The sequence below is a fragment of the Haliotis asinina genome, chromosome 9, assembly GCF_037392515.1.
Source record: "Haliotis asinina isolate JCU_RB_2024 chromosome 9, JCU_Hal_asi_v2, whole genome shotgun sequence".
Classification (NCBI taxonomy): domain Eukaryota; kingdom Metazoa; phylum Mollusca; class Gastropoda; order Lepetellida; family Haliotidae; genus Haliotis; species Haliotis asinina.
Window position 1 is genome coordinate 43,950,978 of NC_090288.1, and position 144,179 is coordinate 44,095,156.

At 40.2% G+C, this 144,179-nt stretch overlaps 4 protein-coding genes and 2 pseudogenes across 4 annotated transcripts; 4 read left to right on the top strand and 2 right to left on the bottom strand.

Moving 5' to 3' along the window:
* Window positions 1–22,268: 22,268 nt before the first annotated feature.
* LOC137297262 (uncharacterized) lies at window positions 22,269–30,873 on the top strand. The gene is made up of 11 exons (XM_067829276.1): window positions 22,269–22,274; window positions 24,276–24,421; window positions 24,878–25,013; window positions 25,440–25,591; window positions 26,000–26,133; window positions 26,551–26,679; window positions 27,107–27,364; window positions 28,093–28,240; window positions 28,364–28,526; window positions 28,858–28,982; window positions 30,030–30,873. The coding sequence occupies exons 1-11, from the start codon at window positions 22,269–22,271 to the stop codon at window positions 30,871–30,873; spliced, it is 2,241 nt and encodes a 746-aa protein (XP_067685377.1).
* A 10,981-nt stretch (window positions 30,874–41,854) lies between these two features.
* On the top strand, window positions 41,855–49,287 carry LOC137296444 (uncharacterized; annotated as a pseudogene).
* A 2,136-nt stretch (window positions 49,288–51,423) lies between these two features.
* LOC137296445 (beta-hexosaminidase-like) lies at window positions 51,424–59,531 on the bottom strand (annotated as a pseudogene).
* Window positions 59,532–61,201: 1,670 nt separating this feature from the next.
* Window positions 61,202–68,629, top strand: LOC137296446 (uncharacterized). Its single transcript, XM_067828236.1, has 11 exons — window positions 61,202–61,276; window positions 61,885–62,030; window positions 62,487–62,622; window positions 62,966–63,117; window positions 63,675–63,808; window positions 64,290–64,418; window positions 64,891–65,148; window positions 65,683–65,830; window positions 65,979–66,141; window positions 66,495–66,610; window positions 67,795–68,629. The coding sequence occupies exons 1-11, from the start codon at window positions 61,202–61,204 to the stop codon at window positions 68,627–68,629; spliced, it is 2,292 nt and encodes a 763-aa protein (XP_067684337.1).
* A 4,236-nt stretch (window positions 68,630–72,865) lies between these two features.
* Window positions 72,866–87,093, top strand: LOC137297263 (uncharacterized). The gene is made up of 12 exons (XM_067829278.1): window positions 72,866–72,919; window positions 78,342–78,487; window positions 78,949–79,084; window positions 79,510–79,662; window positions 79,987–80,137; window positions 80,697–80,825; window positions 81,288–81,545; window positions 82,129–82,276; window positions 82,408–82,573; window positions 83,030–83,145; window positions 84,428–85,139; window positions 87,025–87,093. Exons 1-12 carry the CDS (start codon window positions 72,866–72,868, stop codon window positions 87,091–87,093), a joined length of 2,238 nt encoding a protein of 745 aa, XP_067685379.1.
* Window positions 87,094–87,347: 254 nt separating this feature from the next.
* LOC137296327 (beta-hexosaminidase-like) lies at window positions 87,348–105,410 on the bottom strand. Its single transcript, XM_067828100.1, has 8 exons — window positions 105,344–105,410; window positions 99,132–99,839; window positions 96,363–96,793; window positions 95,325–96,059; window positions 93,259–93,499; window positions 92,237–92,489; window positions 89,705–89,851; window positions 87,348–87,613 (listed from the first exon to the last, which is right to left on the bottom strand). The coding sequence occupies exons 1-8, from the start codon at window positions 105,408–105,410 to the stop codon at window positions 87,484–87,486; spliced, it is 2,712 nt and encodes a 903-aa protein (XP_067684201.1). The 3' UTR covers window positions 87,348–87,483.
* Window positions 105,411–144,179: the final 38,769 nt, after the last annotated feature.

Below are 144,179 nucleotides of genomic sequence, written 5' to 3' on the forward strand. Positions count from 1 at the left end.
AGCCAGCCTCAATGGCCTCTCAAGAGTACGTAAAGGGTTTTTTGTGTTCCCTAACACAATCTGAGTACAAATCCCCAAAGCATTGAATTCACAACATAAATACTGGGAGACAATGGCTTGCTGACACTGAAATGATTTAGCTGAAAATGTTCATAATTGGGGTCTTCCCTGCTTGTGAGTGGTGACATATCAAGCAAAATGTTGTACTGAGAGACATGCGCTGATGTAGTTAATACTTGCGTCATAGAGGCATGGAAGACAGTGATCTGAGCATATTGAGATAGGAGAGTGAGAAGTACAGGCCGTGTTTACCCTGTATTGGCAAGTAAACTGTAGTGCAATATATTGCGATTCTTGTAGCCGTATTGCGATATATTGGGAACTTAAGTGTTTGACAGTAAGTGACACTAATTGTGCATGTTAATCATGATCGCTGTTGTTTTGAACCCCTCAAACATACAGACCCGTGAAGGTCCGGGGTTGAATAGGCCTTCACCAGCCTAGGCTTGCCATCAAAGGCGACTATGCATGTCGTAAGAGGCGACCACCGGGATCGGGTGGTCAGGCTCGCAGACTTGGTTGACACATGTCATCGGTTCCCAATTGCGCAGACTGATGTTCATGTTGCTGATCACCGGATTGTCTGGTCCAGACTCGATTATTTACAGACCGTCACCATATAGTTGGAATGTTGCAGAGTGTGGCATAAAACTAAACTCACTCACTCAAACATATATGTTATGGTTCTGATAACAGCCATCACAAAATTAGGTTGCATAATTAGGGATTTTGTTTTTTCGTATATACAGCTTACAAAATTGCAGTATTATGTTTCGTCATTGAAAAACGAAGGAAAACATTTATTGTGAATGAAAGCCTGTACTAATTTTTATTTAAACTATAAATACATTCACAAAAACCTCATACACACTCAATATACAGGTTTTCAGAACAAATATTACAATACGTATCGTTTGAAAAGCATACCACGACACACCGGTATAACGGTACACATACCGTGCAGCCCTAGAACTTGACCCAGACGTGAACTCTAGCAGTAAACTTTCTACAGCTTATGATGGGGAAGAATGCGGCACAATTCGTTGTGAAGAGTTATGTCCCCTGGACACTATGCCGTTTGTAATCGTATCAAGCGGGGACACCAGCGATAGACCCCAAGACAGAAACATATACAGCTACACTTGGGAATGCACTTCCTCAGGTTTGTACTTAATCTTTGCATCAAGCTGCGAGTGTGGTTTGGTTTCAAGTCCTGGATGAGATTCAGGCCAGAATGAGGAAGTGTGTGTTAATGAATGTGCTTTAACACGGAATTTATTCATCTCAAACAAATTTTATTAACAGATATTTCTTCCGTACTGTATTCACACATTCGCACACGGAATGTATTCGTTTCGCACGACTTAAATTAACCGTTATAATGTCAATATTTTACTCGCACAATCTGTCGTGTTTTGAGGGATATCAGTAGGATGAAATTATTATTCATTTGTGGTTCTGTTTACTTGAGTCTACAAGATGGCGTTAAAGTCAGTACTTTGTATCACCATTACCAGTAATTACTGATCGGTACTGACTGAATAAATCGAAGAAGTCGCTCTTCCCCACTCTTACTGAAATGCGATTGCCAGATGTGAGGCGTGTTTTTACGTTGAAGCCAAGATCCGGGAGACCCGTGAATGTCCGGGTTAGAATATTGGTCTTCAGTAATCCAAACCTGTCGTAAGAGGCGATTAACGTGTTCTATCGGGTTTAGATCTGGTGATCAGAAAGACTTCGTTTGTGTACCGATTTGATATCAAATTCCCCTGAATCACCACTAACTCAGATCTTTGTGTGCTGGATATCTTACCCCACACTATGCCTGCACCGAATCCGTCGACCTGTCGAATTCAATTGGGGTCAAAATATTCATTTATTCGACAGTAAATACGCCGTATTGTCCCCGATGAAGAAGAAATCGTGATGTATCACTGAACCAGACTCTCCTTCAGTTTCTAAGGGGCAGTTCCTGACTCTAAACAGGGGCGACAAGTGGCCGTCTTCGTCGATTCCCTACTGCACACAAACAAATCTTGATAGCATGGCCGAAAATTATTCTGAGACTAGGGATACGTTGTGCAGTCTCCATGGCTATAGCAAGACGATGGCGTAGCTCAACGATCCCTTCGTGAAACGGTGCCCACGCCGGGGTGGTAACTACTGGACGGGGCTTCTAGGGTGATCTTGGGCGGGAGTTGACTCCAGGAAATAACATATTTTATTGCTGTTGCCGCAGCTACATCAGTCCAATATTCTCAACATCACCTATGCGTTTCTTTTTTTTTTTTTGAAGAGTATAATCGACACCTCGGAACACGTAACAAAACACTTACCATATGTATTTTCACATATAAAATATACTTAGAGAAACAAATATGGGAACACACTGTGGGTGATACTATGGAAATAAATAGAAGAACACTGCAATGATGTAGTGTTCCCTTATTTGTTTCCCTCAATATATATTTGCCACATCTGACCTCTCCCCAAAATACACTCAAGCTTGGGATACATTTCAAAACAGACGGGCCTAGTATGATGATGATGCACTGATGCACCTGTGATTGTTGGATGTCACTGTTGTCGACCAGGCTCGCCTCAACCATTTAAGATCAAAGTAAAATTGCTTCATTGGACGAGGAGCATATGTGACTATTGGTGACGTTGCCTTTGCTTACAATCATGGCATTAATGTCTTTTCTTGTAACGATGATTTTGTAATTGGGAATTTCCTTATACTAAAGTTCCAATGCACAAACTGACAAATAACGAAATAATGAAGTTGTTAACCGCAAAGTTTTCTATATTGCTATATTGTACTTCCCAGTTGAGGTGCACACTAGTGAAAAAGGGGGGAGGGGCGGTGTGTGTGTGTGTGTGTGTGTGTGTGTGTGTGTGTGTGTGTGTGTTTAACAAATTTAACAAAATTCCAAGACAAAAGTAGTGTCTCGCACCCTTGCACCCCCGTCCTGGATCCACCTATGAGATCGTATACTTACGTCATTCAAACGATTCGGACCTTGCATCCTGCTCGTTTTCCCGAAGATATTGCCATAGTAAAGTCGCCGGTGTCTTTCCCCTTCTTAATATTCACAGGGACTGCATTTGAACGTTTTGTCAAAATGTATTTATAAAAATGCGAGTCAAATATTTACGTAACCATTGCTAAATACTGCAAACAACTCAAGAAAAACAGATTTATTTCCCATCCATCGATTTGCATTCGCAAAACATCGGTAATTTCCGTGCATCATGCGTGATCGAGATAAAGAAGTGCTACCTGGAAGTAGAGAATGAGCTGGCAATTAGCAGCGGGGTACATTGAAATATACCTCGCTTGTAAGCAGGGTACATTGAAAGAGCACTCAGCCGATCAGAAAACGACATTTATGTATGAGGTAAGATAATATCACATGCGCCAACGAACAAAGGTTCCTCGAGGTTTGTGATTCCAAAATTTATCTTTAAATGTCAAATGCAGCCTTATTCTCACGTATGTATGGTAAAACATTCTTTGAAAAGATGAATTCAGATCAGTGTAGGTCAATGTGGATATGTTTCAGAGTCCACATGACAGCTGGGACACAAACCAATATGTGTCGTCCATTCTACCTCCTGTAGGACTAGTCTTGATGACGGCAATGCTACTAATGGCTTCTGCCTCCGGAGAAGGTGACCGTATGTTGTACATACTACCTTGTATTAGGAGAGGATTCAAAGACGACAGTCACTTTGAAGAACGTTCATATATTCTGCCAGTCGAACTAAATACTTTCCCTCATGCATATGATATAACTCGAATACTTGACGTGGAATCTGAGTGATGATTAGAAAAATATACTGCAACATCATGTTTTTGCATCCAAATCTGGACATGCTGTATTTTCTGTATCCACTTGTACATTGTTCACTTCCTTTCACACGCATAATGGTAATGCTTCAAAGTATCAACGAAAAAATAGAATGAATCTAGCTACGTCAATGATTATTTAGATACATTTAACGCCAAACAGTTTAAACTCGAAACAGACCCGTGAAGGTCATTTTTAGAATATTGAACTTCAGTAGTCCATGCTTGTCGTGAGAGGTGACTAACTGGATCGGGTGGTCGTTGACTTGGTTGACACATGTCATCGGTTCCAAATTGCGCAGATCGATACCCATGCTGTTGATCACTGGATTGTCTGGTCCAAACTCAATTGTTGACATATCACCGCTGATAATGCAGAGTGCGGGGTAAAACTTAACTCACGCACTCACTAAACTCGAAACAGTAAGCTGCGAAATCCCACTGAAGGATCTAAATGATCAGTTACAATATATAACGTTGGGGTGTGTTTGGATGTTTAGCATTAACGTCAACAACTTATATTTTCTATTTCCAGGAATAAAACGGAATAATGTAGACACGATAACAGAAACCTCCAACCACCAAGTGCAATGACAGAAAATCTCCATGAGGCAAGCATATCTCCACATGGTTACAGGTCTTCACTTCGTTAGGGTAGATGAAGGATCACTCCACTTTCACAGTGAGAACACAATGGACATCCACCTGCCAACAGAAGATAGGACCCTTGACCCAGATGGTCAACAAGGTTTTGGCTTTTATCCTGATGACAAGCCACGTCTTGGAAAAGCCACACTCTGATGACACATTTAACATTCACATAGCAACTTGATAATGTGATTACACATTGTTTCCGAATTTCTCCAAATGGCAACGTGCGTCTTTGGGATGCAGCAAACACTTGGCCCAAACTGTGACGACACATGAAAGCGCCACCTGTCAGCTGAAGATATGGCCCATGACCTGTCCATGAATGATGTCCCCAACCGTAATATTGATGGAAGAGGGTTGAAACCATCCCTACTTACACAGACATCAATGTCAATTTTTTCTTGTATTAACTCATACAGATGTACATCACTAAGGTACACATATATAACTGCATTGTGTACATATTGAATGTACTCGTGTAGATTTGGTTTTGACATTGCATACTGGTGTCAACTTTTCAAATAAAATTATCTTTAAGCTTTGTTTATTCACTGCCATTGTTTCATTCCACTTGTAACCTGTTCCAAAAAGAAATATCGTATGTGTTGCGAACATTTCTACTGGGGTCTAACACGTGCAAATAACCACATGATGGCGCATTATATCTTGTAAAGGGCGAACGTCATCTGCAAATTTGCATTTTGCCCCCAACGTGTTAGAAAGCAGTCATTCTTCAAAGAAATCTTCCAAAAAGTTAACCAGTGTCTGTTCCAAGTAACAATGAAAGCAGGGCCAAGTTAACTGAGAGTGATGCGTGGAGGCCGGATGCGTATCATCTTGGAGGATACAAACATTGCCCATCACATTGTGAAAGTTACCATGGGTGGTGCAATGATGTTGCCCCGATAGCATTTACCTGTGACTCAGTCAGGGACTATGTATTGCAGTTAGCCCAGTCAGTGTGATACCAACCCATACCATTTTATACCCATACCATTTTATACCCATACCATTATATACCCACCCACAATCGAGGAAAGGCAAAAACGTCCATTTCATTCGGCCATGAAATTCGAGAGTGAATTTCGATTCACCAGAAAACAGATTATCAATTATTGCAGTACTGAGATTCTTTACACCACTGACACTTCCAGACTTGATTCAAATGACATTCAGTAAGTTATGGTATGACACGTGGTCATCGTGCAGGCTAATGCCAACTGTCCATAGGGATTTGCACATCCATGTATCTAACAGTTGCGTTTGCAACCGCTTCTCTTAGTCCATCATTATGGCTAAATACTGGCCTGACCCTGTTACCCTTGCGTGTCCAGAGCAGAGCCAATGATCGATATCATGTGCTTGTAGTGTCATCTGCTGATGGCAAACTGAAAAACTTGCACAACAGACTGAGAAACACAGTTCTGGCATGGAGGTAGACGTCCAATATGTAACAAACATCGCTTGATGAAAACGTGCACAAATGCATATAAGAAAGTGTCGATTTGCCACAGATTAGTGGGAAACATTTCCATGATCCCATATTGAATAGTTTACATTACAGCCTTGTCGCTTTAGAAATTATATATTAACTCATTAGAACAACCCAGAAACAAAAAGAAAAACGAAACGTGAAACTGGTTGTGCACAACTTGAGTTGAGGAGGACAGTTGTGTTGTGACCAGACGATAAGCTAGTCGACTGTGTGGCGTTTGCCACCATATGTGCATCGGTCACCCTTGACACAGGTGTAAGCGATACCAATATGAAGATGAAGACACGAAAAAGACTTTTGTGTGTGACCGTACTGATTTGGCTGTTGACAATCAAGGTAAACATGTAATACATTTCCAAAAAAGGTCCAAAGACCAACTAAATCCACGGACTTGTCAGAGGACCCAAAATCAGACATTATTGTTTATCATGCAGTGAATATGTTCTTCTTTTGGCGCATTTACTGATATTCTAAGGCTTTACGATAATCTGTTTTGCTTACTTTTTGCTCGTAAAATACTTTCAAGATCTTTCTTTAAATGATTTAATTCTTTAACAATGCAACAATGCCAGTTTGTTTAGATATAAATGAAGCATATACAATATTCATATGTGGAGCTCCCTTCATTACAATATAAACAAGAGAGTCTTCAAATATACGCAAGTACGTTTATTATATCAACCTCAGACAGTTATGTTCCAAAGCTTGGCGCGAACTGATAGTCACACTGGTATTAAGCCGTGAAGCCCGGGGTTAGTTTTCGTCTTCAGTAACCATCCTTGTCGTAAGAGACGACTAAAGAGATCAGGCGGTCAGGCTTGGTTGACACGTATCATTCGTTCCCAGTTGTGTGGATGAATGCTCATGCTGTTGATCACTGGCTTGCCTGGTCGAAATTCTAATATTTACAAGCCGTAAGAATTTTGTCGAGTGTGGCGTTAAAGAATCATCTACATTGTTATAACCACATTTCAAAAGTGCCAGTTTCCGTTTTCATGAACGATGACTCAAAGTGTCATCAGATATTGCTATACATCACGTCTAGATACGCATGTTGGAAAGTATGAAGAGTCATTATCAATCTCCTCGGTTATATCACAATCTCAGTTGGCAACACGTGCGGAAATATTGTTACATTCAATCCCGCTTCGGGTATTCTTTTATGAAACCTCATTTAGGAAATTAATGTGTGACATAAGGCGACAGAAATCTTTCCACTACCGTAAGAAATGTCTGATTAAAGGCAGAGTCGATTGTACAATTATGTCAACAACATTAGTAAGTGTTTGTTTAACACCACATTCAGCAGTGTTACAGCTGTACGACGCGGTTTGCAAACGAGTATGGACCAGAAAATCGAGTGATTGACATTTTGAGATATGATGACTAAGCATGTGCTTAGGAATCTGATAGCGATGACACCAGGTGTTCGCAAGGAATGCCTGAAGTGATGCATATCGTCTATCTTATCTTCATCTGTCTATAATAGGCAATGACGGGGTCCTTCAACAAATTAGATTACCTAGTACACCTTCCACAAATGTTTTAAAAACGGAATACTCTTGAAACTGTATTGGTCCGAGACCACTAAATTGCGCCACGGACAAGTAGTGGATGTATTCCTGAATTGCTTGTTAATCTTTAGGACTATAAATGTGAAACAGTGTTTGTCATCAACCGGGAAATGATTAAAACCGACAGGAAGTGAATGGACACCTGGAAAGCTTGCTGTGATGTTAGCATGTGTTCAAATACAAAAAGGCACTTCCTTCACACATCTGTGAGCATACCTTTGTATCAGTCACAGCTTTCTTCAACACGGCTACCAAATACATTTTCTACAAATGTACTATGCGCAGACGGCCTGTGAAATTTACAATTGTCTACTGGCCCAAGATCACTAACCTGTCACCCACGTTCCGCATAATTACCGCTCCATTAAAATAACATTGAAATAAGATTTCTTCTAGTCTTTTGAACTAGTTGTGAACAGTCTGAATTTCTGATGGCATGGGATGAAAGGGACTAGATGATTAGACAAAGGTAAACCTGATTATTAGTGTGTGATCACATCTGTCATGTTTATCGCTCGTGTCTATCACAGGTATCTGTGGCCCGGACTCAATTATTCACAGAGTGGAGCGTGAAACTGCTCTCAATTACTGTTTGTCCGAGTCTCTCTTCATCATTTACAGCGTGTGAAGACTGACGGTAAACTGGACATTCGATTCATCAGTTATTTGTCAGATGGCATGGAAAGCAGTGGACGTTGCTGTGACAGTAATCTTCGATGGGAGTGCTTTAATAAGTGTGATCCAGTGTTTTACCTGTAGGGAGGTTGACGAGTGGAGCAATCGGCTTGGAACATGGAGATGAACAAGGCTTTTGAGATATTGAGAAACCTTGTTTTCATAGATGTGTGCACAAAGAAAAACTTTGTAGTGAATTCTGCTTAATTCAGGAAGCTAGTGAAGAATTTCTAGAATAGGTGTCACATGTTTATAGCATGGTGTACAGGCAACAATGCAGGCAGCTGATCTCGGAATCCGTTGAGAAAAGAGATGTTGAGGAATGTTAAATAGAGAGAGTTGCAGTAATCACGTTTAGAGATAACGAGGCTGGTCATTAGAGGTTGGTTGGTGTTGAGGTGTAATAGGTTTTGGACCTTGCTGATACTGGAGATGTGGTAGAAGCATCCTTTTCAGAGTGATTCGATTTGATTTTCTAATTACATTGTTGATTGAAAGTTTTCTTGTAGAGTCAGACTGTGTGATAAGATCTTCCTCATTTTCAAGAGACAAATTGTCATGCACTTTGGAGAGTTGAGGCCTGGATGCAATGGTCCAGAACTCAGTCTTGGTGTTATTCAGTTTCAGAAAGTTCAAGATCATCCAGTCTCTATTTCAGCAACACATTGGTATATCCTCAGTGTACAATCTTCAGCAAGGGTAGGCTGGGCTGACAGATATAACTCATTGTCATCAGCTTAGACATAAAATTTCAGTGAGTGCTTTCAAGACATCATAGAACAATTTTGAAATGGAGTCAGAGAGTGAATCAACGTGGATATTGAAATATTTACGCCCAGTATTACAAGCTCTATTAATCCGCTCTAGTAAATCTGAGAATTCAGCCTGAAAGTCCTTGATTGTTTGCTTGCTCTTTCGTTTGATGTTGGGGGTCTTTTGTTACGGTTAATAATTTACCGTGACAAACTATTTAACAAATCCCCTTGTAAACCAGCAAACAGAACAAAGACAAGTTGTTTACGTTCAAATAATATATTGTTAAACCACGAGAGCGAGATATACAGAGTCACAAGTCAATATAGTAATGCTGATTACAAATACATTTCAAGAGAGACAAAATCTAAGTCAGTGGGTCACAAAAATACAATATATCAAACTCACCGAAGTCTTGATGTGAGAGGGAACAGCTATGGCAAAATGTAAACAAAGCGATAGGTGCGACAGCAGATAATGTAGATTGAGGATTTCAAGCGTTGGCAGTATATCCAAGCGTGGCAGAGTAGTAAATCCAGCAGATAGGTATGAATATCAGTGAGAGTGTCCCCCCTCCACAGGGCAACCAGCCTATTCATACATAAACTAAGCCACTTCCCGAAAGTTCGGGCACAAACTAACATCGTCAACACTGTAGAATGGTCTCGAAGCAGTATTCCGGAAGTGAAACACTGAAAACTAGGAGCAGGTAAATTCCGGAATGCCAGAATGCTAAAGTGTTGACCAGATATTAAAACGAAATGTGACCCATAATATTTACTATGCAAAACACAAAACATTGTGACCCAATAATAATTAATACGGAATTAATAACAAAATATACAGGAAATACACACTCGTAACACTCTCCCCCTTGAGGAAAAGAAAGTTTCGCATAACCTTTCTGTTACAATCATAGCAATAATAACATAATAACATGACATGTAATAATATGAGTAATATGCAAACTTCTTGCAAAATTACAATGACAAATTGCAGATACATACATATAGCATCATCAGGTCATCAAACATTTATACCCTGGAAAGTGCATCAGCACAAACATTGTCTTTGCCTTTAATGTGTTTGATCACAAGATTGAACCCTTGCAAGGTCAAACTCCACCTCATAAGTCTCTGATTTTTGTTCTTCATTTTGTGAAGAAAAGTCAAGGGATTGTGATCAGTAAAAACTTCAATTGGCAAAGTGGTGGTACCAAGGTACACTTCAAAATGCTGTAAAGCTAACAAAAGACCTAATGTCTCTTTCTCAATGGTAGAATAATTTCTTTGGTGCTTGTCAAATTTCTTTGAAAAATAACAAACTGGATGTTCAATCCCTGAATCATCCTCTTGAATCAGGACAGCACCTGCACCAACATCACTTGCATCAATTTGCAACTTGAATGCTTTCTCAAAATTTGGTGCCTGCAATACTGGAGAATTCATGAGTATGGCTCTGACTTTTTCAAATGCAGTCTGACAACTGCTATCCCACTGAAATTTTACCTTTTTACCCAAAAGGTTAGTAAGTGGAAATACAACATCTGAGAAGTTTTGACAAAACTTTCTGTAATAGCCAGTCATACCCAAGAATCTCATGAGTTCTCTCTTAGATTGAGGTACAGGAAAATGTACAATTGCCTCAACTTTAGCATGAACTGGTTGTACCTGGCCGTGCCTTACAACATGCCCTAAAAATTCAACTTGTGCCTTTCCGAATTCACACTTGGCATGATTCACAGTTAACTTCGCCTACGACAGTCTTTCGAAGAAAGCACGAGTCCTTTTCAGATGGTTATCCCACTCCATGTCGTAATCAATGACATCATCCATGTAAGCCTCGACACGATCAAGGCCTGATGTGACATTGTTGACGAGTCTCTGGAACGTTGCTGGAGCGTTCTTCAGACCAGACGGCATCACTTTGTACTGATACAGTCCATCTGGTGTAGTGAATGCCGATATTTTCTTTGCACGGTCTCTGAGTGGAATCTGCCAGAAGCCCTTCAGTAAATCGAACTTACTTATATACTTGGATTGACCAATGCGATCAATGCAATCGTCCACTCTCGGAATAGGATACGAGTCTGTTCGTGAGAGTGCATTGACAGCTTTCATGTCAGCACAGCAGCGCCAACCACCTCCACTCTTCGGCACAAGAACACATGGTGAACTCCACGGACTGTCACTGGGTTCAATAATGTCATTGTCCAGCATGTATTTCACCTCCTTCCGTAGAATTTCACGCTTCACTGGATTCATCCGAAAAGGGTGTTGTTTTACAGGCACAGCATCACCTACATCTATATCATGGCTAACAACATCAGTTCGACCAGGCACATCAGGGAATAAGTGAGAGAACTCATAAATCAAATCTGACATCTGAACTTTCTGTTCAGGGGACAAATGTGATAGTTTCTCATCAAGGTGAGCTAACACATCAGAATTTCTCAACTTTGGTGAAACATTATCACTAAGATCATCAAACTTCACATTGCTAACACAATCATCAATGTTGTCGACATTTTCACAATTGTCTTTAGTACAATCAGAAACTGGGGAGAGTGTGGCAATACAATTAACATGTTTGGTTTCTAACCTGTCATGATATTTCTTTATCATGTTGACATGACACAATCTCTTTTGTTTACGACGACCAGGTGTCAAGACGACATAGTCTGTGTCGCTAACCTTTTTGTCAACAACATATGGACCTTGATATCTTGCTCTCAGTGGTTGACCAGATATGGGAAGCAAAACTAACACTTTCTCACCACAAGTGAAATTTCTCTCTTTTGACTTTTTGTCATAGTTTAGCTTCATTTTTTCTTGAGAAACTTTCAAGTTTCTTCTGGCCAACTCACTTGCTTTTAATAGTCTGTCCCTAAATGTACACACATAGTCTAAGAGACTGATCTCGGATCTGTCATTGAGCCATTGTTCTTAGTGGCCCACGCACAGTGTGACCAAACACAAGCTCAAAGGGGCTAAACCCTAAACTTTCCTGAACTGACTCTCTGACAGCAAACAACAACAAATGCACACCCTCATCCCAATCTTTCTCTGTCTCAAAACAGTAAGTCTTGATCATATTCTTCAAAGTTTGATGAAATCTCTCTAAAGCTCCCTGTGACTCTGGATGCTAAGCACTAGACTTACTTGCTTAATACCTAACTGGTACATAGCTTGTTGAAACACCTTAGACATAAAGTTTGAGCCCTGATCAGACTGAACAACATCTGGCAAACCAACAAAAGTGAAAAACTTGATCAAAGCTTTGACAATTACAGGAGCAACAATCCTACGAAGCGGAATTGCTTCAGGAAATCTGGTAGAAGCACACATGATTGTGAGTAAATACTGATTACCAGACTTAGTCTTAGGTAGTGGACCAACACAATCAACAATAACTCTACTGAAAGGTTCCTCAAAAGCCGGTATAGGTTTCAAGGGAGCGGTAGGAATTTTCTGATTTGGTTTCCCAACAATTTGGCATGCATGACAGGTCATACAAAATTCAGTCACATCATGTCTCAAACTGGGCCAAAAGAAATGTGCCAAAATTTTCTCACAAGTTTTGTTTACACCCAAATGACCTGCCATGGGACTTTCATGTGCCAATGAAAGTACATGTTTTCGAAATACTTTCGGTACCACAATTTGATGGTACAATTTCCATTCATCCTCTGCAGGAACATCCGGCGACCTATATTTCCTCATCAAAACACCATCCTTGTAGTAATAACAAACTGGAACCTTGCTAACCTCCACAAAAGAAACAGCCTTACTAGCTAACTTCTGCACTTCAACATCCTCACCCTGTGCACTAATAAGCTGCTCTCTGGAAAGAACATGTTCACCACCTGACAAACTATCTGACTTATCAAGAAGTCCTGAAGAGCTACTACTCTCTGAAGATAAGTCCTCTGTCTCCACCTCACACAAAGAATGATCCATAAAAGTACCTGACAAATCATAAATGGTATCATTCTGCAATGAAGTCTTGGAAGAAATGCCTTTCGACATTGAACGAATCACTGCACAAGAAGGAAAAATACCCGGAAATTCATCCTCCAACATTTCAGTACTAACTGAACTCCCCGGCGAAACAGTGACAATAGGATCAGTGCCATCTTTAGCCCCCATAAGATCATTATCGATAAAAAAATCGACACCCGGAACTGGGAGAGAGTCAAGATGTATGTATCTGACTTATCAAGAAGTCCTGAAGAGCTACTACTCTCTGAAGATAAGTCCTCTGTCTCCACCTCACACAAAGAATGATCCATAAAAGTACCTGACAAATCATAAATGGTATCATTCTGCAATGAAGTCTTGGAAGAAATGCCTTTCGACATTGAACGAATCACTGCACAAGAAGGAAAAATACCCGGAAATTCATCCTCCAACATTTCAGTACTAACTGAACTCCCCGGCGAAACAGTGACAATAGGATCAGTGCCATCTTTAGCCCCCATAAGATCATTATCGATAAAAAAATCGACACCCGGAACTGGGAGAGAGTCAAGATGTATGTATCTGACTTATCAAGAAGTCCTGAAGAGCTACTACTCTCTGAAGATAAGTCCTCTGTCTCCACCTCACACAAAGAATGATCCATAAAAGTACCTGACAAATCATAAATGGTATCATTCTGCAATGAAGTCTTGGAAGAAATGCCTTTCGACATTGAACGAATCACTGCACAAGAAGGAAAAATACCCGGAAATTCATCCTCCAACATTTCAGTACTAACTGAACTCTCCGGCGAAACAGTGACAATAGGATCAGCACCAACTTTAGCCCCCATAAGATCATTACCGATCAACAAATCGACACCCGGAACTGGGAGAGAGTCAAGAACACCAACTTTCACCTCACCTGAAATCAGATCTGAGGTCAAATTGACAAAATGGAGAGGAACAGAAGAATTGCCACCTATACCCTGAAGCAAAACATCTGAGTTAGCTGAAGACTCATCACAAAAAGGCAAAATATCCTTCAAAATCAGAGATTGAAGAGCTCCAGTATCCCTCAAGATAATAACGGGCCGTGGGGTAGAATTATCTCCCATAAGTGACACAGAACCCTTATACACAAAGGGCAAAAACTCCTTCCGAACTACAGAATCTGGAGATTTACTCTCACAGACAAAACTCTCCTCAGAACCACCTGGAAAGAAAGGCTTAGGTGCATGGACACAAAAGCATTTCGGGAACCTGTAGACTGATATTTAAAATGGAGTTTGTAACATGCAGACACCAAATGACCTGGCTTCTTGCAATATGCACAAACAGGATCAGAACCACTGGTAGTCTTAGGCTTAGACTGAAAAGTATGTCACTGCTTGCCACTAGAATTTGAACCTGTTCTAACACCACTGTAACCTGCATGTCCTGAAGTCTTAACCGGGAAAAAGCCCTTTTGGCCAGAAAACTTTGTATTACCCGGAGACTTAAAAGAACTCTTGTGAGTCAAACAATAATCATCTGCCAACATTGCTGCCTTATGTAAGTCATCAACCTGCTTGGAAATCTTCCATCAACACTCTGCTTGAAATCTTCCATCAACACTAACTGTCTCAAACCATCAAAATCTGTGACTTCCTTAGACCCACACCACCTATCAAATAATGTTTCCTTTTCTCTAGCAAACTCTACAAAAGTCTCATTGTCCCTTTTGTGAGCATTTCTGAATTTCTGATGATAAGCCTCAGGTAACTCATAAGCTTTCAAAATTGTTCTTGTCAAGATCATAATCTGAGCTTTGTGGTACTGACAAAGCTGAATAAGCATCCTGAGCTTTACCCTTCAAAACAGTTTGCAACAGCATAGTCCATGACTCCCTAGGCCACTTAAGATTTTCAGCAACTTTCTCAAAATGTAGAAAATATTTGTCTACTTCCTTCTCATTAAAAGGAGGTACAAGCCTAGCATGCCTTGCAATGTCAAAAGTGGAAGAATCTAAGGACTGAGAAGGGTTTTCCAGCTTTTTCAAAGCAATTTCCTTGTCAACTTGCAATTTCTTCAATTCTAATTCCTTTCTATTTCTGTCTCTTTCTATTTCCTTCTCCATCTCAAACTTTTTCATTTCTTTTTCCATTTCCATCCTTTTGAGTTCTTCCTGTTTTCTATCTTCTTCCTTTTGAATTTGTAATTGAATCTCAAGTTTCTTTATTTCTAATTGATCTGAACCTTCCTCTGGCACCATTTCCAAAACATCATCTTAAAAAATTCCTTCATCAACATAGTGGTTCAAAACAATTTTCAAAATCTGAAATTTCCTCATAGCAGGTTTGGCTTCAAGTTTGAGATGTGAAGAAATTTGCAGTAACTGACTAATTGTCTCAGAGTCAGGGGACAATACAAACTTCTCAAGTTCAAACACCATTTTGCTGGTTCAACAATTAACTTGAGCAAAATTGCAGAAATTTCGAATATATTTCACAAATGGTCTCAAATGTCAAATGAATTCTATCCCGGACGAGCCCCCAATTTTGTTACGGTTAATAATTTACCGTGACAAAACTATTTAACAAATCCCCTTGTAAACCAGCAAAACAGAACAAAGACAAGTTGTTTACGTTCAAATAATATATTGTTAAACCACGAGAGCGAGATATACAGAGTCCCAAGTCAATATAGCAATGCTGATTACAAATACATTTCAAGAGAGACAAAATCTAAGTCAGTGGGTCACAAAAATACAATATATCAAATTCACCGAAGTCTTGATGTGAGAGGGAACAGCTATGGCAAAATGTAAACAAAGCGATAGGTGCGACAGCAGATAATGTAGATTGAGGATTTCAAGCGTTGGCAGTATATCCAAGCGTGGCAGAGTAGTAAATCCAGCAGATAGGTATGAATATCAGTGAGAGTGTCCCCCCTCCACAGGGCAACCAGCCTATTCATACATAAACTAAGCCACTTCCCGAAAGTTCGGGCACAAACTAACATCGTCAACACTGTAGAATGGTCTCGAAGCAGTATTCCGGAAGTGAAACATTGAAAACTAGGAGCAGGTAAATTCCGGAATGCCAGAATGCTAAAGTGTTGACCAGATATTAAAACGAAATGTGACCCATAATATTTACTATGCAAAACACTAAACATTGTGACCCAATAATAATTAATACGGAATTAATAACAAAATATACAGGAAATACACACACGTAACACTATACACAACCAAAATCTGATTTTCCGACTCCTTATCTCACAAGATGCACAGGAGTGTTCAAAAGATTTCAATCATGCCACAATCATGGCCATGTTCTTAGTTTGAAGAGAAAACATTTTTGTCAAAGCGCTGCTTGTCAAAGTCCTACAATGTGGAGGGTGGTTTGATCAATCAGCGTTACACCAACCCATACCATTACCCCAACACGATGATACTGTACAGCGTTGACGTCCCGAGTACGTTCAGAAAGACGTAAATGGCCTCGATTCATTCGGTCAAAGAAATCGAGAGTAAACCTGGATTTTTTTAGAAGAATCATTGATCGGTCTTTGACAGTAGTGAGTTTTTGCCCACGGACGTCCACAGCGTACTTGATCTTCAGCGTTATGTGTTTGAGGTATCAGGTGAACACTCTGCTGATGACAGATTGAGACATTCGCAGGATTTGGGCAGCAATATTCTGAAGTTGGTCCACCTACAACATGCCAGGGTCATGCCATTTAACACGTTCATCACGTTGCAAACGTCCATTGATCAACACTGTTACCTCCTCAGTATTCACATGTGTGCAATAGAATGCCCTTGAACACATGGCTCCAAGAAAATGACATGCCCACAACCCGATCTGGCAGAAAACCATTGCTTTCTGCGGTAACAAGCTTTGTGAATGTATCAATGTTGTGCTCTGATATTCGTGTACTGGGAAATGGACTTCCCTGAAAAATCTCTTACTTCAATTGCACCCTTTGCAGGTGTTGTCCGACGTCTCGTGAAGTGTTATTGACAGAATCGTGTTTACAGAGCTTCATTTGTTTGAAAAAGTTCTTGCCCCATGTATTTTCTTTGGACACATTGGTGTAGTTTCACATCAAAACAAACATACATTTTCGTGGAGCACTTTATTAAGACAATACTTTAACGCTCTTTTCCTGTACCCCTATCGGGCGGTGGAGTAGCCTAGTGGTTAAAGTGTTCGCTTCCCTAAATGGACATCCCATGTGGAGCTCATTTCTGGTGTCTCCCATACTGATATTACTGGGATATTTTCTAAATGCGGCATAACACTACACTCATTCACTCACTGCACCCCTGTCCTTTAGATGAGGGGGGAACATTACCAGTATTCCGTATTCAATAGTTTGCATAACATTTATTAATGTTAAACAACTTTGTTAAACTTCACCAACTGCTGTTCTGGAATTACAAAGACACACGTTAATATCTTCCGTATTCATGACCCAACAGTATTCATGACCCATCATTCAGTGACGTTAAAACTACATAAACGAAGCTGATTATTCACAAAATGACACGCGATTTCATTTTATTTCCGCAGCACTGAAATTAGGAACGAAAAACGAAACTGTTCTATCGCTTTGTGCCTCTGGAGTTAATAGGACGGTTACCACCACTGGATGATTATAAACCAGTCAGTTAAACAAAGCATTTGCATTGCCATCTGATGTGCATCAGCCAGTTTGGCCACAAGTGTAGGCGATACCAACTAGAAGATGAAAACAAGGGAAAGACGTTTGTGTGTGACCACACTTCTCTGGCTGTTGACAATCAAGGTAGGCATGTAATATATCTCCGAAAATGTCTCAGTGACTAGATACCTCCATGGACTAGTTGGATGACCCAAATCAGATATGTTCAGATGTATCGTGTTGTGATAACGTGCTTTTAGAAGTGATTAAACCAAGCGAATCTAAACTAATGCTCTTTTTACTGGCATTAAACTATTCATATACGATTGTTTCCCACAAATATGGAGGGCAGCAAATATAGTGCCTTTGCACATGAAAAAGGGGGATGGGGGACACCTTTACTCAGATTACTCGGGAGCATATATACCTGTGTTTTAAATTGGGAATGTTATGTAACTCAAACTGGTTTTCGGAAGAGTTATTCAATTGTTGACCATATATTAACACTGTATACTTTTATCCCAAAAAAAATCTACGTAGAAGATTTGGCAGGGCTGTATGTTGAGTCCAGTGTTATTCTCATTGTTCATAAATACACTGTCAGTAGAGCCACAAATTGTGATAAACATAGAGTGCAATTGTTTCCAGATGTTCTTGAAATTGTAATGTTGTTATTTGCCGATGATGTAATTCTTATGTCAGATACTATTGGTGGTCTTCGGTGCCAGCTGGAGTCGTTTCAGATAAGTGGAGATTTAGATAAATATATAGTTTTTTATTCAAGGAGAGGTGGGAAATTAGCGGTTAGGAAAAAAGGGGCTTTTCAATGGGAGAAACATTGAAACGGTAAACAACTACAAACATCTAGGTGTTTGTGTTCACGTGTAATTGTAGTCTTAGACACGCGGTCTCAGATCTTACAGCTCGTAGTAAGAAGACTTTATTTATAACTATTAATTTTTTACAGATTAGAATGAAAATGCAGCAGAGAGGGTTCGGGTGATCCTGGCACAGTCAGGCTGGTCAAGCTCATCATCAGCTCACGCAGCCCAGACAGCGAATGGGACTTCTCCCAGGAAACACTGCCTAGTCGAACCCTCCAAGAACTTTCCGGAGAATATGGAGGCTCCCCAACACTGCAGCCTTCTGCATTACCCAGATTGTCAGAAGGGCTGTGCTCCCGGTGGAGAACCCGGGCACTCTCCTCATCTGCGTCAAGAGATCAGGAGGTACCAAACCAAGGGCACCGAGAACAATGGGGAGCCTGACGACAGTGTACTTGGGATGCAAGCAAGACATTTCAAAGGCGAGGTCCGCATATTTATCATGCTTTTCCTGAATCTTGCCAATCACATTGCTGTCAAAAGGGACAGAAAATTCAATGATATAAATAATTTCATTGGCTTTATCAAAAAGGACAAGATCAGGTTTGTTGGCTGGAATTCGTCTCAGGCTGTATATTGGCCTATTCCAGAGAAGTTTAAAAGCATCATTTTCCAGGACGCCCTGGACATGTTCAGGGTCATACCATGGATGGACCTCGGAGTCAAAGCCACAGGCATGGCGGAGACGATAATAAAAGCAGCGAGCCATGCCATCATGTCTTTTGAGATATGCAGTTTGTGCCAAGGAAGGGCATCCACTGACAAGGTGTTGGACAGTCTCTGTAAATTCATTGCAAAGACGACATTTCATATTGATATTTTCTTTAAGAATAACATTCTGGCGATTGCGAGTGGGAAGTGACTGGTCCTGAGCAGCAAAAAGGAAGCCCTCAGTTTCACATTTGAGACCAGCCGACTTCATCCAGGCGAAGGAGTCGGTTGGATTGCTGTTCTGTTCTACACACTGCATGTAAACACGATGCAATGGCTTCTCCGAAAGCTTCTCCACAAAGGACTGACTCTGGGCAGACTTGGTGAAAGACTTCACCTGGTTTACTCCCATCACTGTACCGTCCAGCAGGACATTGCCATCAACAAAATCAACTTCAAATTTCAAATTGTGTCCAACAACCTTGGCACGCTTAAAGTAGCTGTGGAATTCCTTGCTTTCATCATGAATCTTGACGTGCATCACCAGAGGATCATCTGACAAATAAATATGTGCAAAAGTACACAATAAAATTCTGTCATGAAGAGCTTCCACATTAATCAAACCCCGTCCTCCTGAATTGATTGGCATATATAAACGATTAAGAGAGGAACGAGGGTGGTGTGCTCTGTTATCTGACATGATCCTTCTGGTCAGGCGGTCAAGACTCTGGATGTCTTGTTTTGTCCAATCAACTACTCCAAAGGAATAGGAGAGGACTGGCACAGCAAAAGATTTGGTGGCTTTGACTTTGTTTCGAGCATTTAGCTCTGAACTCCAGATTTTCTTTAAACGAGATTTATACTCGGCCCGAAGTTTATCTTGAATCAGGGCATTCTGGAGCTTGTCTCGAACTTGCATTCCAAGACAGGTGTAGGCCTGATCTTCCACAAGATGCTCAATAACTCCTCCCCCTTGTAACTTGACCGATCCATCATTAGTTACCTTGCCACGTTTCAAATGAAGAGTATTACATTTGTCGAGTCCAAACGTCATGTCTATATCTTTAGAGACGGACTCGACAAGGAGAACCTGTTCTTTCAAATTGGTCTCTCCCTTGGCAAGGAGCTCGATGTCATCCATGTAAATCAGATGAGTAGGAGGTGTTGGGGATCTGTGCTGAGGAGGTCCGGGATGATAGCCCTCCTCCCTATTGAGCAGAAAACTCAAAGGATTCAGAGACAGACAAAAAAGCAAAGGACTAAAGGAGTCCCCCTGGAAAATTCCCCTTCTAATTGGAATAGATTCCGAAGTCTGCACCTGCCCTTGTGAGTACATCTCAAGTTGAGTCGACCAGCAACTCATTAAAGACTTGAGTAAATCAAGTAATCGCTCAGGGAGGTCAATACACTGAAGAGACTTCAGAATCCATTCGTGAGGGACAGAGTCGTATGCCTTTTTGTAGTCTATCCAGCACATGGAGAGGTTGCGGTGATAGGTTTTAGTCTCTTCCAAAATCATTTTCTGTACAAGAAGTTGATCCTTGCACCCCCAACATCCCTTTCTCGCCCCCTTCTGCTCCCTGTAAATTATCTCATTGGAAGAGCAGTAACATAACACGAGGTTTGTCAAACACCCTGTGAATAATTTATATTGAGTATTTAGACATGTGATAGGGCGGAAGTTTTTGGGATCAGTCAAGTCTCCTTTTTTGGGAAGGAGTATTGTGCGACCTTTGCAGAACCATGGAGGAACATCACCTCTATCCACAAGAGAATTGAAACAGTGAAGGAGTGGTGCTTGGACACAGGGAAACAGTTTCCAGTACCGGTTTCGAATGCCATCAGGCCCTGGAGCTGTATTAGATTTGGACTTTTTAATGACACTTTTAAGGCAATCTGGTGAGATGTAACACACAAACGACCTAGTTACTTTCTCATGCATTGCATGGTCATAATCACTGACCCATGGTGCCTCCAGGTTACAGTTGCCGGGTACAGACCACAACTGTTTCCAGAACCTTTCACTGGCAGCCATGGGAGGCCGTTTATCATGCTCACCATCACCACTTGTTTTAAGTTGCCTATAGAATTGCTTTTCATTATTTTTGAAAAGTTTATTTTGTTTGATAAATTTGTTTCTCTTTTCCCATTTTTTCTTTCTTTCAGTCCAAACTTTTATTTTTGCCTTAAGGGAATCGACAATTTGGAGAAGTACATTTTCTTTTGTTGTTTTGTACTGTAATTTTAATTTTCTCCAGATTGCCTTTTGTCGTTTAGACATGGGATTCCCTGATGATCTTAATTTCAGGCACAGTTCTATCCAGGAAATATATTTTCTAGTTTCTGTTAATTTTACTTGAAACCGGTTTTTTCTTGGTTTATTTCTAGTAGTATTAGAAGACTTTTCTTTGGAAACTGTGTGAAGTTCCTCCAAGGTTCGAGCGGCAGCATAGACACAACAATTTACTTCATGTAATGAACAGTCCGCAGGAAGTTTTAAAGAGATAATTTCATTAAGTAAATCAATTTCATTTTTGGGAAAAGACATGTTTAGTTGTTTAATTGGCCTCCGTTTCTCTAAAGGTAAATCACAAATTTCCTCATAAATAGAAGTAAACAAAATATAAACAGGGTTTTCGGTAAGGTCTGCAACTGAAGAAGAGGAAGATTGAGGGTCCAAAATTTCGGGGCCAGTTGGCTCTTTCTCGGAAGAGTTTCCACAAGGAAGAGGAAAGAGGTTGACGCGGACGTCCATAAGAAGTTTTGGGTCTGCTGCCACTTGAGTATTTTGCTCTTGCAAAGGTTCCTGACGGGCACCAGTTGTGGGTTGAACTGGCTCACTACCGGAGGAAGGCTGACTGGGCTGCGGAGTTGTAAGATGTTTTTCTCCTTGTTTGTCTGTAACCCAGTAAAAACCAGCTTCGGGGGGTCAGCCCTAACTGGGTGATGTACGTTCAGTTCAGGGAATAAAATCCCCCTATCTAGGCCCACCACGGAGAGGCGTACATCATCAGGCCCCTATTAATTAACTATTAACTTAAGGAAATTAGGACCAATACTTATGGAAGTATGTTTTACGATATTCGACAGCCAAATGCAGCCATTCTATTTGTACTGGTCAGAAAGTTAGGGGTTAAAAGATAACATTGAATAAATTCAGTTATAAACATGTAAAACCTTTTTCAAATGTCGGTCCACAGACACCAATGCGGTATAATGTAGACAGCATGGACAGTTTCCAGTTTATAGTCATTCTTTCGTTCGAAGCATGAAATACTGGCTTAAGTTAACGACAGTGCATAAAGGACGATTTAATAAAATGCCATATAATATATTATACTGCTTGGTACAACACATAGGAGTCTGAGATCCGTCATATACTTTGCTTGCACTGTTTGGGATTTCTATGGTTTTCACAAGCTGTCGGTTGTCCTTGCACTTTTATTCACATTCTTAAAGAACGTTTGATCAATTTGTTTTACCAAAATTAGACACTGCGCACATTATCATTTATATATATATAATATAACAGCCCTCTTGAGTGTTTCTCGAGTGAGAGGGGTATCTGTCTTCAAATTTGGAATATAAATTCCGTAAAGTACTGGTCAAATTCAGATCTGGTGTTTTACGTTGAAAGAATAACGTAGGAAGGTGGCAAATATCGATGTATCTCAAAGAGTGAGTGAGTGAGTGATTTTAGTGTTACGCCGGCGGCGGCGATCTGTAAGTAATCGAGTCTGGACCATACAATCCAGTTATCAACAGCATGAGGATCGATCTGTGCCACTGGGAACAAATGACATTTGTCAGCAACGTCATCGAGCTTGAACACCCGACCCCGTTAGTCGCCTTTTATGGGAAGCATGGGTTGCTGAAGGCAAGCATTCTACCCCGGACCTTCACGGGTTGTATCTCAAAGGCATTGTCCTGTATGTAAAGTAGATTTAGAAGAAATGTCCTTTTATGTTGAAATGTCTTATAAAGAACTTCGGGGTAGGTTTTTGCCTAAGAATTTGCAAGTTCATATGGTATCGTTTAGGAATATCCTTAAAAAAACCCAACAAAATTGAAGACATAAAGAATCTACATACAAAATAAAAGAAAGGTTAGAAAAACAAAAACAGGCATTATTCTTAACAAAATCCAGTACAGCTATACATACATGTATATACGTTACTGATATTTTTCACTGGGAGTGCAAGATAAACTAAATTACACCGGTAGACAAGCAAATTCCAAAATTTTCAAGAAACTGCTCCATCGTTTAGTTCACTAGTTCATGCCTGTTTATAATATGTATATTAACATGTATATAGGCCTGTGGCCTTCACACGTAATAAAGATTTTGATGATGGTGACATGAGCATGAATGTCTGAAGGGATGCAGATCATCTATGTTAACTTCTTTATCCATCTCAAAACCGCAGTCACGGGTTTCTTCAACAAGGCTACCAAACATGCTTTCCACAAATGCATCAAAAGCAGAAGACGTGAAATGTACGCCAGTCTACCGGCCCGAGACCGCTTCAGGAGAAGTAGTAGTCCTTAATGCACTATAATAGTTAAACAGTGTTTGTCATCAACTGGAAAATGGTTAAAACTGTCAGGAAGTAGAAACCAGGATTGTTATGTTATCATTAAGAAGTGAAACGCTCTCTAAAGTGTTCCTTTATAGAGGAAAACGTTTCCTTCTCATATCTGAGAGCATATCTTTGTAACAAAAGGCATAGGATATATTTGCGGCTTTTAAATGTCCGCCTATGCTGCACACGATTACCGCTTTATTAAAATTTTAGTAAACTAAGGCTTCAACTATTAATTAGAACTAGTTGTAAACAAACTGAATTTCTGATGACATGAAATGATGGGGACAAGGTGATTATCAAAAGTAATCTTGATTATTAGTGTGTGATTATATATGTCATGTTTATCGCTATGTTTGTCTCTGGTATGTGTGGCCCACACTCAATTATTCACAGGCTAATGCTATATGGCCGGACCATTGCTGAGCATAGAGTGAAATGCCTCTCAACTACTATTTGTCTGAGTCTATCTTCATGATTTACAGCAGGTGAAGACTAGCGGTAAAGTGGACATTCGATTCATCACTTACTGGTCAGATGGCAAGGAAAGCAGCGGAGGTTGCTGTGACAGTAATCTTCGATGGGAGTGGCTTGATAAGTGTGATCCAATGTTTTACCTGTGCATTGCTGAGTAGGTATTATTAAAACAAGATAACACGCGAAGCAAATATGTTCATTTCCCGACGTTTTGTATTTGTAGGCTGTGGTATCTCGTTCAAACAGAGGACTTACGCCCCTGTTGGGTAATAATAAATAAAGGTTAATTTAATGTTGTCCTCTCAATCCTTCTGTGGAAATGATTTATGATTTGTAGTACAACCTCGTATTAGCAATATAGATATGTCAAAGTTATTGATGACTTATAGTCGCCTTCATTGTGCTTGGCACGTGTCTTCGGAACCTGCAGTGTACCATTTGGTGTGCACATTTGAAGCTATTTATCAAATGAATGAATTCAGGCCTTCAAAACCCTCATTGTTGTTTACGTCATTTTGGCAATATATGCATGGGGACATTGCGTTTTTCGCGTGTCACTTTGTTACGTGTAGATTTGATGTTGTAATATTATAAGCCAATGTTATTCCAGCCCTGACAGAAAACAGCCGTGTTCCGTTTACACGATGGCCACAAACTACATAGACAACCATAACACAGTCCACTTTGGAGGCAGCATTCAAGGAACACCGAATCCTTTCATCATACCAGTGGACATTGCACTACCGGTAGAACTGTTATCTCAATCTTTAATTCAAACAGAAGGGTACATGTCAGATACCGTCATACGTCACCAATACCTAAACCGTCCTGATAGTGTTGATCAGGAAACTAGTGATGTCGGATCGCTCAGCTAAGGGTCCAGTTGCATGACCAGTTGCACGCTGATGGCAACTCAGGGCATCGACGTCTGGCTCGTGTGGTCCAGGTTTTGATTATTCACAAGCACTAACTTCAATGATGTCTGTTAGCGGCATTTAGAACTTGTTGTAGATGACCAAGATATTTTATGGATAAAGCATTATACTTGTCAATAACTTCGATGGTTGACAACATTCCAATAGAAAATGTATCTAAATGTGTACAATTTTATTGATTCAGCTACACTTAACTAACGTAAACTAAACAGATGGTATGTATTTTATTTTATTCAGTCCTCGATAGAAATAACGGTGCACGTGTATGACCATGATGACACCTCCAGTGATGACTACATGGACACACTGTCTAGGCTGATCAACATCCAGGCCGCTGCTAAAGAACAGACAGCTGTCTACACCCCATACACTTTGTGGGGAAGGACGAAGTGAGTCAGACTCAAATAGATCTGGATTTTACAACACGAACGTTAAAACTGTAATTTGTTGTGAATGATAATCAGTCCCGCATCAACATAATGCCAGTTTGACTGCTGCACGTAAACATAACAACCAGCATTCAAGGTTTACATGTACTACTTGCTTGATAAAGGTGCACAAAGTGCAAAATGTTTGTTTGTTGTTTGTTTGTTGTGTAACGCCGCAGCCAGCAATATTTCAGCCTTGAGGCGTCGGTCTGGAAACGTTCGAGGTAATCTAGTGATGAACAGCTTGAGCATCGATCTATTCTACGCAATTGTGATACGATGTCTTTTGTCAACGACGTCAGCAAGTCTAACTACCCGATCCGGTTTGTCTCATCTTAAGTGAAATATGTAGAGTGACTTATTTTCCAGGTTAGACATTGCTGTCCGTGCCTACTGTGACCGGGACTGGTATGGGTCAGCGTGTGAGAGACACTGCGAGGCCACGCCTGACCACAGTCACTACACGTGTCACCCGCACACAGGAGCTAAAATGTGCTTTGAAGGTTTGCTCAGAAAGCTGTTGTGAGCGTTGATGTGAACTGTTATTTAGATCTTTCAGACGTTTGGAGAAAGACCAAATGAAACGATAGTTTCAGTTGTTAGAAATTGGACAGAAATGCAAGTGCCCTGAAATACAATTTTACAGTGCAATACCAAATGTCTTGTGTTTCTTGTATCATTCCCCTTTAAAGTGTTGGCAAAGAACATAGACTCGGGTTGTCCAAACGTAACTATTTAATACGTTAAAGTTGTTATTGAATCACTTTTAAGAATGATACCCATTTTCATATGTAGACATTCATCTGACAGTGAACATCTAACGGGATATCGGAACTATCGGTCTGGAATGACAAGATTTCAGTTAAACATTTTGCTGTTTACTGCGTCAATTTCAATTAATTTCAATAATACGATTGCAGGTTGGAAGGGAGACAACTGCAATCAGGACATCGATGAATGCACAGAAAGTGACCACATTTGTCGACATGGAGGTACTTGTACAAATACACACGGAAGTTTCGAGTGCATTTGTGTGGCGGGGATCAACGGTAAGTTGGCTGTTTGTCGTCATTGTACTGACGCTTCACTAAAAAGATAAGGCCACATGGAATACATTTCGCACTTGCTAGTATGGTTAGCAATAAATCATCCACGTCCCTTGTATGGCAGAGAATACATATTATGACACTGTAAGTTCTGCCACAAGTAAAGCATGATTAGCCTCATACGCACAAACTGTATCCGTTTAATTCATGTATATATTCAAATATTTTAAGCGCATCCACAGTTTGTGGAAATATATGTACCAACATGCCTGCACTCAAATGCACTTTATGAACCGAATCATATTGTGGTTCTGCTTGAAACATCGGTTGTAACTCCACCTCGGTAGAAGGGTTAAAAGTTTTAATTTCTGTAAACACATCTGTTCATTGATACTTTTTATTTGCTTCTTAATACCTAAAATTTGTAAAGGAAAACTATGTGAAAACATCACCAACCAATGTGCACTGGGGCCATGTTTGAACGGAGGGACATGTGACGGAAACGAATCGGACTTCAAGTGCTCATGCCCAGTTGAGTGGACTGGAGAGACATGCGCAGATAAGGTCAACTTTTGTGACAGTTCCCCTTGTAACATGGGCCAATGTACACCGGATCTCTTGACGGCAGCTCGGTTCAAGTGTGACTGTGATTTTGCATGGGTAGGAGATAGATGCAGCCAAAGTGTTGGTAAGTGAAACAGTGTCTTCTCTAGAATCAAATAATTGTATTGAACGGCATACAATGACGTTTAAGTTAACACAATGCAGAGCAATTAGTGAATACCTGGTAACAACACTTTGAATATATGATATCATTATTAAGATGTGTCAGCAATCACAGATGTCAAACTTGATCATCTGAACTGAGAGGTTACAACATCCAAGGGAGGTTACTGCCTGTCGATCTCACGAGACATCCCGATATTATACGAGAGGCACAATGACTTTGCCACAGTCAGGGCACTACGTACTGGTCAGTCTTTTGTTTGAGTGAGTGAGTTTAGTTTTACGCAGCACTCAGCAATATTGCAGCTATATGGCGACGGTCTTTAAATAATCGAGTCTGGACCAGACAATCCAGTGATGAACAACATGAGCATCGATCTGCGCAATTGGGAACCGATGATATGTGTCAACCAAGTCAGGGGACCTGAGCACCCGATCCCGTTAGTCGTTTCTTACGACAAGCATAGTTGCCTTTTATGGCAAGCACGGGTTGCTGAAGGCGTATTCTACCCCGGGACCTTCACGGGAGTCTCTTGTTTGACAGTGATATGTTTGATATGTTGAACTTGAACACATCTTTTCATTTGACAAACTGACCTGTAAATACATTGTGAAGTTTCATTTCATCCGTGTCAAAGTGTGATTTGTTATAAATGTATTCTAAGAAATCTTCATGTTGTTTGTACTCAGATGTTGTCAACATCACACTTCTGGGTGAGATTGATCATACAAATATAGAAAACCTGACTGATGGCTTGAACAGACTCATCACCGAACTCGGGGAAATTCCAGGAAGGGTGGATGTCAGGTTTACAACAACTCCAAAGAGAGAAAGCAAGTAAGTCACAAGGGGAATGATGATGATGATGATGATGATGATGATGACGACTTCATTGTTTGAGTAACCCGACTTCATTGTTTGATGTCAGAAACTAGGTGTTTTGTTGAATATATATTTCAGCTACACAACAACGTACGTACTACTCTACACTGCTGTGGAGAACGACTCCTTTCTACAGAGTTTTTTAGTGAATTGGATCTTCAAATCCAACCCTGACGAAGTCATCAATGGATACCTGCCTCTTCCGTTGTACCCTCCTCGAGAAGAGAAGGCAGGGACGAAGGTGAAGCCCAAGATACCAAAAGATGTGCTTACTGATCAAGCAATTGTCTTATCAATTATTATGTGTGGGCGTGTACCACAGTTAGCTCAGGTAGCTGTTAAGTAATAAATCCTTATGGTAGTTGACTTATGACCGCGGTTTGTCAATGCAGTATTGAATCACGTTTCCCACAAGAGGGAACTATTTCATCACTCGGAATCGTAACAAATGTATACAAGAACACAAACTGGGTAAATACTGGTTACGGTATCTTTTGGAATTACAATGAAATCTTCTTTTTGCGTATATGTAGTAGGAGGTTCTTTGACATGATCATTTCGGATTACTACAGGTCAATATGGGTCCACATGACAGCTGGGACACAAACCAATACATCTCGGCGATTCTACCTCCTGTAGGACTTGCCCTGATGACTGTACTGCTTCTGGTGGCTTTCTGTATCTGGAGAAGAAGATCGTAAGTGGTATATGGCACATCCATTGAATAACATACGGTCTTCTATCAGGGGAGGGCGACAGCCACTCTGACGAAACTAGCTTTCTAATCAGACATACACTGAACAACAAAAGAAGCGCAATTTTGAAAAAAATGAAATCTCATAAGTGTAAGAGTTCATGCATATATCTTCCATATTTTAGGAAAATATGACCCATAGCAGAGTCGTGTTTTTTTCGCTGTACCGTACATATTCCAGCAATCAGAGTTAATACTTTCCCTCAAGCAATACGTTCTGACCTGGCTATTGTAAATATGGATGGACAACTTTTGTTTTTTGCTATCAGGGCGACGTTTCGATGTAGGTTCTAACGCCGTCATCAAGCAAGTGATGGACAGTATGAGGAAAGAAAGCATACATACAAGTTACTGACTGTTGACGTGTGTTGTTGAAGTTCTGTATGAAGACTTGTTCCAACACCTAAAACAAGTCCTACGTAGGAAAAACATAAAACCCTAAAAACCCGAATCAAAGAACACCAGACCTCAGTATCTAAACTTGACTCAAAATCAACCCTATCAGATCACATCAAAGACTGTCCCGACCATTGTATCCAGTGGGACAAAACTCAAACCCTATCAACCCTATCAAAGAGTTTAAGATCAGGAAACTCCAAGAAGCCATCCACATCAAAAGACTCCATCCATCAATCAACCGTGAGCAAGGTTAAAAAATACCTCCTGCGTACTATCAACTCATTAAAGACCCCCATTATTGACAGTCCTCCGCTTACAGACATATCCTCTAACGTCGCTCTCATAGCAATAAAGAAGTTGCTCATCCATATATTCTCACCCTTTCTTATCTGACATTGTACTTGAATATACAGGAAGCGAAGAGTCGGGTTATGAAAATGGCTGCATAAAGTCATTATGTAGATACATGTTACCTTGAACTGTTCAGATGAGAACCCCAACCTATGATATCCAAATGATCACTCACAAAATACTTGGCATTTGTTAGACTTATTAGTATTTAGCAACAATCTTTATATTGCATATTTTAAGCGACAAGACGGAACAACATAGAGACCACAGTCAGCACAGTTCATTTGTCATGGACGTGAGTTGCACTAGGAACCTCCATCGAACAGGTGCAATAACAGGAAAACCTCAGGAGGCAGGCATATCTCCAGATGGTTACACAAGTCTTCGTTTCTTTGAGGAAGATGAAGAATCACGGGACACACAATGGAATGAGTTTTCAAACGTCCACCAACCACGTGAAACTATGAGCCTTGACACAGACCGTCAACCGAGTTTCAGCGTTTATCTAGATAACAACGGAAGTCATGGTGACGAAGAAACAGTTGACACAAACTCTTATGACATATCATGCATCCACCTAGTAACTGAAGATATGACCCTTGATGAAGTGATTGGACATTGTTTCGGTGTTTCTCCACATGACAACGCGGGTCACTGTGACGAAGCAACGCTCCATGACGTGAATGTCGAAACACTCGACACACGTTCTGATGGGACATCAAACGCCCTGTCAACAACTGAAGATGGGTCCCTTGACTCGGTGAGACCAAGCGGATATCCAGATGGCCACGCACGTCTTGGTAACGTCGGAACACTCGATACACGTCGCTGTGTTACGTCATGCATCCACCCAGCCCCTGGAAGCTTGATCCTTGATCGGGGAAGTGAGGTTGAGGTTGAGGGTGAGGGTGAGGGTGAGGGTGAGGGTGAGGGTGACGGTTGGGGTGAGTGTGGGGGTGAGGATGCTGAGTACACAGCCATCGATGAAATCGATATGGAACGCATCTTGCAGGAAGACCCTTATGAAACGATAGAGTCTGTTGTTGACAAAGATGATAGAACATCTCACAGAGAAAAACCATGAAAAGATAAATGTGTAGTTGCCTTGGACGATGTATTAGTCAACCAATAAGAAGGATGAATGGAAACTGTCAGTATTATTTGTGATAGATAATTCAAGAAGTTAATAGATATTTGCTAAAAGGGCCGATTTGGGACCGGTGCACCAACGGTAAACTATTTTTGCCGCCATCAAGGTCATAGCTTAATGATTAAAGTTCTGCATGGCGAATGGGTTCAAATCGTAAAATGAATTCCATTTGTGTGTACATCATATATAAGATCTTGTACATGTGATCGTATGGTGGTGGAACACGAGGCAGTAATTTCCAGGATCATATGTTTGGTAACTTGAAGGATTTTGATAGCTTGTGGTGAATATTTGTTCAGTATGTGAATCCCATGCATGATATAAATGGGCTAGTATTAAGAATATCACTTAATATCACAGATATGAATATCACACTATTTCTTGTATTTGCGAATATAGATGGACATGAATTCCAGTTTGTAAATATATACATGAATGCATTGTGTATAATAGCGTATGTAGGTTTGACATTGTAGATCAGCAGACATTTCAGCTTTGCAAATAAAATAATCTTGGAGCTTTATATATTCACTTCCACTCACGAGAATTGTTCCATTCCACCCACCAACTGCTCTGGAGGGGTGTGTGGTTGACACATGGATGTGACACTAACATATCTGTTTGGGAGAAGACGATCACGCCCTGTGTGTTTGCTGTGATGGGATGGTGGCGTGTGAGGTCCTTTAAGAGGTGGGGTCCAATTCGAAATTTTCATTTTGCAGCAAATGTCACTAATACCACCCCTGTTAGCAAGAAATGCAGGAGCGCTTCGATGCATGCTACCTACCAATCAGTCGACTGGTGCTTGTACCAACAAGCGATGAGAGCAGTGCTGAATTTACTGAGAGTGATGGAACTGTTTTTGATTTCATTGACACGTCTGCTAATGACATCAGGACTGAGTGCTTGTCATGGCATGAGTGAGTGAGTTACGCATCCATGTATTAGTATTAAGTAACTATGAGTGATGGAGTATGGTTTTACGCAGCTTTTAGCAATATTCCACCAATTTTTCGGCGTTGGAAACCAGAAATTGGCCAAACCATCGTCAAAGCACACCACTTGAGCGTACTAGAACGACAGGAAACCCACGTACCAATGGTAAATTGCTGAAGCTGCCTTGGGGCAATGCAAATACCCGTGTATATTGACCTGACCCTGTTAGTCATTTCAACCCACAACTGGTGCGCGTCAGGAACGTTTGCAGGATGCTTAAGTGGCAGCTGATCCCCAACTTCTTATGGATTTCTGCATCAGCCTCTTCCTTCTTCCTGATGGAAACTCGTACCTTCGAGGAACTTCACATAATTTTCAAAGACAAAACATCTTACGATACTAACAAAAGAAAAAAACCGGTTCCTCGTAAAACTTTCTGAAACAAGAAGAAATATTTCCTTGATTTAGACGTGGCTTAAATTTGGATAGTCTCGGAATCAGATGTCCGAAAGACAAGGGCAATTTGTAGAAAGTAAAGTTGTAATACAAAACAACAAATGAAAAGGTACTTTACCAAATTGTCTATAGACCGATCCAGCCCGGGCCAGTACGCCTCGGCCATTTCGCTTTTGACGTTAGGGGGGACAACCTCTGACTAATAACAATGGCGTCACCGCCGACGAAACGTACGTGATTGAGAACGTTATTGATGAATTCTGCTTATAGTACTTTGGGATCCGTCGTTTGTGAATGGCATGCAAAGGGGATAGTCATACGTATTTTATTTTTGATCAGTCTAAGTAAACTCAGTCTCAGTAGTGGAAAGTAACGAAAAGTACTGAGGATAAGTTTACTTAGACTGATTTTTGAGTTGACAGACTGTAATTAGCGAGTAAAATGCTGATGGAAAATCGTCTCGGCCAGTGGCTGCGTGGAGGAAGCGTATTTTCTTTCGAAATGATTAATCGAAATGATAAATTCACGTCCGTCTAAGATACGAGCAGAAATTGGTGAAACTGGAGTATGTTGTTTGGGTCTTTTTCCTCAAAATTCCTATCGTAATTTAATGATAACCATGAACACAGCCACATGTTCAAGTTACACATCGTTTCGGTATCTATAAATAGATTGTCAACTCTGCGCGAGGAGCCATCAGTTCGATCTTTTAGCCGATGTTCAAATTTAGTTCAGTCATTTATGTGATCATGGGTTTATACCTTTGATTACAATGCAGGAAAATATTTCCATACTCGTAGATGTATCTGGACATACCCTGAAGCAAATATTCAGCAGCTAATCTTAGCAAATCTCAGTAAATATTCCCTCTTCAAATTACTACACCATGTCACTTAATGTATGGAAATATATTTTTAAATCATCCCCTTTAATTTATTTTTCTGTGTGTACTTTGTTGTAGGATCCTAATTTTCAAACTGCCAGCGTTTATGTTCAGGTATATAACACCACCATAACACAAAGAAGATCCAGGATACACTCTGCACCTATACACTGACCCATCTTCCAGAAACAGTAAAATCTTTGAACAGAGGATCCACAGTTGCCAAAACAATTAACTAGGTTTCTTCAGAGATAATTCCTAATGGACATAAGGTACAAAGAATATCTAGAAAATTACAAATGGACATCGTTGCTTCTTAAAAAAATGATACTAGTAATCTTTGTTTTATTATATCTGAGACCATATCCCTAGGGGACATAGCATGAAATCTGATCTATTTCCTTTCCTGGAATACTTTGTAATGTCAGCAAAAACATATTAAAGTTGTTTCAAAATGTGGAAAAAGTCATAACAAAACTTTAGGAAAATGTCTTAAAGCATTCGCACACTGCAAACCAGTGTGCAATTTAATATGAAGATGATTTTTCAAATAACCACGTATCAACAAACCTTGAACAATTTGTCCATCTTAACAAACAACACTTTGGCTCAGTCATGAAACCTTGGCAACCTCAAAAGCTGGTGATTTCTGAGAAGCATTATATCAAATATGGCTTAAATGTATGTTTCAATATTAATTCCAGTTACATGAATAGTCAACTGAAATTTCGAAAGTTGTTCTGTTCAAAGACTGAATAATGTCTGACCAGGGTGTGGCCAAAACGTAGAATTTGCTGTTGTCTTTTTTCAAACTCTCTGGATGTTGAAATAACCTTTATATGAGTTACGATACGAGTAATTACTTTCAGACTAATCTTATTACTGAATATATTACTTTTTTTTCAAAACATCTTAAATCAGGAGCCATGGAACCAAGTTAGTGTCAAGTTATTGCTCTGCCATGAGATGTCTGAAGTGTTGTCTAAGTATGCCTGGTTCTGCTTTCAAACAACATGAATCTGATATGTCAGTCAGTTAGGTATAATTATTTATAATTGATTATATTATTATTAATCCTATTACCTTTCTACGTTTACTAAAGGATGCAGAATTCTTAAAGATACCTTGCTATCAATTTTAATGACTAATATTCCTAAAGTATACCAATGTACCTCTCCTGCATGAACAAATTTATGTTCTACCAAAAATTTAAAACAAATAATATTCTCTTAGTTAAGAAATACAATTTTATTTAATTTCCTCCAATATTCCAGAAAGTCACTATTCTTCTCGCATGGTTTTTGTATCGATCCACATCTCTTTATGGAAGTTCTGAAATATTTAAGGCATGGTTTTATAGACACTCAATGCTTTTCATATTTTGGATAATACGTGATAGGCATCTGCTTACACTGTCCCTTTCAATAAAAAAGTATCACTCGTAAAATATTTTGAGCTATTAACAGATAGTGTACTACAGTGTAGCCCTTCAGATTGTGCTTTTGAAACTTAACAACGTCATAAAATGTGTGACAAATTTAAGAATATGTAAGATCGAAGGCAACCATATCCATCACATTGTTCTTTAATGTAACACGTTTTGCTATGTTGGTCGTCCCTAACAGAAATCACATCGATGTCAGATTTGTTTACATTGTGTCACGGCCTTCTCTCCTGTCTCGTTTCAGCTTTGTGATCTACAGAATCAATGCCCAGTATTGACTAAAACGTTAAGGAAAAACAATTTTGTATTTACAAAAATTATCCTTGTTTATAACACTTGCAAAGCCTTAAAATTCTAGTTGTTGTCATCTAATTGGTAATGGTTTTGCACATGTGCGAAAGTGTGGAAATTCATGCATATTCTCAACTTCGACCAGGCGTAGGTTTCGAAGACGATGGTGCTGATGGACTGATCGTGAGGCCTATCGCATTCCTTGATCCATTCTTTTTTGTCTTTACCAAAATGGTTTTGTTGAAGGTACTCATCAAATCGCAGCAATGCATAACAGATATTGCGAGTGTGAACGGCGTAATTCGAAGCACATCGCTTCTGAGGCTTCGTTTGACCCCGGAAATAAGTCCGACATATCCACAATGCGCGCCCGGCCTGCTGGATTGGCCGAAATTGACGCATGCGCCAGCTTTGATTGACAGACTGGATCGGTCTATTCCCTAAAGGCAAACGTAAAAGTCTGGACCAAAAGAAAAAAAATTACAAACGGAAAAACAAATTCATGAAACCAAAGGAACTTTTTAGAAATAATGAAAAGCAGTTGTATCGGCAATTTAAGACAAGTGGTGATGTTGAGCATGACAAACGGCCTCCTATGGATGCCAGTGAAAGGTTATGGAAACAGTTGTGGTCTGTACAGGGCCACTGTAACCTGGAAGCACCATGTGACCGTGATTATGATCATGTAATGCATGACAAAGTAACTAGATCGTTTGTCTGTTACATCTCACCAGATTGGTTGAAGAATGTAATCAAAAAGTCCAAATCTTATACAGCTCCAGGGACAGATGGCATTGGAAACTTTTCCCTCCTTTCCAAACACCGTTACTTCACTATTTTAATTCTCTTGTGCATACAGGTGATGTTCATCCATGGCTCTGCAAAGGCCGCACAATCTTCCTTCCCCATAAAGGAGACTTGATTGATCCCCCAAACTCACGCCTATCACAATACTCAATACAATGTATTCACAGGGTGTTTTACAAACCTCGTGCCTCATGAACAGAACAACAATCCAACCGACTCCTTCGCCTGGATGAAGTCAGTTGGTCTTCCTTTTTGCTGCTCAGGAGCAGTCACTTCCCACTCGCAATTGCCAGTATGTAATTCTTAAAGTACGCTGTCGTTGGGCTCCTTATTGTTCTCGGTGCCCTCGGTTTGGTACCTCCTGAAATCTTGGTACAGCTCAGGAGAGTGCACTGGCTCTCCACCAGCTGCACAGTTCTTCTGACAATCTGGGTAATGCAGAAGGCTGCAGTGTTGAGGAGCCTTCAAATCTTCCGGAAAGTTCTTGGTGGGTTCGACTAAGCAGCATTTCTTAGAAGAAGGCCATTTGTTGTCTGGGCTGACTGTGCCAGGATCACCCGAATCCTGTCTGCTGCATTTTCATCTTTAATCTGTAAAACATAGATAATAATAATTGATTCATAGAGTACCTATTTCCAAATGGTATTGCTCAATTGTGCTCAAAAGAGAAAAGATTGTAGACAATGTGTATGGAAAGGAGAGTTTGCCAAAAATGAGTTCTCAGGGCAGTTCTTAAAGCTTCAGCAGATTCTATAATTTCTTTTTGCGGGAATGGTTACATGTTCCAGAGATGAGGGGCTGCATCTGAGAGTATTCTTGATCCCATGACTGTTTGGACGTGAAGCTGTGTAAGCGTGTAGGGAGGTTGACATGTGGAGCAATCGGATTGGAACATGGAGATAAACAAGGCTTTGGAGATATTGAGAAAACTTGTTTTCATAGATGCAGCTGTGTGTAAGAAGAAAACGTTTGTAGTGAATTCTGCTTGAATCAGGAAGCCAGTAAAGAATTTGGAAAATATACGTTACAGTTTGATAGCATGGTCCACAGGCAACAATGCGGGCAGCAGATCTCTGAATCCGTTGTGAAAAGAGATGTTGAGTTGCAGTAATCACATTTAGAGATAACAAGGCTGGTCATTAGAAGCTGGGTGGTGGTGAGGTGTCATAGGTTTGGAACCTTGTTAATACTGAAGATGTGGTAGAAGCATCCTTTTCTCAGTGATTTGATTTCATTCCCTAATGACATTGTTGATTGAAAGATGACACCAAGGTTTCTTGCAGAGTCAGACTGTGTGATAAGATCTTCCCCAATCTCAAGAGAGAAATTTTCACGGACTTTGGAGAGTTGATGCCTGGATCCAATGTCCAGAACTCGGTCTTGGTGTCATTCAGTTTCAGAAAGTTCGAGATCATCCAGTCTCTCTTTCAGCAACAAATTGGTATATCCTCAGTGTACAATCTTTAGCGAGGGTAGGCTGGGCTGACAGATATAACTCATTGCTATCAGCCTAGAGATCAAATTTCAGTGAGTGCTTTCAAGACATCATAGAACAATTTTGAAATGGAGTCAGAGAGTGAATCAAGGTGGATATTGAAATATCTACGCCCAGTGTTGCAAGCTTTTGATAATCCGCTCTAGTAAATCTGAGAATTCAGCCTGAAAGTCCTTGATTGTTTGCTTGCTTTTTAGTTGATGTTATGGGTCTATACACAACCAAGATCTGATTTTCCGACTCCTTATCTCACAAGGTACATACGTGTGTTCAAAAGATTTCAATCATTTGGATCTCAGATTTCTGATGTTTCAGATTGCTTAAACAATAGTGCGACGACTCCGCCTCCTCAGCAGGTCCTGTTCAGATTGACAAAATCAAAAGTTGTGGGGACTGATTCGGCAATGACTTAGGCATCATTATCAGTTAGCTATGCTTGAATGAGATCAACCAAGTCAGGGTTGTTTTTCAACTTCAAGACAGTTAAGCAAAAATAGAAAAATGTCACAAAAACCAGTTTGGTGGTCAGACAGTTTCATGAATTCGTCAGTGTTTTTCTTTCCTGCTTTTCTTTCCTGCTTTACAACCTCTTTTAGTTTTCCTTTTTCTGTAATATTAATGTGGGTTCAATAGTTGGTAGATTCAAGTGAAGTTTGCAGACTGTTATCGACTGACAAAAGTCTCTGCTGTACACAATAGGCGCCCATAATGTAGCGTTCAAACCCGGATTTTCGGCATGAAGAGCGAACACCTTAACCATAAGGTTATGCCACCACCCCAATGCTATGAAATAGATGCTTTCCTTTTGGACGATTATGCCACAATCATGGCCATGTTCTTAGTTTGAAGAGAAAACATTTTTGTCAAAATGTTGCTTGTCAAAGTCTTGCAATGTGGAGGATGGTTTGATCAGTCGACGTTACTCCAACCCATACCATTACCCCAACACGATGATACTGTATGGCGTTGACTTCCAGATTACGTTCAGAAAGACGTAATTGGCCTCGATTCATTCGGTCAAGGAAATCGAGAGAAAACCTGGAGTTTTGAGAAGAATCATTGATCAGTCTTTGACAGTAGTGACATTTACCATGCCATCGATGTCTCTGATTCCAATGACACGATATGAGTTGTGGTAAGACACCGAGCATATTGATGGAATCTTAGCAGTTTAGTTTGCAGTGATGTACTCCAGCAACTGTTGTCGCTTGTGAGTGGTGAGGAACATTTTGTAACGATTCTCTCCAGCCATCTTTCAGACTAATTCGTGTGGATCGAGAGTTTTTGCCCTCCCACGTCCAGAGCGTACTTGACCTTCAGCGTTATGTGTTTGCGGTATCAGGTGAACACTCTGCTGATGACAGATTGAGACATTCGCAGGATTTGGGCAGCAATATTCTAACGTTGGCACACCTACAACATGCCAGGGGCATGCCATTTAACGTTCATCACGTTGCAAACGTCGATTGATCAACACTGTTACCTCCTCAGTATTGACATGTGTGCAATAGAATGCCCTTGAACACATGGCTCCAAGAAAATGACATGTCCACAACGCATTCGATTTGGCAGAAAACCTCATGGCTTTCTGCGGTAACATGCTTTGTGATTGTATCAATGTTGTGCTCTGATGTTCGTGTACTGGGAAATGGACTTCCCTGAAAAATCTCTTACTTTAATTGTATGGTGAATATCATTTTGGGTTTTTCGCATAGTATGTCTGAGTCATGAGGGCATGCATTAACATATTCTACTTCTAATGGTAAATGTGACAGCATCCTTTGCAGGTGTTGTCCGACGTCTCACGATGTGTTATTGACAGTATCGTGTTTCCAAAGCTTCATTTGTTTGGAAAAGTTCTTGCCTCATATATTTTCTTTGGACCCATTGGTGTAGTTTCACATCAAAACAAACATACATTTTCGTGGAAAACTTTATTAAGACAATACTTTAACGCTCTTTTCCTAAACACCTATCGGGCGGTGGGGTAGCCTAGTGGTTAAAGTGTTCGCTTCCCTAAATGGACATCCCATGTGGAGCTCATTTCTGGTGTCTCCCACACTGATATTACTTGGATATTTTCTAAATGCGGCATAACACCAAACTCATTCACTCACTGCACCCATGTCCTTTAGATGCGGGGGGAACATTACCAGTATTCAGTATTCAACAGTTTCCATAACATTTATTAATGTTAAACAACTTTGTTAAACTTCACCAACTGCTGTTCTGCAATTACAAAGACACACGTTAATATCTTCCGTATTCATGACCCAAAAGTATTCATGACCCATCATTCAATGACGTTAAAACTACATAAACGAAGCTGATGATTCACAAAATGACACGCAATTTCCTTTTATTTCCGCAGCACTGAAATTAGAAACGAAAAACGAAACTGTTCTATCGCTTTGTGCCTCTGGAGTTACTAGGACGGTTACGACCACTGGATAAACCAGTCAGTTAAACAAAGCATTTGTATTGATGACCACCTGATGTGCATCAGCCAGTTTGGACACAAGTGTAGGCGATATCAAATATAAGATGAAAACAAGGGAACGACGTTTGTGTGTGACCATACTTTTCTGGCTGCTTGCAATCAAGGTAAGCATGTAATACATCTCCAAAAATGGCCCAGTGACTAGATACCTCCATGGACTAGTTGGATGACCCAAATCAGATGTGTTCAGATATATCATGTTGTGATAACATGCTGTTAGAAGTGATTAAACCAAACGAATCTAAACTAATGCTCTTTTTACTGGCATTAAAATATCCATATACGTTTGTTTCCCACAAATATGGAGTACAACAATTATAGTGCCTTTGCACATAAAAGGGGGAGGGGGGGAGAGATTGGGGGGGGGGGGGGAATCTACGTAGAAGATTTGGCAGGGTTGTATGTTGAGTCCAGTGTTATTCTCATTGTTTATAAATGCACTGTCAGAAGAAACCACAAATTGTGATAAACATGGAGTGCAATTGTTTCCAGAGATCCTTGAAATTGTAGTGTTGTTATTTGCTGATGATGTAATTCTTATGCCACATACTATTGGTGGTCTTCAGTGCCAGCTGGAATCGTGTGCAGATAAATGGAGATTTATATAAATATATAGTTTTTTATTTAAGGAGAGGTGGGAAATTAGCGTTTAGGAAAAAGGGAGGCTTTACAATGGGAGAAACATTGAAACGGTAAACAACTACAAACATCTAGGTGTTTGTGTTCATGTGTAATTGTAGTCTTAGACAAGCGGTCTCAGAACATATAGCTCGAAGTAAGAATGCTTTAATTATAATGGAATTAACTATCAACTTAAGGAAATTAGGACCAATACTTATGGAAGTATGTTTTAAGATATTCAACAACCAAATTCAGCCATTCTATTTGCACTGGTTAGAAAGTTAGGGGTTAAAAGATAACATTGAATACATTCACTTACAAACATTTTGAACCTTTTTAAATGTCAGTCCACAGACACCAATGCAGTATAATATGGACAGCATGGACGGTTTCTAGTTTCTAGTCATGCCTACGTTCGAACGATGAAATACTGGCTTAAGTTAACGACAGTGCATAATGGACGATTTGATAAAATGCCATATAATATATGATACTGCTTGGTACAACACATAGGAGTCTGAGATCCGTCATGTACTTTGCTTGCACGGTTTGGGATTTCTACAGTTTTCACAAGCTGTCGGTTGTCCTTGCACTTTTATTCACATTCTTAAAGAACGTTTGATCAATCTGTTTTACCAAACTTAGACATCTCCTCTGGAAAACAGCTGACATTATAATTTATATATAAAATATAACAGCCTTCTCGAGTGTTTCTCGAGTGAGAGGGGTATCTGTCTTCAAATTTGGAATATAAATTCCGTAAAGTACTGGTCCAATTCAGATCTGGTGTTTTACGTTTAAAGAATAACGTAGGAAGGTGACAAATATCGAGTGAGTGAGTGAGTGATTTGAGTTTTACGCCGGCGGTGGCTGTCTGTAAATAATCGAGTCTGGACCAGGCAATCCATTTGGCTAATCACATTTGTCAACAATGTCATCGAGCTTGACCACCCGACCCCGTTAGTTGCCTCTTACGACAAGCATAGTCGCCTTTTATGGCAAGCATGGGTTGCGAAGGCCTATACTAACCCTGACCTTCACGGGTTGTATCTCAAAGGCATTGTCCTGTATGTAAGGTAGATTTAGAAGAAGAATGTCCTTTTATGTTGAAATGTCCAGCTTATAAGAACTTCGGGGTAGATTTGTGCCTAAGAATTTGCAAGTTCATATGGTATCGTTTAGGAATATCCTTAACAAACAAACACAAGTGAAGACATAAACAATCTAGATCATGTTATCCATTATGCATACAAAATAAAAGAAAGGTAGCTATGCAAACATATATATTACTGACATTTTTCACTGGGAGTGTAATATAAACTAATTTACACCGTTAGACAGGCAAATTCCAAAATTTTCAAGAAATTGCTCCCTCGTTAAGTTCACTAGTTCATACCTGTTTAGAATATGTATACTAACATGTACACGGGCCCGTGGTCTTCACACGTAATAAAGATTTTAATGATGTTGACATGAGCATGAATGTCTGAAGCGATGCAGATCATCTATCTGAACTTCTTTATCTATCTGAACTCGACAGTCACGGGTTTCCTCAACAAGGTTACCAAACATGCTTTCCACAAATGTATTAATGACAGAAGACATGTGAAATTTAGGCTGGTCTACTGGTCCGAGATCGCGTCAAGGAAAAATAGTCCCCAATGCACTATAATTGTTAACCAGTGTTTGCCATGAAGTGGAAAATAGTTAAAGAGTCAGGAAGTGGGAACCAGGACTGTCATGTTACCATGATAACGTAAAACGCTCTCCTTTAAAATGTTCGTTTATAGAAGAAACATTTCCTTCTCACAACTGCCAGCATATCTTTGTAACAAAAGTCATGGAATATACTTGCGGCTTTTGTCTGTCCGCCCATGTCTCACATGATCACCGTTTTATTAAAATTTAAAAAAACTAAGGCTTCAAATAATCATTTGAACTAGTCATTAGAACTAAACTGAATTTCTGATGGCATGAATTGATGGGGACTAGGCGATTATCAAAAGCAAGTTTGATTATTAGTGTGTGATTATATCTGTCATGTTTATCGCTTATGTCTGTCTCTGGTATCTGTGGTCCACACTCAATTCTTCAAAGCCTAATGCTATATGGCCGGACCATTGCTGAGTGTAGAGTGAAACGGCTCTCAACTACTGCTTGCTTGAATCTGTCTTCATGATTTATAGCAGGTGAAGACCAGCGGTAAGCTGGACATTCGATTCATCAGTTACCAGTCGGATGGCAAGGAAAGCATTGGATACTGTTGTGACGGTTCATCCAAGAAAGTTTGCCTTAATAAGTGCGATCCAATGTTTACCTTGTGCATTGATGGGTAGGTACAATAAAAACATTTATTGAGAAAATACATGAGCTAAATATGTTCAATTCCTGACAGTTTTGTATTTGTAGACTTCTGTATCTCTTTTAAATGAATGACATGTGCCCTTGTTTGGTAACACTAAATAAAGGTTAATTTAATGTTGTCTTCTCAATTCTTTTGTAAAATGATTTATAATTTGTAGTATATCCTTGTATTAGAAATACAGATATGCCAAAGGTATTCATGACTTATTAAGTCGGTTTCATTGTGTTTGACACGTACTTCTGTCTTTGGAACCTTTAGTGTGGCATTTGGTGTGCCCATTTGAAGCTATTTATCAAAAGAATGAATTCAGGCCTTCAACACCTCACTGCTTTTTTACGTCATCCTGGCAACAAATGCATGGGGACATTGCATTTTCAGTGTGTCCCTTTGTTATCTGTAGATTTAATGTTATAATATTAAAAGCCGATGTTATTCCAGCCCTGACAGAAAGAAGACGTGTTCGGTTTACATGATGACCACAAACTATATAGACAACCATAACACAGTCCAATTTGGAGGTCGCATTCAAGGAACACCGAATCCTTTCATCATACCAGTGGACAATGCACTACCGGTAAGGCTGTTATCTGAATCTTTATTTCAAACAGAAGGGCATTTGTCAGATACCGTCATAAGTCGCCAAAGCCTAAACTGCCCTGATAGTTTTGATCGGGAAACTGGCCAATACATCTCTCTTGATGTGGGATCACTCAGCTAAGGATCTACATGATAACGGACCAGTTGCACCCTGATGGCAACTCAGGACATCAACGTCTGGCTGATGTGGTCCAGGTTTTGATTATTTACAAGCACTAACGTCCATGATGTCTGTTAGCGGCATTTAGAAGTTGTTGTAGATGACCAAGATCTTTTATGGATAAAGCTTCTTTATTCTTTCCACGCAGCATTTCGGGAGCAGTATATTTGTTAAAAACGTCGATGTTGACAACATTCAAATAGAAAATATATCTAAATGTGTACAATTTTATTGATTCAGCTACACTTAACTAACGTAAACTAAACAGATGGTATGCATTTTCTTTTATTCAGTCCTCGATAGACATAACGGTGCACGTGTATGACCATGATGACTACTCCAGTGATGACCACATGGACACACTCTCTAAGATGATCAACATCCAGGCCGCTTCTACTGAACAAACAGCTGTGTACACCCAATGCACTGTGTGGGGAAGGACGAAGTGAGTCAGACTCAGATAGATCTGGATTTTGCAACACGAACGTTAAAACTTTCATTTGTTGTGAATGATAATCAGTCTCGAACCAACATAATGCCATTTTCACTGATGCACGTAAACATAACAACCAGCATTCAAGGTTTACATGTACTACTTGCTTGATAAAGGTACACAGTGTGCAAAATGTTTTCATTTGGTTTGTTTGTTGTGTAACGCCGCACCCAGCAATATTTCAGCCATGAAGTTACGATACGATACGATGACACTTGTCAACGAGGTCAGCAAGTCTGACTACCCGATCCCTTTAGTCTTAAGTGAAATATGTAGAGTGACTTATTTTCCAGATTAGACATTGCTGTCCGTGCCTACTGTGACCGGGAGTGGTATGGGTCAGCGTGTGAGAGATACTGCAATTCCACGCCTGACCACAGTCACTACACGTGTCACCCACGCACAGGAGCTAAAATGTGCTTTGAAGGTTTGCTCAGAAAGCTGGTGTGAGCGTTGATGTGAACTGTTATTTAGATCTTTCAGACGTTTGGAGAAAGACCAAATGGAAAGATATTTTTAATTTACCAGCGTGTGAGTTGTTAGTAATTGGACAGACATACATGTGCCCTGAAACAGACCAAAATGTTTCTTGTATCATTCCCCTTTAAAGTGTTGGCAAAGAACATAGAATCGGCTTGTCCAAACGTAACTATTTCATACGTTAAAGTTGTTACTGAATCACTTTTAAGAATGATACCCAGTTTCATATGTAGACATTGATCTGGCAGTGACCATCCAACGGGATGTCGGAACTATCGGTCAGGAATGACAAGATTTCACTGAAACATTTTTCTGTTTACTGCATTAATTTCAATTAATTTCAATAATACAATTGCAGGTTGGAAGGGAGACAACTGCAATCAGGACATCGATGAATGCACAGACGATTACCACATTTGTCAACATGGAGGTACTTGTATAAATACACAAGGAAGTTTCGAGTGCACTTGTGAGGCGGGGATCAAGGGTAAGTGGACTGTGTCTGTTGTCATTGCACTGACGATTCATTAGAAAGACAAGGCCACATGGAATACATTTCGCACTTGCTAGTATGGCTATTAATAAATCACCCACATCCCTTGTATGGCAGAGAATACATATTATGACATTGTAAGCAAGTGTTGCCACAAGTATCATTTGTCTCATGCGTACAAACTGTATTCGCCGAATTATTTATGTACATTTTCAAATATTTTAAGCGCAAATATATTTCCAACATGCCTGCACACAGATGCACTTTATGAACCCATAAAAGCGTGTACCAATGATATTGTGGTTCTGCTTAAAAACATCGGTTGCAACTCCACCTCGGTACAAGGGTTGTAACCGTTAAAGGCAAGAGGTCTGTAAGTTTTAAGTTGTGTAAAGACATCTGTCCATTGATACTTGTTTATTTGCATCTTAATATCTAAAGTTTGTAAAGGAAAACTATGTGAAAACATCACCAACCAATGTGCACTGGGGCCATGTTTGAACGGAGGGTCATGTGACGGAAACGAATCGGACTTCAAGTGCTCATGTCCAGTTGAGTGGACTGGAGAGACATGCGCAGATAAGGTTAACTTTTGTGACAGTTCCGCTTGTAACATGGGCCAATGTACACCGGATTTCTTGACGGCAGCTCGGTTCAAGTGTGACTGTGATTTTGCATGGGTAGGAGATAGATGCAACCAAAGTGTTGGTAAGTGAAATAGTTTCTTCTATACAACCAAGTAATTGTACTGAACGACATAGAATGACGTTTACGTTAATACAATGCAGAGCAATTAGTGAAACATACCTGGTAACAACACATTGAATATATGATACCATTATTAAGATGTGTCAGCAATCACGGATATCCAGTGTTTTTGTCAAACTTAATCATCTGAATTGAGAGGTTACAACCTCCAAGGGAGGTTACTGTCTGTAGATGTCAAGAGCAAACCGATATTATACGAGAGCCTCAATCACTTTGTCACTAACTGTCACCAGACGTGAGGCTGCACTATCCAATAAATGAACTTCTGATGACCTCACATGGCAACACGAAGGTGACCTGTGTTTGGTTTTCGTTGTGGAGAAAACAGATGGGCCGTGGTGTCCTGTTAGGGCACTTAGTTCTAGTTAGTATGCTTTTTGTTTGACAGTGATATGTTTGATATGTTGAACTCGAACACATCTCATTTGACAAACTGATCTGTACATACATTGTGAAGTTTCATTTCATCCGTGTCAACGCGTTATCTGTTATATGTGTATTCTAAGAAATCTTCATGTTGTTTGTACTCAGATGTTGTCAATATCACACTCCTGGGTGAGATCGATGATACAAATAGAGATGACCTGGCTGATGGCTTGAACAGACTCATCACCGAACTCGGGAAAATTCCAAGAAGGGTGGATGTCAAGTTAACAACAAACATACAGGGAGAAAGCAAGTAAGTCACAGGTAGAATGATGTTGAAGAGTACACGGAAAGATAGGCTTACAATGATATTGATATTTAAGTGTTCTGTCCTGAAGTTGAGGTCAAAATCATCACTAACTTTGTGTATTATGTGCCTTTCAGTTACACTACAACGTTTGTAAAACTATACACTGCTACGGAAAACGGGTGATTTCTGGAGAATTCTTCGTTAGCTAGAATCTTCGAATCCAACCCTGATGAAATTATCAACGAATATCTGCCTCTTCCGTTGTACCCTCCCAGAAAAGAAGAGGAGTTGAAAGTGAAGGTGACGCCCATAGTGATTGTTACCAATAGCATGTTACTGTTTATGTGACAACGTATGCCATTGTTTGCTTCCGTAGCTGATGTGAAAAAATGGGAATGTTACATATTTGTGTTCACTGAGCACTATTCCAAGTAAATGACGCCGGTCTGCAGATCACGAGTCTAGATCCGACATTCCACTGATTTTAGTAAATGTTCCATTGAACTATTTCTTTTCCGGGATCATCACGTAACTGTGCTAATGTCGCATTTGGAACTGTCATGACGTATGTGTGGTAAACAGGATCAGTTTAGATTGGTACAGGTCAATATGGTTATGATGAACGTTGTCCCGGAGCTAATTCTTGTCAAATTAACCATTAAAGGCGCCAGCAATCTTACTCTCACGTATGTATGTTAAAACATTCTTTGACCAGATGAACTGAGATCAGAGTAGGTCAATGTGGCTATGTTTCAGAGTACACATGACAGGTGGGACACAAACCAATACGTCTCGGTCATACTACCTGCTGCAGGACTAGTCCTGATGAGTGTACTGCTTCTGGTGGCTTTCTGTGTCCGGAGAAGAAGATCGTAAGCATTATTTGAAATAACCATAAACTAACATGCTTCATAGTATGAAGTCAGGTGTCATTGACAACAGGAAGCCTGAAAAACAAGGCTTTCTGATCAGTCTTAGAAACCGTTGTCAGAATTTATATTGTCCATCAACACATATTTATGACCCGACCATTTGAACTGGGTCTGTTTTAGCTAAAGGTGTGTAGATTGTAATAACTATCAATAAAGATAGACACATTAATATGAACAAATGTAACCTGTGAAAGCTATGCAAAATTTCATAACCTTGATAACATTCATCTTTTGCTTATACATATGAAAACATGCAAGGCGCCATTATAAACTGACGGGCAAAAAAAACTTTCTGTGTGTTGCTTATGCCTCCACCTCCTGTATGCAACATCGAGCTGTATGTTCACCCCTCCTTCTGTACACTCTCACTCTTCCATCGCCCCTTGACAAACAGAATCTGCTTTCGTTGGAAAACAATACCCTCCGCCAGTCACGTAACTGCCAGCGTCGAACTTGATTGGCCCAAGGTAGTAGCAACTGGCGATGTCTAGCCGTCAGCAGTGTTCCCCTGTATGGTCGATAGGCCCTGATACCACTGCCACGTAGTCGTTGCCTCAGGGGTGACCTAATGCCGTTGCCGCTGTTGACGTCACCGGCAGGAAGCGATTTCGCACGTGCAAACATCTCAGGTGCCGGCCTTCCTGCGCCGTTGTTACCCGTGGTCTTCCTGACCGGAGCCTGTCTGACGTCTGACTAGTCTGCTGATACCGCTGGCGGAGGTTCCCGACTGTGACTACATAGCGGCCAAACGTTCGTACTACCTGGCCTGTTGTGGCTCCCATCTGCAGCATACCCATAGCTCTCTGGCGTTGTGCTGGTGATAACCGCGGCATGTCTTTTGTGTTTTTCTGTTGCGTCGTATGTCCTTCCGTCGTCTGCCACCGTATTTATACCCATTTTGCACGTGAGCTTTGATGAACCCGCAATGCACGCGATTTTCAAATTTCTTACTCAAACCTTAACCAGAGTGCGTTGTGAACAGTCGTCTGCCAGGAACACACTGCCTGGTGTTCCACCATCATTTCCACTATATACGTTTAAAAACGTTCAGAGATTATTTCAGAGTGCATTTTTTTAAAGGGAAGTTTCTTTTGCCCGTCAGTATAGGTGAAGGTTCAGTATAGCCATGTTATGGAGACCAATAACCATGAACAATTTAGAAGCTGACAAGTAAGATACTAGAATTGTGCACCCATGTGAACAACTGATATACTTTTGTATTTCAAGAGGCACGAGGGAAAGTCGACTCAGGACTGTTGTCACGGCTGTGTCATGCAAGAAGAACCCAAACAGACCCCTTACAAACACAGGGAATCTCCATCATGCAAGTGTATCTGCAGACAGCAGCACTTGTCTCCCCATCCATGACGTAGAGGAAGGATCAGTCGACTCAAACAGTGATCAAACGTCACATATCCAAGTTGATACTGGAGTTGTGGTAGTCCAGCAAGTGCGTCGTCATGGTGACGAGGCACCACCTGACACAAGATGTGACGACGTGTCACACGTCCATGTCGGTACTGGAACTATGACACACCAACCAGCGCGTCGTCAGGGTGGCACCGTGTCCCAGGATGACAGCGCACGTCATGGTGACGAGTCACCATCTAAAACACACTATGGTGACACACTAGGCATCAACGAATCATCTGGAGATGTGACCCTTGACAGTGGAAGACTCCAGGGTGCCAACAAGGCCCTGGATGACAGCGCACGTCAATGGGACTTTGAAGCTCGCCGTAATGTCACGTCACATACCGATACGCCCCTTGACCTGCTCCCACGCGTCTCTGTATATGCCTTGACTCAAACAAGCAACTATGAACAGTTCGATCGTTGTGAGGAAGAGAACACAGAGGGCACTGTCGCTGATGACAATAACGTTGAGGAAATCGCAGAGGAAAAACCTTATGTTCATCTTGTAGTTGTGAACAAGACGGTAGAGTTTTAGGTGCCCTGGACAATGAGCTGGTCCACGAACTACGAAATGAAATTGATGTGTGGAGACCTCGTCATTTTGAGTAATACACTCCTACAAATTTCACTGCAACAAGGGGTGTTCAAAGTATTTCAATGTAATACCAAGTTGCTGAAAAATGTGTGCGCTTATGTTTTCAATATAACCTCCATCTGTCTCAATACACTTGTAAGCTTTTAATACCCCTCTTATAGAAATTCGCGGATTGGCCCTGTAGCCATGCCATTGTGGCAGCCATTGTCCTTGTCATCGCATTTCCTAGAACAGGAAATAGTCACTGGGTGCCAAATCTTGGCTGTAGGGTGGGTGATTTAACTGTTCGCATCCATGTTCAAGCACTGCGGCCTGGGCAGTTCTCAACTTGTGAACCCGAAAGTCGTCATGCAAATGTTGAACACCACTTGTTAACATCCCATGGCGTTTCTGGATTTTTGCAAATTGTTCTTTAATTTGCATAACAATGGTCAGTGGTTGTAGGTTTGGTGATACATAACCTATCAGTTATGTTTCTCTTGCATCCCAGAATATGGTGGTCATTACATTTGCCGGCCGATGGTTGGGTGCGAAACTTATTTCTGAGGCGGAGAAAAGGGGTGCTTCCATTGTATGGATTCCAATTTAGCTTCTAGGTCCCACTGGTGAATCCGTGTATCATCATCTGTCACTAGACGAGAAGGAAATCCGGCTTCATCACCAGTATTGAGATCAATGAGCCCTCGACAACATTCATTTCTCTGATGGCGATCTCGACCTCTGAAGTTTCTAGGTACCCATCTTGCAGATACCTTGGACATATTAAGATGTCCATTAATAATGGATTTAACAATTGCAACTGATATTTGGAATTACTTTGAGAATTCGGATACTCTGATACGTCAGCCAGGCGTGCGTGCGTGTGTGCGTGCGTGCGTGTGTGATCGAGTTCGAAACAATACGGTTACCTTGACCGGCTGGATCCTATTTTGAAACATCAGCTCGTCGCGCCATGTTTCTGTGTTAAATTTAACACATGGATGCAATAGGAGGAGATATAAGTATCTCCAACCCCTTCGTGCTAAAGATGACGAGATAACCCTCGCTTCGACCTTACCCTGATAAGTTCAGATTGACTGTTTCCTTTTATTTGCTTATTAATATGGATGTCAAGTATAGTGATGTGCATATCATATCAGCTATATGCAACGTGACTGTAACGTTGTACTGTTCCAGTCAGTTCAAGTTGTTAAATAAAGCACGCTTCTTTTTCACTGTTATGTTATTCACGATACTTTGGTCACTTCACTTGCTAAGTTTTGAAGAATGGCTAACCATGGAACACAGTACACATGCATCTGACGAAAATATCTAGAAATTCACATGGACAACTTTCATACACGCAGGCTACATATTTCTCATTCCAACATTTTTGTTTTCCGTGGTTCACATCGCCCGACCGACCCTTCTAAGTTCATCGCGTCCCTGAGTCCAAAGTACTCGGGACATTATTACAATAAATGAGAAGTGTGTACATCATAGAATTATAATTAAAATCAAACTTCAGCCGTCCGCCATTTTCGTTTGATAACGAGGCGACTTCAGCCTGCAAGTTGTGCGATTGTTAGTGGATGAAGGTTAGCGCTCCGCTCAATCAAGTGCGTGAGTATGTTTTTACACCGCATATAGCAAAAACTGAACCCAGATCTTCAGTATGACGAGCAGACACTCTAACCATAGGGCTATTACACCTCCCCTCAACCGAAAGAGGTTCATCTGAAAAGAACTACAGACTGCACTGTGAACTCCACTTAAGCAACGTCGAGCTCAGAGAATCCTCGGATGGGTGGCCGTGTTTGACAGCTTCACTCCTGAGAGTTTCTAGGACTTCAGTCCTGCCCCACAGTGAAGCACGTGATACATGTGGTCTCACCTTAGACAAGTGACTTTCAATATTGACTCTGTTCACCCAGCAGAATATGGGTACCCGGTCGTGAGTCTACTAACCTTCTAGCGCTGCATTGGCTATCCGGGGTAATAATGATCAGATTGCACGCTTTGAAGAGGATATCTAGCCTAGAAAAGGCGCGTTATAAACATTCTCATTATTAAACGAAAGATAACAGTGCAAGTGGCTATAAATGTCCAAACTGTATATTTATTTCGACGCTGGACGGACAATGTTACACACATACTAATGATTACAGTTTCAATGTGGATAGGATTTCGTGAAAGAAGCATTATGAATTAGCCGATGTAATGTGGTACATAACATTCACATAAACAAAACACATATAATTGACAAAACTAATGCTGTAGATATGGAGAATATCGTAGTTCCGCTGTTTACCGTCGCCCCGGTGTAAAGATGTACTACTCGACTAACCCGTGACCCGTTGGCGCCTCTGAAAAAGAGAAAGAGTGAATGAGTGAGTGAGTGAGTGAAGAATGGAATAATGTTAAATGCCACGTCAGTTATATCTCGGCAGACTGAACAAACCTGTGTTTTGGCCATTCAAATGGGTGACTGGCAACGACCTTTGTTTGTAGGACGATGTGCGTTGATTAACCTATATGCTATTTTCTGGAAAACGCACGAGGGTTGTTGAAGAAGTGTAACACCTGTCGTCCGATATACCATATCCAGTTATAAACCCCTTGCTTTGAAATTGACCAAATACATCAAGGAAGCTTTATGTTCGTACAAATGAGATCTAGTATGGGCATAATCGGATTTTATTCAATGAAGCGATGTATAAACGGACACTGTTCACATTCCAAATTCTGTATGTCCTCTTTGACACAACATGTAAGTACCACAATTAACTTCTTCTCATCAGATATGGGCACTTGTCCAACGAATACGTATCATCCACAATACACTGGGCTTACAGAGCCTAAACCTCCTGGAATCAAGTTACGCAAGGGAATAAATACAAGTCCGATAGTTTAGTTTCAGGTACGATGCAGCCTGCAATAGACCTACCGACCTTTCACTCTGCAGGCAACCCTTCATCCACTACACGTCTGATGAGGAAATAATGAAAGCTAGGAACCTTTTGCTTCATACATTTTCAAGAAAAGCACAATTTCGGAACATGCCGGATGTGTATTTACTGTTTTTTTTAGTGAAATAGTAAAGTTTAACGAACTACAACTTACGAAAGGAAGACATTTCTGTGAAATAGTAATTCTCGACAGAACTGAATGTTTTGACGATGGTTTTCGAACTGAGTGAACATATACTCACAAATATAAAAAACGCAAGTTTTTTTTATCCACACAGGAATCAAATTCGGAACTCCTAAACTGACATGAGGTTTTGGCATATAGTGAAACCTGATTGAGTTATCAATAATGTTGCGTTTTGGAAGGCCCGAGTCTTCACTCACTATTTTGTCTGTCTGACCCTGTTTGTATTCCTTGTAGTTACTATTGAAAATTACCTACATATATTATTCATACTTGACTTGCCCTGCTTTTACCTGTGAGTTTTCCTTTGAGTGATGATAAAATGTCACCCTTGGGTCAATAACCATTTCCGAAAAACGGGAAATGAAACCGATCATAATGTTATTCCGCAAGATGCTAATTCAATAACTGTTAATATAGATAACTATTGTAGATAACTATTGTAAGGGTGAACCAACATTCGTAGTCTTAAGTGGAAGAGACTGTCACAGTATTTCTGTTCCCACTTACAGCTACCGACTTTGGGCTAACGAATTCAAAATCACTAAAAATGTACAAATCATCAGATAGCGCTTATGCAGTGTACAGAGGAGGTGGTTAGAGGGTTCAGTCTTTAAGCTAAGAGGCCCGTGTTCGATTCTCAAGTGGATTAACCCGTTTTTGGAGTATTGCTAAACCGGCATAAAACTGGTTGTCACGTATTTTGTGAAAACGACATTGACGTAAAGGGGTGGACTTATTGTAAGAACTTGGATCAAAGTAGCTTACATGTTGACGTATTCCTACTAAAGCTCTTTTCACGTCATAATAAGATGAACAAATTATACACTTGGGAGAATGTCAATTTGCTAAACTCTCATAATGCACTTAAACTTGTCACGGAAGTGCAGTTCGTTTCATTACAACGTGATGAGGTGAGCAAACCATAGGATGTCATCATTTAAAAATGTGACGTAACACATAAACCATTTATGTTTATAACACCCAGTCATGTTAAATATTCACTGTTGAGAATTACCTAATGACAAAACATTAATTTCACTATTCGCTGTGTCCCGACATTCAGCTTTTCCATACAGATAATTCTCACTGTGATTACTGCAGGTCACGCACAAAACATCCTCCCGACCAGCAGGATTTGGGGACGGAAAAAAAACCCATGACTTCTTGCATAACTCTTCTCTTTCAGCAAATTGAATATTCCCGTGATATCGCGGCGGGGTATGTTAGGGATAGGCTTCACATGAAGTACTCATGTGGGGAATCGAACCCCGGACCTCTGGCGTGACACTTTACACTTTAGGTTACCCCACCGTCCCGAAACATGATGACGAGGAGAGAGCACTCAGTGTCACTTACAAGATAGACAGAGAGACAGACGAATAGACAATAAATAGTCCAGACCAAAGGATTGCTTTAAGAATATCTCGTGAGTAATGAAGTTGTATCAAGGATCACCCTACGGGTAGCTTGTCTGAGATAAACGTATGGAAATGTGGAGAAACTTAGATGAGACCGACACACAAACGGACGGGCGGATCACTGGGCAATATTAATCATGGTTACCTCGTTCTTAACAGACTACGCGTGCTCTTGGCTAGTCTCAGAAGGACAGGTTCTGTAGCCTGGGACCAGGACTGTCCTTCGTCCAAACTGTAATCTACCGTCAGACCTGGGTACGCCACGTTCGTCCGCAGCACGTCGCCTTCAACTCTGTATCATAATCAACATATGAATATTTATTGTGAGTTCAAACAAATCGCATGCACATGTCGTCTTGTCTATGTGAGGGTTAAAGAACATAAAAATAAACACAATTCAAAAACACAAATACAAAATAATCACTGTATTGTATTGTGAAACATTTCGAGTGGGGTCATCTGAATATTGTTTTCTTTTTCTACCATTAATCCCCCAAAAGACGACCTTTTGCAGGCCCGTTATAACTGATCCGTATGTTTACTCGAAGCGATTGCCGGCTTGCAACGCACATGTCGTTAGCAATATGCTACATACGTTAGCCTATGCTAAACTGTACAGATACGACGGGTCGTAACATTACGTACACTGTGTGGATTAGGATCCTGGGTTTGAATTTCTCATATTGGTACAAAGCGTATTTCCGTGTCGTCTATGATATGTTGGAATAATGTTGAATGCGACGTAAAACCACACTCATTCACTCAGACAGCTATTGTATTTTTTCTTATGTCTGAAATATGTCTTAACGGGCATCTATCAACAACGAACGAACAAATAAATAAATCAAAAGGCAAAAGAATTTGTTCAAAATTGCCTCTTTCCCCCAGCAGAAAATAGGTACCCGGTGAGATAAGTCTTGTGACCATTAACCTTCAAGCTTCTCACAGACAACCTGGGTTATCCGGGGTAATAATAATCAGAATGTGCGTTTTGAGCAGGATATGAAACTTGGAAATGACCGTTATAGATATTTATAAATCCAAATCACCACGTACATTGCTCCCAGGGGTGGCACTCGATACTTGATGCCGATGTTTTCAAATCTCTTGAGCTCACTGTAACCCAGGGTGTTGCCGAACCTCTCCCAGTCCCTGTCCTCCATGGCCTGCCTCGTGGTGTTGTCCTCCTCCCCCTCCCACGCTGCCTCGTGCCACGCCCTCTCAGCCAGGGCCAGGGGGCGCGGAAACATCATGTAGTCGGCGATGTCGCGGTTCCTCACCAGCTCGCTCCACAGGTGGCCCTGCATTCCTGCAATACGAAACGGCATGTTTTTATCGTCAAATTCAACAACTGACTGACAGACTGACTGACTGACTGACTGACTAAAAAGGTGGAAACAAGTCAGATAACACGCGATTCTTCCATATTTCTGTGTGAATGGCAAAGTATGGGAGCAGCAATGTGAAAGAATTGGGAGTTCCTCCACTACTTTTGAGTAGTATATTTCGCAATACAGTATCACCCTGAGCCATAAAATGGCAATCTATTTTCTACACTTAGTCCGAGATGACATACGAGAACCCTTATAAGACCAAGTTTCATGTAGAGATTTGTGACTCCAAGGGACGCGACTTTTCACAGTCTTTTGCCGTGGTATAAGCCACAAGTATAACCAACGCCCGATATGGCATTGACTCACCTAGAAATAATTCAGTTATTCGTAAAACGGCTCAATGGCGTTGTGGTTAGAGCGTCCGCCCGGAGATCGTGTTCGATTCCCGGCCTCATCATACCAAATGACGTTAAAACATGGTACTTATTGTTCCCTGCCTGGCGCTGGGCATCAATGGGTCAAACAAGTTCATGGAAACGAGCCCGACCGTTGTCGTTAAACAGACAGTCTGACAACAGCTTTTTAAATTTCTGAAACGAAGGATCATCCACCTCGCAACAGAATGCGGAATGTCACAACCACGTCTCATTATAACACAAGATTCCCTCTCCCCTCGTCCCACGTCGTCTCACCAACAATATTTTCCGGCTTCTCCAGCGGGACACACCCATCCAGGTCTTCCCCACAGACGTCTTTCTTCGTCATCGGATCCCCCGACCTCGCCACGTCAGCGTTGGCATACATGTTCATCGGCATGAAGCCGAACGTCTTCCGGGTGTAGGTGTACCGTGGTGCCCAGTACAGCCCTCGCTCTAGTGGGTCCGGCTCGTAGGGGTGATCAAAGTATAGATGTGTGGCCTGAGCCATTACCACCTGAAATACACAGACAATAGTAATGAAAGAAAGTGAGTTCAGTTTTACGCCGCACTCAGCAAAATTTCATCTATATGACGGACGTCTGTAAATAATCGAATCTGGACCAGACAACCCAGTAATCAGTAGCATGACCATCGATCTGCGCAATTGGGATATGATGACATTTGTCAGCAAAATCGGCGAACCTGACCATCCGATTCCGTCTGTCGCCTCTTTCGACAAGCATGGATTACTGAAGATCAGTTTTAACCCAGATCTTCGTGAATGCATGATGAATGAATACTGCTTTACGCCGCAGCAACGAAATTAATTTCCTTTTTCTTTCAAAATGATCTACAGACAGTAAAGTTATCAGTATGCATCTAAGGGACCGTTCATAATTTATGGCTAGGGGTGTAGTTATGATTCTTATAGAGTTCCATGTGCATTGTGGAATTTATGATTCCACCACTCCCCATCCATACCTCACCAGAACAAAATGGATGACCCCCTTAAAATAATCAGCATTCCCCCCAGCCACAAATTGTTAACGGCCCCTAACTGGGCATAAGTCGAGTTCAAAGTGATCTTAGCGCTAAGATGGCCGGAAAATGATGCCATGTCTTAACATCGACGCACGACTGTCATAGCGCTAAGGTTGCTTTGAAAAGCGACTTCGGGGTCAAATGGCTGCTATCTAACCCACTTTCGTTCTTACACGTGCAACCCGTGAAGATACGATTTTGAGTTGGTCTCGCAGCAGCCCATGCTTATCGGAAGAGTCGACTAACGAGATAGGGAGGTTAGATATGCTCATCGATGCTCATGATGTCTGATTCAGACTGGATCATTTACAGACCTGTGCCATACTGCTGGAATATCTGAGTTCGGTGTTAAAACAATCAACCAACCAACGAATTTTGCACGAGCGTGATTTGAACAATCAAAACTTAGAGGAAAAATTAGATCGCTATTGCCAACAAGACAATGTCTGTGACTCAGGATGATGTTTTACTATGTGTTTGTACTCTCTTTCATGTCCGATTTTTTAAAAACAGCTTGCTCGAAGCTTTTGAATTTATTGTTTTCAACACGTAGATCCCCTTTGTAATGAATGATTATAAGTTCGTATACGTACAACACAAATACTTCTGTGGGCTCTGAAACGTAACACTCCGTATCTATCAGGTCAGAGTATACATGTTTTATAGTACACATTAGGAAAACGCAAACTGGAGATATTGACCCACAGTGGTGTATCACATTTTATAGCATTTTCACAATCACTAACCACAGTAATTAAAGGACAGCAGCATTTCTGACCTAAAACCAGTTAGTAAGTGGTATTGTTTATTTTTTCTCATAATTTATTTTATTTGTGTTTTATATATGCAATAAACTGGTATTACACCTCTAGCTTGGTCGCCTTATCTCGGTCACGGCACGGAACCAAAAGTAATAATGAAACATTGTCCAAGTTGAGGTAAACGCCTATATCAAACGAGCCCCAATCAACAGTGATTAATTACAATTACCCGTGACATGTACGTCTTTCAACCTTGGTTTGTGCGATGCTGAATCGGACTCCCATGTCAAGCCGGAATTAGTGACACAAATTAAAAATGAAAAGATGTTCACAAAAATATTTACGCTTGAATCACTAATAAAGCGGTTATAGAAAGGCGTGATTGTTTGAGAATATTTGTCTTTTCATAAGAAGAACCCAATTGACAACTGCAAAAGCTTTCGAGGCACCTCCTTGTCTGTGAAGGAGCCGTTTAACAAATGGATAACTTCTAAGAAGGCACGGTATTGACAGACTCTCATTCCTACTTACCTTGTAGCCAGCGTTGGCGAGTTTGTACGCCCTAGCTGCAGCTCCCCACTCCCATATGTTGTCCCAAGCGTATCCGTAAATGTTTTTATTGTGTAGCCCCCCTCTCTGGTAGGGAGTGCTCCCTGATTCCATCATACCATCCTCCTAGGCCGCCAAATCCAGCCCGAATTGAGAGGTGAGATTAGCCACTTGGCGGGGGAACAGTTGTTTGAGGATCTTCGTATCGGCGATATCAAACCCATTGCCAAACACTGTGGAATTCTCCCATGCGCCTTTAGCAACTTCATCGCCACCAAAGTGAAATATTTTTAAAGGTGAAATGTCTCTGTGTAAATCATGCAGTGTTTTAACGATCTTGTGTATAAACCTGTAAGTTGATGAAAGACACGGGTTCACGGCATTGTCGGTGTACATCTGGATGGATTTGTATGATGGGTCATTGGCTTCTACAAGGACATACTCGTTAGCTGCAGTCGCGTTGTTCTGGGCCAGGAAACGTTTCCGTCGTGCTTCCATGGCCTTGATGACGGGGTGATCATGACCGGGCATATCCACTTCCGGGATGACCTCGATGTGGTGGTCACGGGCGTAGCGGACGATCTCTTGGTAGTCTTTGGTGGTGTAGAACCCCCTGCCTGGGGCTATGGGGGTTGGACCTGAGCCTAGGAAGGGGAGGATGCAATGTTCTTCTGACGGATCATGGCATCTGCGACCTGCTACCTGAAATTGAAGATGAGGGGGTGGGTTATGATTCTGTAATATTCAAATGTTGACTATTCACCACATGTGTACAAAATTGCTGACCCTCGCTATCTCCCCAGAGCAAAAAAGGTACTCTGCTCCCCTACCTAACTATCATTAACACACACGCGCGCGCACGCACACACACGCACACGTACACGCACACACACACACACACGCACACGCACACGCACACACACATTGGTGTAGTTTCACATCAAAACAAAACGTATATTTTCGTGGAGCGCTTCATTAAGACAATACTTTAATGCTCTTTTCCTGTACCCCTATCGGGCGTCGGGGTAGCAGTATTTCGTATTCAATCGTTTCCATAACATTTATTAATGTTAAACAGCTTTGTCAAATTTCACCAACTGCTGTTCTGCAATTACAAAGGCACACGTTAATATCTTCCGTATTCATGACTCAACAGTATTCATGACCCATCATTCAATGACGTTAAAACTACAGAAACGAAGCTGATTATTCACAACATGACACGCGATTTCATTTTATTTCCGCAGCACTGAAGTTAGAAACGAAAAACGAAACTGTTCTATCGCTTTGTGCCTCTGGAGTTAATAGGACGGTTACCACCACTGGATAAACCAATTAGTTAAACAAAGCATTTGCATTGCCACCTGATGTGCATCAAGCAGTTTGGATACAAGTGTAGGCGATACCAACTAGAAGATGAAGACAAGGGAAAGACGTTTGTGTGTGACCATACTTCTCTGGCTGTTGACAATCAAGGTAGGCATGTAATACATCTCCAAAAATGGCCCAGTGACTAGATACCTCCATGGACTAGTTGGATGACCCAAGAGTGTGTCAATAATTCCTATAATTACAGAGGGATAGCTTTACTTAGTTAATCTCTACTTATTTGCACACAATTCTAAAGCGTCCAGCTGGCACTGAGGACCACCAAAAGTATCTGACATAACAATTACATCATCACCAAATAACAACATTACAATTTCAAGAACATCTTAAAACAATTGCACTCTATGTTCACCACAACTTATGGTTTCTCCCGAAAATGCATATGTAAACAATGAGAACAACACTGGGCTCACAATGGAATTAACTATCAACGTAAGGAAATTAGGACCAATACCAATGAAAGTATTTTTTTAAATATTTGACATCCAAATTGAGCCAATCTATTTGTACTGGTCAGAAAGTTAGGGGTTAAAAGATAACATTGAATAAATTCACTTACAAACATGTCAAAGGTTTCTAAATGTCAGTCCACAGACACCAAATGCAGTATTATAGGGAGAAAATGGACGGTTTCCAGTTTATAGTGATTCTTACGTTCAAACGATGCAATATTGGCTTAAGTTAAGGACAATGCATAATGGACGATTTCCGTAACCGCCATATAATATGCTGTGTTATCTAAATATTGCTTGGTACAACACATAGGAGTCTGAGATCCTTCATACACTTTGCTCACACGGTTTGGGATTTCTCTGGTTTTCACTAGCTGTCGGTGGTCCCCGGGCTTTGATTCACACTTTGAAAGAACGCTTGATCAACATGTTTTACCAAAATTAGACATCTCCTCTGAAAAACAGCTCACATTATACCTTCTATAAAAATGTAAGAGCCTTCTTGAGGGGTATCTGTGTTCAGATTTGGAATGTGAATTCCGTAAAGTACTGGTCAAATTCAGATCTGGTGTCTTACGTCTTAGAGAATAACGTAGGAAGGTGGCAGATATCGATGTATCTCAAAGACTGAGTGAGTGAGTGAGTTTACTTTTACGCCGCACTCAGGAATATTCTAGATACATGTCGGTGGTGTGTAAATAATCGAGTCTGGACCAGACAGTCCAGTGATCAACAGCATGAGCATCGATCTGTGCAATTGGGAGCTAATGACATGTGTCAACAAAGTCAGCGAGCCAGACCACCCGATCCCATTAGTCGCCTCTTACGACAAGTATAGTCGCCTTTTATGGCAAGCATGGGTTGCGAAGGCCTATACTAACTCGGACCTCCACGGGTCTTTATCTTAGAAAAATGTCCTGTATGAAAGTAGATTCAGAAGATGAATGTCCTTTTATGTTAAAATGTCCAACTTATAAACAACTTCGGGGTAGAGTTTTGCCTAAGAATTTTAAGTCCATATGGTATTGTTTAGGATTATCCTTAAACAAAAGAAACAAAACTGAAGACATAAAGAATCTAGATCGTTTTATTTATTATGCATACTTAGTAAAAGAAAAGTTGAAATAGGCATTAAAGAAAATCCAGTGCAGCTACACATATATATGCTACTGATGCTTTTCACTGGAGGTGTAAGATAAACTACACAGGTAGACAGGCAAATGCTAAAATGTTTAAGAAATATTTCGCTCGTTTAGTTTACTAGTTCATACCTGTTTAGAATATGTAAATTAATATGTATATAGGCCTGTGACTTTCACACGTAATAAAGACTTTATGCTGATGATATGAGCATGAATGTCTGAAGGGATGCAGATCATCTATCTTAACTGTATCCATCTCAAGACGGCAGTCACGGCTTTCTTCAACAAGGTTACCAAACACGCTTTCCCCAAAGGTATTAAGAGCAGAAGACATGTGGAATTTATGCTGGTGTACTGGTCCGAGATCGCGCCAAGGAAAAGTAGTCCCCAATGCACTATAAGTGTTAACCAATGTTTGCCATGAAGTGGAAAATGGTTAAAACTGTCAGGAAGAGGGAACCAGGACTGTTATGTTATTATTTTCAAGTGAAACGCTCTCCTTTAAAATGTTCCTTCATAGAAGAAACATTTCCTTCTCACAGCTGCCAGCATATCTTTGCAACAAAAGTCATGGAATTTACTTGCGGCTTTTATCTGTCCGCCCATATCTCACACGATCACCGTTTTATTAAAATTTGAAAAAACTAAGGCTTCAACTAGTCATTTCAACGAGTCATGAGACTTAGTCGTAAACAAACTGAATTTCTGATGGCATGAAATGATGGGGACTAGGTCATTATCAAAAGCAAGCTTGATTATTAGTGTGTGATTATATCTGTCTGTCTCTGGTATCTGTGGTCCACAATCAGTTATGCACAGACTAATGCCCGGACCATTGTTGAGTGTAGAGTGAAACGGCTCTCAACTACTGCTTGAATCTGTCTTCATGATTTACAGCCGGTGAAGACTGACGGTAAACTGGACATTCGATTCATCAGTTACCAGTCGGATGGCAAGGAAAGCAGAGGATACTGTTGTGACGGTTCATTCACGAAAGAGTGCCTTAATAAGTGCGATCCAACGTTTACATTGTGCATTGATGGGTGGGTACAACAAAAACATTTATTGAGAAAATACATGAGCTAAATATGTTCAATTCCTGACAGTTTTGTATTTGTAGACTTCTGTATCTCTTTTAAATGAATGACATGTGCCCTTGTTTGGTAACACTAAATAAAGGTTAATTTAATGTTGTCTTCTCAATCCTTTCTGTGAAAATGATTTATTATTTGCAGTATACCCTCGTAATAGAAATACAGATATGTCAAAGTTATTCATGACTTATAAAATCGCCTTCATTGCGCTTGACACATACTTCTGTCTTTGGAACCTTTAATGTGCCATTTGGTGTGCCCTTTTGAAGCTATGTATCAAAGGAACGAATTCAGGCCTTCAATACCTCACTGCTTTTTATGTCATTTTGGGACATTGCGTTTTCAGTGTGTCACTTTGTTACCTGTAGAGTTGATGCTATAGTATTATAGCCGATGTTATTCCAGGCCTTACAGAAACCAACCGTGTTCTGTTTACAAGAGGACCATAAACTACATAAACAACCATAACACAGTCCACTTTGGACGCAGCATTCAAGGAACACCGAATCCTTTCATCATACGCGTGGACAATGCACTACCGGTAAGGCTGTTATCTCACTCTTTATTTCAAACAGAAGGGGACATGTCAGATACGGTCATAAGTCGCCAAAGCTTGTGTGATCCAGGTTTTGATTATTTACAAGCAATAACTTCCATGATGTCTGTTAGCGGCATTTAGAAGTTGCTGTAGATGACCAAGATCTTTTATGGACTAAGCTTCTTTATTCTTTCCACGCAGCGTTTCGGGAGCATTATATTTGTCAAAAACTTCGATGTTGACAACATTCAAATAGAAAATATATCTCAATGTGTATACTTTAATTGATTCAGCTACACTTAACTAACGTAAACTAAACATATGGTATGTATTTTCTTTTACTCAGTCCTCGATAGAAATAACGGTGCGCGTGTATGACCATGATGACACCTCCAGTGATGACTACATGGACACACTGTCTATGCTGATCAACATCCAGGCCGCTGCTAAAGAACAGACAGCTGTCTACACCCCATACACTTTGTGGGGAAGGACGAAGTGAGTCAGACTCAAATAAAGCTGGATTTTGCAGCACGAACGTTAAAAATATAATTTATTGTGAATGACCATCGGTCTCGCAGGGTGGTGGGGTAACCTAGTGGTTAAAGCACTCGCTCATTATGCGGAAGACCAGGGTTTGATTCCCCATTTGGGTACAATGTGTGAAGCCCAATTTTTTCGTGTTCCCCGCCGTGATATTGCTGGAATATTGCTAAAAAGCGGCGTAAAACTAAACTCACTCAACCACTCGGTCCCGCATCGACATAATGCCAATTTGACTGATGCACGTAAACATAAACAAACAGTATTCATGATCAAGTTGGTAAAAGTGCACAAAGTGCAAAATGTTCTCGTTTGGTTTGTTTGTTGTGTAACGCCGCACCCAGCAATATGTCAGGCATGGGACATAAGTCCAGATAATCCAGCGATGAGCAGCTTAGGCATCGGGATATATTTGGGATGCGATGAAATTTGTCAACGAAGTCAGAATGTCTGACTTCCCGATCTCGTTAGTCGCATCTAAAGTGAAATGTGTAGAGTGACTTATTTTCCAGGTTAGAAATTGCTGTCCGTGCCTACTGTGACCCTGACTGGTATGGGTCAGCGTGTGAGAGACATTGCAAGGCCACGCCTGACCACTGTCACTATACGTGTCACCCGAACACAGGAGCTAAAATGTGCTTTGAAGGTTTGCTCAGAAAGTTGGTGTGAGCGTTGATGTGAACTGTTATTTAGATCTTTGAGAAGTTGGAAGAAAGTCCAATGCAACGATATTTTTAACTTACCAAAGTTTGAGTTGTTAGAAATTGACGCCCAGAATGGATAAATGGATGATTCCAGGTATATTGTCCACCGGACATAAATACAAGTGCCATGAAATAAACTTTTACTTTGCAATAGACAAAAGTTCTTGTGTTTCTTGTGATCCTTCCCCTTTAAAGAGTTGGCAAAGAACATAGAACCGGGTTGTCCAAACGTAACTATTTAAAGTGTTAAAGTGGTTATTGAATCACTTTTAAGGGTGACACCCATTTTCATGTGTAGACATTCATCTGACAGTGAACATCCAGCGGGATATCGGAACCATCGGTCTGGAATGACAAGATTTCAGTGAAACATTTTTCTGTTTACTGCATTAATTTCAATTAATTTCAATAATACAATTTCAGGTTGGAAGGGAGACAAGTGCAATCAGGCCATCGATGAATGCACAGAAGGTGACCACATTTGTCAACATGGAGGTACTTGTACAAATACACACGGAAGTTTCGAGTGCGTTTGTGTGGCGGGGATCAAAGGTAAATAGACTGTGTCTGTCGTCATTGTACTGACGATTCACTGAAAAGACAAGGCCACATGGAATACATTTCGCACTTGCTAGTATGGCTATTAATAAATCACCAACATCCCTTGTATGGCAGAGAATACGTATTATGACAGTATAACTAAGTGTTGCCACAAGTAAAGTATGATTTGCCTCATACGTACAAACTGTATCCGTATTATAAATGTATATATTCAAATATTTTAAACGCATCCACAGTTTGTGGAAATATATTTACCTACACGCCTGCACTCAAATGCACTTTACGAACCCATTAATACGTGCACCAATCATATTGTGGTTCTGCTTGAAACATCGGTTGTTACTCCTCCTCGGTAGAAGGGTTAAAACCGTTAAGGGCAAGATGTGTGTAAGTTTTAAGTTGTGTGAACACATCTGTTCATTGATACTTTTTATTTGCTTCTTAATACCTAAAATTTGTAAAGGAAAACTATGTGAAAACATCACCAACCAATGTGCACTGGGGCCATGTTTGAACGGAGGGACATGTGACGGAAACGAATCGGACTTCAAGTGCTCATGCCCAGTTGAGTGGACTGGAGTGACATGCGCAGATAAGATTAATTTTTGTGACAGTTTTCCTTGTAATATGGGCCATTGTTCACCGGATCTCTTGACGGCAGCTCGGTTCAAGTGTGACTGTGATTTTGCATGGGTAGGAGATAGATGCAGCCAAAGTGTTGGTAAGTGAAATAGTGTCTTCTCTACAATCAAATAATTGTACTGAACGACATACGATGGCGTTTACATTAATACAATGCAGAGCAATCAGTGAAACATACCTGGCAACAACACATTGAATATATGATATTATTGTTAAGATGTGTCAGCAATCACAGATGTCCAGTTTTTTTCTTGGGTCAAACTTGGACATCTTGACTGAGAGGTTACAACCTCCAAGGGAGGTTACTGTCTGTCGATGTCAAGAGCAAACCCGATGTTATACGGGAGCCTCAATCACTTGGCCTGATGACCTCACATGAGAACACGAAGGTGATATGTGTTTGGTTTTTGTTTTGTAGAAAACAGGCGGGCCGTGGTATCCTGTCAGGGCACTGAGTACTAGTTGGTGTGCTTTTTGTTTTGACAGTGATATGTTTGATATGTTGAACTTGACAAATTGATTTGTAAATGCATTGTGAAGTTTCATTTCATTCCTGTCAGTGTGTAATCTGTTATATATGTATTCTAAAAATGTTCATGTTGTTTGTACTCAGATGTTGTCAACATCACACTCCTGGGTAAGATCGATCATACAAATAGAGAAAACCTGACTGTTGGCTTGAACAGACTCATCACTCAACTCGGGAAAATTTCAGGAAAGGTGGATGTCAAGTTTACAACAACTCCACGGAGAGAAAGCAAGTAAGTCACAGGAAGAATGATGATGATGATGATGATGATGATGATGTTGATGTTGGTGATGATGATTTCATTGTTTGAGTAACCCGTCTTCCTATGCAGGTTATGAGTTGATGTCAGAAACTAGGTTTGTGGTGAATATATATTTCAGCTACACAACAACGTACGTACTACTCTACACTGCTGTGGAGAACGACTCCTTTCTACACGGTTCTTTAGTGGATAAGATCTTCAAATCCAACACTGACGAAGTCCTCAATGGATACCTGCCTCTTCCGTTGTACCCTCCTCGAGAAGAGAAGGCAGGGGCGAAGGTGACGCCCAAGATACCAAAAGATGTGCTTACTGATCAATCAATTGTCTTATCAATTATTATGTGTGGACGTGTCCCACAGTTAGCTCTTAGTAGCTGTTAAATAATAAATCCTTATGGTAGCTGACTTATGACCGCGGTTTGTCAATGCAGTATTCAATCACATTTCCCACAAGTATGAACTATTTTATCACTCGGAATCGTAACAAATGTATACAAGAACACAACCTGGGTAAATACTGGTTACGGTATCATTTGGAATTACGATGAGATCCTCTTTTTGCGAATATGTAGTAGGAGGTTCTTTGACATGATCATTTCGGATTACTACAGGTCAATATGGGTGTATTTCAGAGTCCACATGACAGCTGGGACACAAACCAATACGTATTGGCCATTCTACCTCCTGTAGGACTTGTCCTGGTGGCTGTACTGTTTCTGGAGGCTTTCTGTATCTGGAGAGGAAGATCGTAAGTGGCATATGGCACATTGATTGAATATTATACGATCGTCTATCAGGGGAGGGCGACAGCCACTCTGACGAAACTAGCTATCTAATCAGACATACACTGAACAGCAAAAGAAACGCAAGTTCTAAAACAAAAATCTAAAAAAGTGTAAGAGTTCATGCATATGTCTTCTACTATAGGAAAATATGACCCACAGCTGAGTCGTAGTTTTTTTTGCTGTTCAGTACATATTCCGGCAATCAGAGTTAATACTTTCCCTCAAGCAATACGTTATGACCTGGCTATTGTAAATAAATTGTGAAAATCAACTCGAGAAATGGTTCGGAGAAATATACCTAAATTGGGGGTTTTGCATACATCTGACATTGTAAATTCTTTGAGATGCATTTACAAGTTGGAGTTGTAAGGAAAAATGACAATAAATTATATGGATTGACAACTTCCTTACTGCTATCGGGGAGACGTTTCGGCACAGGGCCTAACACCGTTATCAAGCAAGTGATGGGCAGTATGAGGAAGGGAAGGATACATACAAGTTACTGACTGTTGACGTGTGTTGTTGAAGTCCTGTATGAAGACTTGTTCCAACACCTAAAACAAGTCCTACGTAGGAAAAACATCAAACCCCTAAAAACCCGAATCAAAGAACACCTGACCTCAGTACCTAAACTTGACTCAAAATCAGCCCTATCTGATCACAGCAAAGACAATCCCGACCATAGTATCCAGTGGGACAAAACCCAAACCCTATCAACCAACCTGAAAGACTTTAAGCTCAGGAAACTCCAAAAAGCCATCCATATCAAAAGATTCCATCCATCAATCAACGGTGTGCAAGGTTAAAAAAACACCTCCTGCATATTAGCAACTCATTAAAGATCCCCATTACTGACTGTCCTCCGCTTACAGACACATCCTCTAACGTCGCTCTCATAGCAATAAAGACGTTGTTCATCCATATATTGTCATCCTTTCTTATCTGACACTGTACTTGAATATACAGGAAGCGAAGAGTCGATTTATCAAAATGGTTGCATAAAATCATTATGTAGACTGATACATTTTACCTTGAACTGTTCAGTTGAGAACCCAACCAATGATATCCAAATGACCACTCACAAAATAGTGGGCATTTGTAGGACTTATTAGCATTTAGCAACAATCTTTATATTGCCTATTTTAAGCGACAAGACGGAACAACGTAGAGGCCACAGTCAGCACAGTCCATTTGCCATGGACGTGAGATGCACTAGGAACTTCCATCGAACAGGTGCAATGACACGAAAACCCCAGGAGGCAAGCATATCTCCAGATGGTTACACAAGTCTTCGTTTTCTTGAGGAAGATGAAGAATCACGGGACACACAATGGAATGACACTCCAAACGTCCACCAACCACCTGAAACTATGACCCTTGACCCAGATCGTCTACCGAGTATCAGCGTTTATCTAGATAACAATGGTCATGGTGACGAAGAAACAGTTGACAGGAACTCTTGTGACATATCAAGCATCCACTTAGTAACTGAAGATATGACCCTTGATGAAGTGATTGGACATTGTTTCGGTGTTTTTCCATATGACAACACGTGTCACTGTGACGAAGCAACGCTCCATGACGTGAATGTCGAAACGCTCGACACACGCTCTGATGAGCCATCAAACGCCCTCTCAACAACTGAAGATGGGTCCCTTGACACGATGAGACCGAGCGGATATCCAGATGGCCACGCACGTCTTGGTAACGTCGGAACACTCGATACACGTCGCTGTGTTACATCATACATGCACCCAACCCCTGGAAGTTTGACCCTTGATCAGGGAAGTGAGGTTGAGTGTGAGGGTGAGGGTGAGGGTGAGGGTGAGGGTGAGGGTGAAGGTGAGGGTGAATGTGAGAATGCTGTGTACACAGCCATCGATGAAATCGATATGGAGAGCATCTTGCAGGAAGACCCTTATGAAACGATAGAGTCCATTGATGAGAATATGATAGAACATCTCACAGAGAAAAACACATGAAAGGATAAATGTGTAGTCGCCTTGGACGATGTTTCTGTCAACAAATAAGAAGAATGAATGGAAAGTGTCATAAGTATTGGTGATAGATAATGCAAGAAGTTGGATATTTGTTAAAAGGGCCCATTTGGGACCGGCATACCAACAGTAAACTATTTTTGCAGTTATCAAGGTCATAGTTTAATGGTTAAAGTTTTGCATGTTGACTGGGTTGTAATCCAATGTGAATACATATTGTGTGTACATTATATATAAGATATTGTGCATGTGATCCTATGATGGTGGCACGTGAAGGATTAATTTCCAAGACCATATGTTGGATAACCTGAAGAATTTTGATAGCTAGTGGTGAATCTTTGTTCAATTGTGAATCCCATGTATGATATAAATGGGCTAGAGTTATGAATATCACTTAACTTTCACAGATATGAATATCATACTATTTCTTGTATTTGCAAATATAGGTGGACATGAAGGCCAGTTTATAATTATGTACACGTGTTCATTGTGTACATTAGCGTATGTAGGTTTAGCATTGTTGATCAGCAGCCATTTCAGCTTTGTAAATAAAATAATCTTGGATCTTTATATATTCACTTTCACTCACGAGAATTGTTCCACTCCACCCACCAACTGTTCTGGACTGGTGTTTGGTTGACATATAGTTGACACATGGATGTGATGCTAACATATCTGTTTGGGAGTAGACCGTCACGCCCAATGTGTTTGCTGTGATGAGATGGTGGCAGGTGAGGTCCTTTAAGAAGTCGGGGGTCCAATTCGAAACTTTCATTTAGCAGCAAATATCACTGATACCACCCCTGTTAGCAAGAAATGCAGGAAGGCTTCGAGGCATGCTACCTACCGAGGAGTCGATTGGTGTTTGTATCAACAAGCGATGTGAGCATGGCTGAGTTTACTGAGAGAGATGGATTTGGACTGAGTGCTGGTCATGGCATGAGTGAGTGAGTTACGCATCCATGTAACAGTATTAAGAAACCATGAGTGAGGGAGTATGGTTTTAGACCACTTTTAGCAATATTCCACCAATTTCTCTGCGTGGGAAACCGGAAATTGGTCAAGCCATCTTAAAAGCACACTACTTGAGCGTGCTAGAGCGACAGGATGGCCCGAAAATCCACATATCAATGGCAAATCGCTGAAGCTGCATTGGGACAATGCCATGCTCATGTATACTTATGTGACGGAGCAAAATCTCCGAGATCAATTCCGGCGGCTTAGATTGCCTTGTGAGCAATTTCACCCCACAACTGGTGCCCGCCAGGAACCTTTGCAAGAGGAAAGCTTCACACAGATGTCTGCATCAGCCTCTTCCCTCCCCCTGATGGAAACTCTTCTGACAAAGAGCCTCTTGGCCCCGAAATGTTTTACCCTCAGTTTCTGACCTTTTCGAAAATGGTACTTATATTTTGTTCAGTTTTATGTGAGGAATATTGTGCTTTACCTTTTGAGAAACTGAGGCCAATGAAGCAGCTGAACGTGTCTTTTCCCTAAAACTGATTTACTTCACGAAATTATTTCTCTGAAACTTTCTGCAGACTGTTCGTTACATGAAGTAAATGGCTGTGTCTGTGCTGCCGCTCGAACCTTGGAGGAACTTCACATAATTATCAAAGATAAAACATCTTACGATACCAACAAAAGAAGAAAATGGTTTCTCATAAAACTTTCTGAAACAAGAAGAAATATTTCCTTGATTTAGATCGTCGGGGAATCCCATGTCCGAAAGACAAAGGTAATTTGTAGAAACTAGAGTTGTAATGCAAAACAACAAAAGAAAGGTACTTTTAGCAATTTCTCAATTCCCTAAAGGCAAAAGTAAAAGTGTGGACCGAAAGAAAGAAAAAATAGGAAAGAAAAACAAATTCCCGAAACAAAAGAAACTTTCTAGAAATAATGAAAAGCAGTTGTATCGGCAATTTAAGATAAGTGGCGATGTTGAGCATGATAAACGGCCTATCATGGATGCCAGCGAAAGGTTATGGAAAGAGTTGTGGTCTGTACACGGCGACTGTAACCCGGAGGCACCATGTGTCCGTGATTATGATCATGTAATGCATGACAAAGTAACTAGGTCGTTTGTCTGTTATATTTCACCAGATTGCTTGAAGAATGTTATCCAAAAGTCCAAATCTTATACAGCTCAAAGACCGGATGTCCTCTTCTTTACAAAACACTTTTACTTCACTGATTTAATTCTCTTGTGGACACAGGTGATGTTCCTCCATGATTTTGCAATGGTCGTGCAATACTCCTTCCCAAAAATGGATACCTGATTGATCCCCAAAACTTCCGCCTATCAGAATACTCAGTACAGATTATTCCCAGGGTGTTTTACAAACCTCGTGCCTCATGAACAGAATAGCAATTCAACCGACTGCTTTGCCGGGATGAAGTCAGTTGGTCTTCTTTGTTGCTGCTCAGGACCAGTCACTTCCCACTCACAATCGCCAGAATGTAATTCTTAAAGTACACTGTCGTCAGACGCCTTATTGTTCTCGGTACCCTCTGTTTGGTACCTCCTGAACTCTTGGTACAGCTCAGGAGAGTGCCCGGTTTCTCCACTGGGACCACAGCTCTTCTGACAATCTGGGTAATGAAGTAAGGCTGCAGTGTCGAGGAGCCTTCATATCCTCTGGAAAGTTCTTGCTGGGTTTGACTAAGCAAGAGTTTCCTGGGAGAAGTTCATTTGCTGTCTGCGCTGTGTGCAGAGGGGTCGAGGGCCCTGAGCTGATGACGAGCCTTAAAAGCCTGATTGTGTCAGGATCACCCGAACCCTCTCTGCTGCATTTCTATCTTTATTATATAAAACATAGATAATAATAACTGATTCATAGAGTGCTTATTTCTAAATGGTATTGCTCAATGGTGCTCAAAAGAGAAAAGATTGTAGACAATGTCTATGGAACGAAGAGTTTAAAAAAAGAGTTGTAGGGCAGTTCTGGAAGCATCAGCAGATTCTATAATTTCATTTAGGGCGAGTGGTAACATGTTCCAGAGATGAGGGGCTGCATCTGAGAACGTTCTTGGTCCCTTTACTGTTTGGACGTGAAGCTGTGTAAGCTGTAGGGAGGTTGACGAGTGGAGTGATCGGCTTGGAACATGGGGATGAACAAGGCTTTTGAGATAATGAGAAAACGTGTTTTTACAGATGCAGCTGTGTGTAGGAAGAAAAAGTTTGTAGTGAATTGTGCTTGATTCAGGAAGACAGTGAAGAATTTGGAGAGTGACAGTTTGATAGCATGGTCCACAGGCAACAATGCGGGCAGCTGATTTCTGAATAGAAGCTGGGTGGTGGTGAGGTCTAATAGGTTTCGGACCGTGCTAATACTGAAGATGTGGTAGATACTTAGCGATTTGATTTGATTTCCTAACGACATTGTTGATTGAAAGATGACACCAAGATTTCTTGAGGAGTCAGACTGTGTGATAACATCTTCCCTAATTTTAAGAGAGAAATTTTCACAGACTTTAGAGAGTTGATGCCTGGATCAAATGTCCAGAACTCAGGTTTGGTGTCAATTTCAGAAAGTTCAAGGTCGTCCAGTCTCTTATTTCAGCAACAAATTGCTGTATCCTCAGTGCACAACATTTAGCAAGGCTAGACTGGGATGACAGATATAGCTGATTGTCATCAGCATAGAGATGACATTTACGTGAGTGCAATGTCACCTATGGGAAGAATGTACAGGTCCTTGGGGAGCCCCAAGGTGGAGTGGTGGTACAGTAGAGAGACAGAGTAGGTGAGAACGTATCCCGTCAGAGACAGTTCAATCAACACCGACTCTGACCTTCGAACACTGCAGTGGCATTTGATGATCAAGAGCATCAAAAGCACTGGAGAGATCCAAAAGAACATGGGGAGTCATCTGACTCTGGTGACGTGCTTTGACCTGTACGGCGATTGGTAGGAACTGTGATCCACAGTTCTGTTTGCAACTATCTTCTAGAGCCACTTAGGCAGGAAGGACAAATTTGACATTGGCCTAGTTTCTGCATCAAGTATTGGTTTCTTCAGCAGCGGTGTGATGACAGCTTGTTGGTAGACACTTGGTACTTCATGACAACGGAGAAAAATGTTGTGAGTGATTGCCCGGAGAAAGGAACCTCAGCAAAGACCATGATGCACAGTTCCTGTCTGCTTTGCAAAGCATTGTAAATGTCTTCAATTTTGCTGAAGAATTTCAGAAACTCCTCCGCTAAATTCTTCAGATCACTATGTACAGGAATACACTAGTTATACCTTCGCTTGAGGAGGTTACCGAGGAGAAGGTACAGTTGCCGTAGATTGTTTTTACTGTTCTTAATGTTTTTCGAGACGAATGCCTGCTTTGCCGAACGTCCTTCACTGTTCACACCATTGTGATCATTACAATGCATTTGACGATGAAATTTTCAGAGGTGCGTGACTGCCAAGAATCTGCTGAATTGTTTCGGGTTGAGGGCTTGCTCAATTCACGTCTGTTGCATCAGAAACTAGGTCATCCACGTCCAAGGTGTTAATATCAAATGCAAAATCATCAATGTTAATGTTTTTAGTCTTTCGATATGAGAACCTTGCACAGTGGCTTTGGCTTACTCAGATCAAAAATTCATTTAATAACAAAGTGATCATCAGCAACTGTCACACTGTTCATTAACCCATAGTCTTCTTTGGTGAAAACCCAATCCACGATGTGACCAGATTTATGGGTGATTACTGAACCAGTTGTTTGAGGATAAAACTGTTCAAGACATCATAGAACAATTTTGAAATGGAGTCAGAGAGTGAATCAACATGGATATTGAAATATCTAGACCCAGTATTACAAGCTTTCGATAATCCGCGCTATTAAATCTGAGAATTCAGCTAGAAAGTCCTTATCTCATAAGATGCATACATGTGTTCAAAAGAGTTCAACCTTTCAACCGCCTCTTCTGCAAGTCCTATTTGGATTGACAAAATCAAAATATGTGGAGACTGATTCGGCAATGACTGAGGCCACATTATCAGTTAGCCATGTTTCAGTGAAATCAACCAAGTCCGGGTTATTTTGAACTGTAAAGTTATTCAAGATGAGAGCCCTGTTTCTCAAAGATTGAGAGTTAAGCAAAAATGGCGATAAGTCACAAATGGTGGTAAGACAGTTTCACTGAATTTCATCTTTTGATTTCTTTCCTGCTTTGCAACCTCTTTTAGTTTCCCTTTTTCTGTAATATTCAAATTTGGGATCAATAGTTGATAGATTTAAGTGACGTTTGCTGAATGTGTTAACGACTGACAAAAGTCTCTGCTGTACACAATAAGCGCCCATAATGTAGGGTTCAAACCCGGATTTTCAGCATGACGAGCAAACGCCTTAACCACAAGGTTATGCCACCACCCTAATGGCATGAAATAGATACTTTACTTTTGGAAGATTATGCCACAATTATGGCCATGTTCTTAGTTTGAAGATAAAACATTTTTGTGCTTGTCAAAGTCTTACCACAGGTGGTGCAATGATTTTGCTTTGATAATATTTACCTAATTACAATGTGGAGCACGGTTTGATCAGTCGACGTTACACCAACCTGTACCATTACCCCAACACGATGATACTGTACGACGTTGATTTCCAGATTACGTTCAGAAAGACGTAATTGGCCTCGATTCATTCGGTCAAGGAAATCGAGAGTAGACCTCGATTTCTGAGAAGAATCATTGCTCGGTCTTTGACAGTAGTGACATTTACCATACCATCGATGCCTCTGATTCCAATGACACGATATGAGTTGTAGTATGACCCGAGCATATTGTTGAAATGCAGTGATGTACTCCAGCAACTGTCATCGCTTGCGAGTGGTGAGGAGCATTTTGTAAAGATTCTCTCGAGCCATCTTTCAGACTAATCTGTGTGGATCGAGAGTTACGTCCAGAGGGTACTTGATCTTCAACGTTATGTGTTTGCGGTATCAGGTCAACACTCTGCTGATGACACGTTGCAAACGTCGATTGATCAACACTGATACCTCCTCAGTGTTCACATGTTCACATGTGTTCCCTTTGCTGTCTGACGTCTCATGATGTGTTATTGACAGTGTCGTGTTTGCAAAGCTTCATGTGTTTTGAAACGTTCTTGCCTCATGTATTTTCTTTGGACACATTGGTGTAGTTTCACATCAAAACAAAACATCCAATACGTTTTCATGGAGCGCTTCATTAAGACAATACTTTAACACTCATTTCCTGAACCCCTATCGGGCGGCGGGGTAGCCTAGTTGTTAAGGTGTTTGCTTCTCTAAACGGACATCAAATGTGGAGATCATTTCTGGTGTCTCTCACACTGATATTAATGGGATATTTGCTAAAAGCGGCATAACACTAAACTCATTCACTCACTGCACCCCTGCCCTTTAGATGAGGGGGGAACATTACCAGTATTCCGTATTCAATAGTTTCCATAACATTTATTAATGTTAAACAGCTTTGTCAAACTTCACCAACTGCTGTTCTGCAATTACAAAGGGACACGTTAATATCTTCCGTATTCATGACCCAAAAGTATTCATGACCCATCATTCAATGACGTTAAAACTACATAAACGAAGCTGATTATTCACAACATGATACGTGATTTCATTTTATTTCCGCAGCACTGAAATTAGAAACGAAAAACGAAACTGTTCTATCGCTTTGTGCCTCTTGAGGTAATAGGACGGTTACAACCATTGGGTAAACCAAAGCATTAAGTTAAACAAAGCATTTGCATTGCCACCTGATGTGCATCAGCCAGTTTGGACACAAGTGTAGGCGATACCAACTAGAAGATGAAAAGAAGGGAAAGACGTTTGTGTGTGACCGTACTTCTCTGGTTGTTGACAATCAAGGTAGGCATGTAATACATCTCCAAAAATGGCCCAGTGACTAGATAACTCCATGGACTAGTTGGATGACCAAATCAGATATAAACAAGCAAATCTAAACTAACGCTTTGTTTTACTGGCATTAAAATATTCATAAACGGTTGTTTCCCACAAATATGGAGAACAGCAATTATCGTGTACAAACGATAGGGGGTGAGGTGAGTGTATGTCAATAATAACTTTATCTAGATTACACGGGAAAATATATACTTGTGTTTTAAGTGAAAGAGTAACAGACTAACAACATTGGAAATGCTATTTGTGGAAAATATTAGTTGCCTTAATTGGTGATTATTATCACCCCCCACCCCCCACCCCCACCCACCCACCCACCCACCACCAGCATGTAATTAGGTGGGATATAGTCGACGCCTGATGGGCTTCGTTTCCAGAGAAGAACTCAAAAACAGTTCAATATTTTTCTGCAAAACATGGTAGACATAAGTGGTGCTTTTTGCTATTTACAGGTTTTTGTGATGTATTTTTGCCTCAGTTTAAATGGAAATGCTTCGGACTTAAATTAAAATTTATTGAATATATTTCTGCAAAACTTGGTAGATATATAAATCGGAACCTAAAGTGGTGCCTTTTGCTACTTACAGGTTTTTGTGATTTCTTAGAATCTCGCTTTCCATGGAAACGTTTTGTACATGGTCTCAAAAGTGAGAGGTGTGTTTCCGGAGCAGAACTTAAAAACTTCTTAATATCTGTCAGTGTTACTTGGTAGATATGTGTGGCAGACCCCAAAGTGGTACCTTTTACTATTTACAGGTTTTTATGATGTATTATTTTCTCGGTTCCATGAACACGTTGCTGACTTCGTTTCCGGAGCACAAGTCGAAAACCATTTCATATCTTTCAAAAGATCTTGGCAGATATACGAGAGAGATCTTGAAATGGTGACTTTTTCTTATCACAGATGTATGGCATTTATATTTGTCATGACTTCCATGGAAACAATTCAGATTTGGTCTAAAAACACAATACGTAACTGTCGGATGCTTTGTCCTTTCAAATATGTGGGAGCCGGGGGGTATGTCATCTTTTGATGACTCTTGTTTAGAATAAGAACAAACCCCAAAAACTTTTGATTTTGTAAATAGAGGTAAGCTCAGGAAATTGCTCTCACCATACATCGTAAACGGTAGAATGGTGCAAGCTCTGATGAGAATTATATAGAACAGTGAAATCATCTGACCTAATCAGCGATAACGGAACGTTTTAATTTGTAATTTGGCTTACGGGCAGTAACTGTATGTTGAGTCCAGTATTATTCTCATTGTTTATAAATGCACTTTCGGGAGAAATCACAAATTGTGGTAAATATGGAGTGCATATATATATTATTTTCTCGGTTCCATGAACACGTTGCTGACTTCGTTTCCGGAGCACAAGTCGAAAACCATTTCATATCTTTCAAAAGATCTTGGCAGATATACGAGAGAGATCTTGAAATGGTGACTTTATATATGTGAAATAATAAATCTAATAAATATATATAATAAAGCAGCCTTCTTGAGTCTTTCCGGACTCAGAGTTTATGGATCTGTGCAACTGGGAAGTAATGACATGTGTCAACCTTAGCGAGGTTGACAACACGATCCTATTAGTCACCTCTTACGACAAGCATAGTCGCCTTTTATGGCAGGCATGGGTTGCGAAAGCCTATTCTTTCCCGGACCTTCACGGGTCTGTATCTCAAAGAAATTGTCCTGTATGTAAAGTAGATTCAGGAGATGAATGCCCTTTAATGTTGAAATGCCAAGCTTAAAAAGAACTTCGGGGTAGATTTTTGCCTAAGAATTTGTAAGTTCATATGGTATCGTTTAGGAATATCCTTAAACAAAACAAACAAAACTGAAGACAATGTAGATCATTTTATCCACTATGCATACAGAGTAGAAGAAACGTTACAAAAATAGAAACAGGAATTAAAATTCTCAACAACTATATGCACATGTATATATGTTACTGATGTTTTTTCACTGGGAGTGTAAGATAAACTACACAGGTAGACAGGCAAATTCTAAAATTTCGAGGAATTGCTCCCTCGTTTGGTTTACTAGTTCATACCTGTTTAGAATATGTATACCAACATATATATTGGACTGTGGCTTTCACACGTAATAAAAATTTTGATGATGGTGACATGAGCATGAATGTCTGAAAGGATGCAGATCATCTATCTTAACTTTATTCATCTCAACACGACAGTCACGGGTTTCTTCAACAAGGTTACCAAACACGCTTTCCACAAATGTATCAAAAGCAGAAGACGTGAAATGTACGCCAGTCTACTGTCCCGAGACCGCGTCAGAAGTAGTCCTTAATGCACTGTAATTGCCATCAACTGGTAAAAGGTTAAAACTGTCAGGAAGTGGAAACCGGGACTGCTACGTTATCATTATGAAGTGAAACACTCTCTAAAGTGTTCCTTTAAAGAAGAAAACGTTTCCGTCTCATATCTGAGAGCATATCTTTGTAACAAAAGGCATATGATATATTTGCGGCACCTATGTCCACCTATGCTGCACACGATTACCGCTTTATTAAAATTTTAGTAAACTAAGGCTAGTCGTAAAGAAACTGAATTTCTGATGACATAAAATGGTGGGGACTAGGTCATTATCAAAAGTAAGCTTGATTATGAGTGTGTGATTATATATGTTATGTTTATCGCTCATGTCTGTCTCTGGTATCTGTGGTCCAATTATTCACAAGCTAATGCTATATGGCCGGACCATTGTTGAGTATAGAGTGAAACGGCTCTCAACTACTGTTTGTCTGAGTCTGTCTTCATGATTTACAGCAGGTGAAGACTGACGGTAAACTGGACATTCGATTCATCAGTTACCAGTCGGATGGCAAGGAAAGCAATGGAGACTGTTGTGACAGTAATCTTCGATGGGGGTGCCTTGATCAGTGTGATCCAAAGTTTTACCTGTGCATTGCTGAGTAGGTATTATTAAAACGTTTATTGAGAAAACACACAAAGCAAAAATGTTCAGTTCCCGACGTTTTGTATTCGTTGGCTGTGGTATCTCGTTTAAATAAATGACTTACGCCCCTGTTTGGTAATTATAAATAAAGGTTAATTTCATGCGGCCTTCTCAATCCTTCTGTGAAAATGATTTGCAGTATAACCTCGTATTAGCAATATAGATATGTCAAAGTTATTCATGACTTATAATCGCCTTTATTGTGCTTGGCACGTATTTCTGTCTTCGGAACCTGTAGTGTGTCATTTGGTGTGCACATATGAAGCTATTTATGAAAAGAATGAATTCAGGCCTTCAACACCTCACTGCTTTTTACGTCATTTTGGCAACATATGCATGGGGACATTGTGTTTTCCGTGTGTGGCTTTGTTACCTGCAGGTTTGATGTTATAATATTATATGCCAATGTTGTTCCAGCCCTGACAGAAAACAGCCATGTTCCATTTACAAGAGGACCACAAACTATATAGACAACCATAACACAGTCCACTTTGGAGGCCGCATTCAAGGAACACCAAATCCTTTCATCATACCAGTGGACAATGCACTACCGGTAAGGCTGTTATCTGAATCTTTATTTCAAACAGAAGGTTACATATCAGATACCGCCATATGTCGCCAAAGCCTAAACCGCCCTGATAGCTAAGGGTCTGCATGATCACGGACCAGTTGCAGCCTGATTGCAACTCGGGGCATCGACGTCTGGCTCGTGTTGTCCCGGTTTTGATTGTTCACAAGCAATAACTCCCATAATGTCTGTTAGCGGCATTTAGAAGTTGCTGTAGATGACCAAGATCTTTTATGGACTAAGCTTCTTTATTCTTTCCACGCAGCGTTTCGGGACCATTATATTTGTTAAAAACGTCGATGTTGACAACGATCAAATAGAAAATATATCTAAATGTGTATACTTTAATTGATTCAGCTACACTTAATCAACGTAAACTAAACAGATGGTATGTATTTTCTTTTATTCAGTCCTCGATAGAAATAACGGTGCACGTGTATGACCATGATGACGCATGCAGTGATGACCACATGGACACACTGTATCAGCTGATCAACATCCAGGCCGCTGCTACAGAACAAACAGCTGTGTACACCCCATGCACTTTGGGGGGGAAGGACGAAGTGAGTCAGACTCAAATAAATCTGGATTTTGCAAAACGAACGTTAAAACTTTCATTTGTTGCGAATGATAATCAGTCCCGCATCAACATAATGCCATTTTGACTGATGCACGTAAACATAACAACCAGCATTCAAGGTTTACATGTACTACTTGCTTGATAAAGGTACACAGTGTGCAAAATGTTTTCATTTGGTTTGTTTGTTGTGTAACGCCGCACCCAGCAATATCTCTGCCATGAAGTTACGATACGATACGATGACACTTGTCAACGAGGTCAGCAAGTCTGACTACCCAATCCCGTTAGTCTTAAGTGAAATATGCAGAGTGACTTATTTTCCAGGTTAAAGATTGCTGTCCGTGCCTACTGTGACCGGGACTGGTATGGGTCAGCGTGTGAGAGACACTGCAAGGCCACACCTGACCACAGTCACTACACGTGTGACCTACACACAGGAGCTAAAATGTGCTTTGAAGGTTTGCTCAGAAACTGATGTGAGCATTGATATGAAGTGTTATTTAGATCTCTGAGAAGTTGGAAGTAAGAGAAAATGAAACGATATGTTTTAATTGATTCCAAGAATGGATGAATTAAATCTTCTGGTTAATTTGCTCAGAAAGCTGGTGTGAGCGTTGATGTGAACTGTTATTTAGATCTTTGAGACGTTTGGAGAAAGACCAAATGAAAAGATATTTTGAACTTACCAAAGTTTGAGTTGTTAGAAATTGGACAGAAATACAAGTGCCCTGAAAAACAATTTTACTGTAGAATAGACAAAATGTCTTGTGTTTCTTGTATCATTCCCCTTTAAAGTGTTGGCAAAGAACATAGAACCGAGTTGTCCAAACTTAACTATTTAATACGTTGTTATTGAATCCCTTTTAAGAATGATACCCATTTTCATATGTAGACATTCATCTGGCAGTGACCATCCAGTGGGATAAAGGAACTATCGGTCTGGAATGACAACATTTCAGTGAAACATTTTGCTGTTTACTGCATTAATTTCAATTAATTTCAATAATACAATTGCAGGTTGGAAGGGAGACAACTGCAATCAGGACATCGATGAATGCACAGAAGATGACCACATTTGTCAACATGGAGGTACTTGTATAAATACACAAGGAAGTTACGAGTGCACTTGTGTGGCGGGGATGAAAGGTAAGTAGACTGTGTCTGTTGTCATTGCACTGACGATTCATTAAAAAGACAAGGAATACATTTCGCACTTGCTAGTATGGCTGTTAATTAATCATACACATCCCTTGTATGGCAGAGAATACATATTATGACATTGTAACTAAGTGTTGCCACATGTATCATTTGTCTCATACGTACAAACTGTATTCGCCGAATTATTTATGTACATATTCAAATATTTTAAGCGCATCCACAGTTTGTGAAAATATATTTACCAACATGCCTGCACACAGATGCACTTTATGAACCCATAAAAGCGTGTAGCAATCGTATTGTGGTTCTGCTTAAAAATCGGTTGCAACTCCACCTCGGTAGAAGGGTTAAAACTGTTAAGGGCAAAAGGTCTGTAAGGTTTAAGTTGTGTAAACACATCTGTTCATTGATACTTGTTTATTTGCATCTTAATACCTAAAATTTGTAAAGGAAAACTGTGTGAAAACATCACCAACCAATGTGCACTGGGGCCATGTTTGAACGGAGGGACATGTGACAGAAACGAATCGGACTTCAAGTGCGCATGTCCAGCTGAGTGGACTGGGGAGACATGCGCAGATAAGGTTAATTTTTGTGACAGTTCCCCTTGTAACATGGGCCAATGTACACCGGATCTCTTGACGGCAGCTCGGTTCAAGTGTGACTGTGATTTTGCATGGGTAGGAGATAGATGCAGCCAAAGTGTTGGTAAGTGAAATAGTGTCTTCTATACATCCAAGTAATTGTATTGAACGACATACAATGACGTTTACATTAATACAATGCAGAGCAATTAGTGAAACATACCTGGTAACAACAAATTGAATATATGATACCATTATTAAGATGTGTCAGCAATCACGGATGTCCAGTGTATTTTGTCAAACTTGGACATCTGGACTGAGAGGTTACAACCTCCAAGGGAGGTTACTGTCTATCGATGTCAAGAGCAAACCGATATTATACGAGAGCCTCAATCACTTTGCCACTAACTGTCACCAGAATTGAGGTTACACTATTCAATAAATGAACTTCTGATGACCTCACATGGCAACACGAAGGTGACCTGTGTTTGGTTTTCGTTGAGGAGAAAACAGATGGGCCGTGATGTCATGTTAGTTCTAGTTAGTATGCTTTTTGTTTGACAGTGATATGTTTGATATGTTGAACTCGAACACATCTCATTTGACAGGCTGATCTGTACATACATTGTGAAGTTTCATTTCACCCGTGTCAACGCGTGATTTGTTATATGTGTATTTTAAGAAATCTTCATGTTGTTTGTACTCAGATGTTGTCAATATCACGCTCCTGGGTGAGATCGATGATACAAATAGAGGTGGCCTGGCTGATGGCTTGAACAGACTCATCACCGAACTCGGGAAAATTCCAGGAAGGGTGGATGTCAAGTTAACAACAAACATACAGGGAGAAAGCAAGTAAGTCACAGGTAGAATGATGTTGAAGAGTACACGGAAAGATAGGCTTACAATGATATTGATATTTAAGTGTTCTGTCCTGAAGTTGAGGTCAAAATCATCACTAACTTTGTGTATTATGTGCCTTTCAGTTACACTACAACGTTTGTAAAACTATACACTGCTACGGAAAACGGGTCATTTCTGGAGAATTCTTCGTTAGCTAGAATCTTCGAATCCAACCCTGATGAAATTATCAACGAATATCTGCCTCTTCCGTTGTACCCTCCCAGAAAAGAAGAGGAGTTGAAAGTGAAGGTGACGCCCATAGTGATTGTTACCAATAGCATGTTACTGTTTATGTGACAACGTATGCCATTGTTTGCTTCCGTAGCTGATGTGAAAAAATGGGAATGTTACATATTTGTGTTCACTGAGCACTATTCCAAGTAAATGACGCCGGTCTGCAGATCACGAGTCTAGATCCGACATTCCACTGATTTTAGTAAATGTTCCATTGAACTATTTCTTTTCCGGGATCATCACGTAACTGTGCTAATGTCGCATTTGGAACTGTCATGACGTATGTGTGGTAAACAGGATCAGTTTAGATTGGTACAGGTCAATATGGTTATGATGAACGTTGTCCCGGAGCTAATTCTTGTCAAATTAACCATTAAAGGCGCCAGCAATCTTACTCTCACGTATGTATGTTAAAACATTCTTTGACCAGATGAACTGAGATCAGAGTAGGTCAATGTGGCTATGTTTCAGAGTACACATGACAGGTGGGACACAAACCAATACGTCTCGGTCATACTACCTGCTGCAGGACTAGTCCTGATGAGTGTACTGCTTCTGGTGGCTTTCTGTGTCCGGAGAAGAAGATCGTAAGCATTATTTGAAATAACCATAAACTAACATGCTTCATAGTATGAGGTCAGGTGTCATTGCCAACAGGAAGCCTGAAAAACAAGGCTTTCTGATCAGTCTTAGAAACCGTTGTCAGAATTTATATTGTCCATCAACACATATTTATGACCCGACCATTTGAACTGGGTCTGTTTTAGCTAAAGGTGTGTAGATTGTAATAACTATCAATAAAGATAGACACATTAATATGAACAAATGTAACCTGTGAAAGCTATGCAAAATTTTTATAACCTTGATAACATTTGCTTATACATATGAAAACATGCAAGGCGCCATTATAAACTGACGGGCAAAAAAAACTTTCTGTGTGTTGCTTATGCCTCCACCTCCTGTATGCAACATCGAGCTGTATGTTCACCCCTCCTTCTGTACACTCTCACTCTTCCATCGCCCCTTGACAAACAGAATCTGCTTTCGTTGGAAAACAATACCCTCCGCCAGTCACGTAACTGCCAGCGTCGAACTTGATTGGCCCAAGGTAGTAGCAACTGGCGATGTCTAGCCGTCAGCAGTGTTCCCCTGTATGGTCGATAGGCCCTGATACCACTGCCACGTAGTCGTTGCCTCAGGGGTGACCTAATGCCGTTGCCGCTGTTGACGTCACCGGCAGGAAGCGATTTCGCACGTGCAAACATCTCAGGTGCCGGCCTTCCTGCGCCGTTGTTACCCGTGGTCTTCCTGACCGGAGCCTGTCTGACGTCTGACTAGTCTGCTGATACCGCTGGCGGAGGTTCCCGACTGTGACTACATAGCGGCCAAACGTTCGTACTACCTGGCCTGTTGTGACTCCCATCTGCAGCATACCCATAGCTCTCTGGCGTTGTGCTGGTGATAACCGCGGCATGTCTTTTGTGTTTTTCTGTTGCGTCGTATGTCCTTCCGTCGTCTGCCACCGTATTTATACCCATTTTGCACGTGAGCTTTGATGAACCCGCAATGCACGCGATTTTCAAATTTCTGACTCAAACCTTAACCAGAGTGCGTTGTGAACAGTCGTCTGCCAGGAACACACTGCCTGGTGTGCCACCATCATTTCCACTATATACGTTTAAAAACGTTCAGAGATTATTTCAGAGTGCATTTTTTTAAAGGGAAAGTTTCTTTTGCCCGTCAGTATAGGTGAAGGTTCAGTATAGCCATGTTATGGAGACCAATAACCATGAACAATTTAGAAGCTGACAAGTAAGATACTAGAATTGTGCACCCATGTGAACAACTGATATACTTTTGTATTTCAAGAGGCACGAGGGAAAGTCGACTCAGGACTGTTGTCACGGCTGTGTCATGCAAGAAGAACCCAAACAGACCCCTTACAAACACAGGGAATCTCCATCATGCAAGTGTATCTGCAGACAGCAGCACTTGTCTCCCCATCCATGACGTAGAGGAAGGATCAGTCGACTCAAACAGTGATCAAACGTCACATATCCAAGTTGATACTGGAGTTGTGGTAGTCCAGCAAGTGCGTCGTCATGGTGACGAGGCACCACCTGACACAAGATGTGACGACGTGTCACACGTCCATGTCGGTACTGGAACTATGACACACCAACCAGCGCGTCGTCAGGGTGGCACCGTGTCCCAGGATGACAGCGCACGTCATGGTGACGAGTCACCATCTAAAACACACTATGGTGACACACTAGGCATCAACGAATCATCTGGAGATGTGACCCTTGACAGTGGAAGACTCCAGGGTGCCAACAAGGCCCTGGATGACAGCGCACGTCAATGGGACTTTGAAGCTCGCCGTAATGTCACGTCACATACCGATACGCCCCTTGACCTGCTCCCACGCGTCTCTGTATATGCTTTGACTCAAACAAGCAACTATGAACAGTTCGATCGTTGTGAGGAAGAGAACACAGAGGGCACTGTCGCTGATGACAATAACGTTGAGGAAATCGCAGAGGAAAAACCTTATGTTCATCTTGTAGTTGTGAACAAGACGGTAGAGTTTTACGTGCCCTGGACAATGAGCTGGTCCACGAACTACGAAATGAAATTGATGTGTGGAGACCTCGTCATTTTGAGTAATACACTCCTACAAATTTCACTGCAACAAGGGGTGTTCAAAGTATTTCAATGTAATACCAAGTTGCTGAAAAATGTGTGCGCTTATGTTTTCAATATAACCTCCATCTGTCTCAATACACTTGTAAGCTTTTAATACCCCTCTTATAGAAATTCGCGGATTGGCCCTGTAGCCATGCCATTGTGGCAGCCATTGTCCTTGTCATCGCATTTCCTAGAACAGGAAATAGTCACTGGGTGCCAAATCTTGGCTGTAGGGTGGGTGATTTAACTGTTCGCATCCATGTTCAAGCACTGCGGCCTGGGCAGTTCTCAACTTGTGAACCCGAAAGTCGTCATGCAAATGTTGAACACCACTTGTTAACATCCCATGGCGTTTCTGGATTTTTGCAAATTGTTCTTTAATTTGCATAACAATGGTCAGTGGTTGTAGGTTTGGTGATGCATAACCTATCAGTTATATTTCTCTTGCATCCCAGAATATGGTGGTCATTACATTTGCCGGCCGATGGTTGGGTGCGAAACTTATTTCTGAGGCGGAGAAAAGGGGTGCTTCCATTGTATGGATTCCAATTTAGCTTCTAGGTCCCACTGGTGAATCCGTGTATCATCATCTGTCACTAGACGAGAAGGAAATCCGGCTTCATCACCAGTATTGAGATCAATGAGCCCTCGACAACATTCATTTCTCTGATGGCGATCTCGACCTCTGAAGTTTCTAGGTACCCATCTTGCAGATACCTTGGACATATTAAGATGTCCATTAACAATGGATTTAACAATTGCAACTGATATTTGGAATTACTTTGAGAATTCGGATACTCTGATACGTCAGCCAGGCGTGCGTGCGTGTGTGCGTGCGTGCGTGTGTGATCGAGTTCGAAACAATACGGTTACCTTGACCGGCTGGATCCTATTTTGAAACATCAGCTCGTCGCGCCATGTTTCTGTGTTAAATTTAACACATGGATGCAATAGGAGGAGATATAAGTATCTCCAACCCCTTCGTGCTAAAGATGACGAGATAACCCTCGCTTCGACCTTACCCTGATAAGTTCAGATTGACTGTTTCCTTTTATTTGCTTATTAATATGGATGTCAAGTATAGTGATGTGCATATCATATCAGCTATATGCAACGTGACTGTAACGTTGTACTGTTCCAGTCAGTTCAAGTTGTTAAATAAAGCACGCTTCTTTTTCACTGTTATGTTATTCACGATACTTTGGTCACTTCACTTGCTAAGTTTTGAAGAATGGCTAACCATGGAACACAGTACACATGCATCTGACGAAAATATCTAGAAATTCACATGGACAACTTTCATACACGCAGGCTACATATTTCTCATTCCAACATTTTTGTTTTCCGTGGTTCACATCGCCCGACCGACCCTTCTAAGATCTTCGCGTCCCTGAGTCCAAAGTACTCGGGACATTATTACAATAAATGAGAAGTGTGTACATCATAGAATTATAATTAAAATCAAACTTCAGCCGTCCGCCATTTTCCTTTGATAACGAGGCGACTTCAGCCTGCAAGTTGTGCGATTGTTAGTGGATGAAAGTTAGCGCTCCGCTCAATCAAGTGCGTGAGTATGTTTTTACACCGCAATTAGCAATATTCCAGCACAGTGGGGAAGACCAAAAATGAGCTTCATACACTGTATCCATTTGAAAAACTGAACCCAGATCTTCAGTATGACGAGCAGACACTCTAACCATAGGGCTATCACACCTCCCCTCAACCGAAAGAGGTTCATCTGAAAAGAACTACAGACTGCACTGTGAACTCCACTTAAGCAACGTCGAGCTCAGAGAATCCTCGGATGGGTGGCCGTGTTTGACAGCTTCACTCCTGAGAGTTTCTAGGACTTCAGTCCTGCCCCACAGTGAAGCACGTGATACATGTGGTCTCACCTTAGGCAAGTGACTTTCAATATTGCCTCTGTTCACCCAGCAGAATATGGGTACCCGGTCGTGAGTCTACTAACCTTCTAGCGCTGCATTGGCTATCCGGGGTAATAATGATCAGATTGCACGCTTTGAAGAGGATATCTAGCCTAGAAAAGGCGCGTTATAAACATTCTCATTATTAAACGAAAGATAACAGTGCAAGTGGCTATAAATGTCCAAACTGTATATTTATTTCGACGCTGGACGGACAATGTTACACACATACTAATGATTACAGTTTCAATGTGGATAGGATTTCGTGAAAGAAGCATTATGAATTAGCCGATGTAATGTGGTACATAACATTCACATAAACAAAACACATATAATTGACAAAACTAATGCTGTAGATATGGAGAATATCGTAGTTCCGCTGTTTACCGTCGCCCCGGTGTAAAGATGTACTACTCGACTAACCCGTGACCCGTTGGCGCCTCTGAAAAAGAGAAAGAGTGAATGAGTGAGTGAGTGAGTGAAGAATGGAATAATGTTAAATGCCACGTCAGTTATATCTCGGCAGACTGAACAAACCTGTGTTTTGGCCATTCAAATGGGTGACTGGCAACGACCTTTGTTTGTAGGACGATGTGCGTTGATTAACCTATATGCTATTTTCTGGAAAACGCACGAGGGTTGTTGAAGAAGTGTAACACCTGTCGTCCGATATACCATATCCAGTTATAAACCCCTTGCTTTGAAATTGACCAAATACATCAAGGAAGCTTTATGTTCGTACAAATGAGATCTAGTATGGGCATAATCGGATTTTATTCAATGAAGCGATGTATAAACGGACACTGTTCACATTCCAAGTTCTGTATGTCCTCTTTGACACAACATGTAAGTACCACAATTAACTTCTTCTCATCAGATATGAGCACTTGTCCAACGAATATGTATCATTCACAATACACTGGGCTTATAGAGCCTAAACCTCCTGGAATCAAGTTACGCAAGGGAATAAATACAAGTCCGATAGTTTAGTTTCAGGTACGATGCAGCCTGCAATAGACCTACCGACCTTTCACTCTGCAGGCAACGCTTCATCCACTACACGTCTGATGAGGAAATAATGAAAGCTAGGAACCTTTTGCTTCATACATTTTCAAGAAAAGCACAATTTCGGAACATGCCGGATGTGTATTTACTGGGTTTTTTTAGTGAAATAGTAAAGTTTAACGAACTACAACTTACGAAAGGAAGACATTTCTGTGAAATAGTAATTCTCGACAGAACTGAATGTTTTGACGATGGTTTTCGAACTGAGTGAACATATACTCACACATATAAAAAACGCAAGTTTTTTTTATCCACACTGGAATCAAATTCGGAACTCCTAAACTGACATGAGGTTTTGGCATATAGTGAAACCTGATTGAGTTATCAATAATGTTGTTGCGTTTTGGAAGGCCCGAGTCTTCACTCATTATTTTGTCTGTCTGACCCTGTTTGTATTCCTTGTATTTAATATTGAAAATTACCTACATATATTCTTCATACTTGACTTGCCCTGCTTTTACCTGTGAGGTTTCCTTTGAGTGATGATAAAATGTCACCCTTGGGTCAATAACCATTTCCGAAAAACGGAAAATGAAACCGATCATAATGTTATTCCGCAAGATGCTAATTCAATAACTGTTAATATAGATAACTATTGTAGATAACTATTGTAAGGGTGAACCAACATTCGTAGTCTTAAGTGGAAGAGACTGTCACAGTATTTCTGTTCCCACTTACAGCTACCGACTTTGGGCTAACGAATTCAAAATCACTAAAAATGTACAAATCATCAGATAGCGCTTATGCAGTGTACAGAGGAGGTGGTTAGAGGGTTCAGTCTTTAAGCTAAGAGGCCCGTGTTCGATGAGGTGATGAGGTGAGGAAATCATAGGATGTCATCATTTTAAAATGTGACGTAACACATAAACCATTTATGTTTATAATACCCAGTCATGTTAAATATTCACTGTTGAGAATTACCTAATGACAAAACATTAATTTCACTATTCGCTGTGTCCCGACATTCAGCTTTTCCATACAGATAATTCTCACAGTGATTATTGCAGGTCACGCATAAAACATCCTCCCGACCAGCAGGATTTGGGGACGGAAAAAAACCCCATGACTTCTTGCATAACTCTTCTCTTTCAGCAAATTGAATATTCCCGTGATATCGCGGCGGGGTATATTAGGGATAGGCTTCACATGAAGTACTCATGTGGGGAATCGAACCCCGGATCTCTGGCGTGACACTTTACACTTTAGGTTACCCCACCGCCCCGAAACATGATGACGAGGAGAGAGCACTCAGTGTCACTTACAAGATAGACAGAGAGACAGACAGATGGACAATAAATAGTCCAGACCAAAGGATTGCTTTAAGAATATCTCGTGAGTAATGAAGTTGTGTCAGCGATCACCCACGGATGGCTTGTCTGAAATAAACGTATGGAAATGTGGAGAAACTTAGATGAGACCGACACACAAACGGACGGACGGATCATTGGGCAATATTAATCATGGTTACCTCGTTCTTAACAGAATACGTGTGCTCTTGGCTAGTCTCAGAAGGACAGGTTCTGTAGCCTGGCACCAGGACTGTCCTTCGTCCAAACTGTACTCTACCGTCAGACCTGGGTACGCCACGTTCGTCCGCAGCACGTCGCCTTCCACTCTGTATCATAATCAACATACAAGTATTTATTGTGAGTTCAAACAAATCGCATGCACATGTCGTCTCGTCTTTGCGAGGGTTAAAGAACACAAAAATAAAAACAACAATAATGAAAAAAACGAATGCAAAATAATCACTGTATTGTATTGAGAAACATTTCGAGTGGGGTCATCTGAATATTGTTTTCTTTTTCTACCATTAATCCCCCAAAGACGACCTTTTGCAGGCCCGGTATAACTGATCCATATGTTTACTCGAAGCGATTGCCGGCTTGCAACGCACATCCGCGTAATGTCTCCGTCACCACAGCATCGTAAACATCATATTTGGTCGACATGACGTCATAGTTGTAATGACGCAATGCTGTTGTCATTTCACCCATATTGTAATTAGCAATTAATTTGCATGTGTTCACAACTGTTCATCGCATCTATCCTTAGGGTTAGAAATACCCAGGGTCCCGATCCACAAAGCGTCCGTGGCACTTTGTCATTCGTAAGCCAATGACAAAGTAACGACTTACGATAGGTCGTAATGTTACGAATGGTCTGTGGGACCCGGCAAAATGTGGACTAGTGTAAACATCAATTCTCGTGCACCATCTTGTTGTTTACTAGCCTGGTTCTCTGCGCATTTGGCGCGCTCTAACTTGCATACATTGCGATATGCGAGACGGGGCCCAGCTCAGTTGTTAACGTGATCCAGATGCATTGATGACGTCATTGATTCTTACTGACGTGACAGTAGTAGACATCACCTAGCTGAAGATTTTTTACACCGTGCTCGACACTCTTGATTTTGTCCGGATTCCGCGATGTTATCAGTGTTTATTTCCAAGCGGGGTCATCAAAAGTATTAAGAACAGATTGCTAATGACGAAAATATTAAATATTCCTAGCTTTCATTATTTATAAATTGTGACAACACTAACTGCAGCCTGTATAAGATGGTTGCGCGGACAGCTGTCGTCACATAGGATTTCATTGTTGAGCAACCACTTATACAGAAGCTATTATGGAGAAAGGGAGGCAACCCATTTTTAAGGCGCCTGTAAAATATATGTATCCACGCAACCTTTGGGTTGCTAAACTATTCTGGACAATGCCAGTATTCAGTCCACAAAACTTAAATTGTTTGTGTTATGATATTGGCCAGCTTGTATTACTATGTGCATGGTAATGTCTGAGTTACTCTCCTTTTCCCGAAAATCCAATGGAACCGATGTCCCGGAGTTTTACGAGACTTTTACAATACTTTAAATTCATTCAACGTAATGGTAATTTTAAAAGCCAAATGTGATGTAAAGGGGTAGAACTATCAAGGCCTTATAGTATAAACTAATACACATGGCTTCATTCCTGAAAAAAATATGGAGCGAGCAAACAATGCAATGACGTCGCAAATGTATTTCTTGTCTGACGTAAGTAAGTAAGAACAAAATGCAAGGAAGAGTATAGGCGGAGTATAGTGCATGGTTATCAAAACCTTAGGTATTGACACAAGAATGACGTACGTTGTGATCTCATACTACGTCTGTGAGAAAAGTGAGCTCGGATTTTAAACTCGCTTATAAAATTCATGAGCAAATAGCACCTGGCGTTCCTACTACAGGATCCTGGAACGTCAAAGGGAGACAAATACGTATGTCCTCTTGAATGCAGACAGTTCTCGGCTATACGGTTGTCAGATAGGTGTTCCATCACGAAAAGGAACCAGTCAACCTATGCTTGTAAGACGCGTCTAAAAGGACGAAATGCACACATGCCATCGTATTCCAATTTGATAATTTTGTCTGTCACCAGATTGTCTGGCATACATTAGTTTATTCGAATGACGGCGGGGTTGCTGAGCGGCTAAAGCGTTAGTTAAAGACCAGGGGCCAGAGCCACCAAACATTAGTCGCGCCACGACATACGTAAGCTCATGCTAAACTGTACAGATACGACAGGTCGTAACATTACGTACACTGTGTGGATTAGGATCCTGGGTTTGAATTTCTCATGTTGGTACAATGTGTAAAAAGCGTATTTCCGTGTCGTCTATGATATGTTGGAACAATGTTGAATGCGACGTAAAACCACACTCATTCACTCAGACAGCTATTGTATTTTTACTTATGTCTGTAATATTTCTTAGCGGGCATCTATCAACAACGGACGAACAAATAAATAAATCAAAAGGCAAAAGAATTTGTTCCAAATTGCCTCTTTCCCCCAGCAGAAAATAGGTACCCGGTGAGATAAGTCTTGTGACTATTAACCTTCAAGCTCCTCACAGACAACCTGGGTTATCCGGGGTAATAATAATCAGATTGTGCTATTTGAGCAGGATATGAAACCTGGAAATGACCGTTATAGATATTTATAAATCCAAATCACCACGTACATTGCTCCCGGGGGTGGCACTCGATACTTGATGCCGATGTTTTCGAGTCTTTTGAGCTCACTGTAACCCAGGGTGTTGGCGAACCTCTCCCAGTCCCTGTCCTCCATGGCCTGCCTCGTGGTGTTGTTCTCCTCCTCCTCCCACGCTGCCTCGTGCCACGCCCTCTCAGCCAGGGCTAGGAGGCGCGGAAACATCATGTAGTCGGCGATGTCGCGGTTCCTCACCAGCTCGCTCCACAGGTGGCCCTGCATTCCTGCAATACGAAACGGCATGTTTTTATCGTCAAATTCAACAACTAACAAACTAACTAACTAACTAACTAACTAACTAACTAACTAACTAACTAACTAACTAAAAAAGTAGAAACAAGTCAGATAACACGCGATTCTTCCATATTTCTGTGTGAATGGCACAGTATGGGAGCACCGATGTGAAAGAATTGGGAGTTCCTCAACTCTTTTTGAGTCGTATATTTCGCAATACAGTATCACCCTGAACCATAAAATGGCAATCGATTTTCTACACTAAGTCCGAGATGACATACGAGAACCCTTATAAGACCAAGTTTCATGTAGAGATTTGTGACATGGAATTCAGCACGCCAAGGGACGCGACTTTTCACAGTCTTTTGCCGTGGAAAAAGCCACAAGTATAACCAACGCCCCGATATGGCATTGACTCACCCAGCAATAATTCAGTTACACTTGTCAATTATTCGTGAAACGGCTCAATGGCGTTGTGGTTACAGTGTCCACCCGGAGATCGTGTTCGATTCCCAGCCTCATCATACCAAATGACGTTAAAGCATGGTACTTATTGTTCCCTGCCTGCCGCTGGGCATCAATGGGTCAAACAAGTTCACGGAAACGAGACCGACCGTTGTCGTTAAACAGACAGTCTGACAACTGCTTTTTAAATTTCTGAAACGAAGGATCATCCACCTCGCAACAGAATGCGGAATGTCACAACCACGTCTCATTATAACACAAGATTCCCTCTCCCCTCGCCCCACGTCGTCTCACCAACAATATTTTCCGGCTTCTCCAGCGGGATACACCCATCCAGGTCTTCCCCACAGACATCCTTCTTCGTCAGCGGATCCCCCGACCTCGCCACGTCAGCGTTGGCGTACATGTTCATCGGCATGAAGCCGAACGTCTTCCGGGTGTCGGTGTACCGTGGTGCCCAGTACAGCCCTCGCTCTAGTGGATCCGGCTCGTAGGGGTGATCAAAGTATAGATGTGTGGCCTGAGCCATTACCACCTAGAATACACAGACAATAGTAATGAAAGAAAGTGAGTACAGTTTTACGCCGCAAAATTTCAGCTATATGACGGACGTCTGTAAATAATCGAATCTGGACCAGACAATCCAGTGATCAGCAGCATGAGCATCCATCTGTGCAGTTGGGATATGATGACATGTGGCAACAAACTCGGCGAACCTGACCATCCGATCCCCTTTGTCGCCTCTTTCGACAAGCATGGATAACTGAAGATCAGTTTTATCCCAGATCTTCGTGAATGCATGGATGAATACTGCTTTACGCCGCAGCAACAAAATTAATTCATTTATTCCTTTCAAAATGATCTACAGACAGTAAAGTTATCAGTATGCATCTAAGGGACCGTTCATAATTTATGGCTAGGGGTGTAGTTATGATTCTTATAGAGTTCCATGTGCATTGTGGAATTTATGATTCCACCACTCCCCATCCATACCTCACCAGAACAAAATGGATGATCCCCTTAAAATAATCAGTATTCCCCTTCTCCTCCCCACAGCCACAAATTGTTAACGGCCCCTAACTGGACATAAGTCGAGTTCAAAGTGATCTTAGCGCTAAGATGGCCGGAAAATGATCGTATGTCTTAACGTCGACGTACGACTGTCATAGCGCTAACGTTGCTTTGAAAAGCGACTTCGAGGTCAAATGGCTGCCATCTAACCCACTTTCGTTCTTACACGTGCAACCCGTGAAGATCCGATTTTGAGTTGGTCTCGCAGCAGCCTATGCTTGTCGGAAGAGTCGACTAACGGGATAGGGAGGTTAGATATGCTCATCGATGCTCATGATGTCTGATTCAGACTGGATCATTTACAGACCTGTGCCATACTGCTGAAATATCTGAGTTCGATGTTAAAACAATCAACCAACCAACCAATTTTGCACGAGCACGGTTTGAACAATTAAAACTTAGAAAAACAATTAGATCACTATTGCCAACAAGACAATGTCTGTGAATCAGGATGATGTTTTACCATGTGTTTGTACTTTCATGTCCGATTTTTTTTAAAAACAGCTTGCTCGAAGCATTTGAATTTATTGTTTTCAACACGTAGATCCCCTTTGTAATGAATGATTATAAGTTCGTGTACGTACAACACAAATACTTCTGTGGGCTCTGAAACTTAACACTCCGTGCCCATCAGGTCAGAATATACATGTTTTATAGTACACATTAGGAAAAAGCAAACTGGAGATACTGACCCACAGTGGGGTATCACATTTTATAGCATTTTCACAATCACTAACCACAGTAATTAAAGGACAGCGGCATTTCAGATCTAAAACCAGTTAGTAAGTGGTATTGTTTAGTTTTTCTCATAATTTATTTTATTTGTGTTTTATATATGCAACAAACTGGTATTACACCTCTAGCTTGGTCGTATTATCTCGGTCACGGCACGGAACCAAAAGTAATAATGAAGCATTGTCCAAGTTGAGGTAAACGCCTATATCAAACGAACCCCAGTCAACCGTGATTAATTACAGTTACCCGTGACATGTACGTCTTTCAACCTTGGTTTGTGCGATGCTGAATCGGACTCCCATGTGAAGCCGGAATTTGTGTCACAAATTAAAAATTGAAATATGATTTTAAAAATATTTACGCTTGAACCACTCATAAAGCGGTTATAGAAAGGCGTGATTGTTTGAAAATATTTGTCTTTTCATAAGGAGGACCTAGTTGACAACTGCAAAAACTTTCGAGGCACCTCCTTGTCTGTGCAGGACATAGAGCCGTTTGAGACATGGATGACTTCTAAGAAGGCACGGTATTGACAGACTCTCAGTCCTACTTACCTTGTAGCCAGCGTTGGCGAGTTTGTACGCCCTAGCTGCAGCTCCCCACTCCCATATGTTGTCCCAAGCGTATCCGTAAATGTTTTTATTCTGTAGCCCCCCTCTCTGGTAGGGAGTGCTCCCTGATTCCATCATACCATCCTCCCAGGCCGCCAAATCCAGCCCGAACTGAGAGGTGAGATTAGCCACTTGGCGGAGGAACAGTTGTTTGAGGATCTTCGTATCGGCGATATCAAACCCATTGCCAAACACTTGCTCACAAGCTGTGGAATTCTCCCATGCGCCTTTAGCAACTTCATCGCCACCAAAGTGAAATATTTTTAAAGGTGAAATGTCTCTGTGTAAATCATGCAGTGTTTTCACGATCTTGTGTATAAACCTGTAAGTTGATGGGAGACACGGGTTCACGGCATTGTCGGTGTACATCTGGATGGACTTGTACACTGATGGGTCATTGGCTTCTACAAGGACATACTCGTTAGCTGCAGTCGCGTTGTTCTGGGCCAGGAACCGTTTCCGTCGTGCTTCCATGGCCTTGATGACGGCGTGACCATGACCGGGCATGTCCACTTCCGGGATGACCTCTATGTGGTGGTCACGGGCGTAGCGGACGATCTCTTGGTAGTCTTTGGTGGTGTAGAACCCCGTGCCTGGGGCTATGGGGGTTGGACCTGAGCCTAGGAAGGGGAGGATGCAATGTTCTTCTGACGGATCATGGCATCTGCGACCTGCTACCTGAAATTGAAGATGAGGGGGTGGGTTATGATTCTGCAATATTCAAATGTTGACTATTCACCGCATGTGTACAGAATTGCTGACCCTTGCTTTGCCCCCAGAGCAAGAAAGGTACTCTGCCCCCTACCTATCATTAACACGCGCGCGCACATGCACACTCACACGCACACGCACACGCACACGCACACGCACACGCACACGCACACAAAAGAGCCATAAAGTATGAACGGTACCTAACGGCATCCTCGGGGCATTAAATAGGATATATACTCAAGCAACAGTAGCACAATATATTGATCGGACCTGTGTGAGTTCCTCCAGTCCGGGGATCTCTAGTCTCCAGCCCTCGTCATCAGTGAGATGAAGATGCAGCTTGTTCAACTTATACATGGCCATGATGTTCATGAGGCGGAACACCTGTTCCTTGCTGTGGAAGTTCCTAGCCACGTCCAGCATCACGCCGCGGTAGGCGTAGCGAGGAGAGTCCATGACGGTCACGTGGGGCACGTTCAGGTCGTCGTCCAGCAACTTCAGCAAAGTCTGTATCCCATAGAAGATTCCCGCGGGAGCGCTGGCCCTGATTTCTATCACTGCATTGTCTGGGTCAACTGACAGTGAGTAAGCTTCTGGACTGTTTGTTTGTGTTCCGGGAAGATTGACCTCCACCTGGCCCTTGTTCAGTTTAATGTACCCACTGCTCGGTTCCGTGGCTATGACATTGATGCCGAGACGTTCTGAAAATTCGCATCATGACATAGAGTGACTGAATGAGTTTAGGTTTACGCCACATTCAGCAATATTCCAATTATACGGCGGCGGTCTGTAAATAATCCAGAGTGGACCAGACAATCCAGTGACCAACACCGTGATCATAGATCTGCGCAACTGGGAATCGAGGACATGTGTCAACCAAGGCAGCGAGCCTGACCACCCGATCCCGTTGGTCGCCTCTTACGACAAGCACGGTTAACTGAAGATCAATGTTCTAACCCGGACCTTCAGGAGTATCATGACAAAAAGTAAACTTTTATGAACAGAATAACCATATAGCAAATCATTATTTTCATACTGCTAATATCCGCCAGGGTTAATGTCAAAAAGTGTAGGTTGGGTGGAGGTATCTTTCAAGGTTTCTACGTGATGTCGGAGGACTGTGAAGGTAAATGAATATCGGGTATGTTCAGCTACATAATAAGATTTCTTCACTTTGGAAAAATCTATTTCGACTTGTTTTCATTGCTGATGTTGCCAAAAACATTCGGACGATGAAAGGAAAATATAATTAATTTAAGAGAATTTGAGACGATACTGACGTCAAAAACTTATCTGCGATCAAGTTAGGTTTGTAAATGACTTTGACATACCAGGCATTTTGTGCCTGAATCTACGTATATAATTTGTTTGTTACATTTAATATGGAAGAATCTGAAGAGCCTAAATGATACAGTAAAGGTTAAAGAATCTTTTAAATAAATCAACTTTTAATTAAACGTATAAGAGAACACATGAAAATACAAATGTTCCTGTACTTTCATGTGCTCCCTTATTAGTTTCCATGAGTATATATTAATGACCTACACTTGAGCAATGCCGTTCATGTACATATCAATAAAGTACATATCGTACACTCTCCGTAGAACACTTACAGACTGTAAGTAGTTATATAAAACGCAACTTTAAATTAATTTTTCTCAAGGGTTCCGTCTGAAGCCGCAAACATAATATATTTGCAATGTTAATTCCTTTGAATTATAGTTTTGTATCATTTCGTGTTTAAACCAGATAGAAGTTCACGATGACACGGATCATTAATCCAAATTTAATCTCAGCATGAAATATCACGCCTTCCTTGGGTTGCACTTTGATGCGATCGCAAACATTTGGCTGACATGCAATCTGTTTGAAGTGAGGCTTATCCCGACGTAGGTGACGTCACAAGTTACATATTTTTTCTTAAAGAGCGAAGGAAATAAAAAAAGCAACTCCGTCTAGCAGTATGCTAAATATGACCAAATACGTTTAAAGATTATCTATTGTTAAGGTTAAAGTCCTCAAACAATGTCACCGCCCTAAAGGTGCACCATATCTCTGAGGCGGTTAGCGAGTCCATCACAATTAGAACAAAAAATATAATCTAATTGTAGTCGCTTTTTCCAAAATGGTTATTCAGAATCAAGTGTATTAAAACTAATACACAGTTTTATGTGTTTGTTTCTGTTTCAAACAGAAGTTTAAAAATTCAAATTCGATGAAAGTTCTTCGATAGATGTGGGTTTTTTTCTCTACAGACAACATGACGCCACAGACTCTTGTGAAATGTTGGCAAGTAGCCATGTTACTGAAAACTTTGAAAGGCAGATGTTAGACAAGGAAATTCATAGCAACATGCAGATCTCAGAAACTGTTGCCTTATTTACAATCAATGCTTTGGTTTTTTTCTAAAATCTAAACGGTCGTACAAAATATGTGTTGACATATGCTTCTCATTTTGGACAACAATCCATTAGCTGTTTTGTGTCTTATTAGCTCTTTGGGTGGATTTAAGACAGGACGGTTAATCGTAAAGACAACATTCATGTCAGGTGCACTGGTTACATCTGTCGCATGAAATAACCCATACAAATTGACACAACAGAGAAATTGTTTGTGCTTTGGGAAAAAAGATTTTAAAACCTGCAAGATACTGCAATTCATGGCTAAGATAGTTGGCAGTGAAGTTAAACTGGATTAAGCTTGAAGGGCTTAACGGCATCCCCTCCCTAACCTCTCAAACACAACTGCAATTACCTGTACAAAAGGAAACAAGGTTTTCTTCACAAACTCTACATGCTAAATAATGCACTTTATGGCTAAACTGACAACAAACTGCTGCAGATTTTCAAACAGCTTATAGGACAAAGCCCATACATAAAGGACACATAGGCAGCTGTGTCATATTCATAAAAATGAATCCGAACTACTGCCTGAAATATCATGCCTCTACTTCATGACGTTCGTTGTAAGCAGATATGCAAAACTTATTTCAGGCTGTAAAAATGTTTCTTACAGCTTAAAAAGCAAAAAAATGCTTACCTGCAAGATATGTTGCTTCATAGCTGAAGTTTCCAGCATCAAATATCCTCCAGTCTTTTGTTTGTAAAGAGATCTTATCTTTTCCATTAACTGACATCTTAGCTGGAGTAGGAATTAGATGATTGTTGGCAGATCCAAGGTCTTTCGTGTCTTTATTCATGGAAAATCTGACTCGTGGTGTGAATGGATCATATCTGTCATGACCTTCTCCTTCTTCGGTAATAAAATCATACCTTTTCCATTTATTAGGAGCGTCAAAATCTCCCACAAAGTCAAAAGATTCTCCTGCGGTGCTGAGGATGACCCTAGACTCTAGTCCTTCTGATGCAACGTACCAGTTCGGGAGTCCATCAGACTTGGACACGGAGAAGTTTTCAGAGAGAAATTTGACACTTCTTGTTGCTCCTGGAGGAATTGCCTGGAAATTGTCCAACAATTCCAGCATAAACAGACAACCTTGCATATGGCGAAACCTGATGCCGTAGTTCTCAAGAACAGCACCTTCTACAGAAGGAAGGAACTCTGGTTCCAGAAGGTTGAGGTGACAAAAGTATATGGACCAGCCTTTACCAGGAATAGTCTTGGACCCTGTATTGGTCATTGTTATTTGGGCTTCAAACGTCTTTAGAGCATCGCGGAGATTGTCGATGACGTCGTACCTCACATCCATGTACCGAGCTATATAGTTGAGAGTTTCTTGACGGAGCCCTGAGGATCAAAGAGTGGGAATGCTATGATATTTTATTGTTCTCTTTCGAAACCAGGGTTTCAAGCTAAATCATGCTTTGAATGGAAATAGTTTTTAAGCTGTCAAAACAGTGTCGGGAGTGTGTGTTTGCACTGCAAGGGAACGCAAATAAATAACACAAGACTAAATTCGAAACACAAATGTGGACTGACACGTTCTGTATTGACTCGGCTGTTACTCAGATTCTTTTTCTGCATGTTTCTCACATAGGCAGATGTCAGAATAATAATACGCATTGTAACGAGCGGACTCTTCCTGTCTTGTGTCAAGAACCTGACATCCCATTATGCCGTTTTAACATCGACATAGTTTTCGATGTAAACACTCAAACAAACCTTAACTACAAAAACACTAATCTAATTCTTATGGGTTAAGTAGCAGATTATAGGATTTCTTGAGATTGTTAGATTGGTTATTGGTGTCGTAGATATTCATTCCCGAACAATGGTGTATTGGACTGTGTTTGGCTGTAAAAATTCACCACTTCTTACGAGTGAATATTCCTTCATTTTCACCTTCAAAATAATACACCGAACTTACGCGTCGTCAAATCATTTCTCTCATTTGTTCTCTGACAGACACGGCACGAGTGGATAGATCGCCCGTTGAGAAGATCTGCTTCTTTCGGGGTCGTGGGTTCGAATCCAAGATTTGTTCTGAATATGTTTCTAGGTTTTTCAGCATCATACTTATGTTCATAGTTTTCACCAAGTTGTAAACGTCCAGGACTGAGTTGTTTTGTGCTTTCTTTCCACTTCAATTTGGCATACCTGGAACACTATTGACAGCGGTGTCGAATCATACCCACTCATTGAAATGGCAAAAGTGGTCTCTACGATTATCACTGTGAAGGGTCATTCCTCTCAAATGCGTTTTCCTTATTGAATTTTTTTATGTGACCCGTACGTAGGCGCTTCGCAAGGCCTCAATTCACCCGGTGACAAACACCATGCACGGTCTAATAAAGTCATATTTGGCCGTCGCGTAGTTTGGAACCAGAAGTGGTTCTTGAATACACGCTTGTCACCGGTAAACTGTTACCGGATATAACCCGGGCACCGTCTCGAATATGCCAATACTTACAGGCCTTATTTGGATATGTTGATATGCCATATTGTTATTTACATAAGCAGAATTTAGCATAATTTATGTTGAATCGTATACGTCGTTAGCGACATACATTATTTAGCCACCAATAGTTAGACCATATGTATGTTTGTGCTTGTTGGTATCATATGGAACTGAGCTTACTTTTAATGATTGTTTTTCCTTATCGCTACACGCCCGAAATCTAAGTTAATGCTAATGTATGGCACAACGACTATCTTAGCTTCGTAAAACCAGGCCCTGTTATCGTGGGTTCGAATCCCGTTTCGCCCTTTGTGGGATTTGCAGCGCAGTTCGTTTTCCTTGGCACACCACAAACGTCGTAGGTTGGAATGTTTGTTCGCCCCAGCACCAAATCCGTGCTCGTGTGTTTTCAAAGTCGTAAATATATCTTATTACGACCTGTATCATTTTGGGCGTTCCAACGTCTCAGGCGGGTAAGTGAGTGAGTGAGTTTAGTTTTACGCCACACTCAGCAATGTTCCAGCTATATGGCGGTGGTCTGTAAATAATCGAGTATGAACCAAACAATCCAGTGATCAACATCATCAGCATCGATCTGCGCAATTGGGAACCGATGAATGTGTATTAGTATTGTGGTTAGACAACATACTTGCCAATCCTTATTTGTCCATGCGTATATCTCATTGTTCTTAGTTTTACTTACATATCACATGCATTTGACTGATACCCTCGTTTTCCTGCCTTTAGGTTTCAATGCAGGGTGGAAGCAGAGAATTGCAGTGAGCCAATTGTAGACATTTCTCCGCCAGCAGACAGAACCCTGACAGAGGGGACCGAGCTTCTCCATGTAAGCGTAAATGGAGTAATCTTGAGTCCCGTATTCGACGACTAGTGAGTGAATGAGTGAGTGAGTGAGTTTAGTTTTACGCCGCACTCAGCAATATTCCAGCTATATGGCGTCTGTCTGTAAATAATCGAGTCTGGACCAGACAATCCAATGATCAACAACATAAGCATTGATCTGCGCATTTGGGAACCGATGACATGTGTCAACCAAGTCAGGGAGCCTGACCACCCGATCCCGTTAGTCGCCTCTTCTGGCATGCATAGTCGCCTTTTATGGTAAGCATGGGTTGCTGAAGACCTATTCTACCCTGGACCTTCACGGGTCCGCGAGTAAGTGACTAAACTACTGTTGAAAAGCCAAAACAGACACCCAATAACTCACTGTAGTATGTATTGTTAAACGTTCAATTAGGTGTGTGAACATTAGACTCAAAGGTAACACATTTCAACCATAGGTGACATTAACGATTAACAATCTCACAAGGTGAGTTTAAATTTAGCGACTAATATGTTAGGGGGGCAAAGCGTCAGCCATACTCGGTCAGAATAGTCGGCTAATCCGCTGAGTAAAAGCGAGGTCTCACACAAACAAACACCACTAGCCCCGTGCCACATAACACAGTTCCGACACCAAGATTCCCTACATGGCCACGGGGTCACATGTTAGCTGGGCAATTGAGCCCAAGGGAGGAAATGCCAACAATGCCCTTTGTTTAAATACTGACGGCAAATACGTCAACAACTTTACATACCAAGTGGTGAATCGAGAGGAAGAGTTTGAAACAGAGCTTGAAGTTTGTCAAGACCAATAAATGACTTGCAGAAGAAAAAAAATATTTAAGCCAATGATTCATATTGCACAGCGGCTTTTGGAGAAACATTGTTGTCAGAGGCCTTGCTAACGAAAACATTCTGTTGGTTCGTGTCAATGGACGCTATTGATAAAGTGATGCCGAACGCTGTTTTTTATTTCATTAAGCCGTAAGAAGAATCTTCATCCGGAATTCCGATGACATAACGACGACGATGTTGGCACGAGACCGACGATGTAATCTGACGTGATATCTGTAGTATTTTGTAAGAAATCTCTGGCAGCGTTACAACGTATTTGATATTTGCCTTTATCAATAATGACTTTTCGAATGCGCGTCTAACAAATTTTCGTGAAGTTTAAATGTGATAATATTGTGTTAAAGATTTCGTTGATATGTAAATATCCACGTCTGAAAACATTTGACTTTTAGAGAGTGATCAGATATAACAACTTTTGACAACAACTGTCATAAAAATCTTATTTTATTGCAATAAATTTGTATGCGAATTATTCAGCAGGTTATGTGTTTAAATGTTATTTTGAGAAGTACGTCTACCTAAACAATTACGAACACATTTACGACTTTTGATTGATGCATCGCAAACTGATGAGTGAGTGAGTTTAGTTTTACGCCACACTTAACAATATCCCAGCTACATGGCGGCAGTCTGTAAATAATCGAGTCTGGATCAGACAATCCAGTGATCTACAACATGAACATCCGTCTGTACAGTTAGGAATCGATGACATATGTCAACCAAGTCAGAGAGCCTGACCACCCGATCCCGTTTGTCGTCTCTTGCAAAAAGCATAGTCACCTTTTATGGCAAGCATGGGTTGCTGAAGGCCTATTCTACTGTGGACCTTCACGGATCCCAACCTGATGAATGGAAATGTGTAAAGGATAAGCAAGAATCCCACCTTCCGGGAGTCACTGCTTTTCGTCTCTAAGTACTGATTCGGGTTTACAGACGAGCTTTCGATCTGTAGGCCTTAACTGTGAAATCTAACTTTGATTGAGGAGGGGTGGTTTCGTCAATACACCCCTTTCCTTTTATATGGCACTAGGGTAGGATCTGTACATGTGTATGTCTTTCTAACATCGTTTCTAAGCGATACAAGTCTCTATGATGAGTCCACCTTATTCCTGGCGGCATACTGTGATACGCTTCAGGAATATCCAGATGAAGCCAAAATACGCAATATTACCAATATTATATCCTGAGTCAGCACTCAAGCAATTTCTGCATGTCTTAATGAAACATGTTTCGATTTATCTCTTTTGAGTACTACCCCCTCTGTACTTTATAGATTAAATGAATTTGTGTTTTATGTTTACACAAATGTACTTTTCACAGATGGTTGTGGACATTTAGCTGCAAAATCATTTCTAACCCCAACTTTCACTGAACCAGTTTATTATTATTCAAAGTTAACAAACAAAATACACATTGTTTCAGGAATGGGTAATAGTTAAATAGATATGGTAAAATCAAAGATTTTCTTTAATTAAGAATTATACAAACAAAAATTGACGTTCTTTATTCTTCTGCCTTAGACTTCATTAAAACAAACGATCTAACCGAAAAAGTATAAGAAATATTGATATTTTAAGTGACTCAATGCAAACAGAAAACACATAAATATGCGACCCAAACACATCCACTTATTTCATGAATTCTGTTAGGGGAAAATATTACATGTATTGCGTTCTTGAAAACCAAACAAAGAGTCTTTTTAAGCGAAGTCTTAAGTTTATAGTCACCCAAGTCTCCAGTTTCACTGTACCTTGTATGTCAACGCTAGAATGGCATAAACATTGAAATAAGTAAGAAAAGAGGTTGTCTGGAATGCTATGTAATTTCCTCGGGGGTATTAATCGTACGGCAAATATCGAAGGCATACCATTCCGCACGTGCTCGTGTAACTAGGGTTAATTTAAAAAGGTTGTTTGCACAATGATCCACGTGTGATCCTGTTGTATTTGCGGTGACTTAAACGTCTTTAAATATTTGACGTTTTTGCATTCTTAAGAAAATACATTTATGTGACCACTATAAATAATATATTTCGAAGTCGTTTTACTTATGCTACGAATCCCTCTCAAGAACGCGGGCCTAACAAGACATTATAGAAAGGGCTTTGGACTAACTAAAGAACAAATATTGGTTGTGTTTCTACAAATGTCTCCTTCTGGCCACACGCCTCACATTTATTTCAGGAGTCACTCTGTCCAAACAAAGTCACCGCTCAGTGTTAATCTTTCCCTTCAACACAGTGAACGACTTCAGTTTCGTCTTGGTTCACGTTATGGGAACATAATTATACAGTTTACTGGACGACTCCTTGTATCAAAAGAAGTGACCACTAAATACGACCTGACGAACGAATGGAAAGAAAGAAACTGATACCAATTTCTGACGTTTCGAGTCCAGTATGAAGAGATAGCAAGATAATCACAATTAGTGGTGTCCCATGACAAGCATGATTTCTGTATATCTAAATATTAAATGTTCGGAAGTAACAAAAGGAAGTAACAAAAGCATTATGGGATATTGGAAAACGAGTTAAAATATTTATGATGAAATCATAATCAATATAAGATAACAAATATCGTAATGAAAAATGTCAAAATGGTTCAGGTTCAAATCTGTTATAAATTTCATATATTCGCATTATAACGTTGAAAATCCACGTCAAGTGACGTAACTGATAACGCTGAAATCATCTTACCGTACAGTGGTGTGGAGAGATAGTTAATAGCAAATAGATAGATGATGGGACTCAAGCAGTCCTTCATGGCTGCGGTGAGAAGACCAGGAGCAGCCGAGAGAACGATGTGTGCTGGCGCAACCCAACACAGCGTCTGAAGAGGTGATGGCTAGCGTCTGGCGACGGGATAGCTGTCCCCGTCATATGAACGCTGACTCGACTCACGCCCTGGCAGCTAATGCTAGTGCAGAGGGCCGCGGCACGGGAACCGACGTTGGCTCACGAATGTACCTCTGTTCAGCCTTGAACACCGGCGCGTCACATGATGTGGAGATTGGCACGTTAGGTTAAGTCTGACTGTTGTGGTGACATTAGCTCATGCGGCCAGTGATAGGTAGACGCGAACTCGAACAACATGACGGTTCTTGTTGGTGTAGGAAGCATTACATAACACTGCAAAATACGATGGTTACTTAGTGGAATTTTTTGCTGGAAGATGTAAGGAAATACATGTATGTTGTTTGGGATTTGGATGTTTACACATGATCCGCAACATTTTGTGAAAAAGTTAAATATATTTTAACACCATATAGTAAACCTGGTTTAATGTTAATAGATAATTTCTGCTATCCATGCGTGAATAACAAGAGCGTGTTATAGTTTCTTCCTTTGACAGAAAAAGATCAACTCCTTATGATTAAATGCGTCGTGAAATACAGTTAAATGCATTGATGTGGAGTGCTACTTGTGGCTATGGTGTAGTATATTCAATAATAGGTATATATTAACAACACGTTTTAATGCAACGGCTTTAATCTTTTATTCAGAGCAGTCTGGAGCTGTGAAGATCCGGGTTAGAATTGGTCTTCAGCATCCCATGCTGGTCGCAAGGCGCGACTACCGGGATCGGATGGTAATTCTCGTTGGTAAACACATATCATCGTACTGTAATTGCTCATATTGATGCTAATGATATTGATCACTGGGTTGTATGGTCCAGACTCGATTATTAACAGACCGTGCAGACCGCTGCCATGTATCTGGAATCTTGCTGACTGCGGCGTTAAACAACACGCCATACCAAAATCAGAAGAGTCGGCTAATATTTTACATCCATAGACACAATGGAAACGGTATATAGCAGTCATAGTTAATTGTAGACATGAAAAGTTTTAATCCTTTAACATGAGTTCTCTCTGGCGGCAGGAAGGGAAGTCTAGTTATAAGATGTAATTGAAAACGTGACATTTTGCTGTTACACAGGTCTATGTAACCTTCTTATGTTACTGACGTTATGTGTGGTGTAATTCTTATAGAATATGAACACGAACTGTGCCTCTTAATTGTGAAATGCAACGCTTCTTGAATATATGCACTGGGAACTGTCCTTCAAGATGAAAGATGAAACACATACCAACAGTGACCTAGATAAACACCGTAGAAACAAACTTAGAACCCCAAAGCACTAACCAAGCAAACACATATCTCACAAACACTGTCCCAGCTACCTCCTATCTCACAAACACTCACTTACATAACAAACATATGTCTCTCAAACACTCTAACAGCAAACTCCGGTCTCACAAACATTGTGGTAACAAATTCAGGTCTCACAAATACTGTAATATTAAACTGAGATCTCACAACACTGTAATACCAAATTCAGATCCCACAAATACTGTAATACCAAATTCAGATCTCACAAATACTGTAATACCAAACTCAGGCCTCACAAACATTGTAATAACAAACTCAAATCTCATAAACACTGTAATAGCCAACTCAGATCTCACAAACACTGTAACGCCAAACCCAGATCTCACAGATACTGTAATACCAAACTCAGGCCTCACAAACATTGTAATAACAAACTCAAATCTCATAAACACTGTAATAGCCAACTCAGATCTCACAAACACTGTAACACCAAACCCAGATCTCACAGATCCTGTAATAACAAACTCAGAACCACATATCATCCTGACAGCATGACTGTTACAACTCGACACCACCTGACATATTGACAATGAACATGACAGTTCGGCACATCTTGACATAAAGTCTTAGGTGGTCACAGTAAGTAATTAGGGGTCCTTCATATTTCCCTATTTCTTTAATATGTATAAATACTGTAAAACATAACCCCTTCTGCATATCAGTTAAACGTCATTTGTCCCTGGCTCACTAATCACAAAAGTACATTGTCGTTGATATTTTTGTGTTTTAAGAGATGGAAAGTTTGACGTTGCCAAACTGACATGAATGAGAAAAAGTATCGAAAGAGTATGCAGTATATTCTCCGTCTCACCTGTTCACGCACATGTAGCTCGTGAGAAACGAATTTCTTGACATTCCACGTAAATCGAATAGGAAATGTCCGATAAGTGAACAATAACAGGTTCGGGCGACAAACGTCGCCCCCATCCTGCCGTCAATGCTGCTGCTATGTATGCACAACGTGCTGTGCAGTAGCCAAAGCTCTGGCGTTATCCGAGAGAATGATGGGTGTGTAAGACCTTTCACAACCCATAACGTTCAAACTGTTGTATCTGGCCACAAACCTCTGGCAGTTAGCCCAGATGAGCTCAGTTGGGTATAACTCCTAGTGTTGGGCTGGAGGACGTACAACCGTGTGACCATGAAGCCAAGGCTGTCTTGTAGATGTTTTATTTATTCTGATTATACTTATGAGTTGAACCTTTGTCTCGGATAGTTTTACGTGAACATAACGTGTTGTAAGCTATTGTTTCATGTGACCTTCAAACTGCTTGTAGCTGGACGTATGTACACTGTACATTCTGTTTGTTGTTTTACGCCGCAATCAGCTGTATTCCATGTACATGGTTGCGGTCAATAAATATATTTCAACAGCTTGAGCATCGATCTGAGAATTTGGGATAAGATGACCGCTAACTATTACATTCTCAAGGTCGCACAACCCGTGAAGGTCCCGGGGTAGAATAGGCCTTCAGCAACACATGCTTGCCATAAAAGGCGACTCAGCTTGTCGTAAGAGGCGACTAACGGGATCGGGTGGTCAGGCACCCTGACTTGGTTGACACATGTCATCGGTTCCCAATTACGCAGATCGATGCTCATGTTGTTGATCACTGGATTGTCTGGTCCAGCCTCGATTATTTACAGACAGACGCCATATAGCTGGAATATTGCTGAGTGCGGCGTAAAACTCAAGTCACTCACTAGTCGTCGAATACGGGACTCAAGATTACTCCATTTACGCTTACGTGGAGACCCTCGGTCCCCTCTGTCAGGGTTCTGTCTGCTGGCGGAGAAAAATCCATAACTGCTTCACTGCAATTCTCCGCTTCCACCCTGCATTGAAACCTAAAAACAGGAAAACGCGGGTATCAGTCAAATGCATGTGATATGTAAGTAAAACTACGAACAATGAGATATACGCATGGACAAATAAGGATTGGCAAGTATGTTGTCTAACCACAATACTAATACATATGTTAGGAAGAACTCACTTTCTACAAAGTTGCAGGTCCAAGTATCACTGTCTCTATTGCACTCATTCCATTTCCATGTCAGTGGAGGAAACTGGCCATCAAAATAGTTCCTTTGCAGATACAGAATGAAGTTTTGCAACTCTGAGTATTTTTCGAAAGCGTTCATCTGTCCAGTACAGACAGCCCTAATTCGCTCAAACGCCTCCACAATGGCCAATAGCAGAGGAAGTGACAGCCATTAATTTCGGTCCTTGGCAGCTCGATCTCCACAGCAATGAATATGGTCAGCTCAGAGTCACACACCACCTTGTTCGGCTTCCATCTGTAACCTGATATCTCCCTCTTCAACACCTGCAGCACTTGCCGTTATTGACCCATTGTTTCCCCGTCAAGAGAGCTGTAGCCAAGGAAAGGACTCTATCACTGTACTTGCCATGTATGGTGAAGTACCGAATGTAAGGTTTAGGATATGTTCTGAAAGCACCGTCCATGTAGATCACAGAACAGCGCTAGAGCCTCGCCAAATTTTCACCTGCGGCAAACAAAGCTACACCCCAAACCTTGTCCAAGCGTGCAAGGTGTGCAAGATGTGCAAGTAATCAATCCCCTAAGAGGTTGTTGCCCGGTCCCCCTCGATACCTACAACATCAACTGCCTGTGGTATTGGTGGAATGTGGGCAGAGCGAGTCCTCTGCATCATTGTTCTCACACTGTGGAACTCGGGCAGGAGCACATCCCCTCTTCTTTAGTGAAAGCCCCGAGCAGCTCCCTCAGACACCCGATTGATGGGTCTGGTTTGATGTAGCCGAACAGCCTGTTCAAGTTGGCCGATAGTTTTGTCTTTTTTATAATTTCTCCTCGTCTACTCCATGCGTATGGACATGCCTTTGTATTATGAAGATATTAAGTTCGTTATTTGTAAGGTCAAATTTGTTAGTTTTTATACTGACCTTGCGCCAACATCGCCAGTATAGGGAGTTGGCGGTTATCCTGTTTTTTTTAAAGTATCTATAGGCATGATAAACAAGGATCCTTCCTCGAGTAGTTTGCATAAGCGAGACCATGGTAGCTTGTGACGTGTGTTCATGGTAGCTGTTCTGACCTTCAGGAATCAAGAATAATTTTTTTTTTCACATCCACACTATATCCACGTACGAGTGAACAGAATCGAGTCAACATCGGAAACGTTCTGAAAAACAACAACAACAATCTTTACAGATATACACGCATAAAATATACACGTTGTTTCCTCTTTGGAACCTATAGTAACTTTGTGTTTAGTTACCTTAAAGTTTAAGCCGTACAGTCAAAGTCTCTAAAGCCTTTAAAACTGCAGAGACTCAATCACGGTAATCCCCAGCGCCGTCAATCCGTAACTTCCTTAGTACGAAACCTCGTTAGTCGGAAACCTCGTTGAACCAGACCATTACTGGCGTTAACGTCTGGAGGGAAACCTCAACCCATTGTTGATTCATTCATCCGAAGAGTTCGGAATCCGGAATGTTCCACAAGAAACGAAGTTAGAATGTTTTAATGTAGGTGGACATCAGCGCTGAATAGAGCGGCTACTTAAGATTAATTCGGTATACTCTTCTAACACCTAAAACTACCCGTAGACAGTGTATAATCACACGAGATACTTTGGGTGAGTAAGTATATTTTTACGCGTCACTCGGCAATATTCCAGTCATAAGGCGTGCTCATGCTGGTGAATCACTGAATTTTCTGGTCCAGTCATATAGCTGGAATATCGCTGAATGTGGCGTCAAATAACAAACAAGCAAACAAGCCCGATGAAGATGTTCACAAAGCAGAAGGTTATGGTTGTCATGGGAGATTTTACGTACGCTTCAGCCTTTGTTGCATGGTTCCAGTCAGCGGTTAGGAAGTTAAAATCCTCTTTTAACTCCACAGTATATTAACCAAACAATGAACCATACACAGTGTTACCATGTTTCAATGGGGCTTCAGACATTGTACCCATGTGGGGAATCGCACCCGCTTCGTCGGGGTGGAGACCAATGAATGAAACCTATGACCGTGACTTTGAGTTTCGGTTCGCGACATTTATATGTATTTCGATGTTTGGCATCCCTTGCTTACGGATGCCACCAAAATAACAAATGTCACAGACCCGTATTACTATGGGTTAGACTCCCGTTTCATGTTATTTCCTTGAAATTTCGGTTTGGAAACTGAATCATGATTGAAAATGGAACAATAAGAACACCCTCTTAATGTTAAAACATGCAAAAATATCTTTAAAACTATATTTATAAACAAAATACCCAAGAAACTTAGTTTTATTAAATTTGTCACATGCCGATGTTTCCCGATGAATATTTGGTAACAATGTTGTTAGGATATTTTACGTGCGCTTTAAGGCATGGTGCGTATTGCTCACATGGGAGAGTGATAAGAAACGTGAGCGTCGTGTACGTGTACGCCAATGGGTTTTTTATTGAATGCATGTAAAGGATACAGTAAACTACAGGATACCGAATACTGTATATCGATATATCCGTAATACATTAATAATGTATTTATTATAAACGTAATTCACTGTTTATGAAAAGGCGACTCAGCTTGTCGTAAGAGGCGACTAACGGGATCGGGTGGTCAGGCTCGCTGACTTGGTTGACACACGTCATCGGTTCCCAATTGCGCAGATCGATGGTCATGTTGTTGATCACTGGATTGTCTGGTCCAGACTCGATTATTTACAGACTCAGATATTGCTGAGTTCGGCGTAAAACTAAATTCACTCACTCATGTAAGCTACCATGAGCATGGTTTTACGTGCGCGCGCGCACGCACGCACGCGCACTCACTCTCTCTCTCTCTCTCACACACACACACATACACACCACCACCACCCTCCATCCCCGGACGTTTAGACGGTTGATAAACAGAATATATCACAAAAAATCATACTGTTTGTAGAATGACTACTTATATTTCGCGTCTGCGACGTTTCGATACAGGCTCTTGTATCAACTTCGATACCCAACACGGGCACATGTACTATGTGTGGAGCCCAATTCTGGTGTCCCTCACCGTGGTATTACTGGAATATTGCTAAAAGCGGTGTAAAACTCAACTCACTCACTCGCCGATTTCTGCTTTACTTGGCCAGATTATGACTGACTGTGGGAAAACTGCATTTGGGACGGAAGAACAGACCTGTCTTAAAAAATTAATCCATTTTGTTTTCCTGGTATTCAGGAAATGAATGCATCGTGAACAACAAATACACAAACAAAGGCAATTGTCCTCCACCTACAGCTTTCACTCCAGCCCTGTAGCAGGAAGGAACCAAATGAGTATATTCGGTCAGTGCCCAAGGTACATTCGGTGAAGCGATGAAAATACAGAAATATGTTACCCGAACTGCAACAGGGTACACATCATTATCATTGGGACGATGGCTAAAGCCATCGCTCTTCACGTTGAAGAACGAGGTTCGATTCCCCACATGGGTACATTGTGTGAAGCTTATTTCTGGTGTCTTCCTCCTTGATATTGCTGGAATATTGCTAAAAGCGGTGTAAATGTAAGGTCATTATCATTGACCTTATTTGAAGTCCAGCGCTATTGCAATCTATACTGCAACTGAAATGAATACTGTCGCTCTTTTGGGTGATACTAGTGTAAATTATTTGCATTAATTTGATTTGATACTAGAACAATGTAAAGCCTATAATACAGTTGTTAATTATATGAAAAATCTTCACTATCGATTGGGATTGTTCATGGCTTCGGTATAGATTTCTGTGTAAAATATATGTTTTGGTCGGCACATAGCATTAATTACCACAAAGTCAACTCAGTTTCGACTTTACATAGAAAAAAGGTATAAATTGCGTTGTAATAGTAAAAATGAACATTTCACTCGACATAGCAGACGAGCAGTCACGAGTTATGTCCCTTTGACCACAAAACTTACCCCTCGCTCGGGCACTGCCAATCGATTTAGGTGCACTCTCATTCACGCTTGTCACAGCGCGAGCAGAGCGGGGTCGGGAGCATGCGCACTCAACATCAATCATCCTGGCCCTGATAAATCCCATTAAACAAAATACAAATGTATGTACAGCTCAACTGAATCAAATCGAAATTCAGTTAACAAACAAAATGTTAGGAGCAAGGAATATTTTAATGGTAACTATGTGTACATGTTTCAGTCTTAAATGTTAGTTGGCGTGCTACATATTAAAATTGGGAACAGCTTACGACGTCTTCGCGTAAATAAAGAAATTATTTCTGTCACACGTTAGGTATGTTATTTCGAGTTATTCGGCATTAGAAATCGACTATATTTTATCGAATTCCAACCCCACCGAACACCCTAACCCCCGATCTCTCCGTAAACGACGTCAGGATATTTTGACAGATGCTCGAGATGTTCAAAAAAAAAAAAAAAAAAAAAAAGAAAAAAAAAAGAAAATCAAAATCCGGCACAAACGGATCCTCAAGCTATTGTTAAGAAACTTCCCTAGGAAAAGATAGCTGTGATCTCTGTTCTTGTGTCCTCGCCGGCAAAAGTAAAGAGAACAATAGACTCGATAACAATTTCTTAATGTTAATACATGAAATATTTCGGGACAGGGTAAATCATGTAATTCTTACATAAGTAATTCATTGATATCATCACGGAATTCCCTGAAATAACACATTCTGAAATCGCAATTCATATAAATTCAAATTGATACAAATGTAGAATGGATTTTCCTGAAATAAGTTTTGAAGAACAATGGAATTTTTGTGTTTAACATTTTTTAATGCCTATGTAACGTTCTTTCTTGAACAGACAGGATGCAACATTAATTGCCATGGAAACTGCAGACAGCATACAGATCAGTTTGCTTGTGACCTAAACACGTAAGAAATGGTCATTGATGGTGTCTCTTTTAAAATTAATATTCGGTTACGTTCTGTGCCGTTAGCTTGCAGTGTCTGGGATATGTTTTCAGCGTTGTAAAGCGTTGTTTTTAAGCGTTTTTATATTTTTCCTTAGTGTTCATGATAGTTGTCTTAAAAGAGTCGGACATCTGACTTTACTGAAAACAGAAATCGTCACCAAGCATTGGCAGTGGGCGAAATAACCACATCCCCACTAGTTCGTGGCTAGTAAACATCCAGTCCAGCCTGTAAATCTGCAGTGACTAGAATTTTCATATGGTCACTTTCTAAATATATCACTCTCTCTCCTGGTAAGTTATATTACACTCAGTCTGTAAAATCATGCAAGATTATGGCTTGATAAACATGTTCATCATATTAGCACTTTAATAATGAATCCCGTGTCTACATTCAAATTTCGGGCCTGTTGAATTGCTTTGTGGGCTAGTAACTTTTATTCTAGCCCGTACTGGACATCGAATGAACCGGATTTGTGGAATGTGCAATGGAATTTGTGACACACAGATCAAATATGTTTTGAGTAACCATCACTTCAAATTAAACAACATTTCAACCTAAGCGTCGTTTCCTTTGTTGTTTGGAGCCGCGATCACTAATATTCCAACAAGGAAAATGAAGAGATAGGACTGTTCGTTTGATACAGTGGTGACCAGATGAATTGTATGTTTAATGCCCGTGTCTTCTCAAAATCAATTGATTAATCAAATACTTAGAAAATACCCAAACGTCCAAGTGTCTGTATCAACAGAGAAAATGAAGACTGTTTCATGAACCTCGATCACTAAGTCTTTTGGGTAGCGTATAGAAATGACTGGGTCAAATATACAATAGCTCTTAAAAGTACGCCCACACACATCTGTAATTAAGTAGTTAATTAGGATAACTAGATAAGTAATTAAATAGATGGATGAATGAATAAAACAAGCAAACTAAAATCATATCTGATGGTGTATTGTTGAATATTGTTTGAAAGGAGGAAAACATGGCACCCTGGTATCCTTGGTGATACAATGCATGCCATTGCTGATTTACGCCGGCATCCTTGATGATTCAATGCATGGTGATGCACGATGGAATCCTTGATGATTCAATGCATGGCGATGAAAGCTGGCGTCCTTGGTGATACAATGCATGGTGATGTACGCCGGCATGCTTGATGATAGCCTACGTGATGTGTCAGAGGATGTAAACGCTCAATCGATAGTGATGTACGCTGGTATCCTTGATGATACAATGCGTGGTGATGTACGTTGGTATCCTTGATGACAGTATGCGTGATGAATGGTATTCTTTAGTTTGTGATAAGATTTATACATTACACTACACGAGGCTATAAACTACATTATAAGTATGTGGTTATACACTACACTACACGAGCTTAGATACTGTACTGTACGTGGTAATACACTACTCTATGTGAGGTTATACACAACACTATATCAGGTAATACACAACACTATACGTGGTTATACACTACACTATACGAGCTTAGATACTGCTCTATACATGGTAATACACTGCTCTATGTGAGGTTATACACAACACTATATCAGGTTATACACAACACGATACGTGGTTATACACTACACTATACGAGCTTAGATACTGCTCTATACATGGTAAAACACTACTCTACGTGAGGTTATACACAACACTATATGAGGTTATACACAACACTATACGTGGTTATACACTACACTATACGAGCTTAGATACTGCTCTATACATGGTAAAACACTACTCTATGTGAGGTTATACACAACACTATATGAGGTTATACACAACACTTAGACACTGCAGTGCATACATTACACCGTGTTGCCCTTAATGATACATATACATGTCGGTACACGTAATGGATGATTGTAGTATCATGAGTGGGTGAGCTTGGTTTCTCTCCGCTTTTAGCAATATGACAACAATATCGCGAACACCAGAAATGAGCTTCACATATTGTAACCATGTGGGGAACGGAAAGCAAGTCTTCAGCGCGACGATCGAACGCTTTAACCACAAAGCTACCCCACCGCCTCTGTAGTATCATGACGACCCAGTGTGGCTTGCTTGATAACGCATCACAATAATATACTGTCCCCAAAGAGAAACGCATAAGCGATTTCTAGTTTTCAAAATCTATTACTTAGGAATTGTGTTCAAGCAATGGTCACAGAAGTGTTGATAACATGATTTTACACAATCGCACAAGTGAAAAATCGATTTTACCTGTAAATGCTGATTTTGATTTGATTTCTTGCAAGGATTAGAAAAGCATCACCACAACGCAACAGAAATCACCTTCCAGTTGAAATTGTGCAGCAAAGAGCATTCACTATCTGGCAATATAAATCCAGGTTACTTTCAGAAATTGGCATTTGTTTTGAAAGAGTTTCAAGGTCAAATCACTACGTCACGTCTGCGACACGGAACATCGCTATTTAAAGAATACGTGCTGGAGATTAGCAATCCTATGTGGCCAAGCGTCTGAAGGTTAGTCTGAGCAAGATATCAAGGCTTGCAGCTTATTGTAACAGGTATAACAACTGACGGTCCTTGAAAAGGCAGACCTCGAGTTACCACTCCAGCCCAAGATAGGTACATCCGGGTACTACAGTGAGAGCACAGTAGCCAGGATGTCTGGACTTCAGAGGATGTCCAGTGAAACTGTACTGAACAGGATGAAAGAGATTGGTCTGAGAGCCAGGTATCCCGAAGGCGGTGTCGTGCTACGTCGTCACTATCGCGCCCAGCGTCTCAGTTGTCTAAAAGTATCCACTTGGTTGTATAGGCATCACCTGCTTCTAAACTGGTGTAAAGTAAACTTTCATGCCCCAAAGTCTATTTGTGGACGAGTTATACATGTTTGAAAACATTTTCGTGACAGATTTCTCGTATGTGCTATTCTTTTTGGGAGGATAGTATATTTTGGAATGTGAGATGATGCGCTAGGATCTCATTATAATAGGTAAAATTAATATACGGTCAATCACTACACAAGCTGATATTTAGAGATAAGTACTTCTTTCTCTGCTATTGCCAGAAAGAGTTTTGATTTTAATAATGAATTATGGCTGGCACATTTCAGAGTTGACGTTTTATATGTATGCGTGGCAATGCATTATGATCCGTAAATATTCAACTGAAAACAGGTTTTCGGGATCACAAGGAGCTGGTAAAGTAAATATAATCGATCGTGATGCCCTATCAGTTGCGTCACAATGAATGATGTGACGTCATTATTATGAATTGCTTACGGGAAGCTCTCTTCGTGGTGTGGTATGCGAGAATTCTTATGTGGACCGAAATCAACCAATGCTTCTCTGCTGAAGATGTTCACTGAAACTAAATGATTGTCGATTTTGTTTTATTTAGAGAACGGTGTAAACGCTTTCGATTTAATTTAAAACCAGCGTCCTATTACTGACAGTATAACTTTAGGGGATTAACATAGAGTGTTATCAGCTTAAGTCAGATTGCATGTACAAACCATAATGCAAAGCATTCACACGCGCAATCGGCATTAAAGTTAGCCAAGCGGTTAAGGCGTTCGCTCGTCACCCTGAAGACCCGGGTTCGATTCCCCAGACGGGTACAGTGTGTGAGGCCCATTTCTGGTGTCCCCCGCCGTGATAGTGTTGAAATTTGCTAAAATTTAAACTCCCTCTCAAGAAGAAAAGCGGGGTTCAAAGGTCGTATTTGAAACTCAAATCTACAGAAAATCTGCCTCTTCGCTCGCAGTATTCCTGAATCATTAGGATTTGATAATGATAGCCTGGATTTTGCAAAATTTTTGTTCCAAATAATTTCGAATTGTTGATAACAAACACATGAAGGTCCGGGCTAGAAATGACCTTCACTAACCCATGCTGGTCGTGAGGGAAACTCACGGGATCGGGTGGTCAGGCTCGTTGACCTGGTTGACACATGTTATGGTATCCTAGTTTTGTAGATCGATGCATGGACTGGATTATTCACAGACCGCCACTACATACCTGGACTATTGGTGAGTGCGGCGTCACAACTATATGGTAACATATTTCTGAATCTGTGTGCCTGGGGAAAACAATTGAAGAACCTTGAAGTGTCATATATATTATTATTGTAAAGCTGCAAATATCAATATGCGCTATATGAAGAGCGTTGAACGTCGGATAATAACATATGATGAAAGGTTCAGAGCCTAATATACATCCTGTCTGTATTAGTTGTATCAAAAGGTTCTTTTTAGCACCCACAGAGGACATTTACACAAATATTACATCTGATAAATTTTCACTATCTGCAGCTTTTATAATTCATCATGGGTCATTTTGTAATTCTCACTTTCGTATTAATATTTTCTACAGGAAACAAATATCCCAGTTTTTATGTACACCCGCATTGTTGTTAGACAGAAACGGATGTCAATATTGTGAGGCCATGTTGAATAATTTGTTGGTCGGCTTTAATATACAACTCATGGCAGAGCAAATAAAGGATAAACTATTGCAGATTTCGATGGCGTGTATTTTGGACATAATTACGTTATTGGAAAAAGAATCTGTTAAAAAATGCATGTTCATATACCCACGACACCTCCGCAGGAATGAAAACGAGACTCAATATATGTAGCAATAACAACTATTGACGAAATAAACAGATGGTTTATATCGTGGGGCTTATATTTGCACATGTACTGTTAGTGAACTTAGATACGTATACCGTAAATCTCACTCTTAAATCCATTTTGCTCTTATATTGCAGGGACGGTGGTTAAAGCGTTATATTGCAGGGACGGTGGTTAAAGCGTTTGGTCGTCACGCTGAAGACTCGGGTTCGATTCCCCACATGGGTAAAAAGAGTGAAGCCCATGTATATCCCTCACCCGTCGCGATATTGCTGGAACATGCAAAAAGTGTAGGATTTCGAATAGATTGCTAAAAGCGGCGTAAAATCATAGTCACTCACGCTTATGTTATATGATATATATTCTAAATTTATGTGAATGACCATACTTCCAGCTACACCATGTGAGCGAGTGACTGTGGCTTTATGACACCTTAAGCAATATTCCCTCAACATCACGGCGGGAAACACCGGATACAGGCTTCATGCATTGAACCCACTGGTAATAGAACCAGGGTATTCTTGGAACAATTGGTACCACTAGGCGGTTCAAAGATACAATGTATTTACAGTAGGTGGTGCACTTAATGATTAAAGCAAGCAAATTAGATACAAATTCTCTTTAAATACATCGCCCGTCTTCCAATCATCACAATACAGTAAATGTTCAAGAAACTCATGTAATACATGTAAATATATCTATACTGAGCAGTCAAAGAAACGCAACTCTGGCGTTTTGTCAAGCCTCTCAGTAGAATACATAAACATGAACGCTTACTTTTATGAGATTTCATTTTTTCGAAAATTGCGTTTCTTTTGTTGTTCAGTATGTATACACGATCGTGGTTTAGGAATATCGTTAAAGACTGCAAGTCAGTGGAGCGTTCAACAGCAGTACGTTGAGTCCTCCTAGTGATGGATCTACAACAGGTACATGTCGTATCTTTAGATGACCAAAGGATGGACTCGTCTAAGGCGATAAGATCTTATACAAAATGAATTACAGAAGGCACAGAGAAGACTGTGAATTTTACATTTTTCATAAACGTTCGGAAATATCGTAAATCGAAATCCTGACATACAAGCACTAAGTTCAAACACAGTCGGATAAAGAATTCGCGAGATGAAAAGTAGAATATTCATCCCGGGTTATCTAGGGAGAAGATTTTTGTGATCTGACTATGGCCTTTAAGTATTTCATAGAATTTCATATGAGTTATATCTTTATCGACAATCAACAATTGCTAAGTCAATAATATTTTTTGTCTTTTAAAATACCAAACCCTGTGAATCTCTACCAGAAATGCCCCCCTCCGGATGATTGCTGATGCGATTGTCTATATATGTACGCTAAGGATCATTATCATCTACCATGATCAATACGAAAATACATTAATTAGGAATTTTACGGTGCCAAAATTGGGTTCATTGTTCAATTACTGTTACAAAGCGTCCGTGATCAATCATCGCTGTTTTCCGAACTTCTGACCCGTAAAGAAATATGTATTTGCGTTATCACCAAGATCATCTATATATTGCATTTCAAGCTAATTATCTTACAAAATGAAGATCAAAACAAACATGAAGATCTGAATACACACATGTTCTGAACCTCGTCTGGTGTGTTCAACGTACAAAGCAACAGTAGAATGAAACCAAGACTTCAAGACAATATGGAATCATTATTCTTGACTCCAGGGAAACGAATTTCGTTAAAAAAAATAAATAAAAAAATCCTTTTCTCATAGCAAGTAGCGATCAGACATAGCTCCCCATAACAAAGAGATACTCTGTAATATTCAACTATTGCCCCACAATATTTCCATGGTGTAGAAATTAGGCTTCAGTTGGAGTGAAGGGCATCTTGTCAAAGCAACATCTCGCAAGACAAAGATCGTGAAGAATAACGACAAAGAGTTCCGTGTTTCTATTCTCATGCTTATGACAAGCAATACAAAGCAAATAATTGTTGCGGGTATGTTAAAACGGTGTCTTTTATCAAAACGGATGATCAGAGGGGATTTGCAAGCTAAGGGGCTTTGTAGCTTCATACGAAAGTTTATGTCAAACGATTAAGGCACTCTAACATTAGATGTATCCTCTGAACAGATGGCTTAGTCCTGTGTAAAAGTAATGGGCTTTTGATGCTACTATTAACCAAGAGATTTAGCAAGTGGCACAAACAGCTAGTAGGAGAGAAGTGTGTCCCGCGCCTATCCAGCCCTTTGGGAGTCGGGGGCTTTGGAACCATTCAAGTGTGCCCACACGGAAAATCTTGCTCGCACTTAGGCAACGTTTAGTTATTTAACCTAATCATTGTTTTCTTCTGATATTAAAATGTTATTATTCACTATTTATGACGGGTGAGTGGAGCTGAAAGCATTAGTTATATGTCATCAAGTCTAGACTTTAACTAAGTCTCCCGGGTACTTGTAGACAATAACAGACACTTATTCTCGGCGATTCTCCTTCTTTTCGCTGTTTGGCTCGTCTCAAATCAGCCATGTAAATCTGTCTTAAAATATTACTCTAAAGCTACGTGTTAAAATTGGATGGGTGTTTGACGTTGTTTGAAGTTTCTATACACGGAGGGACCCTACTCGCAGCGATCACACGTCCTGAATATGGGGCTAAGGGAATTACATAGTCCCTTGCAGCAATTCCTTCGCGGCATGTTAGCTGAAGTTTTTTTCCAGCGACACATTCCCTTTGAGTATACTGTCCCCACCTTCCATTGATAAAATGCTGTAAATATATTTTGTTTTGTTTGATGATTATGCAGGGAAGAATTACGATGTTTCAAAAACTTACTTTAATGTTCATGTTGAAGGCAACAACACAAGTACTTGTGTCAGTCGTGTCAGTAAAACTACATCTACAACAAACAACAAACAAACAACACAAAACTATCAAACAAAACAACCTTGTAACATTGGTGAGTTATAAAACACGGGGACATTTCAATATTTCATATATTCGCGATCAAGGATGTCTCAGCGTATTATGAATCGAGCCTAATGTATCATACAAAGCACAAAAAAACCAACGGAAAATGTAACAATTTTTTAAAGATGGTTTTGACGTGAGTATAATGACCTTTAAAACAATAACCGAGAGGTAAGCTGACGTGCCCATAACTATACAGGAATTGTTGCTCACAATGGAACGGGAAATTCTAGAAAATGTGTTTATCTACATGTCTTGAGGTCAGACAGGGGATGTGACCAACGGAAAACTAAGGATATTAATTATATTCATTCAGTAATTTACTTCCCGAAACACTGGTTTGGGACAACAGTTTTGAAAACGTGGAAAATTAATTTATTTTGACGTCTCGCGCTGTTCAGATGCAGTTACATTTCAGCAAGCGAAACTACTTGGACTCATGGGTCTATGCGATGCCAGTTATTAAAATTAAATAATATAAATTATCGTTATCACATAATTCAACATTTAAACTAAATTAAAATACAATAACGCTTACATATACACATTTAGGTCACAAAATCTGTGAAATATACACGGATTACATTTGGCATGCAGATTAAAATTATCAAAGCATTTAATGCGCAATACCTACTACACACCTTGTATCATTATACTGAATAGGCACTTGAACATTTAGATCGTTATTCATGGCCAGACGGTGGAGTAGCCTAGTGGTTGAATCGTTCGTCACGACGAATAATCGGGTTCGAGTCCCAACATGGGTATAATTTGTGATGCCCATTTCTGGTCTCCCCCGCTATGATATTGCTGGAACGTTGCTAAAAGCGGCGAAAAACTCGTAAACTCACTCACTCGTGAACAGCAGGTCAGCGTATAGGCTTAAATCTTTATGTGAAACCAACATCTGTCTTTGATAGTGAAAACTTCGATGGGTTTTAATGTTATAAGTTTTCATCACTAAAACTTGAATATAGTTATCGACAATTATTGGGAGACATTATACAGTCTGCAATGTTGAACTGAAAGATTCCCCAGTAAGACAGGTAGAAGAAATAGGGAGGGCAGTAAAACATAATATATCGTTTTTCCTTCACCACTCTAAATACCTTCAACCCTGGTAGTAAGCAGTGAGCTGATTTCCATGAGTACATACGAGTGCGTATGTGTGTGCGTGTGTGCGTGTGTGCGTGTGTGCGTGTGTATGTGTTCTGAAAACGGATATTCAGGGTAGAGGTCATGAGGGTTAGGTTAGGAAGAATCGTTGGGATGTTGGGTGTATTTGGTGGGTAGCTGGTCGTATAAAACAACCTTTCCAAATAACAATAAACAATAAATCGATAACAATAAATGTAGATCTCCCTCTCTCTCTCTCTCTCTCTCTCTCTCTCTCTCTCTCTCTCTCTCTCTCTCTCACACACACACACACACACACACACTCACACACCGACCTCAACTCCCCCAACCCCCAGCTGCGGATGAGGTGCCGTGCGTGACCTGTCCTACATAAAACCTTCATCAAATTCAGAATCTCTCTGAAACGGTTTTATCACATACAGTGGCACCACAGTGATCTAGATTATGACAACTACATGTTGGAATAAAGCACTGCATTTGTTACAGACCTCTCCGAAACAACTCAACCAAAACATTTGCAAACGGGAGTTGTAAGGATATTGTCACTCTCAGTTTCATTTAGCCCGACTTCACACACGTATCTCTTCCCAACTCCCTGCTGTTATGCGTTATTTGTGGAGCTGCTGGAAAACATATGTGATGACATTTCCGCTATCACGTGAGCTTATCTGTACAATAGTTGTTATCTAACAGACACGTGCCCGTCGACTTAAGCACGACGTGTCATCCTACGCCTCTCGATAAAACAGTTAATAGAAAATTACAATAATCAATGGTTATTTACTTAAAAAAACAACAACAAAAAAACCAAAAAAAACCAAACCAAACAAAACCAAACAAAACAACAACAACAAAAACAAAAAACAAAAAAAACCCCTACAAACTGCCATTCGACACCCGTATAAAAAATTTGAAAATTAATCTTAAAGTTTGTATGATATTAACGTAATACAGATATTGTCTCCAATGGCCATGTCAAGTTAAGATAATTCACTGCAATTTCGGTGGGGCCGAGGAGGACGGTGTCAAATAGGAGACGGGGGTGACATGGGTGGGGATTGAGGTTTGGGGAACAATTGAGACTTAGTGATTAATTATGATATTAATACAGATGGCGAAGATAAAGAGTAATCACATATTCCTTTGTAAAAGAAATCAAGGGAAGAAAAACCCTAACAAAGGACGATATAAAAATACTTGCCCTAAAACTATTACAACCTTAAGCGGATAGAATGACCTCAGTCTTGGACAAGCTTGTGTCAAACTGGACCAAAACATACTGCAATTCAGTAGAAACCACCCCCGAATCGGGTACAAAAATGTCTGATTAAATAAAGGGACCATGCTCTTACTTCGAGAAGACCATAAAATATTGTGTTTGGGGTAGCATGTTTATTTCAGAGAATACATTTTTTTAATGAATTATTTCTGAACTCGCTAGTTGAAAATCATGTCTGTGAGTAGCTCAAGTCCTTAATATGTCTGTCAACATGTTACAATTGACATATTCATTCAATACCTTCAGGATATTGTTTTGTTAGAAGTACTTGTGACACGGGGTTTTCATTTCGATCCAAATATTTTTTGTTATTTTCACTAATTGTTTCCAAAAATGATCTTTAGTATATTTTTTGCAATAATCTCCTTAAGTTTAGTTTTAGCATTTACCTCAACATCCAATGAATGACAAAACTTTACATCTAAAACTTGAAGTCACTCATAGGAAGCGTTTGAAATTTTAAACGAATCAGTGTCGTTGTTAGACTCTACTGACATAAACAGAATGATAATAATCTCCTTAATTTTAGTTTTAGTATTTACCACAACGCCAAATGAATGACAAAACCTTACACGTGAAACGTCAAGTCACTTCCACCAAGCGTTGGAAATTTTGAACGAATCAGTTTCATCGCTAGACGCTACTGAAATGAACACAATGATTCTGACACGAGTCAGTCAATTCTGATCTCACACATTCAGTGTAGATTTCATTATCTAGCGATAGAATAAATGAACCGAGAGTAATTGCTATCAGCCAGGTAACACAGCAGCAGGTGATTACAGGTGTAGATCGAGTGACGTTGATGTGCGAGCTTGAGATGAAGGACGCTGAATAACGGCGGGAAACAACTTGAAGGACACAATCGTTCTGAATAAATTTCCCTTATCTGAAATTATCCAGGGCCTCGTTTTCTGTAGTGTAATTCCAAAGCACTTAATTTCAAAATAATATTGGGCATTCATTCATCTCTGACCACGGTGTTGTACGAAATGGAACCATTTTTTTACATAAAAAGTGATGCTATCCAGCATTAATTCCCGACCAAAACAATAACTTCACGACATGAATAGACGTTATTAAATTATTTCATTCTAACGACTATATCTCAAGCAATAATTTTCTTACCCGATCTTACATTTCGAAGCAAAATGTATCATCATTCATTTACGTTTTTGTGATAAACATCATTAAGACCACAAGAAATGAATTATAACGAGCTATTAACAACTTCATGTTGTCGTTTTCAAATCATTTGATATATTTTTTACCTTTATAAGTAGAAGAATTACATATGTTATTGGGATATTACCATATCGTTTCATCTTATTGGTCGTAATGAGGTGGACTGCATCTCTCACTAGGCATATTGTACAGATACATATCACACGAAAAATACACAGAACCTTTTATTTTCATTTTTAAACGATCGTTTTAGACATTATTACCATTTATTCATTTATTTTAAACGAGCGTTGATTTGATAAGCCTGGTTTACGTACTATATTCTTCTATCGTCATGAAGTGGCGCTTTATCAGTCTGTTCATTAAGGTTTGGTGATCATAACAAAAGGATCTGAAGAATTCAAAGTAATCTTAACATGCCATTTGAGTTGATTGTTACGCCGTGACTTTATCTGGAAACTGACTTCTGTTAGCAAACACTTGTACAAAAAGTCTCAAATCTCGTAAATATCTTGTGAATATATTTTCAAAAAGACATAAAAATTCTGATTCGATAGGTTTGAATTTAATAGAAGCCATCCCGTAAACATTAATGACCGTGGCTTCGATTTACCGCTTCTTCTCGCTTGCAAGCTTATCGCTGCAAGAAAATACTTTCATGGGAAAAGTTTGTTTTAAGAAGAAAAAAACAATAAAGTGTACGGATTATTATGCAAAAGGACGACTCTTAATTTGAGTTTGTCTTTAGCGTGTGACATGGCGATGCTTATCAGCAGAGATTGAGAGGCATAGGACTTTGTCCTCGGCTACAGAAGCCCAGGACCGATCCTGTCTTGTGAATCGTCTTTGCTCCATCCTCCGTTTCTGCTGATCTCGTGGTGTGATATGCTTCATCAATCTTCAATCGTTTTGATGCTGGCTTCGTCGGGAAATCGAATCGTACTCGGGGGAATAGCGTGGAAATTGACATGCTTGTCCCGATTCTGATTGTATCTAGATAAGTCACCGTTCAATTTTGTTTTCGTCGGAATCTCCATTTCAAAAATCTGGTGGCGGTAGAGGCGACGTGCGAAGGGAGAGCAAAATGTGACCTGCCATCGACAATTCTACCGCAAATGGATCCAACACTATCATTAAACATATAAAGAAGTAATATTTCGATATTGTAGCTTTCCCTTGGGAAGAGTTGCTGTTTTATCGTCGGTTTAAGTCGGAGAGATAAGCAAGCGGCAATATTCCAGAGGTCTCGGGAGAAATGGGGGGATGTGAAGGGGGAGACGGGGAGGGGGTTTGATGAACCCCAGTGACAGGCGGGGAGACACTTATGCCTAACACAACGTTGATAAATCTCTCTCATTATTTCTCAGAGATAACATTACTATTGACTCCGTCAGAAATTCTAATTTTATATTTCATGGCAGCACAACAATGGCCGGTCTGTGTGAATAAAATCACAATTACTATAGTTTTATAACAAGAAAGGGAATTGTGTCATATTGCTAACTGGATTGCAGTTTCATTACGTCTGTTAGATACTGAACAGGAACGTTGATTTATCGCTCCTATTCAGCGTTCTCATTTTCTTGAAAACAACGTGGAGACATTTCCTGGACATGAAATGGAAGGACTTGTTATTATCCGACAAGTTTCATACGAGTTCCAACAATCTCGGACCCAATAATGTTTCTGTCCATGATGCTGTAAAATGTAAAATAAATTACCGTTAAATTAACCTTAGTGTAATGTGTAACCTCGGGATAAATTTATTTTTATGTTAACCTTAGTGTAATGTGTAGCCATGGGATGGATCTACTATTATGTTAACCTTAGTGAAAGGTGTAACTTCAGGATGGATCTACTGTTATGTTAACCTTAGTGTAATGTGTCGCCTTGGGATGGATCTACTATTATGTTAACCTTAGTGAAAGGTGTAACTTCAGGATGAATCTACTGTTATGTTAACCTTAGTGTAATGTGTCGCCTTGGGATGGATCTACTGTTGTGTTAACTTTAGTGTAAGGTGTAACTTCAGGATGGATCTACTGTTGGGTGGATCTACTGTTATGTTAACCTTAGTGTAATGTGTAGCCTCAGCATGGATCTACTGTTATGTTATCCCTAGTGTAATGTGTAACTTCAGGATGGATCTACTGTTATGTTAACCTTAGTGTAATGTGTCGCCTTGGGATGGATCGACTATTATGTTAACCTTAGTGAAAGGTGTAACTTCAGGATGGATCTACTGTTATGTTAACCTTAGTGTAATGTGTCGCCTTGGGATGGATCTACTGTTGTGTTAACTTTAGTGTAAGGTGTAACTTCAGGATGGATCTACTGTTATGCTAACCTTAGTGTAATGCGTAGCCTCAGGATGGATCTACTGTTGTGTTAACTTTAGTGTAAGGTGTAACTTCAGGATGAATCTACTGTTATGTTAACCTTAGTGTAATGTGTCGCCTTGGGATGGATCTACTGTTGTGTTAACTTTAGTGTAAGGTGTAACTTCAGGATGGATCTACTGTTATGCTAACCTTAGTGTAATGTGTAGCCTCAGGATGGATCTACTGCTGTGTTAACTTTAGTGTCAGGTGTAACTTCAGGATGGATCTACTGTTGGGTGGGTCTACTGTTATGGTAACCTTAGTGTAATGTGTCGCCTTGGGATGGATCTACTGTTGTGTTAGCTTTAGTGTAAGGTGTAACTTCAGGATGGATCTACTGTTATGTTAACCTTAGTGTAATGTGTAGCCTCAGCATGGATCTACTGCTGTGTTAACTTTAGTGTAATGTGTAACTTCAGGGTGGATCTACTGCTATGTTAACCTTAGTGAGATGTGTAACTTCAGGATGGATCTACTGTTATGTTAACATTAGTGTAATGTGTAGCCTCAGGATGGATCTACTGCTGTGTTAACTTTAGTGTAAGGTGTAACTTCGGTATGGATCTACTGTTGGGTGGATCTACTGTTATGTTAACCTTAGTGTAATGTGTAGCCTCAGCATGGATCTACTGTTATGTTATCCCTAGTGTAATGTGTAACTTCAGGATGGATCTACTGTTATGTTAACATTAGTGTAATGTGTAGCCTCAGGACGGATCTATTGTTGGGTGGATCTACTGTTATGTTAACCTTAGTGTAATGTGTAGCCTCGGGATGGATCTACTGTTATGTTATCCATAGTGTAATGTGTAACTTCAGGATGGATCTACTGTTATGTTAACCTTAGTGAGATGTGTAACTTCAGGATGGATCTACTGTTATGTTAACATTAGTGTAATGTGTAGCCTCAGGATGGATCTACTTTTATGTTAACCTTAGTGTAAGGTGTAACTTCGGGATGGTTCATAGTAGCCGCTTGCTAATTGTTAACTCTCACAACGGTAATGGTGAGGGAGTTCAGTTTTAGGCCGCACTCAGCAATATTCCAGCGGTCTGTAAATAATTGAGTCTGGACCAGACAATCCAGTGATCAACAACATGAGCGTCGATCTGCGCAACTGGGAACCAATGACATGTGTCAGCCAAGTCTGTGAGCCTGACCACCCGATCCCGTTAGTCGCCTCTTATACAACAAGCATAGTCGCCTTTTATGGCAAGCATGGGTTGCTGAAGGCCTATTGGTCTTTTGGTAATGCCATTATACATTTTAAAATATTGGGCACAAGTTTTGAACACAATCCACCAGACAATATGTACGCCTATGTTTCACAGATAAAGACAAAAGAAATCGCCTTGTTATAATAGTTTTTTTTAAAAAAAATACTCTCAGTTATTGTTTACAGCCAAGAGACATGTTGGTAACGCCTCGAACAGTCGAATATAATTTAAAATGAACGTTTTCTTTTTATCAACACTTTAAAGGCTATATCCTATCACATACCAGCTACAAAACGTATTGCGGACTGTAAAGCAAGAGGCAAACAAATAACGTATGATGACACGAAATAAGGTAGAAATGTGCCTGAGTAAAAGACGGCCGCTTAATGGAGTTCTGTTTTAACATACATTTAACATACATTTTCAAAAACATATATATCATAATTTCGTGCTAATTTGGAAAAGGTCTATAATGCCATAGTGTGCAGTTTTAATTGAATTAGGATTACCGAATACTGGCTAATAATCAGATTTCGTATTGAATGTGATCTTTGGTCAGCCAGCAGTAGCCTACTCATACCCGTTTTTTTTTCAAAATAAAGATATCACATTCGGGCTTTCCTCCACATCAGTGAGTGGGTGAGCGTGATTTTAGACGGCTTTTAGCAATATCATAGGGACACAAGAATGGGCTTCACACACTTCCATGTGCGATATCGAACTCCTTGCCTCAACGTGCCGAGCTAACGTTTTAACCATCTGGCTACCCCACAGTCCCCGAAGCTACTCTTTAGGGTGGATTGCAGGACTTACCCCAGCCCTGTTATTGCTTGAATCTCGCCAAAGGGAAACTGGGCGTTAAACCACACTCATGCACTGTACAACAATTTCCGCTTATGGTCTAGACGCTAGCCCACTTAAGTGTGTAACTGACATCTCGTTGGCAACAACGCATGTAGATTGGTTTTTGCAAATGTTGGAAGATATGGAAAATACATTGTAAGTAGTACCAGAAAACTCTTATCTGTTTTTTAATGAAATAATTGTATTACGTCAAATCCAAAACCTCTCTCGGGATTAGCGGGAAGTTGATATATTATACTGAACCTACAAATCTGACAGATGAGTTGGATTACTTCTGACAGGAGAATTAACATTGAAGAAGACCAAGACAGACTTGGAATCTACAGACGGGCGTGAGGTTGTGGTTGCAGACTTGAAGTTCCACAAGACTGTATGGCAGGAGGATGGCTTTATCTTCCTCAAGTCAAACATTCCTAATGCAGAACGATTTCAGTAGTTCTGTTGTATGGTGTCAACATTTCACAACTCTCTAAACGCACGAGAGCGTGCATTTTCTGGACCTCCCTCACTATAGCAAGAGCGGTAGTACTGACAACAATAGCAGTAGTAGTAACAGCAGTGGTACTGGCTGTACTACTACTACGACTACTACTACGACTACTACTACTACTACTACTACTAGTAGTAGTAGTAGTAGTAGTAGTAGTAGTAGTAGTAGTAGTCCTTTTGTTTAACATGACCTCCAGCGGGAGGATTAAGTCTTATCAGTACCACTAGTGGATGTGAGATGAAGTAACACAGGCGTGTATACAATGTCACGACTTCACATAGCTACTGATTCAAAATCCTGAAATAACATTTTGTGATTACTTTTATATCGCATTAAATGCGCCCTTGCAGATGCAGTAATACGCCGAAAGAAGATTTAAATGTGAGGTTTCGCTATGCCTTGAAAAATCCAATTAAATAATCTTATCATGCATTGCTAGTGATTCTAGACGCGAGTTACTTCTGAAGCAATTTCAGACGATGTTTATGTTATATTTGATACTTCGGTTAATTCAAGTATTTTCTGATGCGAGAGTGGATGCAGATCGGCTATGCTATCGTCAAAACAAATGTCGGCATTGTCAAGCACGGAATAAAATAATAGAAACAATTTGCTCAAATATAGCGACAGTGAGCCTTCTAAATCTGTTTTCAGTGACATTCTCTTTCTGAAAATAGTCATATCTGTGTTCAGACATTTATAGATATTCCAACTGTAACATCGGCTATTCTAACTGTAACATCTAACTGTAACATCCTTGATAATAAAACCTCTTCCACATCGTACTCAGCACTTTTCGAGCTTTAAGGCGACGGTCTGTCTGTAATCGGGTCTGTACTAGTCAGTCTAGTGATTGACATCATGAGCATCGATCTATGCAACGTCAACAATATCAGCGAGCTTGACAGCCGATCCCGCTGGTCGCCTCTTTCGACAATCCCGGATCTTCATGGGTCACATATATAGTGGATAAACTTAAAATATTTTCAAGAGAACATCACTATACATCAAATGTATCTTATTGATATACTATGTGTGACTACTGTCAGATTATACTAAAAATATGCAATGCCCTTGACCAAAGATTGATTATACCATCAGTTGTTTTGTTGTTCAGGCCAACGGTACGGGTTTGATACCGAGATTCTCATATCGCTTCTTCATGTGCTAGAATTTGCTAACTCATTCAGAACTTTCATTCACTCACTCACCTGAAGGTTCTTACCCTAAACAACGATTGAACAAGAATCGAATGGCGCTCCTTGAAACCTTCGTAGAATGAGCATACTCGATTAAACCCGAGTAGCCACCACCTCCCTTCCATCACGCCCACTCCAAACTCCGGAATGCAGAGAAAAAAACAAAGCAAGCAAACAAACAAACAAAAACATACAAAACAAAAAAAACGAGCCCACGTCCCCTCCAAGGGAAAATACAGAAAAGAAAAAAACACTTAAGTGGAGGGAAAAAAGAAATCACCAAGTATCATATTTGTGCTGGACAAGTTAGACTTGTCATGTTAAGAAGATCTATGTTTATCAAACACTCTCATAGGAGTTACATGTAAAATGCACATCAACCAATCAACTAAACCCACACTCACGGAGACAGTTTCTTTACCTGGGAATGAAATGGCTTTTGTTAAAAGTCCTCCATTGTGGTGTAAATCTGTACATGTTCATTGACACTGTCTCTGTTGTAACGCCATGTTGATTGAGTATGCATGATTATGCATTGCACTGTGTTAAATAATGGTGCCCTCCTCGCGAACAATTGGGGTATTCAGTAGGATGTATAATGATGGCCCCTATGCTGAAATAAATAGAAAAAAGGTAGACGACCATATTTTGACCTAATCCTGCATATATGATGTTCCCAGTGTGAGTCAGAAGTGGGTTACCCGAACAGAAATCATGATTGTCAGCACAACACAAGTGTATACGTCAATGTCAAGCAGTCTGTATATGATTACAGGCGGGCGGCCAAATCGGATATTAAAGGACTAGAGATGTGTATTAAAGGTATGAATTCCCTTCCTTTATCGTGATTTCGAATCCCACCCAGATTCGGACTTATTATGTGTGTGTGTGTGTGTGTGCGTGCGTGCGTGCGCGCGCGCGCGCGTGTGTGAGAGAAGTGGGGGTGGGGGAAGTGGGGGTGGGGGGGTGGGGGTGTGACGTGGGGTGAGGTGTGTGGGTGTGTGTGGGGGTGAGTGGGTGTGGGTGGTTATAATGTTGCAGAGCTCTAACGTATCATTTAACCAACCGGGAATAACATATGTCCACTGCTAGATCAAGTTGTTTTAGATAACAAGAATTGATGACCTCTTGAAACTTATTTACTAGCCTTCTTGTGGGTACTTCACAACTGAGGAGAAGTTGAACAGTGGAGGAGACAGTAGAGACCACAGCATCGATACCTGCAGGTTCGAGATGGAGAGATGCAGTTTCGTTGTTTTTTTTGCATCCATGACTGTTGCATCCACGACTTAAGCGATTGTTGTTATAACTCACTGAGAGAGAGAGAGAGAGAGAGAGAGAGACAGACAGACAGAGACACAGACAGAGAGAGACAGACTATGTATGTGTGTTTGTATGTGTGTGTTGGTGTGTATGTTTTACAAGAGAGACATGAAATATAATTTTCCTAATTCGCCCTTTTCAAGCCTCCTGAATATGTTTGGGATTGGTCATGTGGGGTGTTCAGCAATTCAAACAGCATTCAGAAGTTTAATAGATACAGATTTCATACACTTAATAACACCATATATAGCGAACCCTTGCCAGTCCGAAACATGCCCTATGGACGATTGACATTATTCTCGAGAGCGTTTTACATTGTAAGGGGAAGAAAACCATTCACGTTAATTATCCGGACATTAAACTTAATCCAGACAAACTGCACCCTGGGGACTCGGGGGATAAACAGGATTTCAAAGAAGCAACTGATACTATAGCTGTGAAAAAGGTGCTTCTCAAAACAATTCAGCATGCATACACAACATATGAATGAACACAATACAACGTAGATATCCACATCAGGAGTCAAAATTAAATCTGTTTGTCACTTTGTACGTAACGGTATATAGTAAAATACATACAATATTAATAGATTCAAGGATTCCATGACTATAATTCAAATGCAGTTATCATTATAAACATCATTCTGGAGGTATGTTTATTATAAAGACATCATGCATGGATGCCAGGCTATGTCCAGGATTCAATAAGGATTGTTAAGATTGTGAACTGAAAGATGTTTTCTTTTGTTTGTAGGAGATGATGCAAATTTTGTTCTTGTGGCAAAGTATCCACGTGGCAAAGTATCCGTTTTGCAAGCGAGTATTGTTTTACACCGCAGTTAGCAATGCTCCAGAAACACCGGAATCTAGTTTAACACATTGTACCCATGAGGGCAATAGAAATCGGGTTTTGGCGCCACGAGTGAACACTTTAACCATTAGCCTATCCTATCGCCCCAGCGTCAAGATAATTTAGACCAAGTAATTTTGCATCATTGTCATCAATACGTGACATGTAGAAGGAACTGAATCAACTTCAGATCTTGATGAATGCATCTGTGTACAATGAAATATTCATATTTGTTGAAAAGCTTTCAGAACTCCATGGCGGGTTTGATGAAGCGTGAAAAAGTTAGTAAATTAGCGAGAGGCACGACACTCCCTTTACCCACAATCTTAAAGCATTGCAAAACATGACTGACTCGTTATGTTTAACAAGAAGACTCGGATCGAGACAGTTTTTTAAATTTCATAACGAAAACTACAACAAACATTTCTTAATTTCTTTTAGAATTAAGAAATTATTTTTAAGTTGAAAATAGAAATTTTGAAAGGTTGAGCAATACCATAAGAGGATGTTTTCCAAACCCTCACACCAGATACATTTCTACACATGCAATGAAGATATTCAGAAATCTCAATCACGTTTATAGTAAGATCAAGCCTTAATACACCGTGAACAACATTCAAGTCTGTCGGTATATATTTGAGAACTTTCTTCCAGAACCCAGTAATGACAATGCCGGTCGAAGTGTACACCTACAAGAATAGGAAGCAAATTTTATTAGCCTCTAATGCCTGAGTCAATGCGCCTTATTTCTTGCAAATCCCCAGTTTGGTTACAGTCGCGCAGATTAACACTGTAAGGTTTGATTAGAGTCTCTTTAATGCACGATCACTCCCGTACGAATGCGCGAGATAAGACAGCAGCGTGGCGGCAGGAGATAAGAGAGGTTGTGCTGGTCGATGCCTGACGTCAATACAGGGGAAGTTCATGAGGAGCTACTCAATTATATTCCTGACACTCTGATTGAACTTTGCTTGATGGTCAAGTATTTTAGGAAACTTCGGTGGAGTTTCGTTTCATGGAAATTGTGTGATAATGCGACGCTGATTTAGATGTACATAAATGTATTGGAAAATGGTTTGACAAGAAATTGCACATACAAATGTTTGAAAAAGTTGGTGCTAAGTTCCATGCTTTGATGATTATGCTCTATTTTGAATATATGGAAGATATGGGGGTTCTGTTTCTTCAGTGAACGTTCTATAGATAGTGTCTCCGGTTTGTTTGCATTAGATTACATTAACACGAAGTGCGTCTTTAGAAAACTGATCATAAGAGTTTTCATCTGATTATGCTGATGGGTAAATGTTCTTACAACGCCGTTCCTTGTATCTGGTACGTTGGAAGGAAACAATTTCCAAAGAGTTACAATGCAAAATGTAATTCTTTGTAACTAAAGCGGTAATACATTCAACTGTTCTACTACTCCCACGTGCTAATGTTGATGTTAGAGGACGAGCGATGTAATTTTAAACAACGCTGTTATCATACTGCATTTTTCTCTGAGAACTTCATAACATTAATTTGTTGTCAGGAATATATTGTTATCTGCTGTAAAAGAGAAAGTGGAAATGATTAGATTCTAAATTATACTTTTGAAGACACGTGTATTCTTGAATCTTCTTTAGCTATGGACTAACTTACAATAACACAGAACGCTGTGAAAGTATTAAGAATATATAGAAAGGCAGGCGAATGACACTTTCATCTCGCAGAACCAGCAGTTGGGGGAATATTGTTTAACTTTTGCTATTTTGGAAGCTTGAATACTAATCTTGAGATATGGATATTATCATCACGGACTTAATTATTATCATTGCTATTATTATACTATTATTAAATACTGGCACTGTATTGCCCATGTAGCCTATTATGTACTGCCCTTGTAATTACTTTGTAGTAATTTATATCGATTTGTATATATACTTAAGTTGATAATACACCTGTTTATTGTATTTCTCTGTTGTTTCCAACAGGATTCTTTTGCGTGTAGATTTTTCGTTGATTGTTTCCATGTGTCAATCGAGGTGATATTTTCAAAAAGACGATCCGTCAAAGTACTATTCTGTGGTGTATGTGGTATATATGGTGTATACAAAAATGATATTAGTTCTGTTATATCTCAAATACCTATTTCAAAAATTGTTCGTCAGTTTCTATGATTCCACACTGACGAATCCCTAAACACTTAATCGAAGTAAACATCTACGATACTTGCTTCAAAATGTATCAGTTAGTGTTATCAGTGCCTGACTGTTTGTAACCCCCCTCGTAAAACACCCAATAAGAGTTTTGATATTTTAAGCGTGCATAGGTTTTTATGCATAGTGACAGGTGGCTGTGGCCCGAAAAGCAAGACAGGTGTAAGGGTGAAGCTGTCAGCCTCTCCTCTCCCCTCCCCTCCTCACCCGCCACAACCCACCCCCATCCATTCCTAACCCTCCGCAATGACACACACACACATCCTCATACACACTCCTTATCCCAGTGCCAAAATCCCTCACCTCACCCCATACACACTCATTGTCAGGGAAACCTTTGAAACTCACTCATGTGTACCAGGTTTAATTTTGTGTCAAGTGAATGTTTTGATAATTATGCAAATATCATAATATGGTTGAATGATAATGGACCTGATGGAGGACAATGACAAGCAGATGTGAGGGCCACACGAACGCAAAAGTGTTTATAAAGCTGACATAAAGTAATTTATGAACTTAGTCTATAAAGTATGTCCTATCCGCTGAGTGATGTTACTATGTAATGGATACCAAACCAGGTCCCTGATAACATCAAGCCATTGTATAAACATACAATATCATGTCAGTGAGGGACGCGCGCTGTTTGCTCTGGTGGTACATACCTTGAAGCGAAGTTTTTTAAATGCTTTCTTCCCCAAAAATAAATCAGCCCGTGTCACTATTAAATAGCGTCATTATTCATTCAGTCACACAGAACAATTTAATAAATTCCTTGATAGCAGAGTGTGCCACTTCATATGTATGTATTAAGGGTTATCTGATAAGTCATATTCATATTTATATATTTCGTTTTCATGAATATCTTGCCAATGCTCTCATGAAAGTAAGGCAAATGATATAAATCTGAAACAGGTAATGATAGTGTTATCTATGTGTTTCTTTCATTGACAATCTGTCGTCATTTTATGTAAAGAGGTTTAATAAGTATAATGTAAAAATGTGATAGTCATGAAGTTTTAAATCCAAAGTGAAGGTCCCGGGGTAGAATAGGCCTTCAGCAACCCATGCTTGCTATAAAAGGTGACTGTGCTTGTCGTAAGAGGCGACGAACGGGGTCGAGTGGTCAGGCTCGCTGACTTGGTTGACTCATGTCATCGGTTCCCAATTGCGCAGATCGCTGCTCATGTTGTTGATCACTGGATTGTCTGGTCCAGACTCGATTATTTACAGACCGCCGCCATATAGCTGTAATATTGCCGAGTGCGGTGTAAAACTAAACTCACTCACTCACCCAAGTCAGAGTGTAAAGTTCTGATACATGATGTTTTACACATTTACGAAATACCCCAACGCTTTGAAGAATTCTCCGATAACACAACGGCTGAATTTCTGCAACACCTCCCTGTATAACGTATGTTATTGAAATGTCAAAAACGATAATGCAGCATTTCCACATCGGAATCCTTTATAGAATTACCCGCTTAACCTTTACGAAAACACATGCATCTACACGACTTTCCAGAGTCTCCCGACGTGGCATCCTTTTAACACGAAGAGCAAAGTCTTCTTTACCATAACCGTTCACACAGCCTCCTGAAGCATCACATCTGGTGAAAGATTAACGATTTGTATGCCTTCTTAAAAACGATACTTTTTGTGATTAAAGTTATTTTGTTAAATTACAATTGTTATAACAGTAAAGTGTTCTTTACCATCAGTGTTACAATTTCTGCAACAAGACAATGTGTGCAGATGCAGACAACAGCACTGCTTTTATTTTTTCGTGTTTTAAATCTGGTGAAAGTATTAAAGATTTGTATGCCTTCTTAAAAACTCACTTTTGTGATCAAATTTATTTGATTAAATTACACGTGTATCCCGCACGACCGCCCGTTATCAAATATATTGATCTTTGACAATAACGAACAAAACATTATGTTTCTTTGTGTGGATGGTCTGAAATGCTACATTACGATGTATTTTTGTCTGAGGTACACAATTATGCATTCGGCTGATATAGATGGCTCATATTAAAACACGTATTCATGCATTAACAAATGAGTAACATCGATGGAGTACCGTTTGTGTAACAGAAAAGATATTATTGACACGGAGCCATATGTGACATTAAGGCAGATATTTTAAATCGTATTTCCTTCCGAAATGAAAGTAGTTTCAGAGGTCGCATATGCTACAGTTATTAACAAACAGATCCACACGTGCGTGCACGTCGATATATGAGTAAAATAACCTTGACAGCGACGTTTAACTTCATTCCATATACTATATTTGCACCCGTATAAAACTGAGCTCTCTTACACTCTTTCCTCTTAAAGCAAAGCAACTGAGAGGGAAATAAAGCGATAAAACCTTATATGAGTACATGACACGTTTTACGGGTGACAACTTCTTTTTTAGTCTTTATCACTATAACAACGTCTTTTTAATTTTTTATCACTTCTTCAAAACGTGTCATGTATTCATGTTCGTCCAACTTCTAAATGCCTTTCAAGAACCTGGGAACCTTTTATAGTCATATGAAATCTCTGCCAAAAGCAAAGCGATTGTACTATTCCGATCATTTCAATTGGAATGATTTCATTGAAATATGTCATGGTTTAATTGCTAACCCATTTTTCATCACAACAGAAAGGTTGTAGTTTTGTATAAGTTGGAATAAAATAAACCTTAGGGCAATATGTTACCATTACAAGTGGCAGTAACTACTGATTGGCCTTGTCGTTTTCATCTTTCACTTTTATTTGTGCCAGGAACCTTTTGATAAAACGTGGGAAATGTGATCAGGTTACATTGTTGGTTATACGTCACACAGAAACACATGATTTCCCGGCTATCTTTATTAGTCTCTTAAAATTTAACCATATGTGTGATTGGTTGGGTTGGATTGCTTTATGACTTCCGGGTTTGAACTTAAAACCAGTCGAATCTTTACAGTACCTATAAGCGGTATTCAGTACCGGCTACTGTGGGCAGGACGTGATTAATTTAGCGTCCAGTTCACCTACGACCTCAGTGTCGCGAACTATTGTCTCAAGACGCTTTGTTACATTGCTACCAATGTATCAGTGCGAGGAGGCCGTGATATATGGATGCGATAGTATTCATATTCTGATACGATAATTTTATTACAGAATTCATACCCTCTCCCTTTTTGTGGGTGACTCTCAACCCTGAGTTATTGGTTTTTAATTTCATTCAGTGAAGATGGGATATTGTAAGGGTGAAGCATACAACTTTGGGATACTGTGGAGTCTCTGCTATTTATAGCCTACCAGGAAGATGTAAAATCTAAACATTCTGTGTAAACTGGGTTTTTTTCACAGTTTCGATATTTATTCACCTTTTTTATCTACTTGTAACTTGTATTGCGATAGAGGAGTTGTCCGCAATGTATTGTATTGTCAGCCTTGGACGGCAATACAATGAATGCGGACAACAATAAAATAAATGTGCATATCTTTACAACACAAAAAACAGCTGTACGTTTCATGAGTGGGCGAGTGAGTTAAAATTTAAATCACATCGGCAATATTTCAGCCATATCGTGACGACAGAAAGTTACATACTAGAATAAAAATACTATATTTGTACATTTTTATAAACCTGACAGTGAAGGACACTATAACGACTACATTATCATAAATTAATTAAAACTAATTTGAGTTCAGTATAAAATGCTAAATCGTTTCAATGAACACAATATAAAATCGAGCAAAAGATCGACAGCAATTGAAGGCAGATCACTATGCGAGGGATTATGGGGACTTACATTACCTTTGCTGTCTGATTGGGCCCTAGCTGTATTTACATCATATCTTCAGCGAATGTTCAGGTTAATTTTGTAAAAAGAACGTCTTTGGTTGAACTAAAATCTGGTGAAAACAAAACGATTCTGTCGACATTGCAACGTCACATTACAGGGACGTATGTTGCCCTGTAACGAATAAACATACTGGTATGGTTAACGCTTGCCATTGAAAGATTCCTTCATATAATGCTTTTGAAAGTCAAGATCAGATTCTTTTGAATTTCGCAAAGAACGGACAGTAAATTCATTGCTTATTCATATGCATTAGGAAGCATATTGACAGGAATCTCGGGTGAATTGTAAAAATAACATCTGTGCGGACGTAAATAATCTGGATCTGACAAAAAATGATTGCTGCTATAAACATACGATGACGTCCACGGCGCCCATTAGTTCAAATGTGTAGCTGTGAAACGGTGAAACTTCCTCAAAACATATTTTATAGGTGTACGTTTATGTAGAAGCATTTCCTCAACATTCACTCTAGAGTACGTCACGCATGTGCCGTCGCATTCGTTCGCATTTTATGCAAGTGCATGTCACTCGTATGCTGCCGCATTATTTAACGATTCTACAAGTGTATACACTGGTATAAGAAGCATTCATATAGTATTTCATAAAAGCGTACTTTACTCATATACAGAAGCATTCCGACAAACTTATATATATGTATACTGGCTTGCACGTTGTTACATTCCCACAACCTCTGATACAAGGCAGTGTACGTCAGCCCTTCAGCTGTATGCTTGTTAGTAGCCCCCAGCTAGATAAGTAACTCTGCGTAATGTAGATCTTTTCCGATACCTACAGATCCGGATCAGGTTGTTCATAATTAAAGGTGTCCATAAAATATATGTAAAACACACACACACACACACACACACACACACACACACACACACACACACACACACACACACACACACACACACACACACACACACACACACACACACACACACACACACACACACATTAAAATAAAAAAATAACCCCAAAACAAAGTAAAAAAAAACCCAAAAAAACTCCAACAAAAACAATACAAATATTCATTAAAGAGAAAAGCCCAAACAAACAAAATAAGAAAAAAACCTTAAATAATTCCTTTTCTATTTTTCATTTTTCAGCTAATATATGGCACAATTATACCATATGAAATGTGCAGTCGTATATTTCGTGTCCTTTCCCTTTAAGATGTAATAATTCCAAGTTAAAAAACAGACATACTGTGAAAGCATAATGCTTGCCGAGTCTTTATATCAGTAATTACAGTTGACCTTATCAGCAGGGAATCAGGTAGCCTAGAGTGTGACGGGTCTCATCTGAAGATCCCAGGTAACAGGTGGACCAACCTGATAACGCAGCCCCAGGAGATTTGCAGTTGGGCTTTGTTCATTTCACGGCAATGAGTGACCGCAACAATAACCCCCATTCACGTGTACATACCTTTGACAGATAAGGACTGTTTCAATGTTCAATTACAGTTAATATTGAAGTTCTGATTTCCCGCTGTTAGGATGCGATGTGTCTGAGTGGCAACATGCTGCCATTGATGGATAGGAGTACAATGTAATGAAGAACAGTGCATGAATTGGCTCTCTATGTAATACGTTAGTACTGTTCATCTACCTTGTAAAGTGATGCGTTCGTTACCTCAAAGTGCCGCAATTTCTTGCACATGGTGCACATAATGTCCGATAGGGAGATATCCAATGGTATGCGGTAAAGTATTTGTCGCCATCTGCAGCAAATCTGACCATCTCCGTTACCGCCGTTTCAGAAGTGAAGAAAAGTAATTTATAATTCCCTGAACAATTTAATTCAATATTTTAGAATCTTACAGATTTGGATACGCAAGAAACTTTGACTTGTAGGATTAACTTGATAAATTAATTTATGCGTGTGCGTGTAAACATGTGTACAGGTGTTTGGTTTAATGTTTCTAAAATATCGTCGCGTTTGATTGGTATGAGCTTTTTAATGTATGATAGCAATATGTGTATTGAAGAATGATGACATTCTTTATGCATATACAACTTCTATTATTATAAAAGAAGTTGAAAACCCATAGAAATTATCATCATTTTAACGACATTAGGATCAATGTCCAAAGAATATAACCGAATAAAAGAACTTGTTTATATTCATAAAATTGTCATCATTCTTCGTGAACGCAACTTCTAAACTGCCCACCAAAGAAAATATGCGTAATTATCGTAAATTCTAAATATTTCAAACTCTTGAAGAATGTAACTCTGAATGTTGTATAAACATCACTCCAATGCCTTTTGAAAGTTTGAAAGTTAATACTGCAAACATGGTCTTAAGTACATAAAAATAGCAATTTCATTTGTCAATCAAAGCACAATGACTTTAACCATAACGGTGAGAACTCTTTAAAGCAGAGTGCATGGTGTGATAACGACTGCATGATAAGCATGTGCCATAAATTGCTATCAAATATTGATGACACCAGGTGCTCATGTCAAGGTGAATGTATCCCACCCCACCGATTATAACCATATCTCTAGCCTTCAAATATTACAGTGAGGATGTGATCCTTTACGTTCGTAATATAGATCTGTTACGCTAAGATTAGAATGAAAATCTTCCTGATATCATAATACAGCAATAACAGACGTGCAACATGTATGATTCCATAGACATCAACTTTAACCCTATTCAGTCTTTAAACATCATGAAATGATACACGGCTTTTGTATGTAAACCTTTTTTCTTAACACGGCTTATATTTACATTACTGGTGGGAAAGACGACATTCTTTGTTTGTTATACAGACCCTGAAGCATATATAGCCAAGAAAACCCACGCAAGCCTAGAAAATGTGGCATCTAGGTTTCTTTAGTTTCTGAAAATAAAAAGTCTCAAGGTTCCTTTTCATTATATTTTTCAACATAAGCTTTTTCTGTACACTATGTCAATTTCAGAGACCATGCCTTTGTTAGTCTGAGTACATTCTGTAATGTCCTGTATCTCAAAACAAAGAAATGAACATCCATAAATTCTCGCGTTATAACTGCATTCATTGATGAAGTTGCAAAGCTTGTAATTCCTTCCGTTCTGCATTCAAATTGTTTCAAGATGGGAATCTATCTTTGAAATGGGTGTAATGCATGGTAACATTGATGGGACGGAGGCATTAAATCACAGTGTTTCTACCAAAACAGACATTTTGTCTTAATTTACCAAACTATTTTGTAGTCATCTAGTTTTAAACGAAATCTTTAGAGCCGAACCATATAACGTGAAAAATATCCATTCACATTAGGACACAAAGGATTTACCGAATAAAACCTTTAAAAATATCCCATATATATCATTTTCACAATGGCTCATTCTTTGTGGGTAATGTGAAACATGTTCAAGTTGCAATTGTTATTATTAAATCATTATTTTATGTGAATATCAAACATTTTCGTTTTCAGTTAAAAAAGAATTCATACATAATAACGAATACATATTTCGTAATTGAACATACATAATAATGACGCGCATGTCTTGCACACTTGCAACTAGATTGCAACTAAACCAACAAAATATTATGTTACAATTCAATTTCAGTTTTGGAATGGAAATTACAGAGAATTATGTGGGTCATACATGTGCCGTATGAATGACACAAAGCATGGCATAAAAGGGGCAACCGCCTCAAACGCCATATATTTAACACTTAACGCCACCATACTGAATTCTTTTCAGTGAGTCTCTTTTTTCCTTAAACATTAATATCCCAGATTCTTATGTACGGTTTACTGTTTACGAGAGATGAATTCATTATTGCATTTATGATAAACCATTTTTATGACATCGTAACAGCATAATGCAGGTTTTCAATGACATGCACTATTGTTTTCGCAAAGAAAAGAAATAGCATACCAGGTGTTTGCCGGCAAGATGAGTTAGTTAAACTATGGTAATAATTATGTCCTTTCCGCGTTATTCGATGCTGCACGACGACAAATTTAAGCCAAGAGCTACACGAATTAAAAAATTTTCAATATGATTTAACAACCACTCGCTTCAAATAAATATGCAAAACAGCTACTTTCAATACAGTTATTTTTCTTACTACAAGTAATCATATTATGTTCAAATATTGTTTACATATGCACCAGTGTCCAATTAGAGTTTTGCTTTGAAATGCTACGTCCTGCTTGTGACTGAAATATTAAATATTGCAAATTATTTTTACTATTGTTCAATATATCAAGGTTATAATAGGCATGAAGAGAATATGGTAATATTTAAGTAAAATGAGGTTATGAAAAGACAGCTTGTGATTCATATGTGCATTTAGTTTCCACTGTTCAGGATAATGGTTACAATTTTGTACACATAAATCTTACATCATAACCACAACATACTTCATATTAACATCCCTGAGACATCAAGTATTTGGGGTTTACATCAAGGCTGAATTTAATCGTGGTACACTTAGCAAATTATCTTTTGAGAAATGTTTTATACTTGAGTGGTAATATAGCAGGAATTTAAACACAAGATATGGAACATATTTTCAGAACATACCAGAAATCAAAGCACAAATAGGTATACTTACCTTAATATTTATACCACTTTCACGTAAAGTCTTTCCTCTTTGCTATTCGATTATTATTTTTTAATATCTCAAAAAATGAAAATGTAAACTACATTTAAATCGTGAAGAATGCGTGTACAGCACTAAAGGCTCGTTGTGTCTGTTCCTCGTATGCAAACTTTACTATACACCATGAACGTCTCCGCAAGAAAGCACGAGAAAAAGAAGTTTCAATGGTTGTGTACACTGAAGAGGGTGAAAGACGAAATAAAAAATCTAACAACAGAAAAATATCTCCTTTTACTTTAAATGTCCGTAACATGTTCGTATTCGCTTGCCATATAACATCTGGACATATTTTCTTCACATAGACATAAGGTAGTACAAAAATATATATTTCATA

Coding starts and splice junctions, on each gene's coding strand:
- LOC137297262 (XM_067829276.1), top strand. Junction 28,241..28,363: donor ACTCCAAAGAGAGAAAGCAA/GTAAGTCACAAG, acceptor TATATATTTCAG/CTACACAACAACGTACGTAC. Junction 28,527..28,857: donor AAGAGAAGGCAGGGACGAAG/GTGAAGCCCAAG, acceptor GGATTACTACAG/GTCAATATGGGTCCACATGA.
- LOC137296446 (XM_067828236.1), top strand. CDS start 61,202: ATGTCTGAAGGGATGCAGATCATCTATCTTAACTGTATCCATCTCAAG. Junction 62,031..62,486: donor TTTACATTGTGCATTGATGG/GTGGGTACAACA, acceptor ATGTTATTCCAG/GCCTTACAGAAACCAACCGT. Junction 64,419..64,890: donor TTGTGTGGCGGGGATCAAAG/GTAAATAGACTG, acceptor AAATTTGTAAAG/GAAAACTATGTGAAAACATC.
- LOC137297263 (XM_067829278.1), top strand. CDS start 72,866: ATGTACAGGAATACACTAGTTATACCTTCGCTTGAGGAGGTTACCGAG. Junction 80,138..80,696: donor AGCTAAAATGTGCTTTGAAG/GTTTGCTCAGAA, acceptor ATACAATTGCAG/GTTGGAAGGGAGACAACTGC. Junction 83,146..84,427: donor TGTGTCCGGAGAAGAAGATC/GTAAGCATTATT, acceptor TTGTATTTCAAG/AGGCACGAGGGAAAGTCGAC.
- LOC137296327 (XM_067828100.1), bottom strand. CDS start 105,410: ATGAAGGACTGCTTGAGTCCCATCATCTATCTATTTGCTATTAACTAT. Junction 96,060..96,362: donor GACTGGAGGAACTCACACAG/GTCCGATCAATA, acceptor CTTCAATTTCAG/GTAGCAGGTCGCAGATGCCA. Junction 92,490..93,258: donor GAAGCCGGAAAATATTGTTG/GTGAGACGACGT, acceptor TTCGTATTGCAG/GAATGCAGGGCCACCTGTGG.